The sequence below is a fragment of the Pistacia vera genome, unplaced genomic scaffold, assembly GCF_008641045.1.
Source record: "Pistacia vera cultivar Batoury unplaced genomic scaffold, PisVer_v2 Contig174, whole genome shotgun sequence".
In the NCBI taxonomy this organism is placed as follows: domain Eukaryota; kingdom Viridiplantae; phylum Streptophyta; class Magnoliopsida; order Sapindales; family Anacardiaceae; genus Pistacia; species Pistacia vera.
Window position 1 is genome coordinate 1,012,240 of NW_022195833.1, and position 135,224 is coordinate 1,147,463.

The 135,224-nt window shown below is 35.5% G+C and overlaps 9 protein-coding genes across 12 annotated transcripts; 4 read left to right on the forward strand and 5 right to left on the reverse strand.

Annotated features, from left to right (window-relative positions):
- Positions 1 to 7,472: 7,472 nt before the first annotated feature.
- On the reverse strand, positions 7,473 to 9,814 carry LOC116125952. Its single transcript, XM_031411661.1, has 2 exons — positions 9,671 to 9,814; positions 7,473 to 8,130 (listed from the first exon to the last, which is right to left on the reverse strand). Exon 2 carries the CDS (start codon positions 8,119 to 8,121, stop codon positions 7,540 to 7,542), a length of 582 nt encoding a protein of 193 aa, XP_031267521.1. The 5' UTR covers positions 8,122 to 8,130; positions 9,671 to 9,814; the 3' UTR covers positions 7,473 to 7,539.
- A 22,519-nt stretch (positions 9,815 to 32,333) lies between these two features.
- LOC116126047 (GTPase-activating protein GYP1-like) lies at positions 32,334 to 38,411 on the forward strand. Its single transcript, XM_031411742.1, has 10 exons — positions 32,334 to 32,539; positions 33,584 to 33,734; positions 33,851 to 34,031; positions 34,195 to 34,265; positions 34,841 to 34,978; positions 35,066 to 35,157; positions 35,892 to 36,163; positions 37,302 to 37,387; positions 37,592 to 37,693; positions 37,898 to 38,411. Exons 1-10 carry the CDS (start codon positions 32,385 to 32,387, stop codon positions 38,057 to 38,059), a joined length of 1,410 nt encoding a protein of 469 aa, XP_031267602.1. The 5' UTR covers positions 32,334 to 32,384; the 3' UTR covers positions 38,060 to 38,411.
- Positions 38,412 to 39,226: 815 nt separating this feature from the next.
- Positions 39,227 to 41,961, reverse strand: LOC116126079 (pentatricopeptide repeat-containing protein At1g62350-like). The gene is made up of 3 exons (XM_031411790.1): positions 41,612 to 41,961; positions 40,168 to 40,554; positions 39,227 to 39,590 (listed from the first exon to the last, which is right to left on the reverse strand). The coding sequence occupies exons 1-3, from the start codon at positions 41,936 to 41,938 to the stop codon at positions 39,564 to 39,566; spliced, it is 741 nt and encodes a 246-aa protein (XP_031267650.1). The 5' UTR covers positions 41,939 to 41,961; the 3' UTR covers positions 39,227 to 39,563.
- A 9,681-nt stretch (positions 41,962 to 51,642) lies between these two features.
- Positions 51,643 to 55,120, forward strand: LOC116126048. 4 transcript variants are annotated; one of them, XR_004127427.1, is made up of 3 exons: positions 51,643 to 52,192; positions 53,182 to 53,270; positions 54,578 to 55,120. XR_004127427.1 is itself a non-coding variant. In XM_031411744.1 (2 exons), exons 1-2 carry the CDS (start codon positions 51,679 to 51,681, stop codon positions 54,583 to 54,585), a joined length of 522 nt encoding a protein of 173 aa, XP_031267604.1. In that variant the 5' UTR covers positions 51,644 to 51,678; the 3' UTR covers positions 54,586 to 55,120. The 4 variants fall into 4 exon arrangements, 3 of the variants coding, with proteins under 3 accessions (XP_031267604.1, XP_031267605.1, XP_031267603.1); XM_031411744.1 differs by lacking the exon at positions 53,182 to 53,270 and having other exon boundaries at positions 51,644 to 52,192; XM_031411745.1 differs by lacking the exon at positions 53,182 to 53,270 and having other exon boundaries at positions 51,644 to 52,192; positions 54,581 to 55,120.
- Positions 55,121 to 77,991: 22,871 nt separating this feature from the next.
- LOC116126014 (receptor-like protein 33) lies at positions 77,992 to 79,149 on the reverse strand. The gene has a single exon (XM_031411711.1). It carries the CDS (start codon positions 79,147 to 79,149, stop codon positions 77,992 to 77,994), a length of 1,158 nt encoding a protein of 385 aa, XP_031267571.1.
- A 405-nt stretch (positions 79,150 to 79,554) lies between these two features.
- Positions 79,555 to 81,438, reverse strand: LOC116126015 (receptor-like protein Cf-9). Its single transcript, XM_031411712.1, has one exon. It carries the CDS (start codon positions 81,436 to 81,438, stop codon positions 79,555 to 79,557), a length of 1,884 nt encoding a protein of 627 aa, XP_031267572.1.
- A 33,210-nt stretch (positions 81,439 to 114,648) lies between these two features.
- Positions 114,649 to 117,698, forward strand: LOC116126070 (protein OSB2, chloroplastic-like). The gene is made up of 5 exons (XM_031411780.1): positions 114,649 to 115,082; positions 116,235 to 116,373; positions 116,482 to 116,566; positions 116,638 to 116,744; positions 117,318 to 117,698. Exons 1-5 carry the CDS (start codon positions 114,736 to 114,738, stop codon positions 117,504 to 117,506), a joined length of 867 nt encoding a protein of 288 aa, XP_031267640.1. The 5' UTR covers positions 114,649 to 114,735; the 3' UTR covers positions 117,507 to 117,698.
- Positions 117,699 to 122,784: 5,086 nt separating this feature from the next.
- LOC116126034 (auxin-induced protein 22D-like) lies at positions 122,785 to 124,003 on the reverse strand. The gene is made up of 4 exons (XM_031411727.1): positions 123,656 to 124,003; positions 123,360 to 123,562; positions 123,160 to 123,259; positions 122,785 to 123,049 (listed from the first exon to the last, which is right to left on the reverse strand). Exons 1-4 carry the CDS (start codon positions 123,859 to 123,861, stop codon positions 122,977 to 122,979), a joined length of 582 nt encoding a protein of 193 aa, XP_031267587.1. The 5' UTR covers positions 123,862 to 124,003; the 3' UTR covers positions 122,785 to 122,976.
- A 6,911-nt stretch (positions 124,004 to 130,914) lies between these two features.
- On the forward strand, positions 130,915 to 133,090 carry LOC116126037 (auxin-induced protein AUX28-like). The gene is made up of 5 exons (XM_031411730.1): positions 130,915 to 131,386; positions 132,096 to 132,328; positions 132,409 to 132,544; positions 132,654 to 132,715; positions 132,807 to 133,090. Exons 1-5 carry the CDS (start codon positions 131,100 to 131,102, stop codon positions 132,842 to 132,844), a joined length of 756 nt encoding a protein of 251 aa, XP_031267590.1. The 5' UTR covers positions 130,915 to 131,099; the 3' UTR covers positions 132,845 to 133,090.
- Positions 133,091 to 135,224: the final 2,134 nt, after the last annotated feature.

Here is a 135,224-nt window from a genome sequence, read left to right on the forward strand (position 1 = left end):
AATTTTAAAAGGGCCACCGTTTGTGCTCACAAGGTTCTCACAATTAAGATTTATAACACTTAATCACTTCGTCATTGGCTTCAACCTTTCTAAGGACATATACTATTTTCTTTACACGCAATAAATAGATGTTATAGTATATATGCTCATAAATAAGCGATGCCTTTTATTCATATAAAATGAGTTTACAAGAGCCAAAATGTTGGCTCTAGTGCATGTACTCTAACAAATTTAAACAATAAGGATATTCTCAATGTAGAAACAAAGAAAGCTAAACATAGTGATCAAACTCAAACATACCTCTGGCATTATAGATTGGGTCATGTTAATTAGACCCGCATTGCAAAACTTCAAAGGGATGGAGTTTTGGACCCTTTTGACTTTCAGTCATTTGAGATATACGAATCATGCCTTTTAGGCAAGATGACCAAGTCGTCTTTCACAAGACAAGGTGAAAAGACTACTGAATTGTTAAGCCTCATCCATAGTGATGTATGTGGTCCACTAACAATTGAAGCCAGAGGTTGATATTCGTATTTCATCACATTTACTGATGACCTCAATAGATATGGTTATGTCTACCTTATGAGACATAATCTGAAGCATTTGATAAATTCAAAGAATTCAGAAGTGAAGTACATAATAAGTTGGGCAAGAGTATTAAAGCTCTTTCGTCAAATCGAGGAGGTGAATACTTGAGCTTCGAGTTTTCTAAATACTTGAAGGAGTATAGGATAGTAGCACAACTCACCCCTGGTGTGTCTGAAAGGAGGAATAGGACCTTACTTGATATGAATAGGTCCATGATGAGTTTTAGTTATCTACCCACATCATTCTAAGGCTATGCCCTAGAGACTATGACTCACATACTTAAAAGTGTGCCTCAAAGTTTGTAAATAAGACTCCATATGAACTATGGAGTGGGTGAAAGCCTAACTTGTGTTATCTGAAGATTTGGGGTTACAAAGCTTATGTCAAGAAATTAACTTTGAACAAGCTGGACCCAAAACTAATAAATGCATTTTTGTGGGGTATTTTAAAAAGATCAAAGGATACTATTTCTACCACCTAGAAGAGCGCAAAATTTTTATCGCTTGTACTGGTGTCTTCTTAGATGAGAAATTTCTTCTAAGAGGTACTAGTAGGAGAAAAGTATAACTCAATGAAATTCTAGTACCACAAGATACATTAGACAAAAGATGGGATGATGTGCCACAAGAAATGGTTGAACATTGTTAGGAGGTTACTCTACAATTTATGGATCCAAGTGAATCACCTCAATTAACACAAGAGCTACATAAGTTTGGAAGAAGACGTCATGAGCCCAAGAGATATAGTTTTTTCGTGACTCAGCATGGCAACGTGCTAGTCTACCAAGATAATGAACACAAAACCTATGATGATGCTATATTGGATCCAGATTCCGTTAAATGGTTTGAAGCCGAGAAATCTGAGATAGATTCCATATACTAGAACCAAGTATGGTCTTTGGTGGATCCACCTAAAGAGGTAAAACCTATAGGATGTAAATGGTTCTTCAAGAAGAAGAGTGACATGGATGGCAAGGTGCATACTTATAAGACACGAGTAGTTGCTGGTCCAATTCCAACCAATTTGCAACAACAAAACACAACAAAATATGCCCTAAACTCAAGCTTATATACGGCCAAAAACACTAGGGAGGCAATGTCACACTTACTTGAAATTTTGGGTTAAGACAAGTATGAACACTTCAAGCATAAAGGAATTCTCCACCAACTTGAATTGATTCACTACCAAATCTCATTGCCAAGACTTGGATAAAGAAATCACAACAAGAACACAAAGCTCTCTCAATGGTTAAACCAAATTTTTGATATTTCATAAACTAACCTTACAAGGAGAATAGTTGCCTTTATATAGGCAATTACAAGGTTAAAAGAGTAATCAACAAATACAATACAAGAAAATGAAAAATAATAAATATTACACAAATAATTACAAGCCTTCCATTCAAAAATAAGGCCATACCTATTTAATGCAAAAAAGGGACATGATTCCCTAATTCTAGGATCCATGTCTTTAGCCACCCCATTAGTTAAAGAAAACTCACTTTATTAGCTCAAAGCTTGATCAATGATCCTAATCAAGTCTACTAATAAAGGTGTAAGAGATTGGGCCTTGAAGATCTTGCAAATGGGCCCAATAAAGGTTCATGTGGGCTTTCCCTTTTGGAATGAGAATTGGGCCGAATGGGTTCACTTTAACACTTGGGCATCTCTCTTGGTGGGCTTGAGCTTCCTTTGTTGGGCTTGGACTTGGGATGGTTTGGGCCGAAATGCTTGGGCTCTCTCCCCCCTTGGCACTTGCTTGGGCCGAATTTCCTCCATTGCTTTCCACATTCCACATTCCACAATCCAAGTGTTTTAGGACTTGGAATGAAACTCTTTGATTCAACCGAATTAGCAAGTGTTTTAGGACTTGTAATTCCTTGTCCACTCATGTTTACAAGTGTTTTAAGACTTGTAAACGTATCAGTTGCCAAAGCATTGACTATAAGGAAATCTTTTCGCTAGTTTCCATGATTAAGTCTATCCAGATTATGCTTGCAATTGTTGCATATCATGACCATGAGATTTGGCAAATGAATGTTAAAACAACTTTCCTAAATGAAAACCGTAAAGAGGATGTGTATATGACACAACCCGATGGCTTCGTTCTTGATAGATAAGGTAATAAGATATGCAAGTTGCAAAGTTCCATTTATGGACTCAAGCAACCTTTAAGAAGCTAGAACATTCGTTTTGATAAAGTCATGAAAGAATTTGGTTTCATCAAGAACGAAGATGAGCCATGTGTTTACGAGAAAGAAAGTAGGAGTACAATGGCCTTTTTGGTGTTGTATGTCGACGACATACTTCTGATCGGGAATGATATAATGAACTTGCAGTTAGTAAAGACTTGGCTATCCAAGTGCTTCTCCATGAAAGACTTCGGAGAAGCAACTTACATCCTTAAAATAATAATCTATCATGATAGGTCGCGTAGGTTGCTTGGCCTAAGTTAGAGTACGTATATAGACAAGGTACTTAAATGATTCCTTATGAAAGAATCCAAGAAGGGATTTCTTCCAATTTCACATGGTGTCTCTCCCCCTAAGGATATGTGTCCTAAAACACACGATGAGAGAGATAGAATGAAGAGGACCCCATATGTGTCAACAATTAGATCCATCATGAATGTCATGTTGTGTACTTGGATTGATGTCTCATGTGCATTAAGCACTTGTAGTAGATATCAATTGAATCCAAGTAAGTGTCACTGGATAGCTTTCAAGAACATCCTTAAGTACTTAAAAAGGACTATGGATATGTTCTTGGTTTATGGAGGGCAAGATGAGCTCACTGCAAGAGGATACAGTGATGTTAATTTCCAAACGGATAAAGATGATTATCGCTCGCAGTCAAGATTTGTATTTTGTCTCAATGGAGCTATAGTAAGTTGGAAGAGCTCCAAGCAAAGCACTGTAGCAGACTCTATAATAGAGGTTGAGTATATTGCATTATTCAATACGGCCAAGGAGGTGGTTTAGATTAAGAAGTTTGTCACCAAACTTGGTGTGGTTTCCACGATTGTTGATCCAATAGATGTCTATTGCAACAACAATGGAGCAATAGCTCAAGAAAAGGAACCATGGTCTCACCAGCAGTCCAGATACATGCTCAAGTGATTTCATCTTATCAGAGAAATGTTTAAGAGGAAAGATGTGCAGATTTGTAAAAAACATACTGATGACAATCTCGTAGATCCACTGTCTAAGCCTTTGTCACTGTAGAAGAATGAAAAGCACTTGAGGTCATTCGGTATTAAATATATGAATTATTGGCTATAGTTTAAGTGGGAGATTGTTAAAGTAGGTGCCCTAGAGCCAATCCATTTTTGTAAGTGTTGACTCTTGTAATAATGTTTATAATTAATAAAAGGCATTTTTTACATTATGTAATTCATATTTAATATATCTTATAATGTATGTCTTTAGAATGGTAGAACCATGAGGAGGGTATCAAGTGCTTCAAATCTCGATAGTGAAGACCTTATGATCGCATATGATAGCCATTCTAGAAGCGTCCGTAGCCCTAGTATTATTCTGAATAAGGACATAAATAATACGGTAAGGCTATCATAGTGTTAAATGACCATGTCGAAAGATAGTGACTGGTCTCACTTGTCAAGGTTGTTTGTCGACAACTTGGTACAACACATGGGTGCTTGACATAGGCGAGTTCATTGAATAAACCCACTAGAGGATTCCACATAGATGGTAACCCCATTATCTATGGAATAAATCTTCTAACAGATAGTGGTGCATATGATCCTTAGACTTGAGATCACCAGAGTGTCTTGTGTACCAATTGGTGTAGTTTGACACTAGCCTAACATAGTTCTATTCAAAACTATTAGAACGGTAGTGATTGGCTACATAAAGAAGTGTATCGAGACTAGGGTGGATTGATAGAGGGTTCATCATTCCCGAGTATGAGAGAAATTATTTCGCTGAGTAATTTGGCAGATGGCAATGACATTAAATTTGTCGCCAAAGTGGGATTGAGTTCTAGCTCAATCCAATCTATTCTGGTCATTGGTCCCATAACTGAATACCGAGATATCAAGGATATTCAAGGTTGACACTACTTCTGTACCTCGGTCTTGATGAGATAAGAGATGATGAGGGGATTGGATTGCATGGTAACCATATCGTTGATAGATAAGCTATTTCGCTGAATCTGAATCTATCAGATGGTCATGATGTCTTGCTAGAAGTCAATCTTGGTCTGTGTTTAGTGAGACAATTGATTGGTGTCAATTGCGAGACTACTCACTGTCGATATGATAAGGAGTCTTCGAGTCACACACATAGAAGACAAATTAAGAATAAATAGGAGAGAAGGGTATTTTCGTTTGATAATCTCAAAATGCAATTAAATTTGCTGAGATCGTTGCCTATATTTAATTTCATATGGAAATTAAAATTAGTGAGATTATGTATTTAAATTATATATATATATATATATTATTTAATATGAATATTTGATAATATTAATATTAAAGAAGATAATATATAAATATGAAATTCATATTTGAATTTAAATAAAATGTCATGTGGAATATTACCTTGTTTGGTAATGGGGATTTGTCATTCTAGTATATTCCTAACTATATTAAGGTTTTATTTTGTTGCCTATTTAACGGCAACTTAAAAATAAAATAATGTGAGAGATATAATTTTAAAGAAACCCTAGTCACCCCTCTCCCTCACATGTTTTCTCTCCATAGTAGAGAAGAGAATTTTTCAAAGAAAAATTATGCAATTTTTATTCTTGATCCTTGCGGGTTTGCTAGCACATTGAACCCCTTGGCGATTGTAGTCCTATCCTGGATATTGGGAGTTCATTCCTATCTTGGAGTGGGAACGATTCACATCAATCCAATGAGCCTTTAAATGCTGGTATAATCTTGATCTTATGATTATATTTTTTATGAAAAACGTTGTAGATCCGTATAAGGATCGTTTGGCTTTAAGGTTTTTGGATGAAAAATATTTTGTTTGTCCACTGCGTACGTAATCTATCTGCAAACCAACAGTCAAACAAATCAATTTGTTAATTAGAGAATACAAAAGTTGTCTTCAATAAATACAATTAAATGGAGTAAGGAAATTACTAATTTTGTTGACATAATTCAATAAATTAAATAAAATTACTGAAAAAGGAGATCTTATTAACGACGCCTTGATGGAAGACAAACGCAATGACCTTAGTTGTCTTACACTTGAGTTGATATTGGGAATAAATTTTGTTATTAAGTAGCATATAACCGGAGTTTTTACAATTAAATGGAAGTTATATTTATATATATCCTTTATTCAAGTTCAAAATTCATAAAGAAATCTAATCTTAGCGGATTGAAAAAAATAAAATAAAATAAAATCCTACAACAACATATATCCCTTTAAAATTTGGAAAAAAATCTTTGCTAAAAAATATATAACATACAATCACCAACAATATGATAGGTTGGCTTTGTTTGTTTTGTTATTCCTATCATATTCCCATTCTACCCAAAATACATATTTGTTTCAATATTCTCAAAATCCAATTCTATTCTATTCAACTACTTTTAAACATCTTAAGTTTGCTAATTTAGTTAAACACCTCCTACAATAAAACATTAAAAATTAATAAAAACACCCATATCCACCCATTGAATGCCGGCAACCAGCCACCACCATCGTCGGAGAGTAGCTAGAAGTCACTGTAATGGCTCACGATTGGCTGGATCTGGTCAATCGTGCACCGATCTGGTCTTTTCCGGCCAAATCCACCATGGATTTGACTGGAAAATGTCAAATCTATGGTTAAAAATATGGTCATTAACGACTAGATCTTTGATTATATTTGTTCGTCAACGACGGCCAAGACATGACTATTGACCAGATATTGATCTAACTGTAGAGCTAGCCTTATATATATACTTCTCCTAAATTTTGGTTACAAAGTGACTTATATTTCGACTTGTGACACACACAAGTCCTCAAATTTCAGTTCTTTCGTCTTTGTTATTTAAACCTCAAATCTTCTTGCTTCAGCATGGGCAACAATGGTCCAAATGCTACTTCAACATGGGCAACCAAGATTCCAAAGGCTGCTTCAACATGGGCAACCGAGATTCCAGAGGCTTAATAGGTATATCTGAAATTTAATTTTCGAATATTAGTTTCCACCAAGAGTTATGATTCTGCATGGAAGTAAAAAATTTCATGTATGAATTTGTTATTTCAATCTGAAATTTTAACTCTTTTTTACAACTAATTAAACCAAATGATTTTGTTATTAAATTAATTTGATACAAGTTGGCTGAGTTGTCAACAGATTTTATTATATCTCTTATTTTTTTCAAAATGGACTCCTCATTCCTATCTAAAGCTTCAACACATGATTTTCTCTCGGACACTTTTTTGTAGACGGCTTCAGATGGTGTGCACTTCACTCAACTTTGTCCTTTATAATTTATAAATTATACTTTGAGTACAAATAAGATGATGATAAATTTGAATAATATTTTTCACTAAACGAAAATTTAACTCCTATCACAGCAGATTGGTTATCTATCTAAGTTGGGGCTAGATCAAAGCTAAAACAAATTACATCTCGGTGTAATTGGATTTGCTAGACACGAGTTCTCTTCAACAAGATGGGAAGTCAACCTGATTTTCAATTTTTTCTATTTAATGAGCTAAAAGAGAAATATTTTATTCTTCAAGGTAATGTAGTTACAACTTTTTTATTAGAAATTAATTGTGAGAAAATATCATATTTATTCATTTTTTATACATTTATTAATGGATAATTTTGATTGATGCAGATAATTCATTTTTTAACATAAAGGTTTCCATAATAAAGAAAAAAAAATTAATGAATAGTAAAATACCATATTCCATGACTTATGTAACCAATATTTTTCTCTCACTACCCCACAAAAGTTTCTAATATCAACACCATACTAATATCTCACTACAATACAAAAAATTGGCGGTGTGCAGGCTACAAGCAGCACCAAAGTCCACCAATACATTGCCGGCTCAGGGAATAGGTGGCCAGCTGTGGCCACAAGGGCGTATGCAGTAGCCCCCATGCCAATTTTCAGTAACACCCGCCCAAATCGTTGCCAAAAACTTGGGCAGCATTTAGACTGACACACCACTGACAAACAAACGCCATAGAAGAAACATAAAATTCCCCCAAAAATGCATACTGTCAGAAAAATCAAATGGACTTCGGCTTCCAACGACTCAGCAAACAAAGTTTTGTCAAATGACAATATAGTTGCTATGGCAGCAATCATGGAACCTAAAAATACGTAGGCATTTTCAACTGAGAATATTGGCACTTTAGGCTCATTATTTTTGTTTACCCTCCTCGTAGTACCATCACCATGACCACCCTCACGATTTTCATCAACAGTTGAAGACTTGTTTACCCCCGTAGTGCTATCAACATGACATGTACTATCAATAAGGGTGACTATCTCTGGGTCAGAAGATCTAGTTCCAAGTTGTACATCAGAAGTCGAAGTTGAACCCATGCTGTGATCCTAATAAAAATCCAAATTAAAGTTATTAGTTGATAATGAAAAAGTAGATTTAAAAAAGGAAAAGGGATAGATATCCCAACAGCAAACAGAGTGACCCAAAATTCCATTGAAAGGAAAATAGAAAAGCAACAAAGCAAATGACAGAAATGTTCAACTTTTTTGTCCAAAAGTCCAACTACACTAACAAAATTACTTCATATTCGCAATTCAGCCAGACCATTTATACTACTGCAAAAGGAGGACGAAAAAAGCTCATCAAAAAGTAAAAAAGCAACAAAGTGACCCAAAATTCCATTAAAATGAAATATTACATGGGACAAACCCAGATCAAGTATTACATAGGACAATTATAATACACACACTATAAATATTTCTAGCTGCAGAATCTTTCCAGACTTTTTTTTTTTTTTTTTTTAAATGTAGATATAAGATGAACATTACATAGGACAAACCCAGCAAAGTAGGAGAGTCGCCTCCTTACATATTACAAAAGAAACTAAAAATTCAACTGAGCAAGAAAATGACGATTACCACTCTCAAACCAGAAAAGAAAAAATTGGTCTTGACAAGACGAGACTACAAAATCTATTCCAGTTGAGTCTAGCAATGAAACCAAGTATCCCTTTTGCTATTAAAATATGCTCCTTCTATGATCAAATTATCCTTTGAGAACAATTTTTCATCCAAAAACATGAAAATTCAAATTATGGATGTAACCCCCTTTTTGTACCTCTAAATAATTGTCTTCACAAATTAAACAAACTTTGACAATGAAGTCTATGGTGACATGACCTAAATTCCCCGGTAAAAAGACCCACCACAACTCCTTCGGCCCAAAAAGGAACTAACAGAACACCCTTGAATGTCCAGAAATCCAACTAAAAACAATACATAGTGATGATGAATAAAAAAAAAAAAACAGTTTAGGGTCCAGCCACAAAATAAACTGGGAAGTAAAATGGGAACCAATTCTTGGAATAACACGTCAAATAGTGCCATGTTTTCTCAATTGAATCTTCTTAAGATGCAGAATAAAGAAATTAAAAAAAAAAAAAAAAAAAACTTCAAATACTTAGAATCTAAACTACTCGGTCAAAAACACAGGACCAAGGAAGGAATTAATTATATGGATTTAAAAGTAAAACGCACCACTCTAATCAATTACCAAGAGAAAAGAAATAAGGGCTGGACACAAACTAGACATTTTGAATCTTATGTTTCTCATCATCAAGAACCAAGACCACAAAATAACATTTTCCCTGAAACTAACACAATTCTTCATTCTTCAGTTAATATGTCAATAATTTCCAATTATTCAACCAAGACAATTTTAGTCCACTCCAAAAATAAAGAAGCAGCAAAGCAAATGATAGAATTGTTCAAGATTTTTGTCCAAAACTCCAACTTCACAAACAAAATTACTTCATATTCACAATTCAGCCAGACAATTTATACTACTGCAAAAGGAAGACGTAAAAAGCTCATCAGAAAGTAAAAAAGCAACAAAGTGACCCAAAATTCCATTAAATTGAAATATTACCCAAACTCAAACGATCGTCCGGAAGATTACAGTAACAGGCGGCGTCTGCGGCGTCTCTGACGGCGAGAAGAACAGGAAAACGTCGACAAGGGCTTCAAGATTGACCGGAGATTTCAAGATTTAGGGATCAAATTTGATAATTGAAATATTACCTTAACTCTTTGATATCAATTATAAAGTCGAGTAAACGCCTATTTCCCACCCAAAAAGTTAAAAACACCAAATACCAACCGCTTGTCAACTTCCGTTAGTAAATTCCGTCAATTACAGTAATTATAACTGTAAAGACGAAAATGCCCTTAGCTGTTGATATGAATTGTTTTATTATTATTATATGTCATGTCAATTACCAATATACCCCTTTAACTATGTAATTACCAATATACCCCTCTTAGGTTGTAATTACTAATATAACCCCAACTATGTATAAAATTAAATTACCAGTTTGTCCCTAATGCTAAAAGACTCATAACGGTTAAGATATTAAAATTTTTAAGTAATTAATATTACCATTTTGTCCATGTGTTTGATACAAAATAAACTGACTAAATTGTATCAATTAAAACCCAACAAGAGTGTAGATTCCAAAATCATGATACAATCGTTTGAATTGATACCCAAAAAGGAGAAATTGGGAATGCAATTCAAATGTGTTCAATCTAAGTAAATAAACCAACAGACTTTTAAGGGAAAGAACAAAAAATGGAGTTAAAATTACTTCATTGTCATTGTAACAAATCTCATTCAAAAATATCAAGGCCAATTAATTGTCATTGTCACAATTCTCATTCAAAAATATCAAAACCAGTTAAATCTCCATAGAGCAAAAATATAAGGCTTTAATTCTAGTCATAAATTTATGATTAGTAATTTATACATAGAGCAAAAATATGACCAGTATACAATCTGTCCTGGGTGTTGGGTGACCTAAAACATGAGGCTTTGATTCTAGTGCTTCTTGAGTTTCTGTACTCCAAACCCTTGATGATCTCCAAGAGTTATGACCTGAAACAAAGTAACTCAATAACTTCCTCTGAAGATGTCCACAAACTTATAATACATACAGTATACAAATAATTAACCAGCTTTATACAAAAAATTTCCAAAAAGAACCAGTAAAAAAAACAAGCCATTTTTCACTCAGAGCCATCTCAAATTCAGCTCAGAAGGTCCACAAACTTATAATACATACAATATACAAATAATTAACCAACTTTACAGGAAAAAAAAATTCCAACAAAAACAGTAAAAAAAAGTCACTTTTCACTCTTTACCACCTCAAATTCACCTCAGAATGTCCACGAACTTATAATACATACATTATACAAATAATTAACTAGCTTTACAGAAAAAAATTCCAACAAAAACCAGTCAAAAACAAGCATTTTTCACTCCTTGCCACCTCAAATTCACCTCAGAATGTCCACAAACATATATCGTGCATGAAATAACAATACTACTTGCATTTAAGATAGAGGAAATTGATATACCATCAAAAGAAAAATTATATTATCTGTATATACTGCCTATACAGCTGCAAAATCAAGAAATTCAATTGCAAACCATTATTTAAAATTTTAGCAATATCATGCAACTAGCAATGAACAACTATTACCCAGAATTCATTCACACTCATATGGAAGAATCATTACGAATTTCCCAGACTCATAAAAGAGTTGAATATCAACAATACAACAAAACAAGTGTAAAATCCAATCCTATAGGAAACAATGGTAGGCAATTGAACAATGGGATTGGGAGCTTAACCAAAATTCAACAGTAATTATGAAAAAATGAATTACCTTCTCATTAATTGACTTTGCTAGTTCAAATTCCATTATTTAAAGAGGTTGTGACCCACATATTAAATGATAAAATTAAGGTTAGATGTTTGGCCTAATGACTGTGTGAAACTTAATATGCTTGCTGCCACCTGTGCTATGAGATTGTGGAGCATTGTTTTGACTTGAAGAAGCTGCATTTGTTGATGAAGCTGCAAATCTGGCTCTTGAGGCTACTATAGTCATTGTTGCTACATATGTTCTCTACAACATCCAAAATGGGAAACAAAATTAGTAAACTAATCAGCAAAATTAAAATAAACAAAATGAAGAAATTACAAATACCTTATGGCTTTTCCTTTTATCTGCAGTAGTTCGATTCTCCTTGCAAGATCTTTTGTTATGGCCCATTCCATTGCAAATACTACATCTAAGTGTGTAGACCCTTTTATTGTTGGGTTCCTCAGTTGGATTTTTTTTCTTGCCTTTGCTGGTCTGCTCGACTTGGCGTGCTTGTATGGTGGCCATAATTTTTTGCCACTCACATCAGGACAAGTGGACTTGTCTGGTACAAGATGGATCATATGTGCATATGTTTGCATGTATGTTGTAATTCTTAGCTTGTCATCCACATGTTCTTCGAAGTTATTAACATTCATGTGCAAGAGATAACTAACAACATGGACACATGGAACCCTAGAAATCTGCCATAAGCCACAATCACAATATTGCTTCCCCACCACAAGTGTATGTTTTCTGTCTGTTTTTTTATCACGAACCTCGAACTCATCAGATCCAGGATAATGAACCCAGATCCAGGATAATGAACCTCAACACACCTAGCAAACTCAATCAACTTGTTAATTTTTTTGTGCACCACTGGTGGAAGAGGAGTTATCCAGTTAGTACCAAATTGGAATCTACATTGCATCCTCTTCATACCCTTATTCTGCACAGCTCCAGTAAACTCAAAATTGGTAGCTCTCTATCCTTACCCAACCATGCATTGAAAACCTCACTCATATTGTTTGTTAGGTGGTTTGACTTGGCAACTGGGTCAAAGGAATACAGTGACCATTTATCAGGTTTGTTCTGTAATATCTGCTTGTATGCATCTTCATCAACTTCCCTCACCTTACCGATAGCCGCAATAAAATCAAGCCTATTGGAAGCTCTACTCACTCCCCAAAATAAATTTCTTAAGTGGACCCCTAGAAATTTTTTTCTGTAATTGGCATACACATGCCTAGCATAGCACCTAGTATTTGCTCATGGCCAATGAACTTCTAAGGCATTTAATATACCTTTCTGCCTGTCCCTCATAAATGTGACATCATCAACATCCCCAAGAAAATCATGCAATACACTCAAGAAAAATCCCCAAGAATCATTATTCTCTACCTCATAAATGCAGATGGCCAAAGGGAACACCCCACTATTAGCATCCATTGAGACGACCAATAGAAGAACCCTACCATAGTGCACTTTGAGATGGCACCCATCAATCCCAATGAAATGTCGAGATCCATACAAAAATCCCTTCTTTTGTGCCGCAAAACTAAGAAAAAACCTTTTGAACTTAGAAGTAGGTGGCACAATCTCTCTAATCACCCTAAGCTTCGTCATTGACCCAGGATTGGTGACCTATAAAATGTGGCAATACTTGAACAACCATGCAAATGACTCGGCATTTTTTTTTTTTTTTTTTTTTTTTTTTTTTACGATCATACCAGTTGCAATTTTCCTGGCCCTATAAAACTTACGTGTAGATGCCTCCAAATAATGAGCCCTACCAAGTTCATCATGTACGGGCTGCACAGAACTCCCTCACTAAAACCTTATAAAGCCACCCATCTTTTCGGCAATCCATGAAGCACTAGCATCGAGATTCTTGTACACTCTAAGGCAAGTGTGTCTATGTTTGTATTTTCTAATCTGATACGATTGCTTATCGACCATCAATGCTGTGTAAATGTGGAATGGACACCCTCCTTGTTTACAAATTGCTTTTATCCTCCTCTTCTCATTGTGGATCTTCTCCACAACGAAGCTGTTTTGAATTATATAATCCTTCAAAACCTTTCAAAAATGGGTTACACTTTGAAACATTTGCCCCACCTTAAAATTAATCTTCCCATTGGCCCGGTACTTAAACTCATTTTGCTTTATATTCCTACTCATCCTACTGACAACATCATCATTCCCACTTTCTCCCATTTCTTCACTGTTATGCTCAAAATTAGACAAAATGGCCCCACTTTCAGCCACATCCTCACTCTCATTATCACCAACCACATTATCCTCCTGAAATAAATTACTCTCACCATCTACCTCAGCATGTACCTCCTCATCATTGTTAACATCTACATGTACATCCCTACCACCATCTACATCTACATCCCCATCCCCATCCCCATCTACATGTACCTCGGCATGTACCTCACCATCACCATCTAAATCATCGTGCACATTACCCCCACCATCTACATTCTCATCATCATCACTAGAAACATCACTCCAATGGAAGTCATCTTGAAATCCCTCTACCTGTAGAACTTTTGGTTGCTTGTCATTAGGTTCAAGCAAAGCTGGTAATGGTTCTACTATTTCAACGAGTAAAACTTCAACAAACAACTAAATGTCCATCACCCTTTCAGCCCATATTGCTCCAAAATAAACCCTACATCGTTGTCACTGTTTAGTAAGTATTTCTCCCCTGACATAGGTAACATGGCTTCTACCCTAAACTTCTCGTCTGGGTAAAGATTAACTTCCTCATTCTCCCTGGCCACACATTTCTTAGTGTCCTTAATCAGCACTATATAACTAAATTTGTTAGGGTCCACATTTCGTATCTCACAGTCAATTCCAAAGAGATTAAATTTAAAATTGCACCTTTGTGGTTTCATCCTACAAAATACAAGACAAAAAAGTTTAATTTTTAAAGCCTGAAAAAATGAGAATAGCCATTGATAACAACTTCATGTTATATACGAAAAATGAAGATAACTTTACAGGTTACAAAAACAGATAAATGCACATACAAAGAATCATGGCAGATTTCCTTAATTTCATAAATATTTACTATGATCTAAGCTGGTCAGAATCATTGCTAATTGTGGTACTTAATAGATTATCCAAATTTGTGAATTGAAAATAAGTTTGAGCAGTTATGTTTTCACATTACATGAATTGAAAATATGCTTTAGGTTCTCTCACTTATTACTGCTATGTGAGAGATCTACTAAGTCATTAATTTATGTATTTTTACAATTACTCGAAAGATAATTTATTTATGTACTTTTACAATTATTTCTTCACTGATTAATAATGTGATTCATCAAAATTAACCTCTAATACATGCAGAACCTTACCATTTACATATACCATATGAATTAATGATCAATAACATTACAACCATGTTAAAACATGAAGACAAAATTGAAACATGAGACACCCAAAATTAACCAAACCAAACCTAAGCCTAAGCTTAATCTCAATCAAAACCTTCTTTTATGTTGGGGCCATATAAATACAGCTGAAAGAGAAATGTCAGAAGCAAATGTCAGAAATTACTATTGACTAAAATATTTTCTTTGCAATAAAGACTTGCTTACAAGAATTGGTGTATTTTGTTTTATTAGTTAATAATAACACATAGTGGTCTTAATGTAACCCAATAAGATTATTGAAACAAACGACACCCTCCTCTGTTTCATTTTTTTTCAGTCCTTTTATATGAATTTCTTTTATTTAAATGCTTTTTTTTGTAAAAATGTCAAAATACTTACATTGAAAAAAAAAAAAAAAAATTTCCTATCATGAATCAAAATTTTAAGTGGGTGAACAAAAAAACAAAAGTAAAGCAGCTTTAGAAAAAAAAAAACAAAAAAACAAAAGAAAGAAGTTTTACATATAGACAATCCAAAACAAGCTAAGCATAATACAAGTGCAGTAAATCAACTTTAGAACTTGGAACTTAATACAAGCTAAAGCAGCATAATTTATTCTAATACACGTGACTAGTCAAACTTCAAAAATCTACACACGCTAAAGATTTCAATAAATACTAAGTTGATTTTTTTGAGTAATGCTTATGAGAATTCTTAAAAATCCTTCACTTTGGTTTAGAGTATTGAAAAATGGGGACAAAATTTCTTCCATAAAAAACCGTTTATTACTCTAAAAACACCTTCCTTAAACTCTCATAAATACCTATTCTCAACACCAATTTTCAAGTACATCCAGAACCACAATTTTAACAATTAAAATCTAACTTCACAATTTTCAATAATTCCAATATAAAATAAAGGGATTAATGATTAATTGAATAAAAATTACCCATTGAACAAACAATGCTCCATTACTCTTTTTCCATTGTCAAATTTTTTATAAAGTAGTGAAAGTGCATACAATAACAACAACAACAACAACATACAAGATCACATTCAAACCATAAACATAAAGAATTAATTTATACATACATGCACATATTACAAATGCTCAAAAAAGGTACTGCAAAAGACAAAGAAGGAGATACCCACATTATTAGGATGCCAAGCTTCTTCGGTCACACATGAATTATCTCTTCTTGATAAGTTTCGTGACCCACCTACAGATAAATATAACACTCAAATCATTAACCTTTCCACAGTTACATAGATATTACCACAAAATGAAAAACTCTTTTCTTTCCAACACAACCTATAGTAAACGAAAACAAAAAAAGTATAAACAAAGATGACTACCTCCAAAAGTTCAAACACTCACACACTTAAACTTATCGTTGACAACCTCAACAATTACGGACTTCAAAAGTCGCGACTTCGAAGACCAACTCGTCACTAGAAGTCGCGAAAAACCTTATCGTTCGCCGAAAAAGTTGTTGTCAATAACCCTTAACCCCTACCGTTAACAATGTACATGAACGCTAAACTCGCCAACCGCTACTCCACCGCTACTCTACCTTGTCGTCAACACTCACCGGTTGCCATAAACAATCACCAGAAGACAGTCGAAGACGTTAACTAAAAACCCAAGAGTTGCTGTTTCTAGAACACACAAACATTGCGTTTCCTTTTCCTTTTCTTTCAAAGGTCATGAGTGTGTCAGTTTCCTTTTCTTTCAAATCTCAAGCCTTTTTCCTTCTTTTTTTTTTTTTTTTTTTACACAAATGTCAACTCTCATGGACACTTGTCAAAGCCCCAACCATACACTTCAATTTCAAATTTTAATTTTTTATTAAAATATTATTTGATAATAGTGCCCTTACTTTTACATGTCATTTGACCATTATACCCTTTTACATTACAAAAGCTACTAACGAAACTTCCTAGTGGATGGTAATTTGGTGTTTTGAAACCTTTTGGGTGGAAAATTATTATTAAGGCAAACCTTGGGTGGGAAATGGTCGTTTCCTGCATTTCTAAGTACACTCCTTGCAATATTAAATTTTTATTTTTGCATTATTTCTATAATAAACTCATAATTTTTTAAATTAATTACAATACAGAAATAATTATTTTTTTTTGATAAAGTAAATTATAAAATGATAAGATTAATTATAATTATTAGTTTAAAAATTGTAAGAAAATCTATATGATTTTAGAAAAAATTATGATTTATGTGACTAACAATCATAATTATTAGAGTAAACGACATTTTCCCACCTAATTTGGCAAATCTACAAGTTCCCACCCTTGGTTTCATAAATTACAGATTCCCACCCTTAAATTAATAGAAAACTATTTAATCTAACGGTTAAAAGGGTAAAATGGTCATTTCAAAGTAACCCTTCACTTTTCAAATTCACCCCATCAGCTATTTCAAGCCATTCCAGCATGTTCCCGATGTAGTCAACCCCTCCCGATGCCACTATTACAATTCCCTCAAACCCACATCAAAACCCCTAAACTCCCTGCCTCACTGAACCCCCAATCTCCATCTGCCGCTCTTAGTTTCAAATTTCAATCGTGCGTTTCATCCAAATTCCAGCAAGTCCCGACATTGGAAACCACCCTCGACACCACCAATAGCATCACCGGCTTCCCCCCACCAAAACCCCCAACATCGTTGATCACCGCCGCCTTTTCGTTAGGTTTTCTCGTGTTGTTGCGCCTTTCCAGCCAAATTCTGGCACCTTTTCGAGGTGCATTCAGGTGAAAAAATTAGGGGTTTTGGTGAAGAGGATAAGGGGATGCTAATGATGGTGTTAGGGAGGTCCAATGGTGCTGGCTGGGATCTCCTGTAGGGGTTATTTGAGAGAAATTTGAGATATGGGGGTTATTTTGAGAGAAAACTAACAATGTTAATTTAAGGGTGCGAATCTGCAATTTATGAAACCAAGGGTGGGAACTTGCAGATTTGCCAAACCTTGGCTGGGTGAACTTGCAGATTCGCCAAACCTTGGCTGGGTAAATGTCGTTTACTCTAATTATTAATTTAAACAATATGCAAATTATATTTTGTCAACTACAATATAGTTAAGTTATTAAAAAAAAATGTATATAATATAAACATATTTTCAAATTTTAATAATTATACTGCCCTATCAATGTGTTTTAGAAATATTATATAGCATATAACATTAGGGTTAATTAAAATAACAATATAAGAGGCAAAAAAGATATTTTAAATAAATTATGAACCTTTTTTAAATATGAAATGTTTAACCAATGGACATGTGACTTGGGGTCAGAGTGTTGGGGTGTGTTTGGTAGAGTATTTTGAGTAGTATTTTTGAAAAAGTTGAGTTGGATTGTTATTACTAGAATAGAATTTGAAAATTAACAAAAACACCCACCCCACCCATTAAATGCCGGCAGTCGACCACCACCGCAGAAGGGTGGCCAAAAGTCTCCAGAATGGTGCACAACTGGTTGGATCTGGCCAGTCATGCCCCGATCTGGCCTTTTCCAACAAAATCCATGATGGATCCGGCCAAAAAAGACCAAATCTACAGCCACATATGATCATCAGCGATGGTCATATCCATGGATCTGACTGGAAAAGGCCAGATCGACGCATAATGGCCACATCCAGTCGGTTGTGCGCCATTCTAGCAAATTTTGGCCACCCCTCTGACGGTGGTGGCTGTCTGTCAGGAGTATGTGGGTAAGTAGGGATGTTTTTTTCAATTCATAAACTTTTATTATTGGTGCAGTTTGACACTAGCCCAACGCAATTCTATTTAGAGTTGTCAATATGGTAGTGATTGGCTGCATCAAGGAGTGTATCAAGACTATGGTGGATCAATAGAGGAGTCATCACTCTCGGGTATGGGAGAAGTTATCTCATGGCGCAATTCAGTAAATGGCAATGAAACTAAAACTGTGGCCACAATGGGATTGAGTTGTTGTTCTATCCAGATTATTATTTCGGTCATTGGTCCAGTAACTGAATACATACATATCGAGAGTAACTGAGGTTGACACTATTTTTGTGCCTCAGTCTCGGTGAGATAAAAGATGATGAAAGGATTGGATTGTACGGTAACCATATCGTTGACAGGTAACTGCTTCGCTAAATCCGAATCTATCGGGTGGCCATGATGTCTTGCTAGGGGCCAATCTTGGTTTGTGTATAGTGTGACGATTAATTGGTGTTAATCACGATACTACATACTACCGGTATGATAAGGAGCCTACAGGTCACACACATAGAAGATAATTTAAGAACCAATTTATAAGAAGGGCGTTTTCATCTTTTTAGGTAAAAGTGTATTTTGATAATCTCACAGTGCAATTAAATTTGCTGAGGCCGTAGCCTTTATTTAATTTGATATTAAAAATTAAATAAGTGAGATTATATTTAAATATATGTTCTCATATATTTAAATGAATTATTGTTATTGTTAAATGTTAATATATGAAATATATATATATTAATTAAATTTAATTGAAATAACAATAATAATTATTAAAATATCTAAATGGGACTGTTTGGACATAGGGGATGTTTTGGGTTGGTGCCCAAGCCTATTCCATGAGGGAATAGGGCATAGTGTGCACTATATATAAATTAAATTTAATTGAAATAACAATAATAATTATTAAAATATCTAAATGGGACTGTTTGGACATAGGGGATGTTTTGGGTTGGTGCCCAAGCCTATTCCATGAGGGAATAGGGCATTGTGTGCACTATATAAGTGCAGAATTTTTGTGCTATGCAACAATGATTCATTCAATCTTTTAGATTAAAATTCCAACCCCCTTTTCTCTTCCCATGCCAGATTACTTTTTGAGTTGAAACAAAAGATTATTGATTTTGTTCTTGGTTCTTAAGGCTAAAGAGGATCTAGCAAATCCCTCTTTATTTCCTTGTGGTTATCTTCATGTGGACTACTACTAGTTCGATCCTACTCTTAGGTCGGTAGAGAAACCCGTTCAGAGACAAGTTGGAGGAGCCTCCAAACGTGCGTATGATTTCTTAACTCTAAACTGATTTTTTCTGCGGATTCTAATATGATGTATAAACTGTAAATTTGTGCCCTGATCTTGGTTATAAGGAACGATCTATGTTGTAAATAATTTTTGTTTTCCGCTACCATTACTTGATCGTTTCCTAACACCACTATCTCCGTCGCAGCTACGTTGAGTCTTCGTCGCCCTCTGTTTGCTCCCGACAGCATTCCAATTGTGGTTATCAGTAAGTTTGTCGCCTCCTTATGGTGTAGGAAGATTATTAAATTGAGAGGGTTAGTTTGTTTCACTTTAGAGAGGGTAATATTTCCATGGAATAACCGATTTGATGCTGAAATTACATGAAAATCGTTTGAAATGGCAGTAGGGTTTAGGGTTTAATGTCGTGATTTGTTGCGTTTGAGTTAGGGTTCCTTTGTTTTTTCTATTTAAGATTTGGCTGGGTGTGTTCTTTTCTATGTGTTAGGGCTGAAATTGCTGAAATTGTGTGTATGAACTGCATTTTTGGTTACTGTTATGGTTGTAACGTGATTTGTTTGGATTGCAATTTCAAACCTTAGCTTCTCCATTTTGCCTCTGTTATTGGTCCAGCATCTACGCTGTAACAACCTCTGCTCTTCGTCGCTATCTGTTTACTCCCAACAACACTCCAATCGCGGTTTTTGGTAAGTTCCTCGTCTCCTTATGCTATAAGAAGATTATTAAATTGAGAGGGTTGGTCTGTGTCGCTTTACAGAGGATAATATTGCGGTGGAATAACCGATTTGATGCTGAAATGACATGAAAATAATTCGAAATGGCAGTAGGTTGCTGGTTTAATGTTGTCATTTGTTGCGTTGCATTTAGGGTTGCTTTGTTTTTTGTATTTTATGTTTGGCTGGGTGTGTTCTTTTTTATGTGTGTTAAGGTTGAAATTGTATGTATGGATTGCATTTTGGGTTACTGTTATGGTTGCAATGGTGGCTGGAATTTCATGTGTTTATGGTTGCATTTTTTGTCGATCTATGCATGTAATGGTGCCTGAAATACTAAGTATATATGGTCAATTGACTTGGCAAGGTAATTAAAATGCTAAAATTGATTTATTGTTGGAATTTTGTGTGCATTCGATAATTATTTGAATAACATTGTGGTTGGAGCTTTGGCATGTTTGGGTTACTTGTGCTTTGGGTGATATCGCTTTTCTTTGGACTGTTTTAGGGGGTGTCTACATAGATTTTTGGCTGCATGGTTGGGGTGGGTTTAGTATGGTAAGATGATGGTGTTAGTTGGTATAAATTTATAGGTATTCGGCATGTGAGTGTGGCCATGTTTCCAAACTGGAATAAGTTATTATTGTTATTATTAGAAATGATGTTTTTAGTCAGTATAAATTTATGGGTATTTGGCATGTGCTCGTGGCTATGTTTTAAAATTTGAATAACTTATTATTGTTTTTAGTTATTAGTTAAGCTTAGGGTTTTCGGTGTTAACGTCCTAATCTGAAAATAGATTTTGGTGTCATCAACCTTTGTGAAACTAGAAAGATATCTTTCTACCTCTTCCGACTTCCCATCAAGTACTAGGTCCTCAAACAAATCAAAATCAGAAAATTTGATAAACAGAAATAACCAATGACATAAATAATCAACCTTCAAATCAAGTTACGCTCTAGTTGAATGCTAAGAGAAATGATGAAGTACAAATAATAAAAACTTTTTTGTGGTGGGATTATCGTCTTTTCTTACTCACAATTTCTGCATAAACAAATGAAAGAGTATCAGATTTTATTTTCGATAAATGAGGTAATTGTATAAAAGAATGAAAATATTACAACCTAGGAGACCAAACCTCCGCTGCTGCTAAAAACCTTAGACATGCCTAAGAAATAACAAACTATACAACGAAAACAAAAAAACAGTCCAAATGTGTTGTGGTCCATGAGGTATGAAATACTTTTCTGCATGAGAATGAGAATTCGTTGGTTAGAAAGACAATAAAAATATATTACAATCATTATTGGAACATTTTTATTGGACAACCTAAGAATTAATCAAAATAGGTTAAGCATGCACAATACGAAACTGGACAAAATCAAATCTGATTGGATTCCTGCGATCAAGATAAACCTGAAGATGTACATCCTATTGAGCATGCGAATCAGATTGAAATATTTATTATTTTACAGCACAAAAATTAACAACAAACAATAAATTGAGTCCTAAAACGAAACTTGTAGTACAATAACCTTAAGAAAGCACAATAATACAATACTAATTAAATTGCTAAAGAAGACAGTTTTGAGGGATTGATGTGAAATTTTTGTGATGTTTATGTTGGTTTGTGTGATGGATGAGAAATTTTTATGTGTGGGACATTGAGAATTGTATGAGTGTTTAAGGTGAATTTTTGTTTGGTGATGAGATTATTAAATTCTGATGTTTATGTTGTTTAGGGTTTGATATTTCTTCCATATACAATTGCTTGTTATTGGTTTGAGGACTTATATATGCTTGATTGACTTTATTATGCTTTGATCCATGAATTATGTGAAATAGCTATGGCTCATTTAACAGTCAGGCAGAAGATGCACTTGGTTGCCCTTTTAGTCTTCCATTTGGACATGTTGGAAACCATGTACACCATACTCGTCCTTCTTGGGTTGGCTAATGCACTTAATATAGGGGGTAGACGTAAGGCTGGTATATCATATGCAAGTGAGTTTGCGTCTAGGGTTAAGGTTAGGTCTTTCAATTTACACACCATGCTTTTCCAAAGTGATGAGTTATGTTTTGAGAGTGTAGGATGAGTAGGGCTCTATTTCACAAATTATATAATTTACTTACTATACATGGCAACTTAAAATCAACCCATCATTCATCCGTAGAAGAATTAGTTGGGACTTTTCTTCACATCCTTGCCCATAACCAAAAGACCATAGTCATGAAACGTCAAATGTGTAGATCCACTAAGACGGTAAGCTGCAATTTTCACTTAGTCATGAATGTCGTGTTAAGGTTGCATACCCTACTGTTTAAAAAACCAGAGGCCATTCCCAAGAACTCAACTGATGACTGGTGGAAATGGTTCAAGGTACAGTCTAATCACTAAGTTTAGGATGCACATATAGTTCAGTAGCTTATTAAAATCAGACTTAGTGTTTTCTCTAAAATATTTTTGTTGTTCTGCGTTAGAACTGTTTGGGAGCCTTAGATGGAATATACATAAAGGTTCACGTGCCCACTGACGATATACCTAGGTACCGGTCAAGGAAAAGTGAAATCTCAACTAATGTCCTTGGTGTATGCACACCGACATGCAGTTTATATATGTCCTCCCTGGGTGGGAAGGTTCCGCTGTAGATGATAGGGTTCTTAGGGATGCCATTACTGGGATAAATGGATTAAAGGTCCCCCAAGGTAATATAATAAAATAAATTTTATTTTTAATGTTAGGGTCTGCCATAATAGTGCACTTAGTAATTGTTATTCACTTGAAATTGTTTATTTTAGGGCAATACTATTTATGTGATGCTGGATACACTAACAGGGAAGGGTTTTTGGCCCCTTATCAAGGACAAAGATATCATTTGAGTGAATGGTGGTAAGGTCACCAACTGGCATCACCGCAAGAATTTTTCAACATGAAACACTCTCAAGCAAGAAATTGTATTGAGCGATGTTTCGGCATCCTGAAAGCTCGATGGGGAATATTGAAGGACACATCTTACTACCCCGTCAAAACTCAATGTAGAATCATTGCTGCATGTTGTCTTTTGCACAATTTCATAAGGTTTGAGTTGCCCATTGACTCGGTTGAAGCGAAGTTGTAGGAAGAGGTGAACGATGAAGGGCAAGAGGATGACGATGGAGAATTGATCAGGCACGTTGAGCCTAGTGCTGTGTGGACTGCATTTAGAGACAATTTGGTGGCTAAAATGTTCAATACTTCGATGGTTGCACGGAATGAATGATTTTACTTGTGTTTAGTTTATGTGTAGTGTTGTGACTTTTTAAATTTCTGTCTTTTCTTATTTGCCATGTATGAATGGTAGCGTGCCGAATGCTCCAAATTAATAACCTTACTAACCTAACTACTAAATTGCATATAGGGTAAGCAAGGGTCGATCCCACAAGGAATGATTCGATTAATTCCTATATTCTATCCAATAACCACAACGAAAACAATAGAAAAATAAAATAAAATCCTAAACAGTAAACATGACAATAATAATGAAAGGGGTTGTAGTCAATGCAATCTAAAGTGAAACAAATAAATCTTCAATGGTAGAAAATATCATATTAAAAACAACCAGTTCTCGGTTCAAGATCCACCTAAACATGCATTGGACGTGAACTAACCGTAACATCATTCTATCTCGTTATTATGGAATTATTGACCCTAGGAAACAACAAGCTCTGTACCCGAATTTTCCCTTAATAGTCACTATTGAAATAAGCTTTTCAATGAGATCCTAGCCCTTGAACAACCTAGAATAAGCTCTCTAAGTTTAATTCAATGGCAGCCTTAAGAATTAGGAAAATAGATCAATCCAAGCAACAATCACGCAAGATCGGATTATTTAACTTAGGTTATGTTATTCAAGGTGACAGACTGAAAACTTGTCTGTAATCATCTATCATCATGTGTTACTCATTGAATAGAAAGAGGACAATTATGTATCACAATTTCTAATTCTAACAGATAAAATTCCGATTAACCAATTTAGCATGCCATTACTAAATCACCCAAACAAGAATCATAAACAATTAAAACAGAATAACATAAACAATTCCAATAAGAAAGAGATTAAGAACAATGTTACTGAAGTTAAGTTACACCAATGACATGAATTCAGGCTTCAAAATCCCCTTGAACTGAAGAAGAAAGATCAGCCGCACATATTGACGTAGAAAGTAAAAAACTAAAAACAAACCTCCACTGTGTTCTCTCCCGTTTATCCTAACAATATAAATAAATAAGTGTTCTTTCCTAATTCGCCCCATGAAAAATTGAAATTACTTTCCTAGACCTTTCTTAAACGACAGACTTCCAAAACTGTCAAATCCTTATCAGATATGGAAATAGAATTCGTAACCATGTTGCACCAGGATTCTCACAATGTAAAAGAACTTTTCTGGGCTATTCACTTCAAAACATTGTAGTCTTGAGGTGTAGATGAATTAGGGCTTTTGAATCACCTGCTTTCATATCTGAAGCTCCAATTAGGCCCATCGAGACTTAATACTCAGCCAGGAAATCCTTCCACAAATAGGATTCCAGGTCCGATTTTCCAACACTAATGAGGGCCCAAATGAACTCAGATTCTCACCCATAATATTTTTCTGGAAGGCTGATTTGTCTACTTACTTTTTCTGAAGAACACTTTTGCAATCGAGAAATCTGACTCCATGAAAAACCTGAAAAACGAAGCACTGGTCAAAAACAAAAAATCTGGAATTTCCTAATCTTTTCTCAATTACTTCATAAAGTCTATCCAAATATGCAAAGCTTACAAAATAAACTCTAATCAACTCAACTAGGCATGAAACATAACAAAAAAATAATATGGAAGGAATAAAAAAAATATAAATTACACTCTTATCAATGAATGAACCCAAACACAATGCTTTGTTTGGGACTTGTACTTAGACTTACATTTGTTGTAATGCAGATGGTGAATGTTAATTGATCTCGTTCAGTGTTATTCTTATTGATTTACTTAAAATTATGAATATCGCGCATATCAGTAGTTCGGACACTGTATAAATGTTTAACCTAATTTTTTCCCAATATCACTAATCTGCCTTTTTTTTTTTTTTTTTTTTTTTTTTTTTGTTTCAACAATATGAAGAGGTCAGCATCGCGGTCCCATGAGTCTGATAGGAGCATTAGCATACATGACAACCTTGTGCCTACAAAAAAGGGTAGAAAGGGAAAGGGAAAGGGAAAGGCTAAGGGAAGTAAGTGGTAGTGGACAAAAAAGGAAGACGCTGTGTTGGTGGAGTGTCTGCTAGAGCTGAAAGAGCAGCCACTTTGGAGAACTAAGCAAGGGTTCAAATGCGGTTACCTAGATGAGGTCGAAAAGATGATGCTTGAAAAGCTTCTTCATTGCGGTCTGAAAGCACAGTTGCATATCGACTCGAGGGTTAAGATGTTGAGGAGGCAATATAATGCAATCAATAACATGCTTGAGAAAGGTAGCGGCTTCAGGTGGAATGATGAGGAGAAATGCATTACATGTACTAAGGATGTCTTCGATGACTGGGTCCAGGTAAGTATGCTTGTGTTGGTTTATTTGTGTAAATTTATTTTCTGAACTTCATGTTTATATGTACTCATACAAATGTAATATATTTTATGATGATTAACTTTTTTGTAGAGTCATCCTTTTGCAAGAGCACTATGAATCAAACCATGGGTACACTAAGATTCCTTTATCGCCATCTACAGCAAAGACAAGGCCAACAAAGCTGGTGTGAAGACAATAGCTGATGTTGTTGAAGATTTGGATAATGACATTGTTGACAACAATGATAAATAGATGGACATCAATGTCGATGTAGATCTCGATGTCGACGGGCAGACCAGTGCCTCGCAAAAGGATGATGTTGTTGATTCTACTTGTCAGGCGACCACTACTAGTCAAAGCAGAGTTGCGGTCAACAGTAAGAGGAGGAAAAAAGAGGCTAGAAAAGCAACAGACTGGCATGCCACATTGGGTAGGTTTGAGACTTCCTTGCTTGGGACCCGAGTTAAGCTGAAGGCTATTGCTGACTACTTTAAGAAGGAGACCCAAGAGAAAGACCATAAAGGGCAAATGTATTTGATCATTTCTCAATTGGATGGATTCACAGTCACTGAGATGCTGACAGCCACCACGGAGATTTGCAAGGAACCTCACAAGATAGATATCTTGTTTGGGTTACCAATGCACATGCAGAGAGATTTTGTGAAGATGCAGCTTGGAGCAAGTAATGAGTACCGACCAACGTTTGATTTCTAGTGAAGTCTTGTAATGGGGTCTTTTTTTGTGCACAAGGTTATTAGTATGCTGACATAGTGGTTGTATTCCCGTATTTGTATTTTACCTATATTCTAACTGCATACAGATGATGTCTTTTGTTATGTTTTTGTCAAAACCATGTCTGTCTATTAATTAAATGGTAATGCTCTATGTTTGTAGTTAGTACGGGGAGGTACGGATCACTAACATGGAATGTAAAAAACTTTTCACTTTGGTAGTGATGTATAAAAGGATGTCTACATGTCTATGCATTTAATGTTTGTTGTCTTGGTATGGTGAATATGGCATTTTGATTTACTTATGGAAACTGACATTTAGTTCACCAGGAAAGTACGATCAAGATATACTAGCATTTATAAAGTGTCAGTTCAATAATTTTTGTTTTATTTCCCTCTTTGATGTGCTTTGTCTTGTGGGTTGGTCTGCAGGAATGGTGGGAGGACCACCACGTTGCCCAGTAGTGACGACGGAAAGCGCAAAAGTTTGTGAACAATGTCAAGAGAGCCACACAGTTTGTACAAATAGCAATGTGAAAGGTATTACGATTGGATAGTTATGGAGTCAATTTGTTGTATGGTTGGGAATCATGCTTATTAACGTAGCTCATAATTGATTGATGTGCAGATGTAGGCAGGACCAGTCATTCAGTACATGAAGAATGTCAGGAGATTCCTTTAGCCATAAAGGGTAGCAAATGCAAAGGTACCAACCTTGCAACTCATAAACCAACTAATGCTTTCAGTTATGAAAGATGTTTGGAATTGTTTGCTAATGTAAATGAATGATAAACATATGTAGGTGCCCAAATCATTGAAGGTCAAGTAGGCGATTGGCAAACAGAAGGAGAGGGGCGATGTTGAGCAGCAGTATGTTTGACCTCCACATAGGGTACGAAACTGTTTTACAATTTACATGCTTCACGCCATATTTACATAATATGTTTATCTCATATGATTGATTGCATATTTCTGATTTGTAGGAAGTTGTGGAGGAGTTTTAAAGGAGACAACTTGCATAATTTAATCACCTTGTACTGCATGTGATTTTTTATGTACACAGAAGAAGTGTACAAAGGGAACGTGCTGAAGTGGATTGACGAATTGAACAAATTCTCAAGGAAATATGTGTTCATTCCTATAGTCCTCTGGTGAGTGAAGATATTGTGGCTGTAGGCATTTGTTTTATACTTACCAAGCGCGAACATGGGTTGATTTTGGTTACTTAAGAGTTGCCATTGATAATATGCATAAACTATGCTGACAGGGTGTTAGGAAACAATCAAGTTATGGTAGCGGAAACAAAAATCATAAACATCATGGATTGTTCCTTAGAACTAAGATTAGAGTACAAATTTAACAATCTATGCATTAAATACAAATCTGCAGAAAATCAATTTAAAGTTAAGAAACCATACCCACGTTTGGAGGCTCCTCCAACTTTATCACCGAATGGGTTTCATTACCAATCCAAGGGTAGAATCGAACCACCATTAGTCCACACGAAGATAACCCTAAGGAACTAAAGAGAGACTTGCCAGATCCTCTTTAGCCTTAAGAACTAAGAACAAAATCAAGCAAATTTTGTTTCAAGCAAAAAGGAAATCTGGCGTGGGAGAGAAAAAAGGGCTGGGGTTTTTATCAAATGATTGAAAATGAATGAAATAATTAATTTCACAAAATGTTGCACTTATATAGTGCACACTTTGCCCTATTCCATCATGGAATAGGCTTGGGCGCCAACCCAAACAACTCTTTTATCCAAACAGCCCCATTTAGAAATTTTTATTATTATTATTATTTCAATTAAATTTAACTAATTTATTATTATTATTATTATTATTATTATTTCATTAAATTCAATTAGTATATATTTATCATATATTAACATTTAACAATAACAATAATTCATTTAAATATATGCGAACACATATTGAAATATAATTTCACTTATTTAATTTTATTAACAAATTAAATAAATGCTACGACCTCAACAAATTTAATTACACTGTGAAATTACCAAAATACTCTTTTGCCTAAAAAGACGAAAACGCCATTCTTATAAACTGGTTCTTAAATTATCTTTTATGTGTGTACCCGTAGGCTCCTCATCATTCCCGTAGTGTTTAGTATCGCGATTAACGCCAATTAATCGTCTCACTACACACAAACCAAGATTGGCCCCTAGCAAGGCATCATGGCCACCTGATAGATTCGGATTCAGCAAAGTAGCTACCTGTCAATGATATGGCTACTGTACAATCCAATCATTTCATCATTTGTTATTTCAACGAGACCGAGGTATAAAAATAGTGTCAACCTCAATTACTCTCAATACTATGTATTCAATTACTGGACCAATGATCTGAATTATAAACTAGATAGAGCAACAACTCAATCCCACTGTGGCCACAGTTTTAGTGTCATTGCCATTTACTGAATTGCGTCGTGAGATAACTTATCCTGTACTTGGGAGTGATGAATCTTTTGTCAATCCACCATAGTCTTGATACACTCTCTGATGCAGACAATCACTACCGTATTGACAGCTCTAAATAAAACTGTGTTAGGCTAGTGTCAAACTACACCAATCGGTGCACAAGACGCTCTGGTGATCTCAAGTCTAAGGATCACATGCACTATCGTTCATTAGAGGATTTGTCCCATAGACACTAGGATTACCATCCATATGGAATCCTCTAGTGGGTTAGTCCAGTAAACTTGCCTACAATAAGCACCCATGTGTTGCACTAGGTTGTCACCAAACAACCTTGACAAGTGAGATCAGTCACTACCTTTTTACAGGGTCGTTCAACACTATGATAGTTTTACCGTATTATCTGTGCCCTTACTTTAGAATAATACTAAGGCTACGGACTTTTCTAGAATGGCCACCATATGTGCTCATAGGGTTCTCACTATCAAGATTTGAAACACTTGATACCCTTGTCACGGTTCTACCATTCTAAAGATATATATCAATACATACAATGATGATTTACACGATATAGAATAAAATGCCTTTTATTGATCAATGAACATTATTACAAAGAGTCAATTCTACAATAATTGATTGGCTCTAGGGCACCTACTCTAACACAGGGGTCATTGGAGTTTACTAATTTTGTGCAACTTTGGTGGAGATGTAAACTTGGAAATTAAAACTCGATGAATGGTGCTGCTTGATTCGCTTGGATCAGAAAAACAAAATGATGCTGCAACCTCTGATTCGATGGTAAACTTTGATTATTTCACAATTATTTGCAAGCATATTTGAGCACATGATGAAATTGTATTGTTGGAGATGTGGTACTGGAATGGCTTTCAAATTGTCCAAGCTTAATTATGCAGGTTTGTGAGGGATATTTATGAATCAGGAACAATGCCCAAGCATCCAGAATTGGTTGAGAAACTGCCTTTGCTAGTGCCTAAGGTGATAAAACAGTATATTGTGTTGGTTGATGGTAATTAGTGGTTGATATGTTCACTATTTCATGTATTTGTTGTGACTGATAAATGTATTCACCAGGTCCCTCAACAATGGAACGACATGGATTGTGGATATTTCATACTGTATTATATAACTAAGTTTGTGGAAGCTGCCCTAGAAGATTTTTTTAATCAACGACGGGTAAAGTACTGCAGTCGTTTAATTGATCATGTTGACTTGTTTATTGTCTTTTCAATTATAGTATGTGGGTTACTGTTGTTAATTTTTATTCTTCATAGATGACGTATGATTGGTTTACACTGGTTGAATTTACAGCCTTTCGTGACAAACTATTGTGTGAAGTTGAGTAGCATAGGCTACGTTTTATTCATTTATGTACGATTATTGCGTACTATGTATTGTGTAATTAGTAGTTGTGGATGTCAAATTGAGTTCACTTAAAAAATGGTGGTGATTATGTTCACTATTGCAACGTGTGGAATCATGTATTATTATTGGTTCACAGATTTAAAGAGCATCATTATTCAGCTTGTAGTTAATTTATTGGTACATTGCTTGGATTCAGCATAATGTAAATGCACAGGTACTCCAAAATATGTGATATGACAAATGTACTAATAATTCTTACACTTTTCCACATAGTTTCGGCCCAGGATAACTGGAAAAAGTTAACAAATTTCCTCAAATTTGGAAACTTGCATCTAAATTCCAGCTATGGTGTAAACCAAAAAAATACAATTTTTCTTTTGCTTTGAAAAAAAAAAAAAAAGAAGGCTTCAATTGAACTAAAGTAGAAATTAACATGTATGAACTATGATTTGTGGCAATACACAAATCAGAGTTTTAAATAGAGTTTTAAATTGGGAGATGGCAACTATATTTGTTGCAATACCAAGGTCAAGTGTTGAATGTATACCCAACAGAAAATACAATAGGTTTTTTTCGGAGTTTCAATAGTCTGTGTAAATTTGTCAATAAATGACTTAACAATAAAATATTTGGCTAAAATATAAGAAAAAGAATTTTGTTAATTGATCATTTCTTTTATTAACCAAACACGTTAATTATTTATACCCAGTAATCATCTAAAGGGCATTTCAGTAAAATGTAATCAAGACATCTGTTGTTACAGCCAACCAAACAGATTAATTAGTAATACAAGTAATCATTCTAAGGGTATTCTAGTAAAATGGTATTTCAAGACATTTGTGATTACTGTCAACCAAGCATATTAATTATTAATATATCTCAATTGAACCAAGCACAATAATAATTTAAACATGGTAATCTGCAATGTAATATTGCTTTCCAGTAAAAACATTATATGATCCAAACACCACCATAGAGTAATTCCTAACAATATTTGAAGAAAAACTATAATAAAGAAAATTTGTTGAAAAGGAGCATGAGGTTTAAAATAAAATAAAAGAGTTTTGATTAAAATTTTGGGTACAATTTTATTTTTACAAAATAAGGGAAAGGTTTTTAAGAACAGTAATGCTAGACTTACCGACCCAGCTACCAATTTGACATACTGATTCATGTGAATTGAGTCAAATTTTGAGATTTGGGTTGTTGGGTAGTTGGGTCGATATGTAAAAATCGGTATTTGGGTCAGTAAGTATAGTATTACTGTTTTAAGAAAAATTGTTTGGTGATATATTTTTAAGAATATTTTTTACACACTTATATATATATATTTTATTTATTTATTTATTTATTTATTTTGTCCTAAATAAAAAAAAAAATTCTAATTCATATGTTAAAGGGGAAATGAATATGATAAATTTATATAAGTATGTCAAAATCAGTTAGATATAAAAAACTAATAAAATAATTATTTTAGATTATGATTTTTTTTTCTTATCTCACATGTTTAATATTATAAATGTGAATTTTTTAATTAAATTAACAATATTTATTACCTTAATTTTGACTCTTAACATAGACCCTAATCACATGATTTAGAAATAAATTCATGAAAAAACTTAAAAAGAGAGAAAATAAAATAAAGAAAAAAGCATGGCCTTTACACAACAGCTACAACAACAGTAAGCATGAACATTAATCACCAAAACAGCAACACCAGCAAAGAAGAACAAAAACAACAAAATCAAAACCAAAATCAGAAGCAAGATCATCCCGAAAGAGACACCATTTCTGCCTCAACCCTGGATTCCAGATTCAACCAAACCCTCAAGAATGTTCAGGGGTATGTTTAAAAAAGCTTCGTTTTTATAAATTTTATCATAAATTTTCATTATTTTGCATCAGATTTGTGTGCCCATTTGGGGATTAGCTGCAGATCTTGGAAATGGTTCCTGGGTGTTTTGTTTTATTGGTTTTTTAATTGGTTGTTGCGGGTTTTGTTTGGATTTGGGGATTGGTTTTGGTGGGTATGGTAGATCTCTTTAGTTGGGGTTGGTGATCTAGAATTTGAGTGTTATGTGAAATTTTAGGTTTTTATCTTTGAGATGGGTGATATTGTTGGAAATTTGATGTGGGTTTGGTTGGTTTTTGTGAAATTTAGTGAGAGAAGAGTTGTGTGGTTCGTTAGAGTTTGATGAATTCATTGCTTCAAGAGAGAATGTGAGGAGAGGGAACGGAAGATTGAAGATTCATTTGGATCTAAAATATTTTGAAGTATGATTTTTGTTTTTGTTGTTTAAGCCTAGTGTTATTGTAAATTAGTGGAGTGTGATTTACTTGGGGAATTACAGTAGGTGTATTATGGTTTGATATATGACAGTTATGAATTTGTTATTTATGAAAGTTTACTTGCATATTCTAAATTTGCTGACTTATACCGAGTGCAGTATTGCAAATAAGTTAGTATGGTCTTAGGTGTCATTTTCTTCTGGAAGTTGCTGCTATTAGCTACAGATTGTAGATATTTTCATTTAATTATCGAAACACGTCAATTTTTGTGTAAAGCTGTGATCAGTAAAATTCTTCGTCAGATTGTTAATGGCTTCCTTTAATATGGCTGGCCATTGTCTCCATTGCATGGTAGATAGATTCCAGCATTTTGCTTATACCAATTGGTAATGACAGGATGATACCGGTATTGGTTGTTTCAAATGATGTTATCTCATATTTAAAGAGTTCACTTAAATGATGCTTCTATAGCTGTTGTGCTAGCATTTTGTTTTCTGTGTCTTTTTTCTGGAAATATCTGTCTATCATCATCTTCTGGTACAAGCTATAAGATTGCTGTAATTTGTAACTTGGTTTCTGTATCTTCCTTGTGATTTAGGTTGCTTAAAGGTCGCAGTATTCCTGGTAAAATATTGCTGACCAGAAGGGCAGAGCCTATAGAGGACCCAAGCTTACATTCCCCAAGTTTTGGACGGAGCCTCTCACAGAATGACGCTGGGACAAGCGATCACGTGCATGATTCCATAGAAGTATCATTTATGATAAATATTCCTTTGTTTTTTTTTTTTTTTTTAATCTGACAATTTAAGTATCACTTGAAGTTTAAATATTAAAGGATTTGATTTGCTATTTACTTATCATGCAGGTAGAAGACCAGGATACAACCAAGCCAAATAATGGAAGTTCTCATAAGTTAAAGTCAACAAATTCAAATATTGAAACTATGTTCAAAGAATCTCAGAAGTCCAGTATGGGTGCTAGAGCTACAGATTCTGCAAGGGTTATGAAATTTACAAAGGAGCTATCTGGTTCAATGGTCATATTAGGTATCCTGCTATGTAGCTTCTTGCTTATCTATTGGTATAGAAATTTCGAAAGGAACTGATTTGGTTTTTAATTGAGATTCGGAGCCTTTATTTATTTGTTTATTTTTCCATCTCTCTACTGGCTTCGTATTTATACTGTATTCTTTTTTGCTTAATCATTCAGAAAGATTACGAGAGTTAGCTTGGAGTGGTGTACCACCATACATGCGCCCTACTGTTTGGAGGCTTCTCTTGGTAAGCTTGATGCTCTATTACTTGCATTTAGGAAGTACATTGACCACAGAGTTTGTTTATGATCATTCCTTTGGAAATTCTCTTACTGGTAATTTTTTTAAGTGATGTTTTTAAGAAAGTTTTGGACTATAAACTCTTTGATGAACGAACACTTGCACATGTAAAGAACTATGGTGTGGATTTCTTGTTAATCTTTATGCATAAATTGGTTGCTTTATTCTAACTCTGGTGAGAGAGATCAATTGAAAGATGTGGAAGCTGGTTTGTGCTCATTCTGTGTACCGTACATATTTTGAGTAGGTATTGGCCTTTTAGTTTATTACTCAACTGAAATTGAGGCTTGATGTGTTGGCTATAGGTCTGCTGTTGTTTCGTTACAATTAATTATAGTTCTGTTTTTCTTTTTTAGTTTGGTAGTCATCTATTCCTAAGGAATCATTTTAGGAGCATGCATTCAAGTGATTGTCTTCATCTGAGTACCGGGATTTACGTAATCTGGCCTCTTAAGTACCATGAATCATCTTTATTGAATATAGTTTTTTTCCTGTTGAAATTTAAATATGAACTGACAACAGGGATATGCACCACCTAATTCAGATAGAAGGGAGGGAGTCCTGAGAAGGAAGCGTAGTGAGTATCTTGACTGTGTTGCTCAGTTTTATGACATTCCAGATACTGAACGTTCAGATGATGAAATCAACATGCTTCGCCAGGTATTTTGACAGAAACTGCATATTAATCTTGATCTTTTTGTTTAACTTTCGATATGACCTTGACAGTTGTCATTACTTTCTTGTTAGATTGCTGTTGATTGTCCAAGAACCGTGCCTGATGTTACTTTCTTTCAGGAAGCACAAGTTCAAAAATCCTTAGAGCGCATTCTTTATACATGGTTAGACAATATTCTTACCCTTCTAGCCCCAGTTACCCATATCTTTTACATGATGGAATCTGTGCAAGTGAGAGACCGTTTAAATGATTGAAGTAGCTTGAGATTGAGCTGAATGCAGAAGGAAGAGCTTCTCACTTTTTATTGAATATTCAATCAATTGAATCCTGAATTTTATGAAAAAGTTCCAGCTCTATGCTTGGTTTTTTCTTATTTCTGTACCTAGGCATGTATGTAGACTAGTGTCATCACACTAGCAGTTGAGACAAGCGCATGATCCAGAATTGATATGTGTTCAACATGATATTGCTCAATCTGATCTATTTTTTCTGAAATCAAATCCTGCAATGAATTTAGGATGAGCAAATTAAACTTAAAAGTTTGGTAGAGTCAACCGTTAGACTAACTTTTAAACATGGTTCTGATTCTTATTTGTCATCTAACGACTGCTAGATGGATGACCTTTCTGTGCTGTTGTAAGTTATGCAAATATATATTACAGTGACCTGAGAACCCCTTCCATAATTCTGCTTAATTTCCAGATTATGTGCATTCCAATTCTTATTTGCCAATAGATTATGCTACTGTTACTTAATAGTCTTCCTAATTTTTGGTATTGGTAATTCTTATTCTGAATATTTTAGTGGGAAATTTTTTTTCACTTGGTGTTTCCTTACACCATTTTATTGGCAGATCAAAACTTTTTGTCATGTGTAAAAATTCTATTTTCTTTCCAGGGCTATTCGGCATCCTGCAAGTGGGTATGTTCAGGGGATAAATGATCTTGTTACCCCTTTTCTTGTTGCTTTCCTTTCGGAATATTTGGAAGGGAGTGTGGATAATTGGTCGATCTCAGATATTCCACCAGAAAAAATCTCTGACATAGAGGCTGATTGCTATTGGTGCCTATCAAAATTGCTTGATGGTATGCAAGATCATTACACATTTGCTCAACCAGGAATCCAGAGGCTTGTGTTTAAGCTGAAGGAATTGGTTCGCAGGATTGATGGTAAAACCATTTTCTGGCATTTTCTTCTTTTAAATTATGCTACTTCTAATGAGCCAAGTCACATTTTGCTTTTGCAAGTAAATTAAATCTGCCAAATAGTTCTCAAATTTTTATATTTCAATAATTTGGTTGGTGGTCCTTTGGAACTTCATTATTATGGTGGCTTCTAAAATACTTGTCCCTAGAGCTCTTTGACCCAAAAGTGATAGGAACCCACTCCAATAACTCAACAATTTGGACTGGGTCATGGGTCTTTTATGGACTTGGGTAGAACTCTCTTTGGAAAACCGGCTTGCCAAGGGAGGGTGCCCAAGCCTATATAACCCACATGCCCACCATTTTTCCTTTCAATGTGGGATCCTAACATTCCACCACGCTTCCGCAACCGACGTCCACGTCGGCCTCTTTACCCCCGTCGGCCTCTTTACCCCTTGGGTGACTACGCGGATCTCCTTTCCCTTGGGCCTCCATGTCTTTTCTCAGGGTAGCAGCCCGGGCCCAAGGTCAGTCTGCCACGTATGCGTTGCCACATAGGCGCAGGATCATGCTCTGGTACCAATTGATAGGAACCCACTCCAATAACTCAACAATTTGGACTAGGCCATGGGTCTTTTATGGGCCTGGGTAAAACTCTCTTTGGAAAACCGGCTTACCAAGGGAGGGTGCCCAAGCCTATATAACCCACATGCCCACCATTTTTCCTTTCAATGTGGGATCCTAACAAAAAGCTACTGCCTCGTCCTCTCTCCCTCCCCCTCGCCTACCTAGATTTTCTGTAACAAATAATGATGTCCTATTGTTTAGGTTGATAATAGCAATAATGTTCAATTTTTTTTTTTTTAAATATTATTTTAAAAACATAAGAGGGTAATTTTTGTAATAAATTTGAGGGCTTCAATTAGAAAGAAATAATTTGAATGCTATCAAAATAGCTATCTCGGTCATTAGCTTAAGTTTTTTGTGTTAGATGGAGCTCAGCACAACACGCCAGCAGAATGGCTTTTCTACTTCAAGCTGCATTAAGCATTTTCTCATTTTTCTTGGATACTTGTGTGTGTGTGTACAAGGTTTTTAGTTTTAATTTTTTTCTTCAAATACAGTGTTCTCTGTCCTATTAACTTGTCTAATGTTGAACCAGAACCTGTTTCAAGACACATTGAAGAGCAGGGGCTTGAATTTCTTCAATTTGCTTTCCGCTGGTTTAACTGTCTGTTAATTCGTGAGGTATGTTTTCAGCATGCTTAACCTGTGCACTGAACTAATGCCATTTCCTTCATTTCTAATATTTATTTGTCATTAATAAAATAGCCCAAACCTCTATTCACTATAACCTGTTAACTTGCAACTAAGGAAGAGTTAATTTGAGATTCAGTTATGTTCTTGCTTTTTCATTTAATTGGGAAGCTGATAACTTGTTTGTTTTATTAGATCCCATTTCATCTTGTTACTCGATTGTGGGACACATATCTTGCTGAAGGAGATGCATTGCCTGATTTCCTTGTATACATATTTGCCAGTTTTCTTTTAACGGTGAGGGACTTTGCTTTGCATTGGTATAATTTGCGCAATTTTACTTTCAAATGAATTACTGGTAATGATCTCTCTTTCAAAATGAGTGAATATTTTATAACCCACATAAATTTGTATACGCCCTTCTGAGATGAGATACATTTCTGTCATAGAAATATCAAACATCAAATACCTAAGCATATTCTTTCATTATCTATTTTACAGTGGTCGGATAAGCTTCAGAAGCTGGACTTCCAGGAGATGGTAATGTTCCTGCAACACCTTCCGACGAACAATTGGACGCACCAAGAGCTTGAGATGGTACTATCCAGAGCATACATGTGGCACAGTATGTTCAATAGCTCTCCTAGCCACCTAGCTAGCTGAAGAGGAACTATTAACGACATTCTGAATTTTGGTTTCCTTCTTCCCCTTTCAACAATTTTTTTTTTACTTTCTTTTCGTTGTAATATTTATTTGTTCCTCGACGTGGTTTGTTACCTGCGAGTGTATGATTTCTCTAATTTTAGTAGAAAGAGGCCAAACAATGTTCTCATTTCTGTTGTCAAAGTGGCCTGTATTATATGTATTGTCAGGCATTCCTTTGTATATCTACCTGATGAAAGCAAAAGAAGAGGATTACTTATTTCTTTTCATATAAGTCGTGTTCCAAGTACAATAAATTGAAACTTAGGGCAACATTATTGTAAGCTTTATACCAACTCCTTTTTTGTATAATGTGGGCAAGTTCTATTTGATCTTATTATGCATGGATGCAATCCTTTATAAAGTGACAATTTGAAATAGTCGCCTGTCGCTTATCAAATTATTCGATATTATATTACTGAAACCAATTCACTCCAATTTTATATAATCCTCTAGAAATTTTATTATGATTGTTGTGCTATAAAACTGATGCAATCACACAATAAATATGTACCCCTAGCTTGGTACTCGGGGTTTGGGTAGGAACTGGCCATCAACAGGTAGGTTTTGGTTTCAAACTTTTGAAGCTGACATTGTGCGGTTCCGGTTCTTGCAATCACGAACTAGAATAATTAAGAATTGAAATCGAAACTAGGAACTGAGACTAATACGAAATAACATTAAAGAGTGGAATGTGTAATTTTAATTTTGGAGTTTGTAATTTGAAATTTTTGATTTTTCAACAGATTATTGTAATTTGTAATATGAAATTCTTAATTTCCATAAAGTTGAATTGGAGGTGGAAGGCCTGAAGGCTTTATAATGTATTTATAATTTTATTTTTTGTCAACAAGTGTTCGATGGGGGTGTATTTGTAAGTTTTTAAGGGTTTTTTTTGTCATTTTATAAACTTTTGGGGGGTATGTAATTTTCCCGAGTACCCGGAATTAAAACTGTTGTTGTAGGTTCCAATTCTGGGCATCCATTGGTTTCGGTTTTGATTCTTTCAAAAAATGTAAAGTACCCGAAACCGAATACTCCTAAAGCTAGGTGCTTGTGGAGAATTGCTTCAACATTGGTACATTAGATTGTTCAATGGTATCAGATACGTTACCATATCAATTTGGTAAGATACATCGGAAGAAAATTTTAGAACATTATTTAGAATGTGTAACCTCACTCTGGAAATAATAAACTCCATTGAAAATAGAGTTATACTACTGATCTACAAACTTCACCTGAATTTAGTTCGCCTTATATCTAATAGATATACAAGTTAATGATGGAGAGAAGATCTTTAGTTATGCTGAACTCTGAATCATTACAACTAAAACAATGGTGCTTCAACATGTTGAATGGCCTCTTCATAATATTTCTTCAAGAGAAGTGCAAATGTCTAACGAGTGTTGTAGCTTGTATGAAGTACAAAAGCCAGCTCTATGTTTGCTTCATGCACAGGAGGTCTTCAAACAATATCAACTACTCTCTTTCGCTGGCACATCAAGAGCCAAAGTCAGATATTTCTATAAGCTAAAATTCCATGCAATAATGAAAAATATCTTAGACTAGAAGAAATATGGCTCCATATATAAACACGAATCAAAAAGTGATCTATATCAACCGTCATCATTAGTGTAAGAACACAAATGTAGTGTGCAATAGTGAATCTCAAAATTTTCTTCATTTATTTGCCCAAAACACCAATAATATGTATCCATCTGAAGATCAACCCAAAGAGATAATTTTGTTCAACTAAAACCATGCGGATAAATTTCCAATATCATAGTTCCATTAACCCCAGAAGAAACAATCTGCAAACTTAATCGGTTTTTGTTTTAACTCCTCTAAGAAGAAAAATTCTACACATCCCAGAGTTCTTTTTTCATGATATTCTCAAGAAAGAAAAGGGAGTTGCTGTTAAAGCCTAACCAAAAGAGCCATACAGGCAAGGACTCTTCCCATATTTCAGGCATGCATATGAGATGCGCATCCTTAATTTACATTAGAACATACAATTTAGTACAGATAAAAGGACACTGCCCAAAAATGTGTAAACATGGATATCTTACATGTTTCCGAGCAACTGTTTCAAGGAATTTCTCAGGATAATCAACATATTGAGCACATTCTTTCCTTACAGTCGCTGCCAGCTCTTCTTCTCCAGCATTGTCAAGATTCCTGATCAAAATTGTCAATGTTAATTTATCTGGAGCACAGCTTGATGCCTTCATTGCTCCATAATTCTCCATTGCCTTGTCTATCATGCCCACTTGCAGATACGCTCCAATCATTTCGTTATAAGCCCTTGTGTCAGGTTCCAAACCTTCTTTTTCGAGTTCACAAAAAAGCTCTTCAGCACTTGTTATTAGTTCGTTCTTTCCCAACATTTGAATCATGTCACAGTATAAAGACAGATCTGGCTTATACCACTCTTCTTTCCGCACAAAATGGAAGACCTAAAACCTGATCTCATTTCAGATATAGTATAAAATAGAAAGAACATATGCATTCAATTGAAAAATAAATTGGCAATTAAAGAAAAGGAGTGTGAAAAGTAAAACACAACTAATATTAGCTTTCATCAATGGACATGAATTTTTTTTTCCCGTTTTTGATAACCACCCCAATTTTTCTTATCAGTCTACTGCATTCGAAAATGAGAACTACTATTGCCACATCCTACTACACTAGGCAAGATTACCTAGACACAATTTCTGAAAGTAAAAAGTGAGAACTAATCAACTCATGTTGTGATACTTTAAGAGCATTCAAACTCTTGTCCAGATCAAAGAACTAGTCTGGTTTAGGGTCAAAGAGTTATTACTTCTGCAAATCTTTAAGCTTAAAATCACACAGATGCAAGTTGAAACCATCATCCCCAGAAAAACTGAGGAGGTACTCATTTTTCTATTTAATACACTGACAAAATAACTGATTAGCAAACATAAACAAAATTAAATATCATGAAAACTGATTAGCAAAGTGATCTCGTAAAAAGAAAAAGATTGAAAGATAAACTTGAATCTCTCCACATCAATTTCATTTGCTGATGAATAAGCCCAATGTCCAATAAAAAATTAGTTCAAGTAATTCATATAGGAACATAATTTTTCTGGAAAGCCTTCTAACGTATAAAATTTGAGTAGCAAAACTACTCTCAAAAAGTTCATTCACTCAACTCTACAAAAGGAAGCTACACTAAAATCAATTTCAACATTGAAAAGTATAATGGTTAAATCATTCTACAATAATGTGAAGATATGGACAGCATTTTCCATATTAAAACACAAATTTCAATATTATACTACAGAAATTCACCATACTTGGAAAATTAATAATCTGAAAACATCACCAAGAATCAGAAAAACAGTGAGACACTGTCTCCAAAATGCAAAATTATGCTCACGTGCTCACTTGAAGCAATTTAAAACTATCAAACAAACACAAATCCCAAACAAGAAATTCAAAAAAGAAATATTTAAATAAACAATATTAACATAAATATTCATATACCTTGAGGGCTAACTCTAATTCATTTTGTCTCTGCAACTCAGTCAAAGTGTCCAACAAGTCAGTTTTGAGAAGCCTGGAGACTCTGCCATGAAAAACCTCTTCAAGTTTTGAACTTGACTTGGCAAGTTTCATGGCATGGACGGCCTGGATGGCTTCTGTTGACAAAATTCTAGACTGCCTTACGGGCTTTCTGCTTCCATCTCTTAACCCACAAGTTATTGTTAAAGTCCCAATCTTTTTGTTCACAGGAAGTGAAATACATGGCTTTTTCTGGAACCCCAGTTGAGAGAAAGGGAGTTTGATACTGCCCATTAGAGCTGATTTCATGGAGGCAGTGGAGAGAAACCGGAGAGAGAGACTAGAGAGAGGAGGATGAAGAGATGCGAGCCTTAAGTAGCTCCTTAGAAGTTGTTAATTATCATCGACATCCCCCCTAAGTTTTTATGAGGATAAATTCACTTAGACCCCTATATTTTATCATTTTAATAATTTACCCATATGACTTGTAGGCAATGGCTTAGAAAATTGGTAATGGATTTTTTAAATAAACAATTTTCTTTTATATTTTTAATTACTCCTTAAAAAATTGATTAAATTATCCCAGACCCAGAGTGATGTTACATATATTTGATTAAAACCCACATTTAAAAAAATCCTATTAAAATTTTTAAAATAATCTAAATATCTAAATAAATTCCATATATTTCCAAAATTACCCTCTTAGTGATATTTTAACTATTTATCACATATTTTATTAAACCTTGAATTTATATAAATTTGGATAATAATCACTACATTCTTCTGTTCCATGAGATCTTGTTTTGATATTAAATCACTTATAAAAATAAAAAATCAATTATTTTGAACTTTTTCGTCCCTAACCTCAAGGATTCTCTTTTGACCCTAATGTTTCGGTAACTAATATTTTAATCCAGACTAGTAAAGATTGTGTATGAACGAACATAAATAACCCAAACTTTTTTGATAAAAATATTACCAATTATTGTTATATGTATTTTTAGTTATTATAAATTACTTATAAATATTTTTAATCATTATAAATTACTTATAAGATATGATTATAAGTAATTTATATTAACTAAAAAATATTTTTTAATAAAGAAAAGTTTAAAAAAAAAAAACACACTAATTATATCATAACTTCACAAAATTAAGTGTATAACAGAATGAATCTAGCATAACAATTGAAAATTATATTACTTAAAATTTAAGAACTGAAATAGGAAGTGACCATTTATAGAAAAATTATTAAATATTTTATTTATTGTCTCTTTATTTTCAATGATTTTTAAAAGATTCACTAATATAAGAGAAAGTCTATAATACTACGATGATATTGCATGCCAGTTAATTTATTATAATTAATAACTACTAATGTTATGCCCAAAAACCAGGGCTCGTGTAAGCATAAATCAGTAGAAACCAATTAAAATTTAGGAAGGTTTTCTACCATCTGGATGCAGCCACGTCCCGCAAGGACTAGAGGGGTAAGGCCATCGTTAGTGAGGCAGGTGAATGCCAGACTTATGAGTGGTTGGGAATTGTCTATATGCTGAAGCTTACGCGATTTAAGGATATATCTCGTGTAGACAACGAATGGGAAGCGGGTTAGGAATTGTACCACACCTGCCCGCAAGCAGAATCATGATTACCAACTTGAGTCCTCCAACTATAAATATAGGACTCTCCTCTGTTTTACAACATTGGCTCATCCACTTCTCTCCCTCTCTCTCTCTGTCTCTCTCTCTCTACATTTATTTTACTATTGTAATTCAGCTCGTCGAGTGCAACCTGAATGTAATCAACCATTAACATAATCACAGTGGACGTAGGATTCGCCTTAGAGCATCCGAACTACTTTAAAAATTGATACCTGCTCAACATCTCTTTTTATACTTTCATACCACATGTGACTTTTGAGTCCGCTTAGCATTTCACACGCATGAATAGTTGGTGTCAAAATTAAGCATCAACAATTTGACGCTAGAAGGAGGGCGTGATTTAGTATCCGCTCTTCATCAGAAACCTCTGACCGATCCTATCCACCAGCTAATGGCTCGCGGTTTCTAAATTGAGTGAACCAATATCGACAATGAGGAAATCCCCCAAGTACAGAATCACACTTCTCCTGAAGGGCTGTCAGTCCAACAGAGTATCATGGCAGATATTCGTTTAAGCTCACAACTTGACCCAACCGTGATGAATTATCTGGAGAGGCTAGACCATTTGGATCGGGTCGTGCCACCGCCAAAGATGCTTGCAGGTCGTACGAAAGTGCAAAAAAGGGCAAAGGGCCGAACCGCACGCACTGCAGCACGTAACAGTAAGGGGCAACAAGTGGCAAGCAATGGACCAAAGGGCTCTGAGGGGCTAGCAAACACCGGTCGCACAGCGGGTAGAATACCCATGCCATTGCGACTTGGTGACATGATGCAACATGAGCCGTCCCACGCCACATCATATGGACACACCCGTAAAAGTGCAAGGCAGGGAGATTCCTAGCCTCATCAAAATAATGGTCTCGACCATCGCCGCCGAGGTAACCCCCACCGTCTGCAGGTCTGTTCTGACCACCACAGGGGTCGAGAAAACTCCCTAAGTCATTCGCTACTCTCACACGGCTCTAGCCAGCATGTGTCAGGGTACGCCGGAGCTTCTGACCAAGCAGCAAAAGGGCCTAACCTTCAGCCCTTCCTCAATCGCAATCGTGAGGGTCGAACCTACGTTGCGGAAAGTAACCCCTCGATAGCTCCACTATCTCAGATTGAGGAGTTGTAGCCACAATTGGATCAGCTCAAGGCTCAGCAAAACGAACAGGGTAAGGTCGCTAAAGCATCCCCTTTTTCTCTAGCAATACTAGCTGCTCCTCTCCCATCTAGATTCAGGATGCCCAACATGCGGGCATTCAATGAGAATTCTGATCCACAGGACAACCTCTACGAGTTCAATGACCATATGAAACTCCACCAATTCTTCGACTTGGCCAAATGTCGCTGCTTAGCAGTGGCATTAATCGCCCATGCCAAGCGGGTTCAGGTCACTCCCCGCGGGATCAATAAGCTCATGGCAACAAATGAGCTCGTTAGTCTTGAGACACTTCCAAGCAAATGGAAGTTCTCAATGCCGTTGAGCTATCTGAGCAATATACGGCAAGAGAGGGATAAGTCCCTCTAATCTTATATAGACAAGTTTCATCGCAAACTCCATAAAATGGCTCACACTCTTGAAGAGTCTGTTCAGACTCTCATTATCGTAGGGGTTCGCCCGCAGACTGACTTATGGAAAGAGCTAAAATCAAATACGATGTTTCCCTCACTCATTTCTACGACCTTACCGAGAAGTATCTCCGAATAAAAAATTATGTGGCTACTCTCAATCACCATAACCCTGGTCTTTCAACCAATGTTCCAACCGGGGGGAGAACAGTAGAAGGGTTAATCACGGTTGGGCTAATGATGATCAGAGAAAAGGGAAGAAGCAGCGATTTAAGCCCAAAAAGTCTTATGCCCCAGTTCCTCGTCGCGATTGCAACAAAAATCAATACACTCTTTTGAAGGCCTCAGTATCAACAATTCTAGATAAGTCAGAAGAGGCTAGCCTGCTCGGAGAGCTGAAGCCCGTGAAGAATCCCCCCTCAGCTAGGAACAACAAAAAGTACTGCCGCTATCATTGGGACAATGAGCACCACACTGATGAGTATCGGGCTCTCAAGCAAGCAATTGAAGACCTTATCAAACAGGGACACTTTAAGGAGTATGTTGACAGTCCAACTCCCATTCGGGAAAAGGACCAAGAGGAACAAGGGAAGAGGCGTCGTGGTCGCAAGAGGCTCTATTGTGTAGGGATCATTTTCGAGGGGCCATACCTTGCGGAGAACTCTCGAGGTGCCAAGGAAAGGTATGCTTAGGAAGCTCACTATGACCCCTTGAGTGTAATGAGCATAGCGCCGTAACTTGCTAAGATTAGTAGGGAAGAGGAAATTACCTTCTCCGAAAAAGACATAGTACGATTGCAGCACCCCCACGACAATGCACTCGTCATCATGCCTAAAATAGGCTGGTGCGAAGTCCACAAAATGTTGGTGGACAATGGAAGTGCGTGAATATCCTATTTCAGCAAGCCTTCGAAAGAATGCAATTGGACGAGGCAGACTTGAAGCCTGCCTCCTTCCCCCTCTACGGTTTTACCAGGGATCACCTGATTCCTAAAGGAACGATTGTACTCCCCGTCACATTGGGTGAAACCAACAAAGTAACCAAGGTGACAGAGTTCTTGGTGGTAGACTGTCCGTCCGCCCTCAATGGCATCCTGGGACGACCTCTGCTATAGAATTTCAAGGCTGTTACCTCTATCTACTATCTGAAGATAAAGTTTTCCACCCAGACGGGGATCGGGGCAGTGCAAGGATCCCAACATGAATCTCGCGACTGTTACATAAAGGCAGTCTAGATGGCGTGCAAGGGAAAGGGAAAGCCAATGGTTGCCCCCAAGCATGCCATGGCAATCAGCAAAATTGAGCCACGACCTCTACCAACAGAGGACAACATGGATCCTCGCATCCAAGAATGTCCTCACAGCGGGTCAGTTGAGGACCTATTTAAGGTATCGGTAGAAGAAAGCGAGCTGACCAGAGTATTAAGAATTGGGAGTAATCTCAACCCCCAGCTCACCAAAAGCCTGACGAGCTTCCTCAGAGAAAATGTTGATGTTTTTGCATGGACTCACACTGATATGGTCGGGATCAGCTCAAACGTAATATGTCATGCACTAAACATTGACAGTACGGTCAAGCTAGTTCGCTAGAAGAGAAGAGCAATGGACCCTAAACGCTATGCCGCCTTGAAAAGTGAAGTGGATAAGCTCATCTTGAACAGGTCTATTTGAGAGGCACTTTACCCTAACTAGGTTGCCAACCCAATTTTGGTAAAAAAGCCCAATGGAAAATGACGAACCTGAGTCGACTTCACCGACCTCAACAAAGCATGTCCGAAGGATAGCTTTCTCCTGCTAAGGATCGACCAGCTCGTTGATGCCACTTCTGGGCATGAGCTGCTAAGCTTTATGGACACCTATTCAGGATATAATCAAATCCCGATGTACGCATCAGACGAAGAGCATACCTCGTTCGTTACAGATTGGGGACTGTGTTGTTACAAGGTCATGCCCTTCGGCTTGAAGAACGCTGGGGCAACTTACCAGCGGTTGGTCAACCGTATGTTTTTCGAATAGATCGACAAAATGATGAAAGTCTTTGTTGATGACATGCTAGTTAAGTCGCATGTCACTTCAAATCACATAGCACATCTCGCTAAAATGTTCGACGTGCTTCGGAAGTACAGAATGAAACTCAACCCCCTCAAGTGCTCATTCGGGGTATCCTCATAAAATTTTCTAGGGTACATGGTTAACCAGTGGGGGATAGAAATCAACTCCGAAAAGATCCAAGCTCTTCTCGATATGAAAAACCCCACCAGCAAAAAGCAGGTTCAGAGCCTAAATGGCAGGATAGTGGCTCTAAGTCGCTTCATATTGAGAGCAATAGATCATTGCTTGTCATTTTTTAACGTGCTTAGGGCCAACAAAAGTTTGAATGGACTTTAGAGTGCGAACAGGCCTTTCATAGTATAAAAGAACACCTTAGAAGACCACCTCTCCTGTCCAAGCATCTTCCCAAGGAAATTTTACTTCTGTACCTGTCCGTCTCCTAGCATGTGATCAACACTACTCTCATCCGGGAAGAAGGCAGAGTTCAATGGCCAGTGTATTACGCAAGCAAGCGACTGTTGGACGCCAAGATATGGTACCCAGAAATGGAGCGATTAGCTTATGCCTTGCTGATGGCCTCTAGAAAGCTGCGACCCTACTTCCATGCCCACACAATCCATGTTCTGACCAACTACTTGCTCATGCAAGTTCTTCGAAAGCCGAAAGCTTCGGGTAAGTTACTTAAATGGGCAATGGAACTGAGTCAATTCGATCTACATTACAGACCGAAAGCAAGCATCAGAAGGCAAGCTGTCTTTTGCGAGAGTTTCATTTTTCTTTCTAAGAATTTGAATTATGTGGCAACAGTCTGAAGCAAATTTGAGTTTTATAGGGGAAAAGCGATGGTTGGTTTCTTGAGCAAGCTACGTTTGGGTGGGACATGTTTCTCACCATTGATTATGACCACATGTTGTTAATCCGCGAGATGAGTAACCTCCATGTTTCGTAAACGCCAATCGATGTTTCCCTCCATTGGAATGACCAAACGACGGCACGGTTACCCTCCTCCACATTAAATGTGCCTTTATCCGTATTTAATGCCTCGAAAGAGAATGTCGATTCAGCATGGCTTGCATTAAATTCGCATGGCTGACACTTATTGCGTAATGGACAAGCCTATCAGAATAAAGGATATTTTATTGGTTAGGTGAACCATTACACGCAATGAATAACATCTGAAGAGGTCGTTCAAATTAACACTCTTCGTCGCGCGTCAATTTCAAAACTATGCGACTCCTCGCCTTTGATAAGAGATATGATGAGAATTTTTCAGGTCGTGAGCTAAGGTCGAGACTTAGGGCATGTTGATATGGCACTAATTGTGATTTGAATCAGGTCGTTGAACCTGCCATAAAAAACCACATCAGGTCGCTAGTGTAGCTTTCAGGGATCCATGTAGCTCGACCGGCTCGATCAAGTGTCATCCAGGACAAGTTGAGTCGCTGCATAATAATGAAGTTCTCAAGGTTCAACCCTTAAACCTTAAAAACTAAAGATGGGGGGGGGGGGGGGTGGCGGTGTGGGTGCGCGGGCACTTCTGTTATGCCCAAAAACCAGGGCTAGCATAAGTATAAATCAATAGAAACCAATCAGAATTCAAGAAGGTTTTATGTCGTCTGGATACAGCCACGTCCCGCAAGGATGAGAGGGGTAAGACCATCATTAATGAGGTAGGTGAACGCCAGACTTATGAGTAGTTGGGAATTGTCCACCTGTTAAAGCCTTATACGATTTAAGGATATCTCTCGTGCAGACAACCAATGGGAAGCGGGCTAGGAATTGTACCACACCTGCCCGCACACAGAATCATGATTACCAACTTGAGTCCTCCAACTATATATAGAGGGCTCTCCTTTATTTTAGAACATAGGCTCATCCACTTCTCTCTGTCTCTACATTTATTTTACTATTGTAATTCAACTCACCGAGTACGACCTGATTGTAATCAACCATTAATATAATCACAGTGGACGTAGGATTCGCCTTAGAGCATCCGAACCACTTTAAAAATTGCTATCTACTTAACATCTCTTTTTATACTTCTATATCACGTGTGACTTCTGAGTCCGCTTAGCACTTCACACGCATGAATAATTTGTGTTAAAATCAAGCATCAACAACTAACTTCTTTAATTTAAAGATAAATGAAAAAGAAAAAAAAATTATAGATGACATAAATTCATTGAAGAAATCTTCTTATCGTAAATGGTAAAAGGCCAATGGACGATCTACAGAAGTGTATCCACAGGAAGTTGAAGCTCATGAAGAAGAAAAGATAATAAAGCAGCACCAACATGAACTTGTGCTAGTGCAAGAAGAACACCAGCAAACGCATGAGAATACTATCGCATGAACAAGAGCGAAGCCGAAAAGAAAGGCAAAAGGAAGTAGCGCGAACGACGGATGAGCCGGTGGAGGCGGTTCTGGCTCTTAAATTTGATTGGTGTTGTAAATTAAATTTTCATTCATTAACTGAATTTCAGTTAAATTAGATTTATTTAATTCACGTAATAGAACAGTAAAATTTGGTCAACAGAAAACATAAGACAGTAATTCAGATTAATTAAAATTTTATAATGTAGGACATATTTTATTTTCCTAAAATCAGATTTTTAAATTGTTTCTTGTTTCTTATTTGATTTTCTAATTTTAATTAGGATTTTATATTTGGGAGTTTAGTTGTTTTAGAATTTTAGTTAAATGAGGAAGATTTGTTTTAGTTAATTTTTTCTCTCTTATTTTAAATTTGCTTATCCTGGTAGATTTTTTACTGTCTTACTATAATAGACTTATTATGCTACAAACAATTAAAAATAGAGTATTGAATATTGATAAATTTTTTTAAAAGGTTTATTCAAGTGCTAAAGCGTATTCATTGTGTATCCATATTCTAAGTCAAATTCGAGTAAAACTAGTGTTGTAAGACCTAGACCAGCCATTGATCGATCAAGGAGCCGATTCTCTGGTCAATCGATTCGAGCTGCGGTCTTATCAGACCGATGATGTTAGCATGACATAATAAAATTTATTACACAATAATGATATATTTCCAAAATAATTCCATCAAAATCCAAAATTCAAATAACAATATTACATAAATAAAATAAATTGGAAATCGAAATCTAAACATGAAATTTTATTATGTCATGTTGACGTTATCGGTCTGACCAATCGGTCAGCCCTGAGTTAATTTGGTTAGACATTGTTTTTGTTGATTTAACCGTAGGTCAATCCAGTCTAACTGCTATGATTGAGTTTAGGATGTATCTAGATCGGATAAGGGTCCGTTCCCGATCAAACTAGTTGAACCAGTCAATCCAATCTAGGTTTTAAGACAATGCTTAAAACAATTGAGATTAATTCATGCCAACTCGCTGTTTAATTTTAATTAATCAATTATATGGGTTCTTTTGTATTTATGAAAGAAAAAAGTTTTTTGATATTTCTAATGAACCATGCCACGTGGCAAAAAAAAGCTCAATCGGGATAATTAATTTAATCCCCCAAGATTTCCCCAAATTCCAGTCAAGTATTAGTAATGATGTAAAACTCTCTCGCTATTTGTCAGATGTTAACATGATTGTCAATTTTTACCCCTTAGGGGGCATTTGATTCAGAGAATGTTAGATTACTGGAAAGTTAGATTATCTTGATTGTCAATTTTTACCCCTTAGGGGGTGTTTGGTTTAGGAAATGTTAGATTACTGGAAAGTTAAATTATTGAGAATTTTTAGGAAAATGTGTTTATTTAATTGGTGTGTATGTTATATTAATATGTTTGGTTGGGAAGAATAAATTGGTGGGTATATTATTTAAATTACTGAATTGTCCTCTAATTAAATATTATTATTATATTATTTTTAATATTAATTATTATTTGGATTATTATAACCCCTCTATATTTAAAAACTTAGCAAAAACAACCCCATAATAAAAGTTTGGAAAATCAACAAAGCACCCCCACTAACCTAGCCACTGCCAGCCGTCGACAATCACTGCAGGCTGTCGGCAACCTAACGGCACACGGAAGACAGGAAATGGCTTCCGTGGGCTGTATGGCCATTTTCGGCCAACGATTTGGCCGGAAATGGCCAGACGTGAGAGATCTGGCCGTCGATGGCTCAGATTCCGGCGGTGGCCGAGGCGCAGGTGAGTGGGGGGTGGTGGCTTGAGTGGGTTGCAATTTGTTTTGAGTTCAAGGGTAATTTTGTCCAAAAAGTTAATTAATTGGGGTGAAATAGTAAAAGTCATATTCATGTAAATAAATTAAAAAATAAGGGCATTATTATCCTCAAATTTTATTAATAAGGGATAGAATTGTAACAAAAAAAGATAACCCTGGTAATCTTAGAATACCTTAGAAAATAGAGGTAATCAGATTACCTTCAATATTACCAATAGTAACTACTATTGGTATTTAAAGATTATTGATATCTTATATTACTTAACAACCAAATATAATAATCAAGTAATATAAGATGACTTAACCTCAGTAATCTCTAATAACCTCCAACCAAACGCCGCTTAGATCTTAAATATATGCTTATAACAAAGAAATGGATAATTTATGAAACCCTCGAGGTTTTCCGAAATCCAAAACATCCACTCAGGCATGTATTATGATCGTTTTACCCCACCTGTGAAAACTTTAACGTGGATGTAACAAATAGTATCTGAGAGGGTTTTTAATATGGATAAACGTTAGGGGGTTCAAAAAACTATCCCAGTAACATTATAAATTGTGTTAAGAGACAAGTACGAGGCAAAGAAACTCAACTCTAATGGGCTTAACATCTTCGAAGCGAGTCGAGACCTCCTTATCCAATTCAACCGAGTTCGACTCAGCCTGCAACTCGGCCTACTCTCACTGCCTCTCCCTGACTCAACACGCCTTACCCGGCGTCCTCCCTTACCAGCTCATGACTGCCTCCGATCACATCCACCAAACCCTCCTCTCTCACCGCTCGCATCCCCTCATCCTCAAGTGGGTGCCGCACCCCCCGAGTCGGACCCTGGTCGACTCGGCCCTCAAGAAAGTCACCCTCCACTGGCACCTGCCCGAGGACGGGGACTTGGACGTCATCGGGCCGGCCCGGTTCAAGAAATGGGCTGTGGTTTTGTACGCGGACGCCGTAGTGGATAATGTCGGGAAGGCTTTAATGAGTCGAATTCCGATTGGAGTGGCGGGAATTGCCGGAATCGGAGCCATGACTCGGTCTGGGAAAGATCTTATTGGGGCCGCGATTGGAGTCTACGCAGTGGGTGTCGCCACTTCTATTTATCTTAGCTTGTCTGGTTAGTGAGAGTGAATTAATCTTTTTTATGATATTTTTATTTTATGTATATGGAAAAAAGTTATATTTTTCATCTCTCAAAGAGATGGGACACGTGGCAGAACTCTAGGATTTTAAATGAATGAACAAATATTTAAGTAATTATTGTAAATTTAGTTATTTATTAAAACTTTGGATTTAAGGGTGTGTTTGGAAGTGTTATTCTGATGAATGATTTTGCAAGTAGTGATTTTTGCTTCTTTGTTAATTATGTTGTGTTGACATCTTATGATAGCTCTTTATCAAAACTAGTGTAATTGTTATGAGAAGGAAGTTATAAAGTAATAATTTTGAAGGCATTGGATTGAGTTATGAGATATGGTCAAAAACACCCAATTCTACAACTAGATATAAAGATTTGTTTTTTCTGTATGAGGATTTAGATATTGATGCCAATTAGTATTATAAGAATTTGTTACATTTGGAGATTTGTGGCATAAATGTGTATAGTAAGTCTCTTTGGAGATACTCAATGTGATACTGAGAAATTGAGCAAGACTTTGTGTGACGATCATGTGCATCTGAGTGTATACATTTTTAATTTCGGTGCATGAGTGCGTGATTTTAAGTGGTAAAGAAAGTTAGTATAATAACTATTAATAGTGGAAGTAGAAAATTACGACGAACATGAAGCTTGCTTTTCTAGTTCAGTTGATTAAGTTTTTATACAATCAGATTCTTGTTTGTAGAGACTAATTTACATAACAATAAGAGCTTATATTGCACCAAAGCCTGCAGTGGAAAAAATACAAACAATTAAGCTTAAGTTAAAATTGGCGTTAATTTCTTAAAAGTACTATAATTTTCTGATGCATATGCAAAAAAATCTGTCAAGATCATATGAATGATCTTTTAGAAACTACTTTAAGTGAATATCTTAGAATTTTAGACACCTTGGAGATGATTCGACTTTACCTCTTCCTCATCTACTTCAACAACTTTTTCTTCCAGGTCACTTAATGGAAACTTAAGTTTGTTGAGATGATGCATGTCAGAGACCCGTGATAGGGGTTTAATTACAAGATCATCAGTAACCAAAAGTAATCCTTCTCTATTTACAAATCCACCTCCTTTTTTGGTAATGCTGGGAAGTTTTGGATTCATAATTGCTAGCTCTTCAGATTGTGTATGAATGCAACGTTTCATCCTAGAGAAACAAGCATAACATTTGTAACTGTTGAATTGCATTGGAGCCTCTTCTTCAATAGGAAGCAGTTGATTTCTGCAACCGAACTTGCTTGCAAGCTTAGGGCTGCGTATTGTATTTGCAACTCTAGTGGACTTCATGTAGTTGTTTGCTTCCAAGTTCATTGCACTTTGGTACAAGTTAGCTATGCGTCCTATGAAAAAAGTGTCCATTTAATAGCTTTACAATGGAACCTATTGGAAATGTGAGAAAAGAGAACAACATATCGACAAAATCTTCTTTAGCTTCAGCAAACAACACCCTCTTGTTGGACTTGCTACACAAGAGATTTATTTTCATCTTATGGGAAGCAGGTTTCTTCATTTGATGGTTATTTTGTATGCCTAATGGTTCTAATAGTAATCTGTTATAAAGGTCTTTTTCATCCGATAAAAAGACATCTGTGAAGTCTGACTTGGAGAGCATTGAACGCATAAGTGGATGCAAAACCTGAGTAGAAATCACATAGCAAACGTGAGCCTATTCAAATTGAGTGGCATCATAATGATCTTGAAAATTGCTGTGTAAAATGTGATGGAAATCATGTGTTTAGGACTTTTCTACTCGTTAAGACGTATGTAGCATATCCTTTGTAGTAATGTCAGGCATAATTTGATGATAATTTAGTTAATTCAATGACTGCACCTGCTTATGAGTGCACGATGAGACTAGGTGATGAAGAGAGACCACTCCTTATGTGCTGATATTTGACACACCATCATTGTGTAATAAATTTTAAAGTGGCATTTTAGATCAAAGAGTTGAGCAATTGAGCTTACTTTAGATTCTAAATTAAGTCATGATGCGTAGTGTAGGAGTTGAGTTTATTGTGGCTAACTGCCATTTCATTTTGAATCTTTGATACATTGGTGATGATATTTTGCTTAAATTTGATCTCACTTATTGTCATTCTCGATCTGGAAATCACTTGAGCATGTTTTTGAGATTTTATTTTCTAATTTCAGAACCCCTTATATTAACAGGTTGGAATTTTCTCCTTGTGGCTTCGATTTTTCAATTGCAGTTTCTTGATTGTGATGATTTAATAAAATTGTCTCCCTAATTGTTAGAACTAATGATTCAATATCAAAAGCACTTTAGTTGAAGGGCAAAAAGTTCCAATTATCTCAGATTGAATCAGTTGTGTTCTATAACTTGCAGAAGGTTGAAAAGTGACTCACCTCCTTGACCCTAAGCTTGATTTCTGTCTCTTCCTGAACGGCCCCATCAGGTACTCCTAACGGCTCAAGGATCAATCAAGTATTAGCTATAGATATCAGTAATACCTGCAAATCATCACTTATTATAGATCTGTCTTTTTCTTTCATGAAAACACCATTTGTATCATCAATTTTGTCCTCATACTTCACAGGCACCTCTTTGTCCATTAGTTCTAAACAAATGCACATGGGATCCTTGATGATGCTAACTAATCTAAAACCCGCTTTATTCTTGCAATTTTTAGTTTGCACATTTGTTGTACTTAGAGGGTTCTCTTCTGTCCAACTTTATGGCTAAATTCTTGCACTCGATGCCATAAGCGCTTACAGGATCAAGCGGCATCGTCCTGCATGCTTGCATGTAAAAGCAGCAGTCGTCCAGTGTCTGAACTCCGAACAGTTTTATACAACTCAGCCATTGAACCTATTCCTGATTTCTGATTAGTGAGTCTTATAACAGTTCCCATTGGTAGTGTGAGGAAACTGAACAGGATGTCAACAATTCTGCACTGGACTCCACATAGAGAACTTGATTCCTCTCTGTGTCGACAAGAAGCTTCAAGCTTATTGGTTTGGTGGCCAAAGATTCAATTATGCAGCTCCAGAAGTTTCATTGGTTCCTTCAAGAGCTCAAATGGTGGACCCTGAAGATCCTGAAATGTAAACTTCGATATCTGAGAAGTTTGAAGAATCTGAAGATTCTCAGGATCAAACAAAGGAAACAGGTGATAAAAAACAGAAGACAAATAGCTATAAAAGCTAGATGGGGGTATTGGGTATAAGGATAAGACATAACATATGCAAGAAATCTGCCATTCTCAGTTTTATCTTCAGTGAGGAGGTTTTATAATTCTTTTATCAGAAAAAAACTTGAAGAGTTTTGATGGAATCACCAGAAAATCACGCAACTCAACCAAATATTATTAAGGAAATTCAATAAAACAACCCTGCTCTGTAATACAAAACACTGATATTCTCATATACAGATGGGGATTGTTAACACTGCAACAACAAAAAAAGACAAAGAAAAGTTAAAAGTTGGCTAGCACTTCGAGGGTCTAGCAGCCTCCCTTGAGTCCAGATTTCATCCTCCTCAGCTTACAAATTGTTCTCTTAATACTGCTGAACTCACACTTTTCGCACTGCCCTTACAGGAGTTCTTCCTAACTGATTTAAAACTGCATTTCCTTTGCTGCCCTTGTCCAGTGAATTTCCCATGCTGCCCTTTCTCCTCTTTTTGTAAACTTTGGTTATAGGAGGCCTATCAATACCCCCCCCTTCAAGAGCCACCTTGTCCTCAAGGTGAAAATCAGGAAACTGCAGTTGGATCGTATATAAGCCTCCCAAGAAGCTTCAAATGTGGGGAGGTCCTGCCATTTAATCAGTACTTCCAGGGAGCCATCCAGTATGGGGTGTGGACAGGACTGTTTCCGGGGTAACCTGTAATTCCAAGTCTTTGGTTAAAAAGGAAGGGAGCTGCTGAATGGAACGGAAGAATGGAGGCTTGGCTTAAGTTGGAAACATGAAACACCGGGTGGATTCGAGCGTAGGAGGGAGGTCCAATCGATAAGCAACAGACCCGATCCTTTCTAATACTAAAGGGGCCATAGAAGCGAGGACTGCTTCTCATTAAGCTTCCGAGCCAAGGATCTAAATCGGTATGGTTGGAGCTTTAGATAGGCGAAATCCCCTGGTTGGAATACAACCTCTCGGCGGGGCGTCGGCAGATTGCTTCATCTGACCCTGGGCCACAGCCAAATTAGCTTGAGGTCCTCCAATATGGCGTTGCGGTCCCTAATCTGGCGGTTGACATCCTCAATCAGTGAGGGGCAGTCATTGAGTTTAAACAGAATGGGGGGGTCCCTACCATAAAGAGCCTTGAAGGTGTCATTTGGTGGAGCTGTGGTATGCGTGTTGTACCAAAACTCAGCCCATGCCAACCATTTGGGCCACTGTCGCGGTTGGGAGCTGAGAAACAGCGGAGGTAGGCTTCCAAGCATCTATTAACTACCTCCGTTTACCCATCAGTTTGGGGGTGATAGGCGGAACTGAATTTAAGAGATGTACTGCAGCTTTAAACAACTCTTGCCAAAATTGGCTCATGAAGACCCTGTCGCGATCCGAGACAATAGATAGTGGAAACCCATGGAGTTTAACCACCTCTGATATAAACACATTAGCTACGTCCTTGGCGTATAAGGATGGCTTAATAGGGGAAGTGGGAGTATTTTGTGAGTCGATCGACGACAACGAAAATAGTGTCAACTCCTTTGGCTTTCGGCAGACCCCTATGAAATCCATTGAAAGGTCCTCAAACACTTGGGTGGGTATGGGAAGAGGCTGTAACAAACCAGCAGGTTTGAGTGAGGAGTGTTTGTTGACTTGCAGACCGCACAAGCTTGAACAAATTTAATTACATCCCGACGGATACCCTCCCAATAAACGAGAGTAGCAATTCGTTTATATGTCCTAAAAAACCCAGAGTGACCCCCACTCGGGCTGCAATGGAACTCTTCGATTAACTTTGGAATGAAGGTGGGTTCCGAGGTAGAACCAACCTGTTTTTGAACATGAGGCAGCCTTTGCGAAGCTGGTGGGAGGGTGACTGTTGGGGTCGAACAGCAGGTCTTGGATAACCAGTTTGAGCTTCGGGTCAGTTGTGCTTCGGCTGAGATAGTCTCATAGTCTGTGAAATGGACTGTGGAATGGCCGTTAGTTCCTTGGTGTCCTCTCTCCGGATAATGCACTCCGACCTTGTTAGAATTTCCGGGCAGGTAGTGGATCTCAAAAGAGTACCCATGAGCTTCGAAATCCACTTGTGTTGATCTGGTGTTTTAACTCGTTGACCGTAAGAAACTGCAAGCTGCGCTGGTCCGTTTTGATGACAAATTTTCGTCCAATGAGGTAATGACTCCACTTACAACCGCGAAGACAACTGCCATCAGCTCCCGTTATAAGCTGATTTCAATCGGGATTGCGGTGAGAAAGCCTTACTGATGAAGGCAATCGGTCTGCATTCTGCACTAAAACAGCCCCCATTCCAGCCCCGGAAGCATCAGTCTGAATTTCAAATGGTAGCTCAAATTAGGTACAATTAAAACGGGGACAGTAGTCATGGCCGTCTTAAGACGGTCGAATGCCTCTTGAGCTTGCTTATCCCAGCGAAACGAATCCTTTTTTAATAACTGAGTCAGTGGTTGGGCTATGGATCCGTAACCTTTCACAAATCGTCGGTAATACCCCGTGAGCCCGAGGAACCCCCTCAAACATTTCACATTATGTGGTACTGGCCAGGATGTCATTGCAACAATCTTTTGGGATCAGCCTCTACGCCGGCAGCTGAGATTAAATGGCCCAAGTATTCCAGCTTATGCTTAGCAAATAGACATTTCTTTTGGTTGACCACCAACGCATTATCCTGCAGAATCTGGAAGGCTTGTCTCAAATGTTGAATGTGGTGTGACATGTCCAGGCTGTAGATGAGGATATCATCAAAGAAGACTAGAATAAACTTCCGCAGTAAAGGTCGAAAAATCGTGTTCATCAGAGCCTGAAAAGTGGATGGTGCGTTCGTGAGCCCGAAGGGCATCACCAAGAATTCATAATGGCCCTCATGAGTTCGGAAAGCTGTCTTCGGAATGTCCTCTTCCTTAACTCGAATTTGATGATATCCCGACTTCAAATCTAACTTGGAAAAGACCGTGGCCCCGGCTAGCTCATCCAACAGCTCGTCAATGGCAGGAATCGGAAACTTGTTTGGTATGGTGATGGTATTGAGTGCTCTAAAGTCAACACAGAATCTCCAACTCCCGTCTTTCTTCTTGACTAACAGTAGGGGCTGGCGTAGGGGCTGGTGCTCGGTTGAATGATTCCCGCATCCATCATTTCCCCACTAATCTCTCGATCTCATTTTTTTGCAGGTAAGGGTATTTATAGGGTCTGATATTGGGTGGGCTAGTCCTGGTTGCAGAGTGATCGTGGGTCAAGTTGTCGGGGGGGGTAGCCTAGTGGTTTGGTCAAAAACTGGTAAAAATCCATAAGCAACTCTGCCACCAGGGGTCAATTGTTCCTCCTCTGGTTCTCCTGAACTTCTATTGAGTGCATTCAACCAGGAATCCATCCCCTTCCGCTGGCAACATGCCCAGTAAGGTTTTCAGAGAGACAACAGTCTTAACTAGGGAAGGATCACCTTTGAGAACCACCCGTTTTCCTTCCTTATAAAACGCCATAGTCAATCGGCCCCAATTAGAGTAAACACACCTAGAGTACTAAGCCAAGTGATCCCAAGGACCACATCCGCACCGCCAATTGGAATGGAAAAAAATCCTGCTGCACTTCCATCCCTTGCATTTCAATCTAACCTCTCTGCATATTCCCTCCCTGGACCTGAATCCATTGCCCACCATGACACCGAAAGATTTCGACCATCCACTGGTATTCCCAATTTTCGCACCAACCCTTGTGAAATGAAGTTATGTGAGCTCCACTGTCCACTAAAACCACCACCTCTTCTCTCCCGATCTGCCCCCGAAGCTTCATTGTGCGTCGGTAGTGATGCCCACGATGGAGTTCAAGATAGTGAGAGGGATCACCTTCCTGAAAATTTCTGGTTCTGGTTCACTCGTGTTTTCCCCTTTCAGTTCATCGTCATCCAACAGTAGAAGAACTTGAAGAGATCGGCTCTTGCACTTGTGATTTGGCCCAATTTTTCATCACACCGAAGCACAACCCCCTTTCGCGCTTATACTGCAAATCTGCCTCGGTCGATCGTCGGAAGCCGTCGTGGCGTGGTGGCGTGAGGGTTCCTCCCATCACCTTTTCTCTCCTATCCCATGCGCGATTACTCTGTCTGTTTCTGGAGGCTTAGCACCTAGGTTCACCCCACTTTCTCTCCCCAGATCTGGCGTGTGTGATACCCGACTGTAGATCTCTGGTTTGCCATTGGGCTGTCGGATCTGCCCATTTGATTTCTAAAAGGCCTGGGTTTGGATTTGTCCAGGACCCAGTTTTTTTCTTCTATGCGGTGGGTCTGATCCATTAGCTCAAATAGGTCATTGATTTGCTCACTCTTACTTAGCCCTTAATTCTCTCTCAGCCCATTTACGAAAATGCCCATCAGGAGGTCTTCTCCTAAATCACGCAAGGGAGCTGACATTTCTTCAAACTGCTCGCGGAATTCAGTCACTGTCCCTGTTTGCTTTAGCGCTACCAGTGCCTCATGCGCAGATCCCTTATACGAAGGTCTGAATCTCTCCACTAGTGCTGACTTGAAGGAACTCCATGAATTTATTGGCGACCGAGACTCAACCATTGGTACCAGTTCAATGCTCTCCCTCCATACACACCGCTGCTGCCTGCACTTTTCTTCCTCTTCAACTTATTTACCGCAAAATACCTATCCGCTCTGAAGGTCCATCCGAAAGGGTCATCTCCGTTAAATCGGTAGTTCTAGTTTGCGAATCTTCTTTCTCCTTCTCATTTTCGCTGCTGGATTTTCTTTCCAACTCCTTGTCTGGGCGGAATTTTGTTCCCCCGTTGAGGTTGATGATTTCTCTGTTGCTCGCTTTTCATCCTTTCCTCCCTCTACGCATTAATTCGCGCATCTCGTTAAGTCTCCCACACTTCCCAGGTCAGTTTTCATTGTGTCCATATTCCTTCACTGTTTTCATTTCTTTTTCAACGTTTTCCATCCTATTCTCCATCTTGGGTTGACCATTCCCCAACCAAGCTCTGATACCAAATTGATGGAATCACCAGAAAATCCACAACTCAACCAAATATTATTAAGGAAATTCAATAAAACACCCTGCTCTGTAATACAAAACAACTGATATCTCATATACAGATGGGGAATTGTTAACACTGCAACAACAAAATAAATGACAAAGAAAAGTTAAAAGTTGGCTAGCACTTCGGGGTCTAGCAGCCTCCTTGAGTCCAGATTCATCCTCCTCAGCTTACAAATTGTTCTTCTTAAATACTGCTGAACTCACACTTTTCGCACTGCCCTTACGTGGAGATTCTTCCTAACTGATTTAAAACTGCATTTCCTTTGCTGCCCTTGTCCAGTGAATTCCCATGCTGCCCTTTCTCCTCTTTTTGTAAACTTTGGTTATAGGAGGCCTATCAAGTTACTTTGGACTTTTTCGGCAATGAAAGTTCCTAGAAAAAGTACGGAGATTTTTCATATGATGCTGTAATTATAGGATTAGTCATATACAATGCTCTGACTTCTAATGGTCTTATCTTGCAAATGCAGAGAACTTGCTGCAAAGTTAAATAATTAATAATAGAATAAATCTATATCTTGCAAAATTATTACTCTATTTTTTTGATCGTTTTGGAAGGACCAAAAGAAACATCAATTTTTTTTTTTTTTTAATAATATTTTATCTCTGGTGCATTTATCAGTAGGACTTCGAACCCACATGAAGTTTTGACCATCTGTTAAGAGAAAAAAAATTGTATGAATCTTGTAGGATTCTCAACAAATTTTTCGACTTACACTATTTACAGTTTTAAGTTATTTCAGGCTTCAGCTGTTGAAGCTTCGCAGTCCCCAGAAAGAGAGAACAAAAGCATCAAAAAGAAATTCACGAGCTTCTTGTTTCATTCAATCGTCATGGTTAAAAAAACAAAATAAATTTATTATGCTAACTGTTAAATTCCGAGTCTAAAAGAACATTCAAAGAACACCAAACATTTCTAACCAAACACCAATGAAAAAGCATGATCAAGAACTGTGAGATTTGGCACATTGATTCTTTACTGCAACTCGAAAATATTGATTCTTGAACACGGCAAACACTGCAGACGAGCAACGAGCATCGAGCTGTTGAATGGCCTTGCAGCACTCCGGCTTGAGGGAAACCTCATGCTTCAAAAATGATGTTACAAGGTTATTACTACAAGAATAATAACCAGAAGATTCAGCCAAACATTTCTTCACTTTGGGGTCATTGGCATGGGCAAAGATTTCGGGTTTGCCCCACTGAAAAGGCAGCTGTTTCAGGTCCGGAACCGCCACCCATTTTTTAGCAGGTCCGTCGGCGAGCTGTGGTGACGCAGATGGGGCTGAAGCAGCTAGTGGTTGAGCAGCAGCACTGTGAGCATTGGCCAAGGGTAATGAGAAAACAAGAAAGAGCAACATTGGTACAAAAGCTTCAAGCTTCATCATGGCTAAAATTAAATGGGGGTTAAATGAAAGAAATAAAAGTTATAATTCAATCTTTAGTTAAATAACTAGGTTGATTAACCAAGGATTAGATAAGGGTTGGAGGTTGTTAGATAAGTCTCTAAATTTGTAAATTTGAACCGCTAATTACCTTTTGTCATTATCTCAGTAGATAAAAGATTATGTATAGTTTACAAAATTAATGGCTAATTAATAACTTTTATTTTATGTTTAATGAAGGACCAAATAAGATGATAATAAAATTCTGTATAGTATTTTTTTTTTTTTTTTTTTTCTTTTAAGCTCATTGAAATTGTGGAAACTTATTGATTAAAAGTAAGACATGCCTTATTAATGTATATTGTCAATGAGTCTTATCATACTGAAGATTCCTTGTTACAAAAATTGAAATAAAATAAAATGAAAAGATAACAAAATTAATGCGTAATTGCTCTAGGGTGTTTGGTTCAGGGAATGTTGTATTACTAAGAATGTTATATTAAGAGGGCATTTGGTTCAAAGAATGTTGGATTACTGGGAATGTTGGATTACTAGAATCTTATATTATCTTGAAGATTACTGGAAATCTTTAGGGAAATGTGTTTGATTAGTTGGCGGGTATGTTATATTAATATGCTTGGTTAAAGGGAATAAATTGGTAGGTATATTTAAATTATTAAATTGTCCCCTTTTTAAATATTAATATAATATTATTTTTATTATTAATTTTCGAATAATTTTTTTAACCCCCAATATTTCAGATTTAGCTAAAACACCCCCGCTTATATAAAACTTTAATTTTTGATGAAATCACCCCCACCCCCTACCGCCGCTTGCCGTCACCGCAAACCACCATAGAAAGTCTTCGAAAGCCGACGTGAGTAGCTCACCGTCACCACAAGGCTCCGATATAGCCTTTTTTGACCATATTGATGGCCGAAAACGGCCATATTAGGCCAGATCAATGGATCTGGCCGTTAACGGCTAGATCCTTGACCATTATCAGCCAGATATGGCTTGATATGGCCGTTTTCGGCCATAAATATGGCCGAAAATGGCCATAAAGAAGCCTCCCGAAGCCTCTCACCAAATCTTGGTCTTTTTTAGGGACTCCGATGATTTTTCGGTGGCGGTCCATGGTGGTTGGCTCGCTGTTGGCGGTGGTGGTTAGGTGGCAGTGGTGGTCTGTAAATTGTTTTAAATAGAAGGGCATTATTGTTCAAAAATTTAATTAAACAAGGGTAAAATTGAAATGATATATTAATGTAAATTTATTTTAAAATAGGGCATTATTGTCCAAAATTTTTATTAATAAGAGATAGAATTGTAACAAAAATAAGATTACCTTGTAATCTTACAATATCTAAGAAAATGGAGGTAATCAAATTACCTCCAACATTACCAACAGTAACAACTATTAGAGTATTTGTAATGCAAGATTACCGGAATCTTATATTATTTGACAACCAAACATGGTAATCAAGTAATATAAGATGACATAACTCTAGTAATCTTCCATTACCTCCATCCAAACGCCTCTAAGAGGAAGATAAATTACTTGGCTGAGAGGAATAAATTGGTGGTATTTTTATATTGATATGTTTGGTTGGGAGAATAAATAGAGGGTATGTTATATAAATTACTGAATTACCCTCATTTTTTAATATTATTATTATTTAGATTATTTTAACCCCAACATTTAAAAATTTAGCTAAAACACATCATAATAAAAGTTTAAAAATTAACGAAGACTCCCCTACGCACCCAGCCACCACCGCTTGTCGCTGACCATCGGCTACCAAATGGTGCATAATTGGGTAGAATAGATCTAGTCATTTTTTGCCATAAACGTGGCCAGAAATGACCATATCATTGCACGACCATCTAGATCCGACTGGTTGTGCATTGTTTCGATGCCTCCAGCTTGTCGCTGAGGGGGGTGGCCAGTTGCCGGTAGTGGTGGCTAGATCCTGCCACCAGTCATGTGTAATATTTTTCAAGGTATATTCGTCTTAAAATTTTTGTATATACGAATAAAATAGTTCTTGAATTTTTTTGTAAAATTTTTCAAAACGATGGTATTATTGTTAAAAAATTTTAATAATTAAGGTAAAGCTGTAACAAAAATAAGATTACTAAGTAATCTTAAAATACCTAAAAAAATGAATGTTAATAGATTACTTCCTATATAACCAATAGTAATTACTATTGGTTTATAGGATTACCGGAATCCTAAAAACCATTAAAGGTACGTTTGGTTCAAGGAATGCTATATTATTGAGGAATGTTGTATTACTACAAAGATAGATTACTAAAGAATCTTTAGAGAAATGTGTTTGATCGGTTGAAATAAATTTGTGGATATGTTATAATAATATGTTTGGTTGGGAGGATAAATGAGTGGGTATGTTATATAGATTGCTAAATTGCCCTCTTTTTTAAATAATAATATAATATTATTTTTATTATTATTTTATTCTATTATTTTTTAAGCTATGTCTTTTAACCCCCCTATATTTGAAATTTTACTAAAATACCCCAACCATATACAACTTTAATTTGTAATAAAATCACCCCCACTCACCTTAAGCCACCGCTGGCAGCCAGCCACCACTGCCGACAGCTGCCATAATGGCGCATGACTGGCTAGATCTGGCTGGTCGTGCGCCGACAAGGCCTAATTCGGCCATATCTGGCCGTGAATATGGCTATTTCATGGCCAAAGATATGGCCGTGAAATAGCCACAGATTTGGCCGTGAAAAGGCCAGATCTTTGGTTGTAAAACGATGACCATTTCAAGGCCAAAGATTTGGCATTTTCACGGCCAGATCTATGGCGTTTCACGGCCACATCTTTGGCCATGAAACAGCCAGATCTGGTCGTTTCCGACTATGGATCACAAATCCATGGCCGGAAACGTCCTTATAGGCACACGACTAGTAAGATCCTACCAGTTTTGTGTCGATATGACGACTTTTGCCGGTGGTTAGTTGTGGTGGCTAGTGGCCGGCAGTGGTCTTTGGTGGTTGGGGGTATTTTGTTAACTTTTAAACTTTTTTGTGACGGAGGTGTTTTAGCTAAATTTTCAAATGTAGAGGGTCTGGGCTAATTGCTATTTGGTAGACATATGAGGGCAAATGTGTCCGAAATGATAAAAGATTAAGGGCAAAATAGGATCAAAACTCCCATTGGGAATGTAATCTCATTACCCCCAATATTACCAACAGTACACAATATTTGCAATAAAAGATTACGTAATCTTTTATTACTTAACAATCAAATGAGGAAATCTTAAAAATTAAACGAAAATTACATGATTAATCTTATATTACCCCGAATCAAATGCTACCTAAAAGTTATATTACAACAATGATCAAGATCGTCTTATTATTTTAGTAAATCTTATACCTCAGTACAGATAAAAAGAAAATATATAGTATGCTACAATTAGGGCCTAGCCAAGAAGATGTTGAGCCAAACTAAATAAATAAAACAAAATATCCCTAATAAATAAATAAATAAATGTTGGGCGAGGTAATATTATGATTAAAAAAAAAAAAGTTGGTGGAATCATTGTTTCATTGGATATATTAAAAAAAAGATTGTTGAACTTGACAAATACAATTGAAGAGCAATAACACTCGTTTGTTGCAAAACCTTGCAGCAATTTGCACTCAGAGAAATTGTTTGAATCTGAAACAACCGAGAAATTTGATGATAACATGATCTATGACGTTTCACGGCCACATCTTTGACAAGGAATATGGCCTTCAGGTTGATTGTTGGAGAAGTCTAAAACAGAAAGTTGTATGAGGTTGAATGCTGAAGATGGCAACTGACCACTGAAATTATTGAATGAAAGATCTAGATGAGGTAATTTGCTGAGGTTGAATGCTGAAGATGGCCACTGACATTGAAATTATTGAATGAAAGATCTAGATGAGTTAATTTGCTGAGATTGCCAAAAACATCCGGAAACTGCTTTGAAAAATTGTTGTGATTGAGATCTAAAATTGTTGAGCTCATTAAGTTTAGAGAGTGAGGCTTCAATTTGGCCAATGAAGTTATTGCCTGACAAATCCAGATAAGTGATTTTCGTGCAGTTCCAAAGTGATGTTCGTGCAGTTCCAAAGTGATGTTGGAATTGACCCTTCGATACTGGAGCCAGCAAGACTCAACAAACTTAGGTATTTAAGATTGCCAATTTTGTCAGGCAATTTTCCTGAGATACTTGTAACACCGAGATCCAAGAATCTAACGCAATTGCTCCAATTAGACTTTCGTAAATTACATGCGAGCTTTTCATTGTTGGATAAATTTAGCCATTGGTGCAATGGATGGTGGAAAACATCTTCTAGGAACTTTCCTTGCAGAGCAGTGTCATTGAGATCAAGAGATATGAGAGTAGAAAACAAGTTCTTAAAGGAGCTGGCTGCAACTGAAGACATATCTACATCATGAAGATGAAGATAACTTAATTTTGTTAGATTCTGTAAGTGTTTACTGAAAACCCATTGGCTCAAATCTGGAAACTGAAGGGTATCACTACCAGAAAGATCAACGGAAACAAGTTCAGATTGGTAAAAGATTTCAGTTGGTAATAGGCCAGAGAGGCTGGAGTAAGAAAGGTTAAGATGTGTTAATTTCATGAAGTGACTAAACTTGGATGATATTGAGGATAGGCTGAAATCATTGCAAGCTAGATTGAGCTTATGGAGATGGTGAAGGAGGAAGAGACTACTATTGTCAGATATTAAGCCAAAAAGTCCATTTGAAGCTAGGTACAAGTTCAATTACTTGGCCTGTTGGCCTGTGAAGCTACCACAAGTGACACCGTCCCATAAGCAGCAATCACTACCCTCTTGCCAGGAGTCTGTCTTAGGATAATAAGAAAAGGGTTTAAATGGAGTACCATTGTCTTTACATGACGTAGAAGCAGAAACATCAATTGTAAAGTTACCCTTGAAATGGAGTAGGCAAAGCTTTGTTCAGAAGAGCAAAATTTTGCGGACAGAGAAGAAGAGTTAAAACGGGATGAGAAAATAACTTGAAAATTCAAGTTGAAGAAGAGGAGGAAGGGGAGTAGGAGACTGTGGCATAATAACCTCCACATATTTTTCAGCGGAAAACAAAAAAGCTGCAATTCAAATTGTTGGGACAGATGAGAAGTGAAGATGATATATCAATCTATATATATATAGATAAACAATTATACAAGGATTCATTAAAAATATTACGATGTGCAATACATTGGTTGTTATTATTAACATTTATTTCTCCTCTCCACCATGACTTACTTTCCAGATATAAAATGTTCAATTATCTCTTACTTAACCACAGTGAAACTGTTGTTAAAATAATACATTTTTTCAAAATTAGGTAGATTTCACTAAATCTTGTCTCATTTCAGTAGTGTAAATTAAATTAATTACCTTTTCAAAGCCGGATTGATGTATAATAAATTAATGACTCAGTTATAAAACAAAGTCTTGTTCATTCACTAGTGAGAACTACTCCATCAAAGTCTTGGTCATGCACTAGCTAATGGTGGACATAGTTTTGCACAAAAGTTTTCCAAATTTTGATAATTGGATGAATGAAAATTTTCAATTTTTCTGCTAAAATTGTGCTAGATTGACAGAAAAGTCTTGATTCTCTGTTTTAGTTTTCCAACTACATTTGAGTTAAAGTAAAATAACAGAGATATATTTTATGTACTTATAGAATAAGCTGATTTGAAATAGAAAAGCACAAAATTACCATAGAAAAGAGAAAATGTATAACACACTGTAAGCCATGTTCGAGATGAATTTGAATAATCATATGATATGAATTTACATACATAAACTTCAAAGGAACTTATTACTTCTATAATTTAACTCAATGTATGGTTAAGATCTACTCTTCTATTACATTTTTATTTATCGGCAATCATTCAGAAATTAATTTGAACATTCAGATAAGAAGATTGTTCTGTACCATTTGAGATATGCAATATTCTGGTCCATTTTTGCATATCTAATAATATTAGCATCAAAAAACTACCATGTGCAACCCATTCCCGATAATTATCAGCATTTATTTCCCCTCTCCGCCATGACTTGCTTTTCTCTCAAGCAGTGTGAAACTTGCGTTAAAATGTTGCATTGGTAATTGAAATTATGCGAAATCCTGAATTAATATTTGTTTAAATTAATATGAATTTCCATAAAAATCAAAATTAAGCCTGGAGCAGTGTAAATTAAATGAATTACCGAATTCAAAGTCGGATTGATGTATAATAAGAACTCAGTTATAAAACAAAGTCCGGTTGTTAGACTTTTTATATGATGGTCCTACACTTTTAATATAATTACATTGTGATCCTACACTTTTATGCTGATATGGACTGATGTGGTCATACGATTGTGTCTCTTCTCTTGGGCAGTTGTCTTTGATGGAAAGACAACTGCATATAAAGGAGACTTTATAGGTTCCATTTGATGCAATTTTTCATTTTAGATTCCCAAAAACCATCGCTCTAAAATTGCAATCAGTAGAAGACTCTATATTTTGAAGAAGCAAGAAGACTAAACAACAATTGCTATGGCTAGAGGTTTGTCATTTACTTCCGCATATATTCCATGGAGATTCTATGATGAAATTAATTGTATTATCAACTTTTATATGAATATTGGAATAAAAATGTATTTTACATTTGGTATCAGAGCATTGTTTGAATCTCTACCTAGCATGAAATTGTTTGTTGCGAATTTGGAAAATATTGCATAAAATTTGGGATTTTTTCAATTAAAATCAGTACTGTAAATCAAGCATAACTTTTATTATAAATAGAATCGGTTTTTGATTTTGATGTCATTGGAATCCTTGTTGAAAAAGCTTTCCAAAGGTATATTATTTGTCAAAAACGGAGTTCTAGTTGCAAAGTTATGCTAGTCTAAATTTTGGTTAGAAATTATCGTTTGGGTGTTTTCGAAAGCCATTTACGACACTGATTTAGGACAAAATTATCATTTGGGATGTCACCGATATAGGTTATATGTCCACATTCAAGTTTCCCCTTTAAAACGTCAAAAAAATGGCCGGAAATGGGCTGTTAAAAATTTGCAAAACTGGGTAAAAGGTTGCAGAAAACGGGTCAAGAAGAACCGACCCAATAGGATAAACGGGTCAAACGACTCAGTCAAACCAGCCCAAAATCCAATAGGTCAACTTGACCTGATCAGTGGTGTCAATGGGTCAGATCAGTCAATGAATCGGTCAAAGGGAACAAACCGGTCAAGCGGTTCATGTCGGTCCAAACGGACCGAACTGAGCCAACAAACCTGTTACAGGGTCAACTCGACCAGGTCAAATGGGTCAAACCGACCCAGGTTGAGACCCGGCGTGTGCTGGCGCATGAGGAAGCTTGTGCTTGCGTCAAGCGCGTGAGGGTGTGTATTTAGGCGCGTGTAGGCGCATGGAAGTGTGTGTGGCCTTCTGGCGACGCATGAAGGCGTGTGGGGACATGTGGTTTAGTCACGGTGGCGCGTGGTAGTCGGTGACAGCATGTATGATGGTCTTTATGTCATATATTACTTTGTTATGCATAAATAATGTGTTATTCTTGTACTGATTTGTGTTATATTATATAATTTATGTTATAAATTATTTGATGTTTTATGATCGTATATATTTGATTAATTTAGAGTAGCCGCAGCATCTAAATTATGATAATATATGCATTAAGTAATATTAGTTATGATCATATTAAAGTTAATAACATCATTTTGTAGTTAATCATATTAATATAATCATTTTACCCACAGGGAATGTTATATATTCATGATTAATTAAGGATAAAATAGAAATTATTCTTATTTCTTAATTAGCCCACAGGTATTATGAAATATTAATAATTTCTAGTTTCATCATTAAAGGATAATGAATCATAATATGTAATGTCTTTACCCACAGGGAGATTTTATGATATGTCGATTCATTTATGATTTATTATTTGTTTTACATTGGTAAACTTATAATTGTTATTGATGGTTTGTGCCTCATAATTTATTTAGTAAGCATGTCTATTGATATACCTACAGTTGATCAACTTTGATGATGGTTGAGGATAAGGTTCCTAATTTAAATGGTGATAACTACAAATCCTGGAAAGAGGCTGTCCTTCTTCATTTAGGGTGCATTGATGTTGACTATGCTCTTAGTAAGGAAGAGCCACCTATACCTATAGATACTAGCTCTCAAGCTGAGATTGCTTTGTATGAACGGTAGGAGCGATCTAACCATTTAAGCATGATGTTTATCAAATCTCACATTATGACTAGTATCCGTGGGTCGATACCGGAGTGTGAAAATGTCAAGGATCTGATGGATGCAATTCATGCACAGTTTGAAACATTAGACAAGGCATTAGGTAGCACCCTAATGAGTAGATTGACATCCGTGAAGTTCACTGGTACTCAAGAAGTCCATTTATGGACTTAAACAAGCCTCCCAACAGTGGTATTTAAGATTTCACACTGTTATCTCTTCATTTGGTTTTGTAGAGAATGTCATAGATCAGTGTATATACCACAAGGTCAGTGGGAGTAAAATAATCTTTCTTGTGTTATATGTAGATGATATTCTACTTGCAACCAATGATTTGGGTTTGCTACATGAGGTGAAATAATTTCTCTCTCAACATTTTAGTATGAAGGATATGGGTGAGGCGTCTTATGTCATTGGCATTAAGATTCATAGGGATAGGTCTCAACATGTTTTGGGACTATCTCAGGAAGCCTATATTAATAAAATTCTTGAGAGATTTAGGATGAAAGATTGTTCACCCAGTGTTGCACCCATTGTTAAGGGTGACAGGTTCAATCTGAACCAATGTCCTACACTTGAGATTGAAAAGGAACAAATGAAAACTATTCCTTATGCTTCAGCTGTTGGAAGCCTAATGTATGCTCAAGTCTGTACTAGACCTGACATCGCTTTTGCAGTTGGCATGTTAGGAAGATATCAAAGTAATCCAGGTTTGGATCATTGGAGAGCTGCAAAGAAGGTCATGAGGTATCTTCAAGGAACTAAAGGTTTCATGCTTACTTACAGACGGTCTGACATTTTAGAAGTCGTTGGAGATTCAGACTCAGACTTTGCTGGCTGCATTGATTCTTGGAAATCAACATCTGGATATGTTTTTATGCTCGCCGGGGGTGCTATATCTTGGAGAAGTGTCAAACAATCTTTAGTTGCCACTTCTACCATGGAAGCTGAGTTTGTTTCCTGTTTTGAGGCCACTACACAGGGTATTTGGTTGAGAAGTTTCATTTCTGGGCTTGGAGTTGTTGAGTCTATCTCTAGGCTAATAAAGTTATATTGTGACAATTCAACTGCTGTATTCTTTGCTAAGAATAATAAAAGTCGAAGTCGAAGTAAACACATCACATTAAGTACTTAGCTATAAGAGAGCACGTTAAAGCCAAAGAAGTGCTCATTGAACACATACATACCGAGCAGATGATTGCTGATCCTCTAACAAAAGGCATGCCACCAAACACGTTTAAGGATCATGTTGTTCAAATGGGACTATGTCCTACTTTGTCACTATGAGAGGTAATACTTTCATTGTCTGAAACTTTGTAATTTAGTTTGTTTTCTCTTTTCAGTTGTATACATTTTGGTTGGAAACAATCAAACATTCTAGAGAACCTGGAACAAACATTTGATGTTTGTTCATAAAGTGATATTCCACATTTAAGCGTTTATTTAGAAAGAGAAAAGTTGCATTGTAATACATGGAAGGTAATACTTGTTTAAAAGGGACTTACCGCTATAATTCATGTAATTTTTCCTCTTTCTAATTGAACATACCGCATATACATCTCTTGTGTTCTGGGTTATATTATAAAAGTTTGGACCAAGTGGGAGAATGTTAGACTTTTTACATTATGGTCCTACACTTTTAATATAATTACATTATGGTCATACACATTTATGCTGATGTGGACTGATGTGGTCATATGGTTGTGTCCCTTCTCTTGGGCAGTTATCTTTGATGAAAAGACAACTGCATATAAAGGAGACTTTACAGGTCTCCATTTGATGCAATTTTTCATTTTAGATTCCCAAAAACCATCGCTCTAAAATTGTAATCAGTGGAAGACTCTGTATTTTGAAGAAGCAAGAAGACTAAAGAACAATTGCTATGGTTGGAGGTTTGTCATTTACTTCCGCATATATTCCATGGAGATTCTATGATGAAATTGATTGTATTATCAACTTTTATATGAATATTGGAATAGAAATGTACTTTACATTGGTCATCCACTAGTGAGAACTACTCCATCAAAGTCTTGGTCATGCACTAGCTAATGAAGAATACAGTTTTGCACAAAAGTTCTTCCATAAATTTTTTTTTTCCCGGATTTGTGATTGCTGTACAAACTTCTATCTGTGGCTGTCAAATTTGTGAATTAGACAAGCTGGAAATCAATGTATTTTAGTCTCTCTAGTATATAATTTAAACTGGGAGGCACCAAAACTATGTACTATGCTTTATGCATTCCACTTTCCGCATATTGGAGATGCTTATGAATGTAATTATTAAGTTATTGTTTGATGAGATAGGAACAAGTATTAGAAATTATATTTGTCTCACATTATCAAATTGGTGGACTCTTATATTGTATATATATGATTAGACTCCATCCTTCATTGAGTTAGTTTTTGGGTTTGAGTTTTATCGAGGAAAAAAAAAATCCAAAATTTGTAAGTCTCAGATTATTCTAAATCCCAAAATCCCAGAATGATTATAATATAAAGATTCCAACATGACGTCCGTTAGGAAATAGTCAATGAGCCTCTTTTAGTTCACAGCTATTAAATATCTGTTTAATTAATAACGACAACATATGTCTAAATCCCAAAATCCTAGCATGATTATAATATAAAGATTTTCACGTAACGTCTGTTAGGAAACGGTCAATGAGCCTCTATTAATTCACAACTATTAAATGTCTGTTTAATAACGACAAAATACGTATGTTAGCTATACAAATCAAATATCCGTTACTTAGGGACGACAAAGTGTTTGTTAGTTAACGGTTAATAGATTTCCATTGGAGAATGTCCACACTAATTAATGTTGTTACGTGACGGACAAATTAATTGTGCTTTTGGAAAGAAACAGGACAGGCACATCTATGAACCAGAAGGTGCAAGCTGAGCCTGAGACTATTTCGAATAATTTTGCAACTAATAACATTTCAAGAAACTGAAATAATTCAAAAACAAACATATATAACGCCAATTTCTAGCTCTCAGATTATTCTAAATCCCATAACAAACCGATAATATGAAGATTATTCCTAAGTTTGAAAATATCTAAGCTTTTACTGATAAACTTCTTTGTGTTCTCTCCTTGACACTTTTATCCTGTGCAATCGACACTGCAGAACCTGAGATGGATAGGGTGAAGAAAAGAGGTGAGCATGGCAAACTATTCAGAAACCCACGTAACCTGTGAGACTTGTGAAACTTTCGTTTGTGTCTACAAGCTATATGTGAAAATGCACGAGAGAAGGGACTTTTGGTGCTTAAAACAAAATTGAGTGCCTCTTTGTCTGAACCTAAGGTTGCTGCGACGGAATCATAATCTTTAAGGGCATGATATTTAGGTTTTGACTTGAGGTTATTGGCATTTGGGAGATTGCGGTGTCCGGAAGAGTTTGTTTGGAGAAATTGGAGATGAATAAAGGATAAATTTTAGAGTAGAATATCACGATATTTGTACTGAGAGTGTGAAGAGAAAAGTATTCTTAGTTGTAGAATAAACCAAAGAGAGAAGATTAAAAATTTGGCTTGAAGATAATATATATCAATGTTTTTTAAGAGTCTCTTAAAACCTTGGCATTGTGCCATTGAGATTGCTATCAAATAAATCAATATGGCCTATTGATTGGTTATCACGAAGGTCCAGCCATTCCAATAATGGTGGAGTGAATAACCAAGATGGTATTGTTCCATTGAGATTGTTGTCAAATAAATCAGTGCAATTAATTTTCTTTTCTTAAAACCTTCTGCCTATCAATCTACAATAACAATTCCAAAGTTAACAAATCAAGTTGTTTCTTGCAATTAATGAATATCTGCATAACGTTGGAGGTACCCCAGTGGCAGAAATCGCTCGGTGGTATTGGGCTCCAAATTCAAACATTCTTCTTCTTAGTTACTATGACTTGTCTTATTACCTGAAATCTTTTCTCTTGTACCTTACCATATATCAAAAGAACTAGTAGTACTCCATCAAGTGTGTAATATTATTACCTAAAATTCAGTCCATTTGGATTAAATCTGGAATTAGCTGAGGCCTAATTAGCAATCAAAATTTGGTTCAACAAATCAAGTTGCTAGTACTGCTTCATAGTGACGAAATATGGAATACTGAAGATATTCATGTTGGGATTAAGCAATTACTAATTGTGTTCTAATTGATTGATTACTATAATATTTTTGTAATTAAGATTTTATTGTATTTTCATTACTATATTATTGTATTTCCTTTATTACACTTACAGCCATTTTATACATAGGTTGTTGTACACATTACAAATACAAGCAATACAAAAGTATTATTTTCTCTTTATCTGTTCTTGACATTTTTCAGCACCATTTGCTACTATTGTCAAGTCTTTTCTTTGCTAGCAATCTTCAATAGTGTTCTCTCTCTTATTGCTTCCCTTCCCGTTCAAACTCTGACATAGTATCAAAGCGTTATTGCTTCCGCCTCAACAATTCTCTCTAAGTCGTTGTTCCCAGCACCTGTAAACACAAGGCAGTAAGATTAGTTTTCTTTTCCACCCAAACCCAAATCTGTGAACACAAACCACACCCGACAATGCATCAAACTCAAACCCCATAGCCAAAGATATTAGAGTCCACAGCCACAAATGAGCCACCCCACACAAACCCAATTAACCACACAGGCCCACAACAACGAAACACTCAAACCCACAAACAGGCCCACACTACCAAACCAGATCTAATGCCTAAACCGGTCCAATCCCTTTCGAGTTTATGGGTCAGAATCCTGACCCGACAGGTCAGAATCCCTACCCGATATTCCAAATCCTTCTAGCCACCCAAAATTGACCAAAACTAGGGGATGCCCTTTTCTCACTGATATTGGACGGCTTCGAACTTGTCCTCATGAAACAACCCTTGGCTAAATCTCAAAATTACACCACTTAGGCCAGAGATTTCTGGCGTGCCCTCAAAACCAAAAATAAGGAAAGGTTCATCAATGGAATCCTTCCACAGCCAAATGATTTTCCATTTTCTCAACACTGGACTCGTTGTAGCACCTTAGTCCTTGAGTGGCTTAGCAGATCCTCGACCCAAGAGATTGCTATTGGCCTTCCTCAAACCGAGAATGCCCAAGAAATGGGGGCTAATATTCGCAAAATGTATGGTAAATTAGACCTTGGCAAGATCTTTACTTTATGTAAAAATCTCATTGAGATCAAGCAAAACAATCTACCAATGACTACATATTTCAATCGCCTTTCAGCGATTTGGAATGAGCTTGATTCGGTTGAAGAACCTTTTGAGGGATCCTTCACGATTCTTCACCAGATCAAGAGGGTTAAGGATCAAAATTGCATGATCCATTTTCTTATCGAGTTGAATGACAGCTTTCCGCCATTTTGCACTCAAATGCTTGCTACTTCGCGAGCACCATCTCTCCATCGAACTTATCAATTGGCAGTACAAGACGAAAACCAAAGATCGACTTCGTCTAAATCTCACACAAGTACAGAGGCTATTGCCTTTGCTGTAGCTCCCCAACGATGGCAGTCCATGGGGACTGAAAATAGATCTAAGATTGGAAAAGGGAGCACCAAAAGGCTAGGGAAAATTGGGGGAGAACATTTTAAGTGGCATAATTTTTAGATCCGATGAGTGGTTGCTTGACAAGCACCAGCTCAGTTGCGTCAGACGTCGATGAGTAGAGAGGGTCGCCAAGTTCAGGTCAATTGGGGTTGTTTTGGACAATCTGAAATAATGAGTAGGGATTTTGACCTATGGGGTTGGGTGCTTGACCTATAAATCCGAACGGGTTAGGACCATATTGTTGACCCAAATTTTGACCCGTTTCAAAATTATGATCTTGGTTTGGTTGGGTGGACTGGTTTGATGTTGGTGATGTGATGGGTTGGTTGCTGTCTTTTGGATCCATAAGGGGAGTTTTGATTCAAACAAATTTCTTTGATAAATTCTAGAAATTTTGGAAAAAAAAAAACGTGGCTGACTCAATGTGTTGATCATAGGTTTTGGCAGATTGGCTAAAGGGAATTTGCTATGGAAATTTGGAAAATCGTGGCTGAATTAATGTGTTTGTTGCAGGGTTTGGCAGATTGGCTAAAGGAGATTTATTGGATGAAAGAAACCCAAGTGCTTTGCTTCACAAAATCTGGAAAGTTGGCTAGAGAGGATTAATAATGCGGAAGTAAGAAATTAGCAAGATTGCTCTAATACCATGTCAGAATGTGAGGTGGGTGTGACTCCTCACCTAATAAGGCTTTGTTAAATGGGAGGATTACCCCCTCTTATAACCCAGTAGACTTGAGCGTGCCTAGTTGGTACAGGACTCCAACACTCTCCCTCACGGTCAAGCCCATATGTTGGATCATGCTTGTTAATAAAGATAGTTACTGGCTCTAATTCCTCACCCGCTGGTCAAGCACTCAGCTGATAGAAATAGAATAAATTAAAACAAAATTTCTAGTTTCTTGCAAAATAATCATTTTATTGAGATTTCCTATATTAATGTCACTTAACTATTACCACCATGATATCGCTTTGATTCAGATTTAATATATAAGTAGGGTGAAGTCATTAAATCATATGGGTACTCACCCAAAATTATTAATTCTATTACATATATACGCGTTGTACAATAGGGGGTGATATGGGCAACAAACTTCTTCAATTTTTTCATTTCTAGGCTGAACATCCTTAGATGACCACTTTATATTAGTATTGTTTATGCTTCTTAGGGAAAGTCGGTAGAAGAGTTTTTTTTTTTTTTTTTCTTCTTTTTTTAATGATCAGAGTATCTGAGTCAACTTACACACACTTCAACTAATCTTTGAGACCCATTAAACACCCTACAAGTCCAATATTCCAAGGTAAGCCACAAATGTGGTAGGTAGTTCCATTGTGGTTCAAACCTAAGAAATCAATGAAGGGAGTAAACTTTCTTGACCGTCAGGCCAACCCCTTCGGGTTTGATAGAAGAGTATTTATTCATCACCATCTAGTTTTAGATATCAATGAATAGAGTGCATGTGCATGTTAGCTAGGAGATTAAAGATGGTGTAAGTCCAACACTTCTAAAATAATTTAATTAGCTTGTATCAAGTCTTGGTCTACTAACAATGTATAATGTATACATTTCAATTTTCACATTCTTATTGACAAATACCATTTGTTTTATATAGAGAAACAAAGCTTGGAATGTTAGAAATCACTTTCTTAGTTGTAATTTTCTTCTCTCTAGTGTATGCTTTGCATTTAGATGTACTAATTTAAACATAAGTCACAGGCCATTGCCAAACTGCATCAGTGATAAACATGTGATGACAGATGTTTCCCCGAAAGATCAACGTTGTTCACTTAATAATTATGTGAACTACTAATGATCCTCTGATGAACTAAAAGCAGAGTAAAATTTGACACTAATATTTATCAAGTTGTAATTTAAATATTTTGAGATTTAACTTGTGATGAATATATTTGGTATTTAATTTTGTTAAAATTAAAGTCAATATTGTTAATAGTAAAGTGGAAACTTGTTTATTAATAGTTAAAGAAGACGCAAGATGAACTAAAAAGGGGAGGTGGAGAAGAAGTGTGTGGTGGTTGTGGTGGGAGAGTAAAAGGGAGAGAGAAAAACTTCAACATCAAGACAATGAAGGGATAGTAAAAGATAGCTAGCAGTGAAGGAACAAGCCCACCTACTATCACACCACCATTAATTCCATTTCCATTTCTCTCTTTAATTTCATTCCTTTTTAACCTCCTCTTTTTTCATTCCACTTCTCTCTTACACTAACACAATACATAGAAGATAAAAAGAAAAAAAAAAGGTACAACACATATGGAGTCAACACTCTTAACAAAGTTGAAAGCACTAACCTCTTCTACCCCCACGTTTCTTGTTTGGCCTTCTCCCCTTTTTACGGTGTTCTCCCTCAACTATCCTTATAAGCCACTGAGGCTTTCCTGTTGAAAATACAAGATATCCCATGATCAATCCAAAAACCATTCCACATCCGTAGCCTATCAACACCACTTTCCAACCGAATCCAATTGAAGACTTTGCATCATCTTCTAATTTTGAGGGTGGTTGTAGTGTCTCATCACTTCTGCATTCTTTTGACAATGGAAATCTACACAATCCCAAGTTTCCCAAGTATGAAGTATTTCCAAAGGTATCAAAGTGGGGTGCTCTTGGAATGGGCCCCATGAGTTGGTTTTCAGACAAGTTTAGCACTCCAAGAAAATCTAAATTTGTCAACTGCCATGGAATTTTTCCGACAAGCTTGTTTGAAGAAAGATCTAATGATTCAAGGACACTCAAATTTCCAAGTGATGATGGGATACAACTTGATACTTTGTTAAAAGAAAGATTGAGGTATAGAAGTGAATCAAGCTCTCCAATTACTTTTGGAATCTCTCCATAAAAGTAATTATTTGAAAAATCAATGGCAGTGAAAGCAGTAATAATTCTCACTAGCTCAAACTCAAACCCTTTCATTGTCACTGTAATGGAATCTTGATGAAAACCTTCACCCATATATTGCAACTCTGTCCCAGCTTCACTAACATCCTTCATGGCGTTAAGATTTTCAAAATACCAGGCTGGCAATGGACCACCAAATCTGTTGTTTGAGAGGTCAAATACTTTTAACTTAGGAAAACAATGCTTCGTCTTTGAGCAAACCCACACAGAGCTGTAAAATTGATTTGAATGAAGGACAAGAACTTGCAATTCAGGAAGAGTTTCTAGCCAACATGGGAAGCTATCATTTACCTTGTTGTTACCAACATCTAGAACTTGAAGCATTGTACAATTGACCAAACATCGTGGGATTGGCCCTTCCAATTCATTCTCATTGAAGTTAAGGGTCCTCAAAGGACTGCCCTTTGCAAATTTCCCTGGAATGGTGCCATAAAGCTTATTTTTCTGCAAATCTAACACATGAAGATTGCTAAAGCTTCCCATGCATGTTGGAATTTTACCACTCAAACTATTATTAGAAAGATCTAGAATTTGTATGGCACTCATATTGCAGATCATATGAGGTATCTCCCAATCAATTTGTTGTTTGACAACAACAACACTGTCAAGAAAGGTGGTGGAGTCGGAATTGGCCCTTGGAGCTTGTTCGAATTAAGGTCTAGAATATCAAGATTCTTCCAAGGAAGTTGCTTGATGCCGGTCAGGTTATTGTGGGAAAGATTTAGAAAGGACAAAGTATCCTTTCCAATGTCCCACATCCAATTAGGTATTTGACCATTGATTTTATTGTCAAAAAGATCTAGTTGCTGTAATCGATTTACAGTTCTTAAGATACCTGGGAATTCTATCAAGTTGCAACCTGATAAAAGCAACCACTGAAGTTGTGCAAAGGAAGAGTTGGCTTTGAATGTAGTGTTAACTAATAGACTATTATAAGAAAGATCAAGAAATTCAAGGTTTTTTTAGCTTTGAGAACAAGTGAAGCTCTACAATTCCACTTAAGTTGTTTGAAGAAAGTCCGAGATCGGTTAAATTCACAAGTTCAAAGATTGAACCTGGAATAGAGCCATGCAGTCTATTATGATCCAAATAAATGGTTTGCAATAGTGGTAGAGTGAATAACCAAGATGGTATTGTGCCACTAAGATTGTTGGTAGAGAAACTAATACAAGCTAAATTCTGAAGGACATTGACACAAGAAGGAATTGGACCAGTGAGTTGATTACTTGTCAATGATAAAAAAGAAAGTTGCGTTAAGTTGACAAAAATGTCAGGAAATTCACCAATAATGTTATTGTAGGAAAGATCTAGAAAACGAAGATTGGCAAGATTTGAAAGAAGTGACGGGATATGAGCATTGAATTTGTTAGACGACATACTCAAATAAGCAAGTTGTGTAAGGTTGCCAACTGAGGTAGGAATTGACCCAACAATATTGCAGTTATAAAGGGACAAATGGCTTAATGACATGAGATTGCCAATTGAATTAGGTAATTGTTTCGACAAACTCATATCAGAGACATCCAAGATCTTGAGTGGGCTGCTCCAATTAACTTTGGGAAAGTTACCTGTCAAGTTGAAGTTACCTCCTAACAAAAGGATCTGTAGATTTGGTAGGCGAAATAAGCGTTCTGGCACGTTCCCTTGCAGTTCACACCCCCAGAGACTTAGAGAAATTAGAGATGAAGATAGATTCATCAATGAACTAGTTACGATGGTAGACATGTCCACATCTTCAAGAGCAAGGTCTGTTAACATAGTCAAATTTTGAACTAGCCTTTCCAAAACAACTTTTTGAATTCTCAGTCGGTTCTCAATGGAATAATAATTTCGTGAGAGGTCAAGTGAGACCAATTTAGACAAATGAGAGATTTCAGATGGAATTTGACCTCCAAAGTTTGAGGCAGAGAGATTAAGGTGTGTCAAACTGGTCAATCGACCAAAATCAGAAGAAACTTGAGAGAGATTAAAATTATTGTAAGCAAGATTGAGTCTTTTCAATTGAGGAAGAAGAACGAGGGTAATGTTGGAAGGAATGTTGCCAGAAAGCCAACTACAACTAAGGTCCAGGCCAATGACATGACTTGTCATCAAATCACATGTGACACCATCCCATGAGCAACAACTATAATTCTTTTTCCAAGACATCATTTTTGGATAAGAAGAATCATCACAAAGTAAGGAGGAATAACTTGTGAAGGAAAAGAGTTGCTTGAAGTGGAGTAATGCAGAGCTATCGCGATGAGAGCAGAGTGTTGCACAAGTTTGAGAATAGAAGAGAAATAATTGGAGGATGACAAGTTGATAAGACNGTTCTGGCACGTTCCCTCGTAGGTCACACCCCCAGAGACTCAAAGAAGTTAGAGACGCAGATATATTCGTCAATGAACTTGTTATGATGGTAGACATGTCGATAAAGTCAAGAGAAATGTCTGTTAACATGGTCAGATTTTGAACTAGCATTTCAAAAATAGGTCTTTCAATTGTCAGATGGTTCTTAAGGGAGTAATGATTCCATGAGAGGTCAAGTGAGACCAATTTAGACAAATGGGAGATTTCAGATGAAATTTGACCACTAAAGTTTGAGGCAGTGAGATCAAGGTGTGTCAAATTGGTTAATCGACCAAAACCAGAAGAAACTTGAGAGAGATTAAAATCATTGTAAGATAGATTGAGTCTTTTCAATTGAAGAAGAAGAAAGAGGGTAGTGTTGGAAGGGATGCTGCCAGAAAGCAAACTACAACTAAGGTCAAGGCCAATCACATAACCCGTGACTGTATCACATGTGACACCATCCCATGAGCAACAATCATTATCCTCTTTCCAAGACATCATTTTTGGATAAGAAAAATCATCACAAACTAAGGAGGAATAACTTGTGAAGGAAAAGACTTGCTTGAAGTGGAGTAATGCAGAACTTTGGTGATGAGAGCAGAGTGTTGCACAAGTTTGAGAATAGAAGAGACATAATTGAGGAAGACAAGTTGATAAGACCATGCTAGAGAACCCATTTTTCTTTATGATGAATCACAAGAAACAATATGATTATAAATAGAAGAGAAATGGAGGGTCACTATTGCAGAAATTAATTTTTTAAGTCTTTTTACTAGTTGAATGATCAATATTGAAATAATGTAATTAATTTAAGTAGAAAATCACAGGTATGCTGAAGAAAAAGTCTTAAGATGCTGTAATTATATATCCTAACCAAAGCTTTCATCTTTGGCTATAATCTTCATGACATTTTTTCTACAGAAATTAATGACAAACATAAGATTAATGTATCTAAAGAGACTTGAGTATTGACTAATTTCCATCATCTAAGTACATTTGACACCATAAAATTAAATATTTGAGAAACAATTCTACCTAAATCAATTATTGCATGATCAGAAAATTAGCAAGTAGCACAGGACTCACTTATTATACCAACAAAATTTCAACATTCAACTAACATGGGGCCTTATATGGAGAGCAAGTAGACAGAGAAATTAATGACTATGATGTTATGACCATAAGTTTTAAGGACTATCTATGTCATATATTATTTTCACTCTCATTCGTAAGACTACTCTACCATTAATATGGCACCAAGACTTGGTCCTTGCTTTGAATAATCCAAGAAACATTAAAAGAACATTCTATGATCTCAACGACGCCGCCAACCAATGATGTTTTTATAATACAAGAAAATACCAATGTCTAGATTGCTATTTGCACATACGTATAGATACTCAATTTTACGAAGATTGTTAACTTTTCCAATTAATATGGCAAAGATGGGAACTTCAAGTATAGTGAAAAACCACATCGTTGGTACATTTTCTCTCAAAATAATGTGAGCCAGTTGATCCTCACTAAACTGTGACATTTACTTTCAAACTGTAACATTTATCGTTAGTTAACAGACAAAAATAGCAGTCAGAAAATGGTCACATTCTGGTTAGGTGACGGTTGTTATTGCCATTAGTTAAAGTCCCTTATTTTAATTGTCAAACGATTATAACTACTGACACAATACATACAAGATAAAAAAAAAAAAAAAAGTACAACCATATATAGTCACACTCTTAACAAAGTTGAAAGCACTAACCTCTTCTTCCTCCACGTTTCTTGTTCAGCCTCTCCCCTTTCTACCGTGTTCTCTCTCGACTATCCTTCAAGCCACTGAGGCTTTCTTGTTGAAAATACAAGATATCCCATGATTAATCCAAAACCATTCCACATCCATAGCCTATCAACACCGCTTTCAAACCGAATCCAATTGAAGACTCTGCATCATCTTCTAATTTTGAGGGTGTTGTAGTGTCTCATCACTTTTGCATTCTTTGACATGGAAATCCACACAATCCCAAGTTTCCCGCGTATGAAGTATTTCCAAAGTACCAAGTGGGGTGCTCGTGGAATGGGCCCCATGAGTTGGTTTTGAGACAAGTTCAACGCTCCAAGGAAATCTAAATTTGTCAACTGCGTGAATTTCCGACAAGCTTGTTTGAAGAAAGACCTAAGGATTCAAGGCATCTCAATTTCCAGTGATGATGGGATACAACCTGTTAATTTGTTTAAAGAAAGATTGAGGTATAGAAGTATGAACTCTCCAATTACTTTTGGAATCTCTCCATAGAAGTTATTATTTGAAAAATCAATGGCAGTGAAAGCGTGATAATTTTCACTAGCTCAAACTCATACTTTTCATTCATTGTCACTGTAATGGAATCTTGATAATACACTTCACCTATATATGCAACTTTCTCTCTGCTTCACTAACATCCTTCATGGCATTAAGATTTTTGAAATACCTGTTGCAATGACCAGGCATGGCAATGGGCGGGGATCTCATTCACCGTACCCATCCCCACCCTCAAAATCATTCCCATCCCGTTACGGGGATGACAGAATTCCCCTTCCCTGCCCCAAAGGGAGAGTTGGAGGTTCATCCTCGCCCCGTTAATTTTTATAAAACATAAATTAATTTGAGTATTACCAAACACAATAGTTAATTCTCGTCCATATGACAAACACTTAAATAATCGTTTAAGCATAATTAATATACATAACATATGGGTCAAGGTTTGTTCTTGTTCAATGTTTAGGGTGAGCAAATTAGGAAAATATGGGTTTATATAGTGGATAATTGTGTAATTAGGTAAATATGGGATATTATTGAAAAGTAAATATCATATACATTTTTTTAATTTATATATTATATACGGGGCGGGGCGGGGGAAAGGCATCACCCACCCCCCGCCCCATCCCAAGGACGGGACTTAAAACACCCCCCACCCCCCGCCCCTATCCTTAAAAAATCGGGGCTTCCCCGCCCCATATGATGGGGCGGGACGGTCCCCGAAATCCTGGGGAACATTGCCATGCCTATGGACCACCAAATTTGTTGTTTGAGAGTCAAATACTTTCAACTTAGGAAAACAGTGCTTCATCTTTGAGCAGCCCCATTTGAACCATAAAATTGATTTGAATGAAGGACAAGAACTTGCACGAGGAAGACTTTCTAGCCAATATGGGAAGTATCATTTACCTTTTTGTTACCAATATCTAGAACTTGAAGCATTGTACAATTGACTAGAGATTGTGGATTGGCCCTTCTAATCTGTTGTCATTGAAGTTAATGGTCCTCAATAGAACTGCCCTTAACAAATGTTGCAGGAATGGTGCCATAAAGTCCTATTTTTCCGCAAATCCAACACATGAGATTGCTAAAGCTTCCCATGCATGTTGGAATTTTACCACTCAAACTATTAGAAGATCTAGATATTATGGAACTTATATTGTGATCATATGAGGTATCTCCCAGTCATTTGTTGTTTGACAACAAATAAAGTTTAAATAGGTGTGGAATGGGAAGCGTCCGTGGAGCAAGTTGAACCGAAGGTCTAGATATACAAGATTCTCCAGGGAAGTCTGTCTATGCCGTCAGGTTGTTGTGGGAAGATTTAGAAGGAACAGGTATCCTTTCCAATGTCCCACATCCAATTAGGTAATTGACCACTTATTTTATTGTTAGAAAGTCTAGTTGCTGTAATTGATTTGCACTTCTTAAGATACTGGGAATTCTATCAAGTTGCAATCGATAACCTCAACGAAAAAAAGTTGTGGAAATGATGAGTTGGCTTTGCCTACAGGTAATTGATAGACTATGTGAGAAAGTCAGATTCTGAAGGTTTTTCAAATTTGAGAACAAGTGAAGCTCTACAATTCCACATAAATTGTTTGAAGAAAGTCTGGATCGGTTAAATTCACAGTTCAAAGATTGAACTTGGAATAGAGCCATTCAGTTTATTATCATCCAATCAATAGTTTGCAATAATGGTAGAGTGAATAACCAAGATGGTATTGTGCCATCGAGATTGTTACTAAATAAGAAAATTCAACTAAATTTTGAAGGCCATTGACATGAGAAGAATTGGACCACTAAGTTGATTCTTGACAAGTATAAATAAGAAAGTTGTGTTAAGTTGACAAAAACTGGAAATTCCAACAATAAATTATTGTTGGAAAGATCTAGACACCAAGATTGGCAAGGTTCGAAAGAAGTGATGGGATGACAATTGAATTTTTTATTTGACAGACTCAAATAAGCAGTTTGTAAGTTGCCAAGTGAGCAGGAACTGACCAGTGAGAGTGCAGTTATGGAGATCAATTCCCTCAAGAAAAGAGATTGCCGATTGAATTAGGTAATTGTTCTGACAAGCTCATGTCAAGAGATCTAAAAGCTTGAGTGGGTGCTCCAATTAACTTTGAAAAGTTACCTGTCAAGTTGAAGTTACCTCCTAACCAAAGGTTCTTCATATTTGTAGCGAAAGATGCGTTCAATCTTTTCTCTAAATCTTGATTAATTAATTGTTCCGATAAAATTAAAGATTCGAACTTTTTGATCCCCCTTATTATGTAATTCACAATTTCCGGACTTCTTTTTATTTAAAAATCTATTATTATCAAGAAGATGAAGAAGAAGAAGAAGAAAAGAGTTGCAGAAAAGATGATCAGAGAAACGAAAGAAGAAAGCTTCCAAGAAAAAGGTTCTTCGTACTGATTTTTCATATTTCAGTTCGATTTAGATTTTTGTATTAAGCACGCATGCATTCATGCATTCTGGCTTTTCAAATAAGATATAGTTTATAATTAGCGTGAGGTATAATTTGTTAATGTTAACCTTGGCATGATTAGAATATTATAATCAAGAAATTACTTCTTTTCATGATATAACTTCAACTTTGATTCAATTAGTTAGAATATGAACCTATAATATCATTAAAAAAAAATTCACCAGGGTTTGACAAAACTAGTAGAAATTCAATATTAAGATACTGATTACTTGTTGAAATATAATTAAATAGTTGTATTTTATTGCTTGTTTCCAGCTAATTAAATCAATAATATTAGGATACTGATTAATAATTAGTTAATTGTTTAGATATTGATGCCAGGATTTAATTAAAAATTCCCATATAATATTACATTAAAGAGCGAAATAGTCAAATAGATTCTCCCTCCCCCCCCCCCCTCCCGGTTGTTTTACTTTTCAAATCTCTATTATATTATCCCATCCTATTGTAAACAGTAAAAAACGTGTTTGTTTTAATATTGACAAAATTCAATTCAAAAGCCAATTATATTCTATTCAACTCAAAATATTCAATTACCTTTTATAATAAAAATTTATAAATTAACAAAAAACTCAAAACATACAGTTACCTCCACCCACCCAAGCCACTGTCGGCCACCATCAACCATCGCCAGTCACTGCCACCATCGGCCGTGGGCATCAGAATGATGCACAATCGGTCGCATTTGGCCGATCGTACAGTTTCCAGCTAAATCCACCATGGATATGGCCGAAAACAACCATATTTATGGCCAGAGATCTAGCCATTGACAACCAAATATAGCCAAATTCTGGCCATAGATCTAGTCGTTTTCGGCCAGATACACAATGGATCTAGTCGAAAAAGGCCAAATCGATGCACGACTAGCTAAATCCAGTCAGTCGTGCACCATTCCGACGACTGTTGGCTACCGTCTGACAATGATGGCCCGTTGCCGATAGTCAGTTGGGTGGGTAGGTAGGGGTGTTTTGTTAATTTATAAATTATTATTGTTTTTTTTCTTAGGGGGAGGGGGGGTGTTTAGATAAATTAACAAATGTAGGGAGTTAAAAGTGATCTAAATGTTTTCAAAAAATATACTAAATATATTTATAGAATCCTATACTATTTGATTTAATCATATCCTATCCTATTCAGGATATTATATTTCAAATAATGTATCAAATAGGCCCAATATGCGATTTTCTTATTAAGCATGCAATGTGTCCATTCCTTTATGGAATTTTACAATGCAATGAAAGGACTACTTGTTGAAGAGAGAGAATTGACAAAGAGTTAAAAGAGTATGAAAGGACTACTTGAAAATGCAAAACCAAGAAGAGGAGGCTGGGAAGTATAGCCCCTAAAATGTTTTTCTTCATACGGGAAAAAAGAAAGCAGCAAACTTTTCCGAATCTTAAACACGCGTTATGGCAGTGATTAAGATCTGAAGATTTCAGATCTTAATCAAACTTTTCCAGTTTTTTGTATCACTAATGGCTGTCACCGCATCGATACTTCTATTACACATCATCTTGACCATGGTATATTTCATATTGAACAATAGATCTTCCATTAGATTTCTCTTAACAAGTTCAATTCAATTCTAAGAATTAATTGTCTATTTCATATTGAACATTATTTGCTTCCTTTGTAGACAGTGTAATTATGTCCTTAAATCAAGGATCTTAGCAGTTCACTTAATAATTATGTGAACTGCTAAAGATCCTTTGATGAACTAAAAGCAGAGTAAAATTTGACAATAATATTTATCAAGTTGTAATATAATTTTTTTTGAGATATATTTGGTACTTGATTTTGACAATAATAGTATGATTATCATGTAATGTAAGCTTTATATTTGAGAGGTCTAATGATGAGGTTAATTTATGATATTTTTTTGAAGCATGTGAGAGATGCGCGGATAAAGCAGTATAATGTGAAAAAGCGCTTAATAGTTAAAGAAGACGAAACATGAATTGTGAGATAGAAATGGATAGATTTATTTTATTTAAATTTAACTAAATGAAAGGGGAGGTGGAGAAGAAGGTGTGGTGGTGGTGCTGGGAGAGAGAAAACTTCAACATCAAGACAGTGAAGGAAGCAGGCTCACCTACCATTACACCACCACTACTTCCATTTCCATTTCTATCTTTAATTCCATTCCTTTTTAGCCTCCTCTTTTTTCATTCCATTTCTCTCTTACACTGACACAATACATACAAGATAAAAAGAAAAAAAAAAAAAAGTACAACACATATATAGTCGACACTCTTAACAAAGTTGAAAGCACTAACCTCTTCTTCCTCCACGTTTCTTGTTCAGCCTTCTCCCCTTTCTACCGTGTTCTCTCTCGACTATCCTTACAAGCCACTGAGGCTTTCTTGTTGAAAATACAAGATATCCCATGATTAATCCAAAAACCATTCCACATCCATAGCCTATCAACACCGCTTTCAAACCGAATCCAATTGAAGATCTGCTCATCTTCTAATTTGAAGGTGGTGTGTGCACTCACTTTTGCATCTTTGACAATGGAAATCCACACAATCCCAAGTTTCCCGCGTATGAAGTATTTCCAAAGTACAAAGTGGGGTGCTCGTGGAATGGGCCCCTGAGGGTGGTTTGAGACAAGTTCAACGCTCAAGGAAATCTAAATTTGTCAACTGCGGAAATTTTCCGACAAGCTTGTTTGAAGAAAGACTAAGGATTCAAGAGCATTCAAATTTCCGTGATGATGGGATACAAACTGTAATTGTTTAAAGAAAGATTGAGGTATAGAAGATGAAGATACTGGAATCTCTCCATAGAAGTTTATTTGAAAAATCAAGGCAGTGAAAGGTGATAATTTTCACTAGCTCAAACTCATACCTTTCATTGTCACTTAATGGAATCTTGATAATACACTTCACTATATATGCAACTTTCTCTCTGCTTCACTAACATCCTTCATGGCATTAAGATTTTTGAAATACCTGGTTGGCAATGGACCAGCATGGCAATGGGGGGGGATCTCATTCACCGTACCCATCCCCACCCCAAAATCATTCCCATCCCGTTACGGGATGACAGGAATTCCCCTTCCTGCCCAAGAGGGAATGTTGGAGGTTCATCCTCGCCCCGTTAATTATATAAACATAAATTAATTTGAGTATTACCAAACACAATGTTAATTCTCGTCCATATGACAAACACTTAAATTAATCGTTTAAGCATAATTAATTATACATAAATATGGGTAAGGTTTGTTCTTGTTCAATTGTTTAGGGTGAGAGAAATTGGAAAATATGGGTTTATATAGTGGATAATTGTGTAATTAGGTGAATATAGGGATATTAGTGAAAAGTAAATTATAATACATTTTTTAATTTTATATATATATACGGGGCGGGGCGGGGGAAAGGCATCACCCACCCCCGCCCCATCCCCAAGGACGGGGATTAAAACACCCCCCACCCCCGCCCCTATCCTTAAAAAATCGGGGCTTCCCCGCCCCATATGGAGTGGGGCGGGACGGGTCCCCGAAATCCTGGGGAACATTGCCATGCCTATGGACCACCAAATTTGTTGTTTGAGAGGTCAAATACTTTCAACTTAGGAAAACAGTGCTTCATCTTTGAGTAGCCCCATTTTGAACCATAAAATTGATTTGAATGAAGGACAAGAACTTGCAACCGAGGAAGACTTTCTAGCCAATATGGGAAGGTATCATTTACCTTGTTGTTACCAATATCTAGAACTTGAAGCATTGTACAATTGACTAGAGATTGTGGGATTGGCCCTTCTAATCTGTTGTCATTGAAGTTAATGGTCCTCAATAGACTGCCCTTAACAAATGTTGCAGAATGGTGCCATAAAGTCTATTTTTCCCGCAAATCCAACACATGAAGATTGCTAAAGCTTCCCATGCATGTTGGAATTTTACCACTCAAACTATTATTAGAAAGATCTAGAATTATTATGGAACTTATATTGCAGATCATATGAGGTATCTCCCTAGTCAATTTGTTGTTTGACAACAAAATAAAGTTTAAATAAGGTGGTGGAATGGGAATCGATCCGTGGAGCAAGTTGAACCGAAGGTCTAGATATACAAGATTCTTCCAGGGAAGCTGGTCTATGCCTGTCAGGTTGTTGTGGGAAAGATTTAGAACGAACAAGGTATCCTTTCCAATGTCCCACATCCAATTAGGTAATTGACCACTTATTTTATTGTTAGAAAGATCTAGTTGCTGTAATTGATTTGCACTTCTTAAGATAGCTGGGAATTCTATCAAGTTGCAATCAGATAACCTCAACAAAAAAAGTTGTGGAAATGACGAGTTGGCTTTGACTACAGTGTTAATTGATAGACTATTGTGAGAAAGATCAAGATTCTAAAGGTTTTTCAAATTTGAGAACAAGTGAAGCTCTACAATTCCACATAAATTGTTTGAAGAAAGTCTGAGATCGGTTAAATTCACAAGTTCAAAGATTGAACTTGGAATAGAGCCATTCAGTTTATTATCATCCAAATCAATAGTTTGCAATAATGGTAGAGTGAATAACCAAGATGGTATTGTGCCATCGAGATTGTTACTAAATAAAGAAAATTCAACTAAATTTTGAAGGCCATTGACATGAGAAGGAATTGGACCACTAAGTTGATTACTTGACAAGTATAAATAAGAAAGTTGTGTTAAGTTGACAAAAATATCTGGAAATTCACCAATAAAATTATTGTTGGAAAGATCTAGAACACCAAGATTGGCAAGGTTCGAAAGAAGTGATGGGATATGACCATTGAATTTGTTATTTGACAGACTCAAATAAGCAGGTTGTGTAAGGTTGCCAAGTGAGGCAGGAACTGACCCAGTGAGAGTGCAGTTATGGAGATGCAATTCCCTCAAGGAAAAGAGATTGCCGATTGAATTAGGTAATTGTTCTGACAAGATCATGTCAGAGAGATCTAAAAGCTTGAGTGGGTTGCTCCAATTAACTTTAGGAAAGTTACCTGTCAAGTTGAAGTTACCTCCTAACTAAAGGTTCTTCATATTTGGTAGGCGAAAGATGCGTTCTGGCACGTTCCCTCGTAGGTCACACCCCCAGAAACTCAGAGAAGTTAGAGACGCAGATATATTCGTCAATGAACTTGTTATGATGGTAGACATGTTCGATAAAGTCAAGAGAAATGTCTGTTAACAGGGTCAGATTTTGAACTAGCATTTCAAAAACAGGTCTTTCAATTGTCAGACGGTTCTTAAGGGAGTAATGATTCCATGAGAGGTCAAGTGAGACCAATTTAGACAAATGGGAGATTTCAGATGAAATTTGACCACTAAAGTTTGAGGTAGTGAGATCAAGGTGTGTCAAACTGGTTAATCGACCAAAACCAGAAGAAACTTGAGAGAAATTAAAATCATTGTAAGATAGATTGAGTCTTTTCAATTGAGGAAGAAGAAAGAGGGTATTGTTGGAAGGGATGCTGCCAGAAAGCAAACTATAACTAAGGTCGAGGCCAATCACATAACCCATGACTGTATCACATGTGACACCATCCCATGAGCAACAACTATAATTCTCTTTCCAAGACATCATTTTTGGATAAGAAAAATCATCACAAAGTAAGGAGGAATAACTTGTGAAGGAAAAGAGTTGCTTGAAGTGGAGTAATGTAGAACTTTGGTGATGAGAGCAGAGTGTTGCACAAGTTTGAGAATAGAAGAGAAATAATTGGAGGAATTGAAGACTAGTTGATAAGACCATGCTAGAGAACCCATTTTTCTTTATGATGAATCACAAGAAACAATATGATTATAAATAGAAGAGAAATGGAGGGTCACTATTGCAGAAATTAATTTAAGTCTTTTTACTAGTTGAATGATCAATATTGAAATAATGTAATTAATTTAAGTAGAAAATCACAGGTATGCTGAAGAAAAAGTCTAAGATGCTGTAATTATATATCCTAACCAAAGCTTTCATCTTTGGCTATAATCTTCATGACATTTTTTCTACAGAAATTAATGACAAACATAAGATTAATGTATCTAAAGAGACTTGAGTATTGACTAATTCCCATCTAAGTATATTTGACACCATAAAATTAAATGTTTGAGAAACAATTCTACCTAAATCAATTATTGCATGATCAGAAAATTAGCAAGTAGCACAAGACTCACTTATTATACGAACAAAATTTCAATATTCAACTAACATGGGGCCTTATATGGAGAGCAAGTAGACATAGAAATTAATGACTATGATGTTATAACCATAAATTTTAAGGACTATCTGTGTCACATATTGTTTTCACTCTCATTCGTAAGACTACTCTACCATTAATATGGCACCAAGACTTGGTCCTTGGTTTGAATAATCCAAGAAACATTAAAAGAACATTCTATGATTTCAAAGACGCCGCTAACCAATGATGTTTTTATAATACAAGAAAATATCAATGTCTAGATTGCTATTTGTACATACGTATAGATACTCAATTTTGCGAAGATTGTTAACTTTTCCAATTAATATGGCAAAGATGGGAACTTCAAGTATAGTGAAAAACCACATGGTTGGTACATTTTCTCTCAAAATAATGTGAGCCAGTTGATCCTCACTAAACTGTGACATTTACTTTCAAACTGTAACATTTATCGTTAGTTAACAGACAAAAATAGCAGTCAGAAAATGGTTACATTCTCGTTAGGTGACGGTTGTTATTGCCATTAGTTAAAGTCCCTTATTTTAATTGTCAAACGATTATAACTTAATGAAAAACCAAATTTACCCTGATCCTGTCATGTTTAAGACAAACCGGGACTACTTTATTATTGAAAAATCAAATTGTCCACATAATCAAGAAAAAGTTGTTATAGCTTAGTCAGATTTTGAATTAGGCCTTCCCAGACAAGTTCTTCAATTTTCATGGGGAAATTTGTTCAAATAAGAAATTAGATATTGAGAGGTCAAGAGAAACTATGTCAAACAAGTGGGAGATCTCAGATGGAATTACAGCAATGAAGTTTGAGATAGAGAAACTACGTAATTGAGTGAAGTCAAAAGAAATTTGAGAGAGTTTGAAATCATTGAAAGCAAGGTTTACCTTTTGCAGGTGACGAAGGAGGAAGAGAATACTGTTCGAAGGAATGCTTCCATGAAGCCAAGCACAAGAAAGGTTGAGGGCAATGACATGACCAGTTGAAGTATCACAAGTGATACCATCCCATGAGCAGCAATCAGTATCCTCTTTCCAAGACATTGTTTTTGGATAAGAAGGACACCTTCCATCACACACAATATGTTGGGGTTTCATTTTCAAAAAAGAATTTTTGGCGTAAAGTGACAGTCAAAATAGAAAGAAGGATCATCAATGAAAGAATATTGTTGCTTAAAACTGGAGCAGCGTAGAGCTCTGGTCATGAGAACAGAGTGTTGCAGAATTTTGAGAATACAAAGAACAATAATTATTGTAGGCAAAGAAGCTGATAAGCCCGTCTAAGGAACCATATCCTATTATTAGATGGACGGATATATTTGATTCAGAATGTAATGTTGTTTTATATTCTTTATTTTAAATTTTATTTTGATTACTACTCATGAGTCATGAGTAAACTTTGATTCTAGAAACAGACTTATACATAGCAAGAATTTAATCAGTGATACTTTTAAATCCTAAAAAATTTAGACCAAGTCCAGAGTAATTCTACAATGTTCCATTTCTATTATGGTCTTGTGTTCTTAGGCTAATGCAATGAGGAAACAGGTTATAGGAACTCTAAAATAATTTAATTAGTGTGTATCAAGTCTTGGTCTACTAACAAGAAAACAATGTATAATGTATACATTTCCATTACCACATTCTTAAGTCTTGGTCTACTAACAAGAAAACAATGTATAATGTATACATTTCCATTACCACATTCTTATTGACAAATATCGTTTGTTTTATACAAAAAACAGAACCTTGGAATGCTTGCAATCATTTCAATTAGTACGGTGGATCTGGTAAAAAAAGATCAGATTGGTAACCGGGTAGATCCAGACAGTCGTATGCCATTCCGGCCACTGCAGACTATTGTTCGGCAGTGGTGGCCAACTTTCGATAGTTGGTTGGGTAGGTGAGGATGTTTTTGTTAATTTATAAACTTTTATTATGAGAGAAGAGGGGTGTTTAGCTAAATTAACAAATATATGGGGTTAAAATTAATCTAAGTATTTTCAAAAAATGTTTTAAAAAAATATACCAAATAAATTCTCAGAATCCTATCTTATCATATTGAGAATAGTTTTTATAATATCATATTTCAAAAAGTGTTCAATCCCCCAAAGCCGTGTAAAAAAGATGAGAATAAATGCTTCCCGAACAAGTTACAATGTCATTGATTATATTTGTCAAAAAATTTTATTAACCGAAGTGATCATTGATTTGTTGATGGCATAATTATATTACTTTTAATAAAAAAAAAAAATAATTATGTTTATGATATGATCTATCAACATATAATATAAATTAGTAAATAATCACTCCAGTCTTTTTAAATAAAAATAACTTTATTGCAAAGAATGGGAATTTCTGTTCTAATGGTTGGTGATGTTGGGTTGGGTAGGGCTTTCAAGCATAAAGTGGGTTTGGACAAGTAGATAAGTTAGGGTCAAGACCAGGCCTTAACATATATTGTAGGCCCATAGTAATGGACTACAAGGCCCATAGGCCGATCCAGACTTGAGAATTTGGGATAATTGGGCTTTGATCCACTTAAATAATTAGAGTTGAGTTATTGGCACCCTACTAATGAACTAAAATAATAATAATAATAATTATTATTATTATTATTATTTTTTTTTTTATGGCACCCCATAATTTCCATAGACTCCCTTTATTCCATTTTTTATATATTTAAAAAGAGTTAACATTTCATTCCCTTTCTTAAAATAAAATTTTAGATTATTAAATTGAAAAGTTCAGAAAAAAATTAAAGCTAAAGTAATTCTTACAAATAATCTCAAGAACATAATATAGTTAAATAAAACAAAAATTATATAGATTACAATAGTTACCAATACTTTAAATAAAAAAATAAAAATAAATTCATATGTGAAACAATTAAGTTAATTTTAATAAATTAAGGGATAAATTTATCATTATAAAATTTATTAAAAAGTGAGGCTTCTTTAGTCCATTAGTGGGGTGTCAATAGATCCGATTAACTTTGGGGAAAATTGTTTGAGATTATATATTTAAAAATTCATAAAAACATTTTAAAAGGAGAAAAATCCTTTTTTAGTTTCCATATTTCGAAGAATCACTCTTTTCATTTATATTAATAAGGGTATAATATCATATACCCCTACAGGAATATTTAAAATCCCCTGAACCCCTGACATTAGTGAAAATTGGCGGAATACACCCTTATTGTTAGTAAGATTAGACATGTTAGATTAGTCACGTTAATGGAATCCCTAACGGCAAGGGGTTAAAAGTTATTTGATGTGATAAAAACAGTAACACCCCGCAATTATAAATTAGTATCTTTAACCTCCTTTCACATTTAAAAAATTGTCCCATACCTCCCCTCTTCACACTTTACTAACACACTTCTTTACCTGAAAAAATGAAATTCCATCGTCGCTAATATCCATTACAATTTAATACCATTTACATAATTGTCTTTTGTACGTGACATGACTTGAAAAAGAGAAAAAAGTTAATATTCTTGTGGTTATAAGTATTAAATATGATAATTTATAAATATATTTTTTTAAATATTTATTTATTTATAATCTTGATTTTATTTCCTGAATATTAAAAAAAATACCGATAATTAAAATGCATAAGAAAGCATAAAAATAAAGACTAATTAAGGATAAAATGTAGAATTAAGAAGTTACAAGATGATGTATTAACCCAAAGTGAATTCATACACGAAAAAAAAAATGTATTAAGAAAATTAAATAAAATTAATTTTTGATATATTTACTGGAATTTGAAAATAATGGCTTGTTTATTATATGATTTAGTATTGAAAATAAATATTACAATATCTAAAAATTATATACAATGTAAAAATAAGACTAAGAAATAGGGTAGAAAAGCGATTAATGTTTAACTTTCATTTTTTTTTTTTTCTTTTTGGTTAGTTTTTAACCCTTAACTAAAGAGGTAGCTGGGTGTGCATTTAATATGACCTGGTTTGAGGAGATAAAGGTCGAACGACATGATCCCACCCAGAGTTTGTCATAACGACAATGTACAACTCAAAAAGTTTAAAAACGACAGTTACCCACCAACCGTTAATTTTATCTATTAACTTAAACTGAAGAAGGATAGAATGGTAACTTAAGGATGGTAACTTTTCTCTCAAAACCACCCATTGTCAGCAATTGCTGCCAGCCTTTTGTCAGAATTCTCACTAGTTTCGGCAAGAAGAATGTCCCCAACCTTAACCTAAACCTTCCCAAGGCCCATTTGACCCTTTTTCTGGCCGAATTCACGTTACCTTTGCACAAGCCACTCCCACTACACGCTTGTTGTATTCAGGCCAAATCAGCCTGAATCAAACGACGTTAAGCATCCCTATCGCCACCAACAAACTCCCCACAACCCCCTTAGAAGCACAATTTCCAAGATTTAACTTAATGATGTGAGACTAAGGTGAGTTTGAGATTGCTGTAACTTATGACCGGTGGTGAATGACCAACATCTTCGACGGTGAGTGGGATTACACCACCGGAACCATTGCATTCACCAGACGGTGATTTACGTAATGGTGCCAACGGTGTCATGAAATAATGAGTCGTCTTGCCGTAGCTAGCCAAAAAAGTTCAACTGAAACTTTGTCGACTTGCTGCTACATAGCGTCGTCGTATGTCTCGACACTATCAACACCATTGTGTAGGTCGGCCATTGAAAAATGTAGTGATGTTGGCAGTGTTAAACCATTCATCGCGTGTGCATTAGCCAACTATAGGGTTGCAAAAAAAATCTGAAAATCGAACCAAACTAAGAAACCGGTTCAAAAAACTGGTTGTTCGGACTCCGGAGTAATCGGTTCGGTTTCGGTTTGCAAAATTGGAAAAACTGAAAAAATGGTTTAGTTAGTGGTTCAAGTGTAATTTTGAACCCGTGAACCGAAACCGGTTTTACAAACCGATTTTCCTTAAAAATTCTAAAATCGATATTATCATCCTCCCCCCCCTAAATTTTACCCTAACATTCTCCCTGCAAGAAACTAAATCTTTTCTCTTAAATTAGCAGTCCAACATTCTCTTTATCATCACTATCTGTCTAATCATCAAATTCAACTTCCATTTCATCTTCTTCTTCAAGGTTTTTCATAAGTTCAGCCACATTAATAACATCAAGCTCCCTAAAAGTTCCAATATTTTCCTCTTCCTCAAACTCTTTACACACAAACTGTGCTTCCTTCACATCCTTTTTCGGTGGACTCTTCGTAAATGCTTCAAACAACCCATCTGCGGCATTAACCATAAGAATTTTTCTCGGCTTCAGATTATAAGCAATCTGTTTAATAGCTTTGAGCTTCTTGGGCAACTTTCCCTTCGTACCCTTCATATTTTTCTCGGGATTCAGCCTCCAGGGGTCGAAAAGCCAAAAATTTGAATTGGGTTGGAAGAATTATGCGCAAAGATTCAAAGATTGTAATAGGATCTTGAAGATAAAGCGGTGAAATGAGATGATTTTTGTTTTTGTTTTTGTTTTTTTCTTTTTGGTTGAGCTGAGTGAGACAGCTCTCAAATAAGTAGGATAATTTTTTTTAGAATTAGAAATTTAGATTTAGGGGTTGTGTTGTAAAATCGGTTCAAAAGCAGATTAACTGGTAATCGATAATTTGGTTCGTTTAGTAACCGATTCAAGAGGTAATCCGGTCCGATTTTGGTTCGGATTATCCCTTGAATTGAAAAACCAGTTCAGTTCGAAAAGTGGGCAACGGTTCGGTTAACTAGATTTTCACACCCTTAGTCGACAACGGTGGTCAACCACTGTCAGCAAAGTCTTGCTGGTGGATCCATTGGCCAAATTTCAACTTTTTAAAATTTAAAATTTTTTATTTAAAAAATAAAATATTAATATAGTTAATAATAAAAAGAATTATTTAAAAAAAATACCTATTTTTGTCTTTTTTCCTATGTTATATGTCAATTTTAAAATCAAAAGCAAATTTTTTTTTTTAGTTGACATAGAGCTGGCATTCGGGATCGGGTCCAAAAACCCAGCACAAAAACCCAGTCCTAGGACCGATCCTTGAGAGGATCGGTCTTAGCAGTAGGGGCGTTCATTGGTTAACCGTTTTTCTGAACCGAACCGAATTTTCGGTTCAGAAAAATTTTCGAATCGAAACCAAACCGGTTTTAGAGAAAATCGGTTTTTCAGTTAACCGAAAAACCGGTTAACCGTTTTAAAACAAGCGGTTAACCGTTTGTGAACCGGTTTTCCATTTTTTATAAAACTTTTTTTTTTAATTTTATCCTAAATTAAATTGTAAATAACTAAATATAGACAATACATATCCAAATAAAAATTAAACATTTATACATATCCATTGACCACTACTAACAATAAATTAAAAATTGATACAAATAAAAGTCCGAAATGAAATAAAAATAAAAGTCCATAATAAAACAACAAAATAAATAAATAAGTCCCAATAGAAAACAACAAAAGAAATTGGGCAAATACAACTCCACAAATAGAAAGCAGAAACCAACATTAACTCAATACGAGTAGATCTCCCAATATCTGCCCAAATAAAAATTAAATGTTAGAAGTTTATAAAAGTTAAATCATATTTTTTTTCATTGCCTACAATAAAAAACTATTAAAGAAATCAAACCTCAATTAAATGCTTCAAAACCTTCAATCATCAAGATGAATACGAGTAGTATTTCCCATTGCAGAAGACACAAATTCTATAAAAAATAGGTCATATAAATAATGGTTAAATTTAAAATTCAGTCAATAAATCCAATAAAGACAACATAATAACTAATAATTGAAACTAAAGCAAAAACTTTACCTGACTCAAGCTCTGATATCTCTTCCAAGCTCTCATCAATCATGAATGGTTCACGTGTAGCCCGAATCCAATCTTGACTGCAAATAAGAGCCTCCACCGTCTTAGGAGTGAGGGAGCTACGAAATGGATCTAATACACGACCCCCAGTGCTAAATGCTGACTCAGATGCAACAGTAGAAACCAGCATAGCCAACACCTCTCATGCCATCGAAGAGAGAACTGGAATTCTATTTGAATTGACTTTCCACCAACTCAAGATATCAAACATGTCATCCTTGTGATGTTGCTCACATTCATCCTCTAAATATTTATCCATCTCAGATTTGGTTACCGTAACCTCCTGTCCAGCCATTGCCTCATCGTACATACAATACATCAATTCTTTGGGATCAACATTTGCATCTTCCACATTAACTTGACTTGCTTGTTGAGACTGTTGACTAGATTGGCCACTTGGAGAACTATAAATGAGCTTGTATTGGTCAAATAAAGAATACAAAGTTGTATGCACTTTTGTCTTCAAAAGTTCAGCATTAGCATCATCATAAGATTTACTAATAACCCAATTCACTTATCCTAACTTGAATCTAGGATCCAACACCACTACAATGAATAACATTAAGTTGATATTATCAATATTTGACCAATATTTATCATATTTTCCCTTCATTCTCCTAGACATAGTACTTAAGCCAACATCATTACTTCTAGACCATGTTGAAATCTGCATTCCAATGGCAAAGATCTCGCGCATGTATGCATTACCGGTAACAAAAAGTGAGCCTAACACGCGTAGAGTAGCATCATAAAAAACTTTCAAGAAAGGTAACAAGTAACGGGCATACTCCCAATCACTAGGCATAGGCAAACCCCTTGACTTTTCCCCTCTAGTAGGTTCATCTTTATACTTAACGTCTTGGATTTCCAACAACTCAAATGCTTTCTGAAATTTTAAAGCCACATCCAACATTAAGTACGTAGAGTTCCACCTTGTTTCTATATCAAGAACCAAAAGATTTTTCAGTTAAATCTTTTCTTGCTCTACACACTCCTTAAACCTTTGTAATCTCGCTGGAGAAGACCTCACATATCTCACTGCAGAGCGAATTCTAAAAATGGAGTCCTCCATGTCTTTTAACCCCTCTTTTACAGTGAGACTCAATATATGTGCACAACACCTCATGTGCAGAAAATCACCACTCAAAACACTACCCTTCCAGCTTTCTAACCGGTTCTGGAGATATTTCATTCCAACATCATTAGAACTTGCATTGTCAACGGTAATGGTGAAAACCTTAGAAATACCTCAATCAAGCAAACACCTCTCAATTGCCTTACCAATCAATAAACCTTTATGACTAGCAATTGGACAAAAATTTAAGATCTTTTTGTGTAATTTCCAATCATCATCAATGAAGTGAGCCGTCAAACACATATAGTTAAGGTTTTGGCAAGATGTCCATGTATCCGTGGTAAGACTTACTCTCTTACTAAACTTACTAAAAAAGGCCTTCAACTTATTTCTCTCCTCAACATAAATATTAAAACAATCTCTAGCCACAGTAATACGAGAGGGAACTTGAAATAAAGGTTGTGCATCCTTCATCATATCGCGGAACCCCTCATGTTCTACATGCCTAAAGGGCAACTCATCAACAATTATCATTCTAGCTAGAGACCGTCTAAGCCTATCTGGATTGAATTTCCAAGTTGTAAGTGAAGATTGTGTGGAGGTGGCAGCAGTACCACTTGATTGGTCATTTGATTGTGTATGTTGAAAAACTAAGATCTTTTGTTTCTTATCTATCACATTCAAAGGGTACTTTTTACATCGACTTAAGTGATTCCGTAGACAACTAGTACCACTTTTACTTGGACATGCAAGCACATTCCCACAATAATCACATGTTGCCGTCCTATCATCCATATTCTCACAAGGATTTACAGTAAAATGATCCCACATGTCAGAAGTATTTTTTCGAGTATTAGAACTTACACGTTTGGGGACTCGTGGTGGTCGTGGTCGTGGATCAGGATCCGTAGAAGGCTGTGGGGCTACCAATGAGTTTGGAGTTGGATTCCTACTAGTTGGTGTCTCCGGACTCTCATCAGTATTAGAATGGTCAACAGCCATGGGGTTAGATTTGGACATCTGCAACATCAACACGAAGATCTTAATGTAAGTAAAAAGACCTTCCTAGCAGTCCATACAACTAAAAAAAAGAACCAAATTTCATAACAAGCAACATTAAGATGCATTTTGCCTAAAGAAGAATTTCATTGAATGGTTACATACTTGACTCTCAAACCAAGACTATAACAATCTAATTGCTTTTTTTCTTTTGATTTTTCGATCTTCCCAGGTATATATACCTTAACCATTTTATCAAACTTGGACATATTCTTTTATTTAACACATAACAGAATTATTTAATTACGTTTGTGTTCAAATAATGCAGGAGTTGCTTTGGGTGATAGCTGGATTTCTCCTGAAGATTTTTGTGTATGTGGTTCCACTGATTGAAAATTTCTGTGTGCCAAATATTTCTCCATCTAAAAATGACTTGATTTTCATATTAAAATTGCTTACAACTAAAGATTAATTAATGCAATTTTCATGGGCACCACTTCTCAAAGAGCTGTCACGAATGGACAACAAAGGCTTAAATGAATCGAAAAGGTTAAGATTAAGAATTTAATTGTCTCTGATTAATGTTTTGAAAAAGGCAAAATCAAATTAAGTTAGCATAATCCATTTTGCAAGAACAGTTTAGCTCTAAAGATTAAGCAGCAACTAGCAGTAGGTAAATATGAAGATGCTGCAATAACATACTCATATATTACTTGTTCAAATAATGCAGGAGTTCGGGTGGCAGACATAAAACAAAATTTCATAAATGATATGAGTTATCTCTCACTCTTTTCTCTTTAAGATAAGGTGCAAATATTATTTAATAAATGATAAAAGGAAAGTTGTTACCTTGAAATTGTTGCTGCACCTTTGTTTCTTGAGAATGGATGAGTAGAAAAGCTTTTTTAATAAATTGTGAAGACTGAAGTAACGTGGGTGCTTGTTGTTGCTGGAAGAAGGAGCTGGAAGAAGGAGAAGGATGATGCAGCTTTGCTGGAGTTGGAAGAAGGAGAAGAATGATGCAGCTTTGTTGGATCTGGAAGAAAAATGAAGAAAATCTGGTATTTGTGAACTGAGAAGGGCCTCAGGTGCTTGCTGGAGCTGGAAGAAGGAGAACGACGCCGCAAGTTTGCTGGATCTGGAAGAAAAATGAACTGAGAAGGGAGAGGCAGAGAGCTGCGAAAAAAAATTGGTGGGTTAGATTTGAGTGAAAGTGAATGTGAATTAGGGATAGATTTTTATTTATTTATTTAATATAATATAATATATATAAAATTTGAAAACCGGTTCATAAACCGGTTAACCGTTTTTAGTTTTTCCCGAACCGGTAACCGAACCGAAAATTCGGTTTTTTTAATTTTTCGAACCATAACCGAACCGTTTTTTCGGTTAACTGGTTTTTCGGTTCGGTTTTTGCATTTTTTTGAATACCCCTATCTGTCAGAGCAACAAAGGCTAGGTATAGAACATAGGCCTATACACTCCTCTTCTAGTGCCAATAGCACCCTAGGAGGATATTTCTATGGGTTTTGTTCTCGATCTACCCTGGACACAACAAACTCATGATTCTGTTTTTTTGGTTGTGGATAGGCTCTCTAAGATTGCCCAATTTATACCTTGCAAAAAGACCTCAAACACCTCCCATATTGTCAGTCTATTCTTCCAGGAAGTGGTTCGAATCCATGGGGTTCTAAAAGCTATGACCTCTGACAGAGAGACTAAGTTCCTCTCTCACTTTTGGCATACCCTTTGGAAATTATTCAACACTACTCTTCAGTATAGTAGCTTATTTCACCCTCAAACTGACAGACAAATGAAAGTTGATAATCAAATTTTGGGAAATATAATTCGATACTTTTGCAATGACAGGCCAAAATAATGGGATCAATTCCTCGCACCAGCAAAGTTTGCTTACAAGAATATGGTGAATAGGTCAACAATTAAGACTCCCTTCGAAGTGGTTTATCAACGACCACTGCAACACACACTTGATTTGGTTCCTCTACCAAAGGTCCTTGGGTACAGCACTACAACCGAACACTTTGCTGAAAAAATTAAAGTCATTCAATCAGTGGTCAAGCACAAATTAGAAGAATCTAATGCAAAGTACAAGGAAGCTGTTGACAAACATCAACGGTTAAAAGACTTTGTTGTTGGAGACTTAGTGATGGTTCACCTTTGCAAGGATCTCTTTCCTGTTGGTACATACAATAAGTTGAAGAAGAAGAAAATCGGGCCTTGTCGCATTTTACAAAGGATTAATGACAATGCTTATATTGTCGACTTACCATCTATCTTAGCAATCTCTTCCACTTTCAACGTCACTGATCTCACTAAATATCATTCTCCAAAGGCACCATTGTATTCTGAAAAGCACTCGTGGACGAGTCCTTTCCAACTAGGGAAAATTGATGTAGCATGAGATAGTATAGCAGGAGCCACGTAGCACCAAAGTAGCATGGGATAAGCATAGACCAACAGATAAACATTAACGTAACATGGGATAGCTTTTCTTTCATTTTAATTTGTTTTATTCTAAGTTATCATTTTCAGTTTTAATCATTATCTAGCAGACTATTTTACTTTTTATTATTATCAAGCAGTTAGAGTTATGATAATAAATAGCCCCTAAGAGCTATGTAATCAGGCATCTCTTATTTGAATAAACAATTGTTATTTTTTTATCCTGCACTCAGTGTTTGGAATAGTTTAAGGTTATTTTGCTGGTGCAAGTATCCTGTTTGGTAGCATTTTTCCTCCAACGAATCTCTTCTGCTATGCTAGTCAAGCACTTAGCTCAACTAGACCTAACTATGTTACCATGATAGAATTTAAGGTGGGCTTGACTCTTCACCTAATAAGGGCTAATTGACCTCTCACCCAATAAGGCTAAAGAGTCAGACTCACTTCAAATTCTATCAATAATAGTGTTCTTTATATATATATTGTGATAATAACGTTGTTGGTGATGTTTGTTGTGATCATAGTGTTGTTGTGAGACTAATTTCTTTATACATATGATGTTTTGGTTGTTTGGGTTGTTGAGAAAGTGAGAGCATAAGTGAGTTGTGGAGATCCCATGCTTGATCTTTGAATGGTGAATTTCTAGAGTTATGATTTGCAAACCTGTAGGCATGGTTTGTAGTTTTTTTTTTTTTTTTTTTTTTTCTAGAAAATGAGTTGCTAATATTGAAATGAATGTTATTACTGATCAATTCATGATACTGATGTGGAGACTTGAAGGAAGCTGTGATTTCAGAGGTATGTTTTTTCTTTGAAAGCTTTGTTTTTGTATTTGATAGAATTTGAGGTGGCCTAATTCCTCACCCAATAAAATCTTATTGAATTAGAGGATTACCCCCTTTTATAAATCAGTAGACTTGAGCGTGCTTAGTTGGTGTGAGACTTCAACACTCCCTCTCATTAGAGATGGGCACGGGCTGGGCTGGGCTGGGGTCGAGGACCATTGTTTCTGGCCCCGACCCAAATGCCCGAGGGGATTCCCAAATCCCCGCCTGAAACCCATTCGGGGAATCCCCAAAAAAAGCCCGTTCCCCAAATGGGGAATTCGGGGAATCCCCAAATTCCCCGTTTTGGATTTTTTTGTAATTTTGTATCCTAAATTTTATACTTTTATTATTCTTTTTCTCCCAATTATATATACCAACCAAAAAAGAAATTAAATATATAATATACATATTAAACGTAAAAACTATATCATCAAAAAAGAAAATAAATCTATAATGTACATATTAAATATAAAAACTATCATACTAAATTGATAATATATTACAATATCAACCATCCACATCAATACTTCAATAGATTCAATACATTACACTATCAACTATCAAATTCAACAACCAACAGACAACACCTAACATTCCATTTCCATGTGCAGTCCACGAACAACCTATAGACAAATTTTAGATTATTACAAACATAAAAAAAATCTAAACCATATTAAATTGCATACAATTAAAATATGGAGAAATAAACCTGTCACATATAAAATCCAAAACTTTTCACCAAAAGAATCCATATCATCAAAATTATTCCACTTCAATTTCCTCCTAAACCAGTGAAAAATATAAATTAAATGATATTTAAATAACATGTACACAAATTTTAACTATCATACAAATGATTAAAGAAGAAGAAAGAAAAAGAATATATTAGAAAATACAAATCTATAATACCTGATCGTCTGCATCAGCATCACTGTCATCATAAATTGATGAACCATATCCTAGCCCTGGGCCTAACATAACAGTAAAAATAAACATTAACAACATTAACAACTAGCATATGTTAATAGGTTTTTTTAATTTTTAATGTAGAAGAAACAAAAATTTCTTTTCATTTACCTTTGATGTCAACCCATTTCCAATTCCTTAGACACATCAATGCCTCTATTATATCAGAGTGAAGCCTATTACGATGTGGACTCACTATTTTGCCAGCAATGTTAAATGCAGACTCAAAAGCAACAGTGGACACTGGAGCAACTAAGATATCTAGAGCAATCCTTTGTAGGATAGGATATTTGGACCCAAATGTACTCCACTAAGTCAATAAATCAAAGTCTGGAGTTCTAGGAAGAATTTTCTCCTCTAAGTAAGAATCCAACTCAGACTTTTTTTGGCCAATACTAGATTCTTCCTGCAAAAATTTATCTAAACTAGCCATTACCCTCATCTTTTCAAAATCAGCTTGAGAAGAGCTACTAGAGGATACAGTGAAATTATAAGATTGATGTGTTTGGTTGCCTCTATGGTTACTCTAATACTGAACATACAAATCATTGCATAATCTCCAGATCCTCATAACCTCATCTATACCATCCTTTCCATAGAGCAAAGGAAAAAAGAAATCTAACAACTTCGTTTTAAACCTAGGGTCTAAAACTATTACAATCCCCATGACACCATGAATCACACTCCAATACTTTTTCAAACTTTCATCCATCTGAGTTGCCATCTTTCTCACCAAATCATCCTCATCTGTTAGCATTTTAGTCACATGAAGTCTAATTTCACAAATCTTTGGAAAATAAGAATTGGCAGTGGGTTTTTCTGTTGTAGAGAATACAAGTGTGGTATCATAAAATATTTCTAGCTTCTCACTGATATTTTCTGCAAACTCCTTTTCTTCATCACTTGGTAAACATTTAAAATTTGGATCTTGAAACTTTAAATGCCTAAATACCCTTTTATAAATGAAAGTTGTTTGAAGCATCAAATTCGTTGAATTTCAACGTGTCTTACAATCAAGACCTAGCTTCTTTGTGCTTGTAATGACTGCATGACGTGCCATTTTCACAAATTTTTGCTCCCTTTTAGGCGATGTCGTCCAATAGGAAACAGTTTCACAGATTTTGGATATTGCTACTCCAATAATTGATAATCCATCCTAAACAGCTAAATTGAGAATATACGCACAACAACACATATGAAAAAATTCGCCATGTAACATAAAGGTGGAACGTTGAAGCTCACCTAAAATATCTTGGACAACCGTATCATTGGTGGAGCAATTGTCAACCGTCAATGCAGACAACTTCGAATCAATATTCCACTCACAAAATCAATCCATCAACGCCGTAGAAAGCACATCTTTAGTATGTGGACAAGGCACATGTACAAACCTACAATATAAATTGTAGATAATTAATATTCTAATTTATCTTAAAAATTTACAAAGGAATAAAAATAATGAAACATAAAAATTAAAAAACATAATACCTTAAAAGTTGATTATGCAATACCCAATTATCATCGATAAAGTACGCTGTGATGGTCATATATCCTTTGTTTTGGTTGTTGGCAGTCCACAAATCAGTAGTGATGGCAACTCTACTCCGGTTCTTACTTAACATTTTCATGGACTTCTCTTTCTCAACTTCATACATCTTTATAATGTCCCTCTTAATAGTTCTCCTAGAGACAATATTGAAGGAGGGTGAAATAGTGTTGCAGAATTTTCTAAACCCCCAATCATCAACCATGCTCAACGGATACTCATGAAGAATAATCATATTAGCAAGATCATCTCTCCTTGCCTGTTGATCTAACTAGTAGTTGCTTAATGTCTTTATGGAATCTTGTCTTTGCATCCCCGCAAGCATCATTTGTGATACATCTTGATTCTTTCACCTTGCACAAATTTTAAAATGATCATGCCAATTCCTTGTTCCATTTTTAGAACCATCGACGAGCTGCCGATGACAGTAATTACACTTCGCCTTTTCCTTCCTGTCAACTAAGACTTTTTTGAAATGTTGCCATACAACTTACCTAGACCTTCCAATTCCAGTGACATAAGTATCCTCTAGGGGAAGCGGGGGACGGGCTGAACCAGGGGTATCAGTCATGATTGGTATGCTAGTTCCCTGAGTTGGAGATTGTTGTTCGTCATTCCCAGTGGGTGGAATATTCATGTGGGAACTCGCAATAGATACTTTTTTGGATGCTTCAGAAGATCGGTTCACATGTTCTTGGACATCTTCTAAACCTCTTCTTTTGGTCGATGTTGACATTGTGTAATGTAACCTATTAATAACCTGCAAATAACACCCACAAAAGAATAAACATGTTCAAAAATAACTACAAAAAAACCCTACAGCAGTTTACACATTTGTTAAAAAAAAATTGCAATTGCAAAAAAATAAATAAACATGTTAAAACAAACAGGCAGTCATTAACAAGCAAAACTACACAGTAGATGCAAGCAAACTGCACTGCCGTTTGAACAAGCAAACTGCCCTGTGCAGTTTGCAAGTGCAAACTGCAAATTGCTCACTTCTAAATGGCAAACATAAATTGCAATTACTCAATTTTCAAGCACATAAAATGTTCAATCACATCACATGAACCAATCTAAACCCTTAAACCCCACATAAAATTCTAAACCCTTAAACCCCACACAAAATCTTCTAGTATAACTATAGTACATAACTCAGTCTCAATGAAACAATCTAAATGGATCTTTACTCATATGATGATAAAAGCCTGAAACTTCAAAGGAAAACAAACCTATTTTACTTGAATCTTCAGTTCTTAACGCAAAGGGCATGAAGTGGAGAAAGAAGAGGTGAAGAGGTGAAGAGCCAGTGAGCCACCGATGAAAGGTGGAGGTCAAAATTTGTGAAGAGGCAGTGATATTCTAATATTCCAGTGATTTGGTGAAGGGTTGACGATGAAGAGAAGGGGCATACCGCAACATCAACTTTTTTCAAGTGGGTATTTAGGGTTTCAGACTTTCACTTTCAAATTTTGATAATTTGGGTGAGTGAGTTGGGTCCCTCATGAGTCGTGAGTTTGATTACTGATTAGTTGAAAACTTCAAATGTTGAATGGATTTGAGCCATTTGGCCTATGGGTACGCATAACTTGTGTATAATTTCAATTATAATATTTATATTTATATATATTACATATATAATTTACGGGCTGGGGACGGGGTGAGGCGGGGCAAAACCAATCCCGACCCTGGCCCGTCCTCGAATTTGGGGAACAATATTGGGCCCGATCTCGACCCGAAGCCCAAAAAATTCGAGAAAAATCCACCCCATTCGGGGCGGCTCAGGACGGATCCCCCAGGGCCGGGCTTTGTGCCCATCCCTACCTCTCATGGTCAAGCCCATATGTTGGGTTATGTCTGTTGATAGAGGTAGTTGTTGGCTCTAACTCCCCACTCACTGGTTAAGCACTCAGCTCAATTGGACCTAGCTTTGATACCATGATAGAATTTGAGGTGGACTTGACTCCTCGCCCAATAAGGTCTTATTGAATGAGAGAATTACTCACTCTTATAAACCAGTAAACTTGAGCGTGCCTTATTAGTGTAGGACTCCAACACTCCCTCTCACGGTCAAGCACATATGTTGGGTAAACTTTTAAGCTTATAATTATTTGATCTGCAGTGTCTAGAACTAAGAAAATTACAAAATTAAGAACTTTATGGTATGAGTGGTGGAGCTTCATAAATTGTTGATCCTCAAATTAAGCTTCAGCTTTGTATAACTTGTTATAAAACTATAACAAAAATTCTTTGAGTGCAGGCCCCTTAGAAACATCAGAAGTATGTTACTCATGTTTTATGTCTTCCAATGTCAAAAGTGGTATGTAAAACAAAAAGAATTGGTGGCAGATTTGGGGGAAAGGAGACAAGATCAACTTTATTTGTTGGTGTAGCTTATGTCCTTTCATATTTGTTTAATTGACCAGTGAAAATCACTTTAGACAGAGATATAGACATGATGATATCTACGCAATGACATAACTTTCTTGGAAAGTATAAGGTAATGATTTATCACTCAAACTGATAGTATATCATATTTTACCAAATATCTTTGTATATAAAACATATAGAATTTTTCAAACAAATATAGTTTTGCTTTCAGCTTTGGAGCAGTACTAAACCTTTCTCCAAAAACATTAATCCACTTTTCATTTCATCGAAGAAAAGTCATATCTTTTTCCTCTACAATGTTGTCATTTGATCTAAATAGCGTTTCGGTAGATAGAAACATATTTGATAAATATTGAGAACTCTTAGACAACGTAAAATAACAAACAAATCCATTATATAATAAACTATTAGTTCTAAACCATTTTTGACAATAAATCGACAATTTGAAATGATTTTCTTGCATATTCTTGGTAAACCAATGTTTAGATATAGATGTAAGACGACCTATTTAGGATGAAATATGCATCTATAAAGAATTCTTGATATTTTCAAAGCTACTAAGAAGTTGAAAGTCGAATGAAATTTGCATCTTTATTTTTTCTTAACTTTTGCTTTAGGAACAATGACATTCCGAGTATGTAAGCATGCATCTAACTTTCACGATTTTGAGGTTGCAAGTACGGTGAAAGAAAAGCTTGAAATGGGAGCATTGGATAACTTGTTAAAATTAAAATATATGACGAAACATTGCGCACCATTAATTGAGGTATTGGTTGCCTCTTATTTGAGAGAGACATTTTGTTTTAGGATAAATGATAATGTTTCCCTTCACTTTGGTTTAGAAGATGTCTTTCACATCATATGATTGCCTATAAAGGGCAAACCTATATTAGGTTTGAAAAGTGATGGGGAAACTTTTGTAAATAAATATTTTTCAGGAGTTCTTAATGATTTTTTCGTTAAGAAGATAGGAATTGTTGGGTGAGGAGTCAAGCCCATCTCACCCAACACTTTTCAAATTCTATCATGGTATCAGATCTAGGCCTAGTTAAGTTGAGTGTTTGATTAGCGAATGAAGAGTTAGAGCCAATAACTACCGCCATCAACAGGCATGACCCAACATATAGGTTTGACTATGAGAGAGAATGTTTAAGTCTCACACCGACTAGGCATGTTCAAGCCTACTAATTTATAAGAGGGGGTAGTTCTCCCATTCAACAAAGCCTTATTGGGTGAGGAGTCAAACCCACCTCAAATTCTATCATGGTATCAGAGTTAGGTCTAGTTGAGCTGAGTGTTTGACCAACGGGTGAAGAGTTAGAGCCAACAACTACCTCCATCAATAAGCATGACCCAACATATGGGCTTGACCATGAGGGAGAGTGTTGGAGTCCGACACAAACTAGGCATACAAACTAGGCACGCTTAAGCTTACTGGTTTATAAGAAGAGGTAATCCTTCCATTCAACAAGACCTTATTGAATGGGGGTCAAGCCCACCTCAAATTCTATCATGGTATCAGAGCTAGACCTAGTTGAGTTGATTGCTTGACTGACGAGTGAGGAGTTAGAGCCAACAACTACCTCCATCAACAAGCATGACCCAACATATGGGCTTGACCGTGAAAGGAGTGTTAGAGTCTCACACTGACTAGGCACACGCAAGCCTACTGGTTTATAAGAGGGGGTAATCCTTTCATTAAAAAATGCTTCATTGGGTGAAGAGTCAAGCCCACCTCAAATTCTATCATGGTATCAGAGTCAGGTTTAGTTAAGCTACGTGCTTGACCAGCGAGTGAGGTATTAAAGCCAACAACTACCTCCATCAACAAGCATAACCCAACAGATGAGCTTGATCGTGAGGGGGAGTGTTGGAGTCCCACATTGACTAGGCACGCTCAAGTCTACTGGTTTATAAGAGAGGGTGATCCTCTCATTCAACAAGGCCTTATTGAGAGAGGAGTCAGACTCACCTCAAATTCTATCATGGTATTAGAGCTAGACGTAATTGAGTTGAGTGTTTGACTAGCTGGTAAGCAGTTAGAGCTAACAATTACCTCCATCAATAGGCATGACCCAACATATGAGCTTGACCATAAGGGGGCGTGTTGGAGTCTCACACCGACTAAGTACGCTCAAGCCTACTAATTTATAAGATGAGGCAATCCTCCTATTCAGCAAGACCTTATTGGGTGAAGAGTCAAGCCCACCTCAAATTCTATCAATTATCACAATATTATCCCAACAAACATAATCCCGCAATACTCCATTGCATCACTATCATCATAAATCTACCACTACAATTTCTTATTAAACAAATAAAGAATATAATTTAGTTGATATGCAACAATGGACTAAGATTACCTATCATACAAATGACTAAAAGAAGAGAAAAGAAAGAGAATACGTTATAAATTTATAACACCTCTTCTTCTGCATCAGTGTCATCATTAATTGTCGAGTAAGAATGTTAACCTAACATAAGAATGAAAAATATACATTAAAGACTAACATATAAATATACATTAAAGACTAACATATCTTAATATTTTTTAATTTTTATTGATGAAGAAATAAAAATTTGATTTGATTACCTTTTATATCATCCCATAACCAATTTTAAGAACATATCAATGCCTCCAATGTATCAGAATGAAGTCTATTGCGATGTGGACCTACTACCTTTCCACTAAATGCAGACTCAAAAGCAATTATGAAGACAAGAATAGCAATGATATCTTGAGCAATATTCTGTAGGTAAGATATTTAGGTCAATTTGCCTTAGGCATGGCAATGGGGTGGGGATCTCATTCACTGTACCCATCCCCACCCTCAAAATCACTCCCCGCCCTCGCCCCATCCCCGTTATGGGGATGACAAAAATTCTCCTTCCCCGCCCCATAGGGGAATGTTGGAAGGTCATCCTCGCCTTGTTAATTTTACATAAACCTAAATTAATTTAAGCATTACCAAACACAATAGTTAATTTTCATCCACATGACAAACACTTAAATTAATCGTTTAAACATAGTTAATTTTACATAAATATGGGTTAGAGACTGTTCTTGTTCAATTGTTTAGGGTGAGGGAAATTGAAAAAATATGGGTTTATATAGGTATGATAATTGTGTAATTAGGTGAAATATAGAGGTATTAGTGAAAAGTAAGGATATATATATAATTTTTAATTTTATATATTATATGTGGGGGGGGGGGGGGGGGGGGGGGGTGGCGGCGGAGGAAGTACCCCACCCCCGCTCGCCCCTATCCCCGAAAAAACCAGGGCTTCCCCACCCTATATGGGGCGGGGTGGGATGGGTCCCCAAAATTTTGGAGAATATTGCTATGCCTAATTTGCCTTCTACCAAGCTAATACATCAAAGTTAGGAGTTTTAGGCAAGTTTCTCCTCTAAGTAACATTTTGGTTCTGACTTTCCTTCGGTAACACTTGATTCTTGTTCCATAGACATATTAAAACTAGCAAGGAACCCCTCACCACTAGGAATATCATACTGAGAAGAAGATGCAATATAAGAGGGATGAGCTTGACAACTTTCTTGCTTAGATTGATACTTACAAAACAAATCATAACAAAATCCTAGAATTCTCATAATTTGATCTTTACCACCATCTCCATAGATCAAAGGAAAAAAATAATCTAACAACTTCAATTTATATCTAGGATTTAAAACAATTGCTATCCATATAACATCATGAATCACATTCCAATATTTGAAAAACTTTTAATCCATTTGCATTGCCATATTCTTTATCATATCATCTCAACATCTAAGCTAGCTAGACAATGCAAGTTTAATTTCACAAATTTTTGGAAAATAAACATTAGATGTGGGATATTTTGTTCTAGAGAATAATAGAGTGGCTTTGTAAAATATTTTTAACTTTCCACAAATTGTGCCAACTCCCATTCCTCCTCACTTGGCAAACATCTAAATTATGGCTCACAATGCTTTAAACAAGTAAATACTTCTTTATAAATGAAAACAGTTTCAAGCATCAAATAAGTTGAGTTTCATTGAGTCTTACAATCAAAAGCCCACTTCTTGATACTTTGAATGCTTAATCAATGTGTCGTTTCATCAAATCTTTGCTCTCTTTTGAGCAATGTCATCCAATAAGTAACATTATCACAAATTTTTGCAATTGATTGCCTAATCACAGATAAGCCATCTTGAACAATTGAATTCAGAATATGCGCACAACAATAAATATGAAATAATGAACCATGTAGCATAAGAGAGGTACTTGGAAGCTCTCTCAAGATATCATCAACAACTACATCATTAGTGGAGTAATTATCAACCATCAATGTTGACAACTTTCTATCAATATTTCACTAAAAAAAATAGTCTGTCAACATTGCATAAATGACACCTTTAATATGTGGGTAAGACATATATACAAACCTACAATATAAATTATAGATAATTGATATATTAATATAACTATAAAAAATGCATTAAGAAATAAGAATAATAAAACATAAGAAAATAATACATTTTGCGTCGACTTTGTAACACCCAATGGTTATCGATAAAGTGTGCTGTGATGGTCATATATAATTTATTTTGATTGTTGGAACTCCACAAATCAGAAGTGATGACAATTCTACCTCGATTTTTGTTTAACAATTTTATTGACTTCTCATTTTCAACATCATAAATTTTCATAATATCCTTCTTAATAGTGTTCCCGAAGATAAACTTGAACAAGGGTTGAATAGTGTTACAAAATCTTCTGGACCCATAATGATCAACCCTGCTATGAGGATACTCATGTAGAATAATCATTGTTAGATTTTGCAATATGTTTAATAATTCTAACTAGTGGTGTCAGATCCTAGCTAGAATTCCATATTCATGTTATATACTATCATTGTCTTCCTTAGCCAATCCCAAACTAAATACTCAACCCTTTTCTCAAACTAAAACCCTCCACAACGCCACAAATATATGCAAAACGGTTCACCATTTAGTTAAAAACGATTGAAAAATGTTGTCCTTAACGAAATAAATCATAAATAGTAAAAATCCGACTGCATACAAGAGCAAAGTTGAAAAAAAAAAAAATAGGAGGTATGGATTAAAAAAAGGTCATGGGGGTCAGACCCTAATAACTTTGTTGTAGTTTCCACTCCATGCATGGATATTTAGATTGCTTGTGAGATGATAGACGGTGGCGAAGACAAATTGATCTCCACGAAAGTAGATGATGATGATGACGACAATTATCGTTTGATTTTTTATTGCAGAAAATATTTAGAATACAACATGTACCATGTCATCTATACCACTCTCTAATTGTCATTAGTAGCTATAAAATGTTATATTTACTTGATATTTTTGCATTGTTTTGTGATACCACATCAACAATACCACCTTCTAATTTCATTGGTAGTTATTAAATTAACAGCTCGAAGAATTTCCAGTTGCTGTTGTAATGAGGCCCAACCGATGGAAGCCCAAACCCCTCTCCAACCCAATCGTGCTCAGACTTGGGCAGCAAGCCCAGCATTAGATATTTTAGCAGCCCCAATTACCTCACAAACGCTTCCCATTTCGCAGCTTCGCGCGCAGATACAGTACTCATACTTTCATTATACATAAACACAAAACAAAACAAAGGAGGAGAGATAAGATAGAGAGATAGGAAGAAAGATTTTTCTATCAATGGCAATAGAACAAACACTAATATCAACGAGAAACCTCTTCGTTTCAACTCCAAAAAACCATCTTTCAAACGCTCTAATCCCCGTCACTAAGCATTATTGTTTTAACCAGCCCTCGCCTTCGCCCTCGAAATTAAATTTGAAATGTTCGTTTGATTACAAAGACCATAACTACAGTCAAGTGGCCTACCCGAAACCGCAAGAGATTCCCTGGAGGAAGGACCTTACTAATACGGTGCAGCTTATTGGCGTGGTTGGGACCGCCGTGGAAATTAAGCACCTTCCCTCTGGTAAAGTCGTCGCCTGGACCCGTCTCGCCGTCAAAAAATCGGCCACCGATACTACCTGGTATTGTTAATAATGTATTAAATTTCTAATTAGTTTTATTTGTTTTGTTAATAGTGATTGTGTTTGGATTATTAATTGAAACGAGGAGGAATTTAGTAAAATTTGAACTTGAATGCATTTCGTAAAGAAATTGGAAGTTGAAATTTTGAAGTAATGGGGTGATAGTGGCATAAATTTTCTGTAATGGTGAATTCTTTGTTGAATTGTGATAATCTTTTTTACTTTAGTTGTACCAAATTTTGTAAAATGGGATTAGGTTTTGGTCTTGGTGGGGTGGCTAAGTTAAGAAATTTGAATCTTTACCGTTCAAATAAATGGATGAGATTTTTGGTTTTAATAGATGAAGGAAAGAGCTGGAGAAGCTTATAACTAGTTTTCTTAATTCTGAGAAGCTCATGAAGAAAGCTGGGAGAAAAGAAAGAGCTCGATACAAACAATGGGACCATTAGATACTGAATCAGTGAGTGAGGATTTAATATTGCTTCATTTAAAATATGGTAGTCTCAGGTCCAAAAGTTGCAAGTTCAGGTTCTATCTTCTTCCAATTATATTAACTAAGTCTAGTATTTTTTGCAAATCCAATCAGGTTTCTTGGACTTTTTTTTTGTCGTGGCGAAGGACATTAGGAGGTTGACATTTGATATTAGTTTACTGTCGTGTGTTCACTGCTATTTGTTAGTAAGAAAGCGAAAGTTTCCTTTCACTTTCTTCACCATCACTACTACTGCATAGCCAACTGTGCATAAATAGCATTTGCTGTGATTTTCAAAGTCAGTGTAATGCAATAAGCACAACCTTGGGGTAACTTTAAAAAGTAGAAGAGGGATTTAGAAATAGAGGTTGAATGAGCAAATGGCTAAGGAAATTAGGGAACCGACTTACATCTTTGAATACCACATATGTAGACTGACTAGAATTTGATTTATGGGCATTTAAATACTCTTGCTCTCTCTCTCTCTCTCTCTCTCATGTTCCCTGAGTAGATTCATCATTTTTTTTTTCAATAATATAGCATCTGTACAACATGTAAGTCATTTTATTACATGTATTTGTCAATTTGCTTCCTGCTCTGTTGAGATATCACTACTGGAAATATTTTATTTGAGTTGGTATTCTTATGCTTTTCCAAAACTGAGAATTCATGTTTTCTAGGATTAATTTGACCTTCTGGGATGAGCTGGCCCATGTTGCATCTCAACATGTAGAGAAAGGCAACCAAATATATGTCTCTGGTCGGCTGGTTTCGGATATGGTTGAAAGTGATGAAGGAAAACAGCAGACCTATTATAAGGTTTTGTAATTCATAATACTAAATTCTATCATTTTTTTTTTTTTTTTTTTTTTTTTAATAATCAGCTGCTTTTCAGAACAAATGATGATAATTTCAGATCTTGTGCAGGTGGTTGTACAACAACTGAATTTTATTGAGAGGAGTTTCCCATCAGTGGCGTCATATGATCGTGAATCTAATTTCATGGCAGCAGGCAAGTTCTACCCCTATGAAACATAGTTTTGAGTAGATCAGGATTGTTTAGTCATTACAGTTTCCTTGCAGGCAAAAAGCTTGGCAATAATTCTGGAAATAATACGGGTTCCATTGAAGAGCTATGGCAGGCCTTTTTTGCTAATCCAGTGGATTGGTATGATAATAGGAAGAACAAGGTACATTTTCAGCTGCTTTTTGAACCAGAATCATGTTTGTGTATTGATTATTCTTTGTTTTAGTATGGCATGTGCTATTGAGATTTAACTAAGGTGGTAATGGTTGGGTGTGTAGAGGTAAATTTTAAGTAGGTTTATCGATCAAAAGGTATAATGTTCCATGATTCTTGAGTAGGATTTTGCATTCTATTCGACTTGGTGCATGGTACATCATGTACCTGAAGTGAAAAATGAAGAAGCTAAACTGTAATTGCTGCATTGCTCATGTTCAGAAGGCCATAAAGTTGAAATCAATCTTTCCAAAAATCAGTTTTTCTGGAAGTTTTTAGCTGCATGAAAGCTGAAGTTATCGGTCGCAGAATACAATGGACCACTTTGGAACTAATCCACCAATGTATTTTTTTTCTGTTAGTCAAAGATGAAAGTAAAATTGGATTGAAGTGTTCTGACTTTCAAAGTTTCCGCACATACTATATGCAATCTGCATACTTGAAAATTGAAATTGATTCTATAAGCTGCAGTCTATTCTTTATCCTTTTTATGGAAGTGAATTTTCTTTTTGATGATTTATAGAGAAATCCCAAGTATCCAGATTTCAAACACAAAGATACCGGTGAAGCTTTGTGGGTAGAAGGCAGGTACAACCCACCCTGGGTGAAGTCTCAGCTAGCAATACTGGATACCAGAATGGGCACTCTACATAACGACGATTCTAGAATGCATGTACATTTTATGGCTGCCGACGATGTCATGCCTTTTTGATAGCTTATTATCTTGATTTCCCAACACCATTACCATTTCAGCAAGTAATTTCGAGCTCCGTACTCAATTTTTTGCTTGATGTTATTTTCCATTTGTCTCAATATAGGCTTTGCTTTGTGTAGATTCTCGTTGCATCATTTTCTAACATCCGTTTACTTGTAATTTATTTGAGCTTTTGAATCTGTGTTGACATAATTCTTCTTTTTTTTTTTTTCTTCTAAATTTCTCTTAATTTAATTTCACTTGTGCCGTGTTTAAGTCAAGACAAGTGCTAGAAACAAGCTTTTTCAATACCTTTCTTACTCTTATTCTCATTTGGATAGTGTACAAATGACAAAAAAAAAAAAAAAAAAAAAAAAAAAAGAAGAGAGATATATGATCGTTTTTGTTTTTTGTTTGTTTTAGATTTCTTTTGTCAAATAGCTGTGGTGCCTTGTCAATGTTAAGGGTTACCATGATAACAAACAAGCTGTAGGTATGGATGCAAAACATTGGCTGAATAAAGTTGGTATGGTCTATTACTATAGGAAAAAAAAAGAAGAGAGAGAAAGAATGGAATTTCTCTTATGTATTCTTCTTCCTCACTCCTCTTGTAACTTAAATCTCAAACACAATAATGCTTTTGTCTATCCACTGTCTACAATAAATTGATGAGCATCAACTGGGGACATTCACTAGTTGGAGAAATGGGTGTGACAACCCCATTGCTATGACTTTAATAGCTTCAACCGATTCTTGAATGGGACCCTGGTGCAGATATAGCTGGACATAACTACTCAACACATCATATATAGGTTAACTACAAAGCATCCATGAGGTTTGGATTTGGAACAAAAACTCTCGCCTCAATTTGGGAAATTAATGTTGTCATTTTCAAATGACGTTTTAAATGTAATGGGCATTATGTCAATTGCAATTACTAAAAAAACCTGATTTGAGAATTGGTCACCCTTTTATGGCCGTTACACCTAAAATGAACAAATCAACAACAAAAACAAACCCTAAAAACCCTCAATATTAATTTAATTAAAAAAAAAAAAAAAAACATTAAAACCAAATCACCCAAGAAGCAAATAGTACAAAGAAAGTCATGATTCCTCACCGATATTATGCCAAATTGTTGAGATTTAGATTTGGTACAAATTTGTCAAATACAAATCAATAATGGTGAGAGTAAGGGAGAGTGATAAAAAGAGTAAAATCTAAATATTTTAGCCAAAAAAAAAGGGAAAATATTTAAATGAAGTGAGGAATTTAGTTGGTGGCGCCTCATGAAAGTAGAAAGGAAGTGGGTAAACCGTCTTATTTGTTAAGGTTCCTATTTTTGTCTTTAATAAATTTACGTCCCTTTTTAATGTATTATAAACATGTGTCCTCATTTGAGTTGCCCGCATGAGAATGTAAGCGAAGTAGGGTTTGATAATATATATTCATATATTTTTAATAATACCCTTTTGCAACTAATATATAATAGTCAAATAATATTCAACAATAGCAATTAGGTACTATTATATTTTTTTGGCTACTAATAGTTTTACTCGTAAAATAATTTTTATGCATGACTAAAAAAAAAAAGGTTGCTGAAAATATTCATTTGACGCCTATTATTTCCTCCAAGCGGGAAAAGAGTGCCCATATCGAGCAACTAAATTAACGCTACATGAAACTTTCAATAATTAATTACCTTTAGTTGGAAAAAATAAAATAAAAATTGCTAATTAACATAGTTCTTGTTGGGGGGTTAGAAATATATTTTAAATAAATAATACTACACTCGTAAGCACTTCTCATTAATTTTCTCTCACAACGTGACGTATCAGCTTGTAATTTATCAACTCGCATAGGTCCTGCTTACCCAACAATGGGTCCCATCTGACTAAACCAATTGTGAGTTGCCATAGAGAGATGTTTGTGAGGCTAATATTATTGATTTTAAATAAGTCATTTACCAAACAGTTGACAATTTTGGGCAAATGGCAAGAAGTTTTAGTCAAAACCATTTTGGTACCATTGCATATTTGCAATCTTGAATATCCTAAGGGTGTGTTTGGTTGGAAGTAATAGGAGATTACTGAGGTAATATCATCTTATCTTACTTGATTATCATGTTTGGTTGTCAAGTAATATAAAATTCCGGTAATCTTCAAATACCAATAGTAGTTACTGTTAGTAATATAGGAGGTAATCTAATTACCTTAATTTTCTTATGTATTTTAAAATTACTTGGAAATCTTACTTTTGTTACAATTTTACCTCTTATTAATAAAATTTTAGGATAATAATGCCCTTGTTTTAAAAACAATTTACAAAAATACTAATTGACTATTTTATTCTTATATATAAAGTTTTTAGGACATAAATACCCCTGAAATTTAAAAAATTACCAAAGGGTGGTGGCCAGAGCTGGTCGGCGGCGATGACGGAATGGCTCACGGCTGGCCTTATCTGGCCGGTTGTACGTCACTAAGGCTGTTTAGATCCATGGAGGGAAAAGCCAGATATTTGGCAGTTAAACGGCCGTCATTTCACAGCCAGATCTCCACTTTTGCCACCGTTGAAGGCGATGGCAGACTGCTAGCAGTGGCTTGGGGTGGGTGGGGGTGTTTTTGTTAATTTTAAACTTTTTTTGTTGCTTAAGTGTTTTAGTTAAATTTGAAATGTAGAGGGTTAAAAGAAATTATGTAAAAAATAATATTATATTAATATTTAAAAATGAGGACAATTCAGTAATTTATATAACATAACCACTAATTTATTCCTCCCAATCAAACCTATTAATATAACATACCCACTAATTTATTCCAACCAACAAAATACATTTTATTAAATATTTTCAGTATTCTTCAAGGTAATCTAACTTTTCATTAATGTAACATTTCCAGTAATACAATATTTCCTAAACCAAACACACCCTAATAGTTAATCGTTTGATCAAAACCACCAACCATGTATTCAAAAAAAAATTTTTTTCCCACTCCTTGCACCGTTACATTTAATTGACAAAACTTTTATTTAATGGTATTAGCGTTAGTTTCCGAATATTGGAGGGGAAAATGTTTTTACGGCAAATCTTAGAGGTGACAACGTAATTAACTCTTATTAGCTACATAAATCTTCTATGCCTAAGTTAACACCAATATAAGTTAGAATTCATCTGTCCACTCCCTCAAACATGCACCGAATTTGACATTATTTTTTGTTGCAAAGATTTGCTTGTCATTGGAGATTAGCCTGATAGTTTTCGAGCTATCAAAAGTAGATTTTAGTTGAAATTTTCCGTCTCTTCAAGGAGTCATTGTCTTGGTAATCTACTCTCTAGGAGCTTATTTTGTATTATCATAGATTGATTTGATGACTAAGCTTTGTCTTCTCAAAGAGTATCCACCAAATCAACCTCCATATTTTGTGTTTCAACATCTTCAATATTGCTTCTTTTGCACTCACTCATTGTTTAATTATTTTAATTCTCTCTTTTCATAAACTTAATCAACTTAATTATAATACCCACTTGCTTTTTACTTATCTTCTCTTCAGAATCAAAGCAAAATTTACAGAAGACTTTACACAAATCCCAAGCCACCATCCAAGCAATTTTAGCTCTTCACAGTCAAACGATGTTGCTATGATAGATAAACAATTATCACCATTAATTTAATGAGAAAACTTGGTACAGAATTTAAAGTTCTCTTGATGATCGATGAAGACTTTCTACCAAACTGTGTGAGTAATACATTGACCATCATTTCTTTGAAAATATATAACAAACAGTCATCTACCTGTTGTGTTTGGTATGAAATCTCCACCGATATATAATTAAAACCTTCTTATTTTTGTACCAAAAATCAGAATTCAATACATTTTGTGTCAATTTGAGTATACATTAAAGATATTTCTTCTTATTATGAAAATTTAGGATAGGTTTAGAGCTGTCATATGGGTCAAACGATTGATCTAATAAGAAATTATATGGTTAAATATGACACATATTAAATAATGTAGCTTTTTCATAACAATACAATATTAATACAACGTGTGCAAAAATATAAACCACATAATTTAATACTCCTATTAATCTAAGAATAGGTGACAAAAGGGTTAATTTTATCAGCCTAAACTATTAAAAACCTGAAACTAAGTTTTTGCAAATATCATAAAACTACTTAATAAATATCGGAAACGCCCTACAAATATTAGAAACCCCTTTACAAATATCAAATATCCTCCTCCAAATATCAAATTTAAAAAAGCCCTAAATAGGGATATTTAGTATTTTCTAAGAATTGTTGTTTTTTAATTAAGAAATGAATGAAATAAACCCATAATAAAATAACTAATTTGACATCTTTAAATAGGATTTTTAAAACATGATAGAGCTAGCTGTTTTTATTGAATAATTCATTACCTATTATAACGCATATAATTTACGAGTTATGTACATACAGGAAAGAATAATGTTATACTTATACTATTTTTTTTACACCATTTTGTAAATATTATGATGTGGCATATGCTACAACCACATAAATTTTATTATAATATTAAAAATTAAAAATAATTAAAAATTTGTGTAGTTGTGATATATCACATCATGATGTAATGAAAATTATGTAAAAGAGTAATGTAAGTGTAACATTACTCTACAGGAAAACACCATGATGGAGCAATACAATCAATTAACGTATTTATGATATATAATTTTTCAATTTAATAACAATCAGTTATATTAATTATATACATATTAAAAAAAAAAAAAAAAAAAAAAAAAAAAAAAAAAAAAAAAAAAAAAAAAAAAAAAAAAAAAAAAGATAAGAAAGAGAAAATCGAAGATGCTTTAAATCAATGAAAACAGCTAGCTCACTTGTATCTTGAGAAGGAAGTACATTACTCTGATCTTAGTTGAACTCGTCATATCTATGATTTTTTTTTTTTGTTTTTTTTTTATATTAATATGATTAATAGTTATTAAATTGAAAACTATATAGCATTTTTTATCCATCGATAGTTGATAGTATGGCCTCTCAGATGTATAACATATAATATAACAAAGAATGAAGAACTAATCAAAAACATGGTAAAAAGAAACAATGATATTCTATTGCATTTCTATATTTGAAAGAAAGTGGAAAAATACATTGTTTCTTCTGTATAGTTTGGATCTCAAGTGTTATAATATAATAATAAAATTTATACATATATTTTTATTTTTCTTTAATGCTATATATATATATATATATATATTGAATCAAGGACGAACTAGGCTAAGAAAAAGCCAGCAGCGAGAAACGAAATGAAAATATATCTTGATAGATCTTCCAGTGTTATGTCGAAGTGTGTATTTTATTATTACAATATCTCCTAGAGATCACCCAAACTGCTTCGAAACCAACGACGAATTTTCTCTGACTCAACTTGTCTTCTTTTGCTCCAATAATTGGCACTGGCACGACGTAGTTTAAGTACTCCCTGAGTTTCATGCACAGCCGAGGCCTATGGCTTCTGATCCTTTCATGATTCTCAGTCTCTTGCAGGAGTTGATAAACATACTGCAATAACATAAATCAAAATATAAATGAACTTGCTGAAAAAAATAAATTAAAGGGTACAAAATTAGAAGAATTAAAATTAAGAAAAACGTCCGTGAAAGAGAACTTACTTCCATGGAACATCTCCAACAAGCATCCAATCACCATCTTTATCTTCATAGGTTGGAGCATATTCAGATCCATTATAGCCTTCCCTCTCTGAATATTCACCTGAGAAAAAAAAAAGTAAAACCAAAATCGTCAGAACCAGCAATATATATAACATAATCATGCATATAATTAAGTTTTAATGTGATTAAGCTTTACTTACCAATGGTTAACTTGAACATATTTTCTAAAGCTTTAAGGAGCTCCAGGTAACATTTATAAACCTTGAGATCAATCTTCCTTAAATAAGGAGCTCCATCCATGCTCACTTTCACGTACATTCCCGCACCATCGCTCTCATTTTTCTTCGCCTGTAAAGTATTCTTCCTGTAAGAACGAATCGGAGGCCAACCCACTACTTGTGCCCTGCCATATCACATAATAATTAAGTTAATAATTAACCCTAATTAATCTTTTAATTCTGTTTTGGAGATTTTGTTGAGGTAAAAGATTACTTACTTGGCCGGAGGGGCACTGTCCCGTTCATCATTTCCACCATAAGAAACACTAGAATTGCTCTTTGACTCCTGGGAAATCTCCGGTGAAGCTCTCTTATTGCTCCGAGATGAAAATTTCTCAGGCTCATCGCTTCCCGGCAACCCCAACCTCAGTTCGGTTGCCTTCAAATTGAGATCATCACTCTCATACTTCACCAATCTCTCCATTGCTAAAACCACCAAGTTTCCAAACAGTTCCTCGATCGAAACAAGTTAATAAGAAGATGAATAAGCAACGAGTTCTTTTTTGTGTATTCAAAGAAGTTATCAAGTTGAACAAGTTTCCAAAACTGATGAGAAAGATGTGATGGCGCAGGATTTTTTTATAGGGTTGATGAGTAAGGGACACTATCTAGGTGACTTATTCTCTTCGTGCATGAACTCAATTGACCCCCGGAAGCGATCCCACACGCGTACTTTCCTACGCGTTCCAACGAGGCAATTACTTGGAGGGTTTCAGCCTTTCAGGCGAGAATCGAAGAAATAGCGCGTGGGTGAATCGTTTGGATGACGGGACAGAAACAGATATTGGTGCCTGTCATTTTAGAAACACCGTGTAGTTTGGTGCTGTGTAAGAAGGGGACAAAGAAGGGACAAGTGGAGCCGGTGGTATTGAAGACTGTGGACCTGTTTGGACCAGGAATGGAGGGCTGAGATTTGGGGATTAGTAGGTTGCGTTTGAGGGTGAATTTTGGGAGCGTTGGATTAGGGACTTTGATTAGGACAACCCATGTGAGTCACGGGTCCCACGTGGATGTTGTTGATAGGCCTGGCATGGCCATGTGGGTTGAGTTTTGTAGGTCCATTTTGTGAAATTGATTGGCTTATGGGCTATGCATGACATGTGGAATGTCATGTGCATTTGGGTCAGCTCATGCTGATCATCCTCTTCTTCTTGAGATAATAGCATTAATGACCCTGGGGTTTGGGTTTAATAGTTCAGATCCTTCTTAATTTTAATAAAATATTAATCCATATAAAGATAGAACAGATAATTTACTTGTATATATAAGAAGAAAAATGGGTAATTCGTTTTTAATTCACTCATCTCTGCGTTAAAAATGTTGTTTTAAAATTAATATTTGATTAACAATTATTAGTTTAAGGAGAATTTTCTAGTATTTGAAAAGATCAGAACCTGATACTATTAGACCAAAACCTTGGGGTTAAGTCTTTTTCTCTCCTCTTCTTCCCCACAATTTTTTTCTCTTTTGATTATAATGTTTCATAACCAGAAGAATAAGTTGACCATCGTAAAAAATTTAAAAAATAAAGCAGAAAATTAAAAAAAAAAAAAAAAAATTGATTTCTACATGCATTGTATTCCTGCTAGTAGATTTGATGTTAAATGCATGGCTTTACTGTTCTCAATGAGAGACATTTAATGCTAACATGGATTAGAGCTTCCAAAACCACTATTTAATGTGAAAATAATCTGGTTAGTTGAATCTTTATAATATGAACACGATGGTTGAGGGATCTGGTTCACAAAATTGTGGTACAATTTAATGCTGCTTATATATCATTTCAGATTCAAACTTTTGAACAATGGGAATCCGCGTGATAAAATAATCTCAACTTCTTTATATTTATATTGAAATGCGATGCGACAGTGTTGTCTAATTGTTACACCTTTGAATTTGCTCCACAAATCCATGCTTTTCGTGACTTCAATTCATATTCAATGGCGGTAAAGTGTATTTATCGGTGGACGCGGAGGTCGACTGCTATTGCCAAGTGTGTTAAGATAGAAACTTCTTGGTTAATGGTTAGCTATAAAGGTAGCTATCAGATTGTGATTCTGACACCAATTGAGAAGAATATTATCGGCTACGACTTTTCAGAATGCTAAAGAATAGTATCGGCACCAGTTGAATTTTCTAATTAAACATGTATGAAAGCATGAACTAGTTATGTATATGGAATCCTTGAAATAAAGCATGAAAATCACAAGACAAAGAACCCAATGAATTCCAACAGGAATGGAAATATGCAATATGTATAGAAATGCATGCCAGCAAACTTTAGAGATTAATGGGGTAGCTAGTTTTGTTTTGAGCAGTGGCTATGTTCTGAGAACCCATAACACAGGATGGCATGCATGCGAAAAAGAGGAAGATGTCACAATTGATACAAAACTGCAGCGTATTAATTCAATTCTGTGAACACGACTCGATTCCATTCACTTATCTTTAGAGGACCACAGAGGAATTCAAAGGGTCCACCAACTTTTTCTTCCCCCAACTACATTGGCTTCATGGCATTTGTTTTCTTTGGTGTTTTATATTATGCCAATTCCACACCAGCTCCTTGCCACCAGTTTCGACCCCACTTCTTATTTATGTTATGTTATGGATTTCAATTTTCAAACTTCGATTGATTTCTTTTAATGTAGATTAACAATATTAGTATTAACCATAAATTGAAAAGAAATTAATTGAAAGAAATATAAAGCTTTCAATTATAAATGATGAAAGCTGAATAAGGGACAAGATAAGAAGGCAGGTTGATTCACAATAAATGGTAGATTGAAGTGAAAGGGATCATGGGAGGGAGCAGAAGCATTATATAAAATCAACGAGTCTTAACACACGTGTGATGTGTTAACTGCCGATGGTGATCGATGTGGGACTCGACCCACACGTGATGAGAAAGCTTCAATTTTGGACTTTTATTTTTGTAGAAACAAATACCCTAGTAGTCCCCCCCTTCACCTCCTCCTTGTTTCCCTTTGTCTAATTCATTTTATGTTCTTCTTCAATCTCAAAACATGAAACCCTCCTTCATTTTACCCTTTGGGGCTCTAATTAATTGCCTCTGCCTCCCATGTCCATACTCCATCTCATCTTCATGCTACCATCTATGTAATGTCAGCCTCCATACAAGGTAGCTAATTAACTCGATTAATAATCTATCTCAACGAAAAAAATTAAATCTTTTGATAAGACAGATATATTACATTGTCTATACGTTTGTCTAATAAATTTTAACTAGTAATAAGTCTAACCGAACATGTTCTTTAACCCCTCAAAATCCTTTAATAATTTCACTTAAATTGTTCAAATCACCATCAAATGGCCCATATTTTGACTATAATGTAAATGACTTAATGTCATTAGACACCACTAAAAGAAAAAAGATTATAGTGAAGATTATGGCCATTGTGCCCCCTACGTTAACATACTAATAATAGTAAAAATGGACCCTGATTTGATAAGGTAAGGCCCAAAATACTTCCGTACAGGGCTTGTGTTTCAGCCACTTTCTAAAGAGGGTGACCCATCACTGGCCCATTTTGACACGTAAAAGTGAGACAAGATATTCGGCAACACGAGGCCCGTTTCACCCATCAATGTGACTTTTAATTTAGTGACTGTCCTTTTAATGGTAGAAATTAAATTTTATTCTTCTTCAATTAAAACCTTTATCAAATTAATCAATCAACTCGTTTTTTTTCTATTTGGTCTTTCTTTCTTGGACATTTCGACCCCCAATCTATTATGAAAGACAATTCTCGCCTCGGTTTTAGGAACACCCAATATTATTCCAAATTTTTTAATTTATGAGTTAAAACTTAACCGTGGAAGAGAAATCTTATCAATTTATCTCACGTATATAATATTATGGAGACTTAAAACCTAATCTAAAATTACAAATTGATAAGATAACCCTTTTACGGTTAATTTTAATGTCTTAATTTGAATATTGAGTGCTTTTACAACAAAGCTTAAAAAATTATCCTATTGTGAAAGATTGGAGGTGAAAATGTCATTCAACCTTCTTTCTTAAGGCACAAGAAGGGTGATTGTGCAAATCTAGAAACTTGAATTGCACAAAAGAAAAGAATGTTCATAAATTGTGATTGAAGGGTTGATTAATTATATCGAGTTTTAATTAATTGCTCCATTAATTAATCTTTTTATCCCCACAGTCAAACCAAATTAGCATGCTTTCACGCCTTGCAATTTCCTTCGATAATCCGTCACAAATCTCTGGTAGTTTACATTTTCAGTTGTATTAAGGTTAATTAATAATTTAGTTGTATTATAGTTTGACTTATATAATATGAGGGAAAAAAAAAAATATTTATGCAAGTTTGATTATTATATGCATTTAGGGAGAGACAAGTGGCAACGAGAATCACCATCCCACTCTTCATAGACAATTCAAGACGGGATGAAGATCCCTAAATGGGAATTGAGATTCACACGAGACCCAATCTTTGAATATAACTATTTTAAAGTAATTCAAATACTTCTAAGTTTTTGAAATATTACAATTATATGTCAAAGTTTAACATTTTTCATAACTTATCATCTCTAAAATTCTAAGATATTCTTTTATACGAGNTTGTGCAAATCTAGAAACTTGAATTGCACAAAAGAAAAGAATGTTCATAAATTGTGATTGAAGGGTTGATTAATTATATCGAGTTTTAATTAATTGCTCCATTAATTAATCTTTTTATCCCCACAGTCAAACCAAATTAGCATGCTTTCACGCCTTGCAATTTCCTTCGATAATCCGTCACAAATCTCTGGTAGTTTACATTTTCAGTTGTATTAAGGTTAATTAATAATTTAGTTGCATTATAGTTTGACTTATATAATATGAGGAAAAAAAAAATATTTATGCAAGTTTGATTATTATATGCATTTAGGGAGAGACAAGTGGCAACGAGAATCACCATCCCACTCTTCATAGACAATTCAAGACGGGATGAAGATCCCTAAATGGGAATTGAGATTCAGACGAGACCCAATCTTTGAATATAACTATTTTAAAGTAATTCAAATACTTCTAAGTTTTTGAAATATTACAATTATATGTCAAAGTTTAACATTTTTCATAACTTATCATCACTAAAATTCTAAGATATTCTTTTATACGAGACCATCCAAAAAATAGGGAAGATTAAAAGGTATTTTTGTAATTTTATCCCGACATTACCAATTGTTGATAGCAAAAAGAAATTGTAAACTACTAGCCTTATGGTCGGACGATAAGACTTTAACCATTTGGATGGATTATCCATAAACTTTATGTTCGAATCCTACAAAGTAACCACTTATCATATTTATAACTTACTTGATCCATTAGACTGATAGGATATTAAATAAATCTCAAGAATTAATTGAGGTACATATAAACTGATATAAACACCCCGATTACCAAGAAAAAAAAATGTAGATTTGGTTAAGGGGTAATAAAATGCAAGTGAAGAGTGCATGCAAAGGGCAGTTTTTAAGAAATTGGTTGGATAAAACAGTGAAGAAGAAGATATTAAATAACAATAATAATGTGTTAATGAAGGAACAGTATAAAAAGCATAATTCCAATTCTTTTGATGATCCACTCTTACAGCATCAAAGTAAGATTTATGCGCGAAATTGGCATCGAATTTCCGGCATTGACGGTTTTTTTTTTAGCATCAAGAATCTCTCATATTTTTATGAATATTTTTTACCTTATTCTTTTCCTTTTAGGGTTCTTCTGACCCTACACCATTTGACTTATAATTATTTAATATAACCACCGCCTACATCTCTCTGATCATTTAATTATTGAATTCTAATTCTAATCTTCACAAAATAGAAGATTAAAAATTAATCATTGGCTCTTTAATCATCAACATATCTTATTTTTAACACATGGACGGTTCAAATAATATTATTATGTATTATGCTAAGAGACCAACTTCTGATTCTTTGTTGGGCAACCAAGTGTCAACATGTAATCTTACTACTCTAAACTTTAGATCTTGAATCCTCCAATAAACATGATTGAACATATTAATATAAGAAGTTAACTTAATAATTTCATCTTAAACAAGAGTGACGACATGATAATATAAGAGTATTATCATTATTTTATTATTTATATTTATATACAATTTCATTAAATAAAGTTAATTAATATTTACAAATAACGAAAATTTACATAGTATGTTATAATTAATTAGTAAAATAAAAAGAAAAAGAATGGGTGGGTGGGGGCGAGGTGAGGCGAGTGGGATGCCCTGCAGCGGCGCACATGGGATAGGGTTAGAGATATAGGCAACATAGGCATGAGCCTACATCTTCACATGCCCACTTCTGTGAATCTCATCACATGCTTTTTCTTACACTTGGGTCCCACTTTTCTTATTTTTAATTAATTATTTTATTTATACTTTTCATTTTCACTTAACCTTACGTTTCTCCAGCATCATCCTATTACCCTTCCTACATATTTATGCATGCAAAATTTAGACCCAACACTAGTCATCGTTTCCGCATGCATTATTATTTCCTTTTAAGTATTTGCCCATCTTTCTTCTTTTGTGCACACAGTTCTTTCTCGAATTAAAGCCATTGAAAAGTTACAGTATCCAGGTTCTAACAATATATAGTTTCACCATGGAAACCAAATTCTGTAATCTAATGGCCATTAGATTAAGTGCTTAGTGAAGGAATAAAAGGATAGCTAGGTTAAAGAGACGTACCTTAAAAGACCTAATCCTGTCTACATAAAGTGATCTGATTGATGTTATTACAACCTGACTCAGAGATCACATTCATTGTTATAGATAAACCCCATTTTCACACCTTTTGGTTGGCTCTGGAAGATTCGAATGAAGCTAAAAATTTTGTGCCCTAACTCCTCCAAAAAAAACCAGTAAAAGGAATAACCCATTTGGTTAACTAATTTGATTCTTCGAGTTTCAAAACTTGGTAGCTACCATCAAATCCATTCGTATATATATATGCATTGATCAGTTCAGCCAGTCAATATGTCAATCCATTTGCAGAAACTTTCAGTTAAACCATTTGGCATTTCTCGTAAATGGCTGAAGCTAAAAGATTTTTTTTTTTTTTTTCTTTTATTCTACTTTGATGATTGAAAATGCCAAATGAAAGATTAAAAAAACAAAAAATTGAGTTCTCCATTTGTGATCATCAATAGAATAAGAGGGATAAAAGAGAAATAGGGTGGGCCAAACCCTAGTTAAAACTGGCAAGAGGCCAAGAACTCCACTTTCTCTTTCTCTCTCTCCATTCTTAAAGCAATCATAGGATGCTAACATCACAACTTCGTCATCAGTTCGCATAAAGATATAGAATAATCCAACCCACACAAATTAACACGTGTCAAAATCCCAGTAACCAAACTCGGAAAAGACAATGCATTCATCCGTATATTAATACCCACCCAACCCAAACACACACCTCTTCCAAAAAAACGTTTCTGTTATTATCAGTACTACAATTTCATAAAGCCTTTTTAGTATTACACTTTCACTTTCATTTCATTTCAAGCAAAAAGAAGAAAAAACACCACAAATCCAATTAGTACATAGTATTGAAGGAACTTTCTAAAAGCAAAAGTGGGGTTTAGAGAGAGAAAAACTTATAGGAGGGCTAAAGATGGCGAAAATGGGGGGTGAAGTTGGGGAGAAGGAGAAGCTGGGGTTTGAGGCGACGGAGCTGAGGCTGGGGTTGCCGGGGAATAATGGTGGGGGTGGTGAAGGAGAAGGAGGAGGTGCTGCTGCGAGGAAGAGAGGGTTCTCTGAGACTGTTGATTTGAAGCTGAATCTTTCGTCCAAGTCCAAAGAGAGTTTTGAGACGGATCCGAATGAGAAGGTGAAGAGCTTGCAGAAGGAGAAGAATCATCTTCTTCCTTCTGCCATTGATCCTGCCAAGCCTCCTGCTAAGTAAGTTTTTGTCTTTCTTTATGTCCTTCCACTAATGAATTCAATTTCTTTATGTTAGCTAGTTGATGATTATGGCGTGATTCATTAGGGTTAGGTTAAGATAGTGTGTTTTCCTGTTTTCTGTACGTCTGTGTGTTTCTGAGTGTCAGAGTAAGAGAGACGAAGAAAGAGACAGCGATTTCTACCATCATCCCTCCCAGAGAAGTTAGATCTTGTAGTAAGTGAGGAAAACAAAAATAATACGAACAATATAAGGAAATTTAAGTGATTATCAAAGTAAAAAACGAAAGTTTTTATCTTAATATTTTTCTTTTCTTTTTTCAACGTATATAGTAAAGAGAAATTAAATTCATTTTGCATATGTCAAGCTCCTTTTTATGTGAACATTCAATGAATCAAACGGAGAATTATACAAGTAATTAAGTGTACAGAAATTTGTCCTATAACACATGCAACTGAATTTATCGAACTTTCAATTATCATGTAAATACATAAAATTAGATGGAATTAATTAAATTAATGAATGAAAATAGTGTGTTATAACAACATCAACACTTTATATATAAACAGATCTACCATATACAATAAAATTGAAACTACTATTACAGTCCCATGTTACACTGAAATTTATACCAAAATGGCTGTATTTTTCAAATTAAACCATGTACAACTTCCTTTAACTCCTATGGTGAATATAAATGAATTTCAGGGCACAGGTGGTGGGTTGGCCGCCAGTTCGATCGTTCCGGAAGAACATGTTAGCTGTGCAGAAGAGCAGCCCTGAGGAAAGTGAGATGTTGAGTGTGAATGGTGGTGCTTCTTTGGTGAAGGTGAGCATGGATGGTGCTCCTTATCTCAGGAAAGCGGACTTGAAGATGTACAAGAATTACCAAGATCTTTATGATGCCCTAGGCAAAATGTTCAGCTCCCTCAGCACTATTGGTATGTAAAATCAATTTCTAATGAGTTTCTTAATTTAATTAATTTTACAAGACCCTAATTTTGATGAAATTACATTGAAGGGAATTGTGGATCCCAAGGAATGAAAGACTTTATGAATGAGAGCAAGCTTATGGATCTTTTGAATGGCTCTGATTATGTTCCTACATATGAAGACAAGGATGGTGACTGGATGCTTATTGGTGATGTCCCATGGGGGTAATTAACTTCTATTTTATCCACAAAAACAAACAATAATCTCATAATTAATATGTTAATTATGCTACTTAATACTAATTACTCACCCAATTCCTCTTATTTAAATCAGGATGTTTGTTGAATCATGCAAGAGGTTACGTATAATGAAAGGCACCGAGGCCACTGGACTTGGTAAGTATAAACCTTTTCAATAAGCTACACATAGTTTAATTATTTATATTTATGATCATTAATTTTCTAAAAAAATTTATGGGATTTTCAGCTCCAAGAGCCATGGAGAAATGCAAGAACAGAAGCTAATTGTGAGGTGGCCTGCTCTTGTTGAATTAAACGACGAACGATCAGAGATAAATGAAAATTTGAGCAGGACGTTTTTACAGTGTTTATGTATTATTAATTATGGTTTGTTATATAAATTAAATGTGAGATACTTGAGAGTATTTTCATTGTGGAAAGAAACAATAATAACTCTTATGTTACGTTACAAAAATTAAGACTTTGGCTATGTTTTAATTATAGGCTTGTTTAGTGTTGATGGCTTGCTTTATGATCAATAATTATTATGTGAGTTATTTAATTATTTCATGCAATCACTTATTATATATTCTTCATGGGATGCGTTGATTAATTAGAATAGTTGAATGAGGGAGCAAAATCATGTGCAGTTTGATGGAGCATTTATTCATGCCCATTTGTTTATTGTCATAGCTTTGAATATATATTTCAGTCTCCATGCATCATAATATAAATTTGACCATACCCTTAACCATAATTTAGATAAACATTTAATAAATTTGACTGTGGTCTCTTCTGTGAATTGCATTAAAGTTTGGAATTTTGATTTTATGTAGCAACATGGGGTTTACAGAAATTAATTTTTATAACACATAATTGTACACACATATCTTGGATCTGGCATTGCTGAAACTGATGCATTTTCCGATAATGGAAAATTTTGCAATATTTAAAGATGTAAAGAAAGAAGAATTTTGGGAGAAAGATCCAATAATGTTGCTTAATTTACAGAGAAGATTAACGTGAAACAAATCAATTAATGATCCGAATCTCTTGATTACCAACAAATGATATATATGGAGAGAGAAGGAATTTATAATGTAAGTATAAGTGGCAAGAAAGAGAGAGTTAACTATTTAAGCATTTATATTCATAAACTTACTGTCTTCTACTTGTCTCTCACTTTGCTAACACCCACTTTAGAATCCCAGGTTTATGTTGTTTTCGTGGTTAAAGTGCTGTCGTTTTGTCCTTTTTCTCAATCTCTTCTTAAAGAGAAAAGTATTTTGTGTAATGGATGAGGATACAATTATTATTTTTTTTTTATAATAATTGAGGGTGTTCAGACCAATTTACGCGCATCACAAATAGTCCTCCGAAACCCTGAAACTACTAATTGAATAAGAGTTCTAATGGTTATCAATATTAACATCCAAAAAGGGACTCGAACTCTGAACCCTTTGTATAATACACTTTAAAGTCTCTATCAAACCACTTCATCACTCAATTAATCACATCCCCATTCAATTCTTAACTCACTCAACTGGCTGGTTCTCTTCATTAGACACTATATTGCAATATTATTATTTATCTCTCTCTCTCTCTCTCTTATATATATATATATATGGGTTAATCTTAAAATTAAGTTTCTTAATCAAGGAAATCATCAAACCTTACATCTTTCTAAAGGAAGGTTCTATATTACTTATCAATAGGAATAAATGGTTTATATATATGGATTCACATTGTACATTCTTATTCTTATTTTATATATTCTTTCTTCATGTTCTAACTTCTAATTCTTACCCTAACAACAATATGTCTACTATTATTGATACTATATATATTTTACACATTGGAGGGGTCAAGTCTTACTAACAGTGCATATTGTAAATGTACAAAAACATGAACCCATCTTCTGTTGCAAAGATGAACCATGAAATGTGTCAATCCTCAAATTGTTGAATTCAATATGGATGGTAAAATTGAGAAAAGAAGAAGCCGGCATTCATNCATGGGGTTTACAGAAATCAATTTTTATAACACATAATTGTACACACATATCTTGGATCTGGCATTGCTGAAACTGATGCATTTTCCGATAATGGAAAATTTTGCAATATTTAAAGATGTAAAGAAAGAAGAATTTTGGGAGAAAGATCCAATAATGTTGCTTAATTTACAGAGAAGATTAACGTGAAACAAATCAATTAATGATCCGAATGTCTTGATTACCAACAAATGATATATATGGAGAGAGAAGGAATTTATAATGTAAGTATAAGTGGCAAGAAAGAGAGAGTTAACTATTTAAGCATTTATATTCATTAACTTACTGTCTTCTACTTGTCTCTCACTTTGCTAACACCCACTTTAGAATCCCAGGTTTATGTTGTTTTCGTGGTTAAAGTGCTGTCGTTTTGTCCTTTTTCTCAGTCTCTTCTTAAAGAGAAAAGTATTTTGTGTAATGGATGAGGATACAATTATTATTTTTTTTTTATAATAATTGAGGGTGTTCAGACCAATTTACGCGCATCACAAATAGTCCTCCGAAACCCTGAAACTACTAATTGAATAAGAGTTCTAATGGTTATCAATATTAACATCCAAAAAGGGACTCGAACTCTGAACCCTTTGTATAATACACTTTAAAGTCTCTATCAAA

Bases quoted from the DNA above. Each gene is read 5' to 3' on its own strand.
- LOC116126037 (XM_031411730.1), top strand. From the start codon at position 131,100: ATGGCGAAAATGGGGGGTGAAGTTGGGGAGAAGGAGAAGCTGGGGTTT. The intron at 131,387-132,095 runs GTAAGTTTTTGT...AATGAATTTCAG, and splicing joins CCTGCCAAGCCTCCTGCTAA to GGCACAGGTGGTGGGTTGGC. The intron at 132,329-132,408 runs GTATGTAAAATC...ATTACATTGAAG, and splicing joins CAGCTCCCTCAGCACTATTG to GGAATTGTGGATCCCAAGGA.
- LOC116126014 (XM_031411711.1), bottom strand. From the start codon at position 79,149: ATGAGTGCCATACAAATTCTAGATCTTTCTAATAATAGTTTGAGTGGT.
- LOC116125952 (XM_031411661.1), bottom strand. From the start codon at position 8,121: ATGGGTTCAACTTCGACTTCTGATGTACAACTTGGAACTAGATCTTCT.
- LOC116126048 (XM_031411743.1), top strand. From the start codon at position 51,679: ATGGGCTTAACATCTTCGAAGCGAGTCGAGACCTCCTTATCCAATTCA. The intron at 52,193-53,181 runs GTTAGTGAGAGT...TTTTTCTTCCAG, and splicing joins TATTTATCTTAGCTTGTCTG to GTCACTTAATGGAAACTTAA.
- LOC116126070 (XM_031411780.1), top strand. From the start codon at position 114,736: ATGGCAATAGAACAAACACTAATATCAACGAGAAACCTCTTCGTTTCA. The intron at 116,567-116,637 runs GCAAGTTCTACC...GTTTCCTTGCAG, and splicing joins ATCTAATTTCATGGCAGCAG to GCAAAAAGCTTGGCAATAAT. The intron at 116,745-117,317 runs GTACATTTTCAG...GATGATTTATAG, and splicing joins ATGATAATAGGAAGAACAAG to AGAAATCCCAAGTATCCAGA.
- LOC116126047 (XM_031411742.1), top strand. From the start codon at position 32,385: ATGAACATTAATCACCAAAACAGCAACACCAGCAAAGAAGAACAAAAA. The intron at 34,032-34,194 runs GTATCCTGCTAT...TTAATCATTCAG, and splicing joins TGGTTCAATGGTCATATTAG to AAAGATTACGAGAGTTAGCT. The intron at 34,979-35,065 runs GTATTTTGACAG...CTTTCTTGTTAG, and splicing joins AAATCAACATGCTTCGCCAG to ATTGCTGTTGATTGTCCAAG.
- LOC116126079 (XM_031411790.1), bottom strand. From the start codon at position 41,938: ATGAAATCAGCTCTAATGGGCAGTATCAAACTCCCTTTCTCTCAACTG. The intron at 40,555-41,611 runs GTATATGAATAT...ATCAGGTTTTAG, and splicing joins AATTAGAGTTAGCCCTCAAG to GTCTTCCATTTTGTGCGGAA. The intron at 39,591-40,167 runs GTAAGATATCCA...TTGATGTGCCAG, and splicing joins AAACAGTTGCTCGGAAACAT to CGAAAGAGAGTAGTTGATAT.
- LOC116126034 (XM_031411727.1), bottom strand. From the start codon at position 123,861: ATGGAGAGATTGGTGAAGTATGAGAGTGATGATCTCAATTTGAAGGCA. The intron at 123,563-123,655 runs GTAAGTAATCTT...GTGATATGGCAG, and splicing joins GACAGTGCCCCTCCGGCCAA to GGCACAAGTAGTGGGTTGGC. The intron at 123,260-123,359 runs GTAAGTAAAGCT...TTTTTTTCTCAG, and splicing joins TATGTTCAAGTTAACCATTG to GTGAATATTCAGAGAGGGAA.